The 139,963-nt window shown below is 58.2% G+C and overlaps 1 protein-coding gene and 2 long non-coding RNA genes across 6 annotated transcripts; 2 read left to right on the forward strand and 1 right to left on the reverse strand.

Annotated features, from left to right (window-relative positions):
* Positions 1-13,490: 13,490 nt before the first annotated feature.
* Positions 13,491-95,101, reverse strand: PDE9A (phosphodiesterase 9A). Of its 4 annotated transcripts, none has more exons than XM_082720735.1 (19): positions 94,863-95,101; positions 73,003-73,073; positions 71,684-71,761; positions 68,487-68,530; positions 42,423-42,477; positions 42,041-42,111; positions 35,593-35,677; positions 30,259-30,334; positions 28,405-28,479; positions 25,082-25,168; positions 24,220-24,324; positions 23,968-24,050; positions 22,779-22,935; positions 20,263-20,376; positions 18,050-18,154; positions 17,228-17,356; positions 15,892-15,987; positions 14,407-14,515; positions 13,491-13,734 (listed from the first exon to the last, which is right to left on the reverse strand). In XM_082720735.1, exons 1-18 carry the CDS (start codon positions 94,929-94,931, stop codon positions 14,423-14,425), a joined length of 1,593 nt encoding a protein of 530 aa, XP_082576861.1. In that variant the 5' UTR covers positions 94,932-95,101; the 3' UTR covers positions 13,491-13,734; positions 14,407-14,422. The 4 variants fall into 4 exon arrangements, with proteins under 4 accessions (XP_082576861.1, XP_082576862.1, XP_082576863.1 ...); XM_082720736.1 differs by having other exon boundaries at positions 13,491-13,731; positions 94,863-95,090; XM_082720737.1 differs by having other exon boundaries at positions 13,491-14,283; positions 94,863-95,090.
* On the forward strand, positions 30,341-35,117 carry LOC309860023. Its single transcript, XR_014309096.1, has 2 exons — positions 30,341-34,044; positions 34,080-35,117. It is a non-coding gene; the product is annotated as an uncharacterized lncRNA (long non-coding RNA).
* Positions 95,102-119,786: 24,685 nt separating the features above from the next.
* LOC309862501 lies at positions 119,787-124,023 on the forward strand. The gene is made up of 3 exons (XR_014310550.1): positions 119,787-120,060; positions 122,512-122,776; positions 123,654-124,023. It is a non-coding gene; the product is annotated as an uncharacterized lncRNA (long non-coding RNA).
* Positions 124,024-139,963: the final 15,940 nt, after the last annotated feature.

Below are 139,963 nucleotides of genomic sequence, written 5' to 3' on the forward strand. Positions count from 1 at the left end.
CTGAATTTTTCTTGTCCATCTGTGTGGTGGTCACATCTTTTTTCGGTGTCCCATCAAAGATGAAATGGTTCCTGCCCTTTCTCTCTCTCTCTCTCCTTGAAGGGTCTCATTCCTTTTCGGAATTCAGTTACTTTGTTCCTTTGTGACTCATCATCTGACTTTCACCGTTGCCAGCGTGGGAGGAATGTTCTGTGCAGCTTTTGGCATTCTGAGTAGAAATGTAAGTCTCTTATGTGCTTTATTGGAGCCCAAAGCTAACTATTTCACTCTCTGAGTTCATTTTTGGTGGGAATTTCCGCTGTAGGAGTCCAGGGTAATTGCAGTATCCCTCTGAGATATGGATCTTATCACGAGGCCACAGGAGGAAACAGATGGCATGGAAAACTGGGTCATGGAGGAAAGTGACAATGAGGGGGCAGGGTTAGAGAGCCCGGTATCCTAGGGCTCCCAAGAACACGTGCTGTGGCATCTGGAAGGGTAAGCTCTGCCAGGATGAGGGAGGGAACTTTCTGGGCTCCAGGGGTATAGCCACACAGAGAGGACTGGCAGCAGCTGTGGCCCTCCGTGAAAGATTTCAGCCAGTTTGAGGCAAGACATAAAACAAGGGAGGATATAGAACTCAACTCTACTACCAACCAAGAGGACCCAGTCAGCATTCACAGACCGCTTCCCCCAACCAACAGCACAGAACACATGCTTCGCAAATGTTCATGGGACATACCCCAAAGGAGATGACATCATGAGCCATTAAACACACCTCAACGAATTAGAACAAATCAGAGCTAAAATTAGGACAGAGTGTGTTCTTGTGCCACGGCACAATCAAATGCGGCATCAGTGACAGAAAGCCAATGGGAGACTCTCCAGACAATTGGTATAAACCAACACACAGCCGAAGAACACATGGGTCACAGAAGTTTCAAGGGAAATAAGAGAGACACTGGACTGAATGAAAGTGGAAATACAACACATCAAAGCAGGGTCAAGAAGGGAACTTTTCAGCACTAAATCCTTACATTAGAAGAGAGGGAAAATCTTAATAGTCTGGGCTCCACCCTCAGCAAGAAGAGCAAAATAAACCCGGAAACAAGCAGAAGGAAGGAGGCGACAAAGAGATGAAATCAGTGAAACTGAAGTCAAACAATAGAGAAGGTCAACAGAACCAAGCTGGTCCTTTAAAAAAGATCTCAAAACCTATAGCGAGACTGACAAAGACCCAAGGAGAGATGACACAGCAGAGTCCAGGACAGAAGTGGGGACATCACTACAGACCCTGTGGACATGAGGGATAATAAGGAACACTTCAAACCATTCCACGCAGTTTCACAACTCGTATGAAATGGACCACTTCTTTGAAAAATACAAACACGCAAACTACTCCATTATGAAATATATACTTTGAATAGCTCTGTAACTATTAATTTATTAATAGTTAATACTGATTTATTAATTTAATACTGATTCAATTAAATCAGTATTAAAATATCTCCCCACCCAAATTCCCAGACCCAGATGTTTACATTGAAGAATTCTTCCAGGCTTTTAAAGAAGGGTGAACACTAGTTCTATGCAGTCTCCAGGAGAAAATCACAAGAAGGAGGCTCTTCCTAATTCATTTTATGAAGTTAGTGTCACCCTGCCAACAAAAACCAGACAGACAGCACAAAACAGGAAAACGACAGACCAACATCCCTTAGAAATACAGATGCAAACGTTTCTAACAAAGTATTAGCACATACAATCCAGCAATATGTAAAAAGAATTAATCACCACGACCAAGTGGAATTTATTCCAGGGATGCAAGGCCGGTTTAATATTCCAAAACTGATCAATATAATCCACCACTTTAACAGAAGAAAAGAAATCATGCAGAAGAAAAGAATCATGATCATATCAGCTGATGTGACAGAAGTATTTGAGAGAATCTAACAGCCATTCTTGATCACAGCTCTCCAAGGAAGAGGAATAGAGAGGAACTTTCTCAAGCTAATTAAGAATGTCTACAGAAATTACCCTTAATGCTGAAAGACTGTACGCTTTTCCCTAAGATCTGAAAAAAGGCAAGGGTGTCTTTTCTCACCACTGTTATTCAATGTAGTTTTGGACACTCGTGATAGTACAATAAGGCAAGAACATGAAAGAGGGACCCTCGCTTCCAAGTGGCGTCCCGGGGACTCCAGTGGCAGCTACTGTGCCAGTGTCTCCTGGGGCACAACAAAGGAGAGACAGCAGGGTTCCTTCTGCAGAACTGGCCCGGCCTGGGAGGGACCCAAGGTGCAGCGTACCAAGTCTACACTGAGTGTTCAACTCTGACCCGATGACCATGGGCACCTACAAGAGTGCTCGAGCTTGACCCCCGTGAGCACACCGGCAGAGCCCCGCACCTGCCACCTCTCTGCCTCCACCCAAGCCCCAGCAGGCCCCGGCAGGTGGGTGTCAGCTCTGTCCCATGATCTCACCCTGAGGGGCCTCCATCCAGCACCTGACCCTGGGCCCTGCCCTGCCAGCAAGCCCTTGGGCCTCCTACACCCAGGGGCCCTACTGTCACCTCCACTGCCACCTTACCTCAGAGGGCTCTGGCCACGCCAAAGCCCCCAGTCCTTGTCCCAACCCTGATGAGTTCCGTGCCGCCCCTAGCGCTGCCTCTTCTGCCCCCAGCCCTGAGCCTCCAAAATGCACCCCCTCCCAACGTGGCTGTTTGCCTGAATTGATATAAAACAGACAAAAGCCAACTAACAAGGAAAAGAAAAGCCCTCAAATCACAAATACCTGTACATAGAACTCTTTTGTACAAATGTAGCTATTTTCTTCTCCGTGAAGCTGGGACACGAAGAACTTGACAGTACAACTTGAACCCCGCCCGCAGGGTATTTCTGGAGTGACGCGGAGAGAGGCAGGGGCACCTTGAGGAGCTGTGTCTGCACACTTGTCCCGCCTGAGACAGAAGCACAAAACTTGGCAGGCTGCCCTCCTACTCAGCCTCCCACTGAACTTGCTGGTTTTGACAAAGATCAAAATCCCAACTCGGAGGCACCGTGCGATTTTACCGATCCAAGAAAACAGGGGTTGCTTTACTTCGTAGATGCTTATGTGTATTTAATATCTTTTTCTGCAAAAAAAGACTCAGCGCCATGTTCAATAAAGGTTGTTTTTAAACACAAAAAACAGGGCGCCTGGGTGGCTCAGTCAGTGAAGCGTCTGCCTTCGGCTCAGGTCATGATCCTGGGGTCCTGGGATCAAGCTCCATATCGGCTCCCTGATCAGTGGGGAGCCTGCTGCTCCCTCTCCCCCTCCCCCTTCTCGTGTTCTCTGTCTCTGAGTCACACTCTCTCTTTTGTAAATAAATAAAAATCTTCAACCCCCCCCGCAAACAAACAAAAGGCATACAGTTCAGAAAGGAAGAAAAAATTAAACTCTGTTTGCTGATGACTTGATTGTCTATAGGGAAAATCCTAAGATATCGATAAAAATGGCTTAGAACTAGTATGGGAGTTAGTCAAGGTCATAGGGTACAAGATTAATACATAAAAAGCGACTGTATTTTTGTAGACTAACAGCAACACGTGAACGCTGGAATTAAAAATATAGTACCATTTACAATCATGCAAAACCAAAAAGAAGTACTTTGGTGCCATCTTCCCAAACAGAACTTGCGTCCTCAGAAGGACGGAGCTCCACTGGAGGATATTCGGAGACCCAAGGGAGGGATGCACCATGTTCATGGATGGGGAGACACAGCTAGTTCTTCCTAAATCGAAATACATATTTAAAAAAATTTTTAAAAATTTCTTTTCAGTTCCAGAATTCATTGTTCATGCACCACACCCAGTGCTCCATGCAGTACGTGCCCTCTGTAATACCCACCACCAGGCTCTCCCAACCCCCCACTCCCTGCCCCTCCAAAACCCTCAGATTGTTTCTCAGAATCCACAGTCTCTCATGGTTCATCTTCCCCTCCAGTTTCCCCCAACCTCCTCGAAATACACATTTAATGCTCCCCCTGTCAGAGTCCCAGCAAGATGTCCTGGGTCCCGACAAGATTACTGTCGCATTTATATGGAAATGAAAGAACCTGGAGGAGCTAAACACTTTAGAAAATACAGATAACAGGAGAAGATTCAGCCTGTCTGGTTTTAAGAGTCATTGTTACAGTGACCACAGTGAAGGCTGCGTGACATTGCCAGAGGGACAGACAGCGGTCAGTGGGGCCCCAGAAGACCCAGGCGGAGGCCCACACCAGCGTGGCCAGCTGACTGTCGGGAATGGTGCAGAACCAGTTCCCAGGAGGAGGGGACAGCCTTGTCCCCGAGGAGCGCTAGAGGCCTGGGTATCCAGAGGCAAAGACACCAACCTCAACCGCAGCCTCACACTTACACAGAAGTTGGATTGTGGTTTAAAAAGCAAAACTGTGAGACTTCTAGAAAAATCCCACAGGAGATCTGTGGGACCCAGAGTCAGGCACACAGTTTCTAGGCCTGATAACAAAGCAGGTTGGCAAGAGGGACACCAAAAAATCCAACTGAACAAAGAAGTATCTGCTCTCTGGAAAACGCTGGGAGGAGGCTAAATCGATAGGTTAGAGACCAGGGAGAACCTTTGCAGACCGCTCGGGGGGCAGAAGAGTCGTATTCGGGATACACAAAGCTCTCTGGAAAGTCGACAGTGAAAACAGTGAAAAAACCCAACAGCCCCCAGGTTTGAGAGTGGGCGAAAGAGAACAGCACGTGTTTCCCCCACGAGGATTTACTTCTCTGCAGGTTCAACATCTCAGCCGTCACGGAGACGCAGATCAGAGCTCTCCTGGGCTGGGTTTCACGCCTGTCGGAATGGCTAAAATCAAAGTGACAGCCCCAGGAACTCACGGAAACACGGAGAAACGGCCTCGCTTTGGGGACAGGAAAGTGGGCTATTCAGGAAAATGATTTGGCAGTTTCTTTTTTTAAAGATGTTATTTATTTATCAGAGAGAGGGAGGGAGCACACAAGCAGGGGGAGCAGCAGAGGCAGAGGGAGAAGCAGGCTCTCCACGGAGCCGGGAGCCCGACGAGGGGCTCGATCCCAGGACCCCAAGATCACGCCCTGAGCCGAAGGCAGACGCTCAAATGACGGAGTCCCCCGGGGCCCGCAGATCTGACAGTGTCTTGAAAGAGTAAACATGCAGTTGCCCCGTGACCTGGTGATCACCCGCCGGGCGTCCCTCCCGGAGAGGCGGGAAGTCCCGTGCGCACACAAGCTGTTGACGGGGGTGCACAGCAGCTCTGCAGAACCAAGCCAGAGGCAGCCCCCATGCCCTTCAGCCGGTGAATGGTTAAACACACCACGACCTCAGTGACGAAAGGGAACGCGTTCCTGATACGCGCAGCAGCCCGGATGGATGTCCGGACAACGGCTCCGTGGGCAGAGCCGCCCCCCAAAGGTCACACGCGCCGTCACCCCATTTATAGAACATTCAGGAAATCACGAAACTACAGAGACGAGGACGAGATAGTGGTGGCCGGCACGGGTGGAATGACAGGGGTGCGGCCTCCAGGAGGCGGGCGGCGGGAGGGACCCCGCGGGAGTGGGGTGCTCTGTACCTGCGCCGTGTCGCGGCAGCATCCCGGACTTAGAGCTCCGCCAGGTGTCGCCGCTGGGGGTCTGGGCAGAGGGCACGTGCGATCACTCCAGCTGCATGGGGACCTACGGTTATCTCAGAATGGAAAGTTGAATGTAAAAGATCATTTTCTTGGCTATAACGAGATGTGTTGAAGAGAAGTTAACGGATTAGACTTCGGCGTGTTTCCCAAGCCTCCCCGTGCCGTGCGGACGCTGTAAGCGCAGCCGAATCCCTCTCCCGTGCCAGGCACCTGCTCATCCGGTCCTGCCCTCAGCGGTTCAAGCAGGAGTCGGGCCGGACTGTGGGGACAGGAGTGAAGTGGGGACACTGCAGAGAATACAGTTCACTTCTGGACTTCCATGGTGTTTCCCAGGATTCGGGGACGGTGGGGACAGTCTGTGAGCTGCGACGGTGCCCTGGGTCTGTGGGATGCAGTCTGTGGAGGTGTTGGTCCCTGAACCCCCAGCCTTGCCAAGGAGGGTCTCTTGTGCCCAAGTCAGCATGGACTGTCCTTTGGGGAATTTACGAGAACCACAGAGGATCGCGCTGGAGGGGATGCTAGGGGCTTGGCCCGCTGCCACGGATGCTCCAAGGGGCTCCAGGCTCGTGCCCAGAGTCACAGCGAGAAACAACGCAGGGAGGACAGACCGGCGTGTCACCTGGAGTGGGGGGCTCTGGCTCCCCAGGACGCAGTGCCGGGTAGAAGTGGTGAGTGGCACCGAGGTCCTCCGTTACCCTCCTTGGGGACACAGCCGGTGGGCGTGGTGACTCACTGACTGGGCCGACACCGCTGATCTGCGACGGTGCAGAGACCTCACGGGTTGGCTCACTGCCCACCTCCCCCAAGGGGCTGTGTGACCCCACCAGCCCCCCGCGCGTCGGGCTGTGGTGGGGGGTGGCAGGAGGCCCCACATGGCGTGGGCCCAGCGGAGCCAGCTTTGTGGCTGCGAGCCTCTGTCCTGTTCCCTTGTCCCCACTGTGGCTTCTCCACTGCTGACGGTACTGCCTCCTTTTGCCCTGGAAATGACCCTTTACGACCAGGAGAAAAGCCCCCCCCCCCATTCTGCAGCAGCCCTGACATCCTCCCCTCTCGTCCGTCCTTCCGGACCAGAGCCCATGTATTTTCCCGAAGACAAGTTGAGCATCTACTTAGGGACATGGCGGACAGTGGCCCGTCACAGCGGATCAAGATAATACGGCGGGGGGGTGGGGGTGGCGGGGCACGTGGGTGGCTCAGTGGGTTAAGCGTTTGCTTTTGGCTCAGGTCATGATGTCGCAGGGCGGCGGTGGGGGGGTCCCTGCTGAGCAGGGATCCTGCTTCTCCCTCAAGCTCTGCCCCTCCCCCGCTTGTGCGTGCGCGCTCTCTCTTGAATAAATATCTTAAAAACAGTAATACGGCCCGCTTTTCCGCAGGGACCTTGCGGACTTCTCCCAGAGCCGCCGGTCTGATGTGCGGGAGCCGCAGCCTCCGCTCACGTCTGATTTGCAGGCATCTCCAGTCCCAGAGAGAAGCATCAGGATTTCAGAGGGCCCAGGGCCCAGCCGGGGCGGCGATCGGCCTCAGGGTAGGCCTGCCTTTACCTTTCTGGGGGCGGGGGTCTCTCGGACAATAAACATAAAGAAAAAATCTCGTTACCGCCCAACCGGAGACGTGAGTCTTACCGTCCTCGCTCGGTGCTGGCGCCCATCACGGGGGCTGAGCGCGGGATTTGCAGCCTCTTGTCTGGGACCTAGTCTGACCTCTGACCCCCGCGCCTTTGGCGAGGCTCCCCGGGAAAACAGAATATTGCTCTCGGTTACATCTTCTGCCTAAACAGACTCTACAAGCCGTTCTGCATCCACTTCACCCAATGTAGCATGACCTTTTTTCTCTTTGTTTTTAAGATCGGTTTATTCGAGAGAGACAGAGAGAGCCCACGTGGGAGGGACAGAGGGAGAGGGAGAAGCAGGCTCCCCGCTGAGCACAGAGCCCGACCTTGAGACCTTGACCTAAGCCGAAACCAAGGATGGACACTTAAGTGGCGGTGCCACCCAGGCGCCCCCTCCGGCGTTACGTAATGAACACTTTTCAGTGACACGAAATGCCCTTGAAACACACATCAACTGCTTTGGCCATGGTGGTCCCCACCTTCATCAGAGCTGCCCAAAAACTCCAACCTCCCCCGAACGTCTTGGAAGGCGGAGGGGCCCCGCTGTCCCACTGCTGGAAAGACCAAACATGACACTTCCCGTGAGCTCTTAGGCTCAGAATGCAGCCGTGGCCTCACGTGGAGAATCCCGTGGTGGTACACCGTCGCCGCAGGGGCAGTGGTTAAAACAGTGGTTAAAGATTGGGCCACGTTAGGTACGTCTGCGGGCTCGGTACTGTGCGTAACCACGCGTAGACGTGGCGACAGCACCGGAGATGAGGAAAGTGCCTTCTGCCTGCTCGGCGTGTCTCCGCAGGTTGCTGTCCCGACCTCCCGTGGTGGGACAGACGTTGCCCAGAGCCGGCGGGAAAGCTGGAGACAGCCCACAAGGCATGTCTGGGCAGCCCTTGAGGACCACACGGAAGCTTTCGAGAACATTGGAGCTGAGCCCCTTCCGTGGGAGTGGAGGGATCACAGCAACGGGATGTCAGAGAAACGGTTCGGCTGCTGCCCATGGGGTTGCACGTGCCTTTAGTCCTGAGGTCACGCAGGAGAGGAGGAGGGGTTAAAACAGGCAGCCAGAGGCCCCTGGGACAAGGCTGCCCGTGCTGTGTTTAGACTGTGGGCCTCCTCACCCCAACAGATGGCCATGTGCGTGTCCCTCTGTCATGAAGTGGGGTCCTTCCCTGCCCCCCTTGGGCCTGGGCTTGACCAAGTGATTCGCTGTGGCCCGTGGCACGTAGTGTGGCAGCTGCGTGGATGCCGAGGTGTGACATGTGTCTGAGCACTGGGGCTCCCACTCTCGTGCCTCTGGGACCACGTCACCACCACGCGCAGGAGCCACGTTAGCCTGCCGTGGTGCCAGACACGCACACGGCGGACATCAAGCAACTCCAGACACGTGGCCAACGCTGTGTAGACAAACCAGCTCCAGCCGAGCAGGGCCAGACCAAGAGTCCTGCCCAGTCCACCTGCAAACATGTGAGAAGTAATAGGTGACATTGCTTCAGGTCGCTAAGTTTCGGGGTGGTTTTGTTACGTGGCAGGAGCTGAGACGCTCCCCGTTCCCAGCCGGGTGCCGGAAGGCAGCCAACTGCAGGTCGGCGTTTGCCCGAGCAGATGGCCACGCTCTGTCTTCCTGCCAACCTTCCCTTTCTGCCGGCTGGCCCCGGAGTCCCTCCGGCCCTCCCAGAGAGACCCTGCCGGCCCAAGTCGGCCGCCCGCCCCCGCCTCACAGCCTCTGCCCTGTGCCTCCCTCGGATCCTGGCTTGTTTGAGGAAGACGGACGAGAGAAAACCTCCCCAGAGAGCTGAGCCGCGACCCTGCCCTGGCTGGGGGGCACGTGACAGCAGTGGCCGTGGGGGGAGGGGCAGCTCTTGGGGGCGATGGTGGGAACCGAGTGACGGGAGAGGCAGACAGAGACGGGAAGGCTGACTGGGACAGTGCGGGGCGGACTGTGTCCCCCACAGGGATCATGACCACTGCAGCTGTGAATGTGAACTTATTTGGAAATAGGGTCTTTGCAGTATAATAACACAAGGACGAGGTCGCCCGGAGGTGGGCTGGGCCAGGACCCTGGGACTGGGGTCCCCACAGGAGGAGGACATTTGGGCACAGAGACCTATGTGGGGAGACCACGTGACCACAGAGGCAGAGATGGGGCAATGCGGCCACAAGCCCAGGACGGCCAAGGGCCGCGGGTGGCCTCCGGAGTCAGGAAGGGGAGGAAAAACCCAGCGCGCAGCCCGGCCCACACCGCCGTTTGGGGCCTTCTCCCTCCTGAGCCGTGACGGACTGCCCATCGCTTGTGCGGGTGGCCGCCGTGGGACACTCATGCCGAAGGCGGGGCGTGCTCGCAGGCGGCCGCGAGAGAAGCCCAGAAGCGTCAGAGGCCAGGCTTGCCAGACTCTTCGCGGACCAGGCGGCCCTGGATGGCAGCACCGGAGGGAAGGAGCGGCCTCCCCGGGTTTCCACTCAGGGTGGATGCGCCTGTCCGAGGGGGCGGGCGGGCCAGACACAGGACAGTTCCGTGTGGTTCCTTCTGCGCCGGGCGGCCGTGATCGGCGCGCGGCACACATCCCGCCGGCGGCAAGCGGGCACACATCGGTCTTTCACCGGCGTCTCTGGGCCTCACCGAGCCCAGCACTGAGAACACGCACATCGGCCCACTGGCCCGGGTGCTTGGCGCGTCCTTCTGTGAGGTCCAGTCGGCACGTCCATGCGCTCTGAGTTTTCTACAAAATAACTTCTAAGGAGAACAGCAGCGGTCAGTCCGGAGTTCTCACCCGCGGGGCTAATCACTGGGTGCCGCAGGGTCTGTCCGAGCCCCGTCTCGCCGCTGCGTCCCTCTCCTCCACACCTGTCCCTTGTCCCGGGACGCAGCCCGAATGACCCTTGAGCATCGGGTCTGCAAACGGAGCCCAGCATGCCCCCGCCCCCCGTGAGTGCCCACGTGCACACAGAAACATGCACTTTGCAGTGTGATTTCTTAAGTGATTCTTCAGGTTAGCGACCCACACTCCGACCCACCCACTCTGGCCGCCGCCCGAGGTCCTGGAACTTACGTCACCAGCGCTGTACCTGCGGTGCGTGGAGTCCTAGAGATCACTCGCGTAGGGTGTCTGCCTTTATCAACAGCTCGAGTCACCCCGACCCAGCTTCTGGGTCTCTGGGACGTCACCAGGAGCCAGGCTCCTCCTGTGTGTCCGGGCCACGGAAGGCCAGTGCACAGCAGGGCCCGGTCACCCCTGGTCAAGCCCGCTCGGTGGTGACCGCAGGTGGGCACCCCCCTTGTTCTCGTAAGTGACCGCCTCAGTGACCCCTCGGACCCCGCCTCCCTCTTTCCCTGATGACACGGGGAGTCCCCCTCTCCGGCCTGTGGCGTCTCTGTGTAACTGTTGCGCGCAGACGCGTTCCAGAAGGCTGGCGGCCCAGGCCCCGCCCTGCCCCCCGTCTCGCCGCTCTCTCTGGCAGCCCTCCCCGCGCACCCCAGCTTCACAAGCCCGCTGCTTGTCCCGGCTGCGGGGCCCCTGTCCCAGCGAGGCCCCGGCGTGGATGCCGGCCCGTCGGATCTTCGCCTGGGGCCTGGCGTTCCTCACCCCACAGGACACAGGGCCGGCGGCAAAGCTGAGGACCCAGGGGACGCTGTGTGAGTCCCTAACATCCTCGCCCGGCTCCTCTTGGCTGCTGATTGCGAACAGCACCCCCCAAATCCAGAGCGACAGTTTTCTCTGCCCCCTAGACTACAGTACATTCTTGTGATTTTAGCTTTAAAAACTCTCCCAGGCGATCCACGCTGGAAGAGCCCGCCCCGGAGCGAAGCCTCTTGTCCAGCGCGTCTGCCGGGCGCGTTGTCCGTCGTCAGCCCTTCCCAGGCTGGGGGCCGCGGCGGCGCCTGGAGACAGGACGGAGTCGGGCCACTCCTGCGGGGGCACCGGCCGGGCTGCTCCGTGGCCCTTGGCTCGTGCAGCGGCAGCGAGTTAGCTGGAGATTAAGTGTTTTCTGTGTTTTGTGCTCATTCAGGCGTCCTGAGAATTGGTTTTCTGACGTGACCGGGTTAAAGATGCCAGAAGCCGAGACGGTCACGTTGGTTTGGGATAGTGTGAGCAGGGGAAGACGCAGAAGGTGCCAGTGGTCGGACACAGGACAGGCAGTGTGGGGTGGGCATCGTGGGGACGTCGGGCCTGGGGTCCCCATCCCAGGTGGGAATGACAGAGGTTTCTCCATCCGTCGCTCCTTACCCTTGAGGTCAGTGCTGAAGCCGTGGAGGGCGTGCCGGCCTCTGCTCGGGGGAGACACGGGGCGTGGGGCACTGGAGCTGCAGTCCCAGGGCGGCCTCTCTCCAGCGCCCAGCCGGCACGTGTGAGACGTGTGCGCTCTGTCCTGTCCCGTTCTGGACACACGCATCACTCCTTCAATTGCTAGAGATCGGTGGGGAGAGAAACAACAGAGAACAGCATGTTCTTGACTCCTTGGGTGAACACGGGGACGGAGGCGTGGCCGGTTTGCAGGAAGGTGCGGGTGTCTCCCTGAGACGTGCTCCGTAGGACTGTGGCCGTGGCCGGCTCTGTCAGGTTCTGGAAAGCGCAGGGCATTGTGTGTCTCTCTCGATGGGCAGCGCAGCTCTGGACCTTTTGTCCTTCACGCTGACTTGACGCTTGTCCGCATCTGACCCCTCAGCCTCCAGTCCCGAAGCCGTCCCTGACTTGGCCCCATGTGTAGGGTCTCCTGGGGCAGGGCTGCTCGGGCTCTGGGTGAGCAGGCTGAGCTGGGTGGCCCCGTCCATGGCCTCCAGGGCTGGCCCGTATGACAGAGGCTGACCGGCAGTGAAGGGGGGGGCGTGCCCATACGGCCGGTGACTCAGGCTGGGGCAGCGTCCCCACGGGCTCAGCTAACTGGGTGCACACGACCCGAGTACAGAGACGTTCTGGAGGCAGGAAGGTTGGAGGAAGCACTTTGCAGGGAGCAGACGTGTGGTCTCTGCGGATGGAAACCGGCCGCCAGCGGGGGTGGGGACTGTCACAGAGGTGCTGTCCTTACCTGCGCCTCCGAGATGCTGAGCTCCGCATTCCAGGACTAGTAGAACCTCAGCCCCGTCATGCAGACAAAGTGCGTTGGAGCATGTGTGTGTGTGTGATTGTGTGTGTCGTGCACGGACGTCTGCACGTGTGCACACACGCATGTGCACGTGGTTGTGTGTGTGTGCAGCAGAAGCACGGACTTCAGCCATCACTGGGTGACGTTCCACGAGGGGCGGAACGTAGCGAGGTGGGCCTGGGGCACGGCCCAGCGGGTGGGGGGCGTTGGTCGGAGAGGCTCTCGCTGGGGGAGCGAGTCACAAACCTCTCGAGGGGGCGGCGTGCGGCGGGAGTGCCTGGCCTGCTGGGGTCGTGTACGGTCACTGGAGCTTCCCCCGCACTGGCTTTAGCGGGATGGAAATGAGACACAAGACCGTGAGGGGAGAGCCCGAGGCCCCGCTCCTACTGCCCTGGATTCAAGAAGGGACGCCAAAGGTCACAAAATGTCACAGCAGAAATGAAACTCGGGGACGGGGAGCAGTGTGCGGAGTTTGCCGAGAGGGAGTGCATGTGTGGCGGACGCTAGTTACACCGGAGGTAATGCCCGCAGAGCTCAGAATATGCGGGGCCTTTCCAGACTTCTCCGAGCGGAGCCTCCTCCGTCCGGGGAGGGGGCAGAGGGCACGTGCGAGGCCCGGGACGCACCGAGGCTCTGAGCGCACGCGGGGCTCTGGGGAGGGCTCAGGGGGTGCCGCCCCTCCGAGCCTGCCGTTCTGCGGGGGTCGAGTCTCCCTCTAGGCTCACAAAGCCACCCCGGATGTCCCCGGTGCTTGTCCCCAAAACAAAGGCAGGACGAAGGGACGGCTCTCCTCCCCTGAGACCCTCGAACGGGCTGAGCACAGTCTGCGGTTTGAGGGGGTCAGTGCCCACCTCCCCGTACGCGGGCATCAGCCTGGTGGGGTGTTCACAGCCGGTCCCACAGCCGCCTCGGCCCCTCGCCTCCCCGCACACAGCCGCCGGCGCCCTCGCTGCTCACAAACAGGACACGCTCTGGGCACTGCCTGAGGTTTAATCGCGTATTTACATGGGATGGGGCAACACGTGACACGGGAGCGCGGGTCTGGGATACACGTGTGGGGGAAGCACAGTTCCTCGTCTCCGCGTGGGGCTGGGGGCTCGGGGGGCTCCGGGGACTGCCGGAAGGAGCCCCAGGATGCAGAGCACTACCAAAAAAAAAGTACAATACCCGTTTCCGTATAAGAATATATTATTTAAAAGACAGTTTAAAAATAAAAATTCTGTACAGCATCTGAATTTCCTTTTTTTTTTTTTTTTTTTTGTATCAGTGAACAAAACAGTTCTTAGAAAACACGGTCTTGTGGGGTCAGGCCCTCAGAGTCCGCTGCCCCTGCTCTGTCAGCTCCCACGAGGCTCGGCCGGCCTGCTCCGGAACCGCCACCCGTGACCGAAACGCCTTCTTCAGGCTCCGCCTGCTTGGGAAAGGAAGAGCGAAAAGCTTCTGTTGAGACTGAAAACGCCGTCGAGCACATTTAGGCCAAATAAAACAACTCTGATCCCTCTTCTGAACCCCCGGAAAATACGATGTGCCCGGGCGATGAAATGCCCGTGTTTACGAGCCTGGGAGGCGTCCCTGCGTTCTGCTCATTCAGTGGACAAAACCATAGTGATGAGATTATTCCCGCTGGAGGGGAGAGTCAGGCTCGGAGGCTCAGAGAGGTGGAGACATTTGTGCAGATCACTCTGCTTGTCCTAAGCTCAGTGGGGCCTGTCGGGGGCCCGTGCCTGTCCCTGCCCCTAGGTACAAAGTCAGACCCTGCCTCCCATGCCCTGTGCCCGGCATTCTGTGTAGCCGAGACACTCTCCAGTGACCGTCAGGCCGAAGGGGCTGGTAGCCGTGTAAGCGACACCGCGTTTCTGGGAAGCTTTCACGTGCTGTCCCTTGTAGGTGGCCTGCGTGTCCTGACCGATCCTGTGCTGAGAGCCAAAGCGTGTCCCCTTCCTTCAGAGCCGCGGTCTGTGAACTACAGGCGAGGAGTGAAAGTCTCGCTTATCTCAGTGCCGTCAGCCACTCGCGTTTTCCGCCCTCCCCTCCTGTCCTGCACGCCCCACAGACCACCGCTGCCGCCCGTGTCTGTCTGAGTTACCGGAAGCACCAAGATATCAATTCAGGATGGCCCTCTCTTTGCTCTTCCTCCCGTCTCTGCTTCCCTCCCTGGGTGCGTCGGTGTCCCCGGACGTCAGGCCCTGTGTCTTCTGTAAGCAGGACAGAGCAGGTGGCAATCAGGTTCCGGGAGCCCACGAGTGCCCCCTTATCTGCTGAAGAGCTTCCCGCTGACTGAAATGCTGACAAGTGTCACCGAGACGGATGTCGGCAGCCACCCACGCCCCCGCCGCGGGAGGCCTCGCCGACTCGGCCACGGTGCGGAGCTTGATCTGCTAGCTCGCCCGGCTGCGGAACCCCGAAGACTGGCAGGCAGGGTGATGACGGAGGCCGCAGCCCTTTCTCCTTTGTGGGCCTGTCCTTTCTGGGGATAGGAAAGCACCCTGGGGCCCGAGGGGCCTTTATAGTGAGAGCTCTGGGGCAGGGAGAGGAACGCCAAGGTGCTTTAGCAATCCTGCCGGGGGCCTTGCCAAGAACACCTGCTCCGACATCACTGTCTATACTGTTTGCTTTGGAGTCTCAGGACCTCTCCGCAACCTTCTGGTAGTGGGACCTGACGAGGGAAACCGGCTGCGGGTCTGGACTGCCCATCGGCCAGCAGGCAGTTCCTGATGACGCATTGTACACAGCAGTTTAGGGGACGAGAGCGACACAGGGTTCCTGGGAGGTTACCCGGTGCTCAGCGGGGCACAGGGGCTCCCAGCAGCAAGGCCGGGGGCACCATGACTAGGAGCTCTGATGGAAGGGAGCGGCAGAGACCGAATGTGGTGGGATGTGTGGCGCGGCCAAGGCCGGACCAGGGCAAGTGTGGGGCAGCAGGGACACTGCTCAGGTTGCATCAGGGCCCCCGGGGAGAGGGGCAGCGGTGGACCAATGCAGGCACACCGCGGGTGGCTGGACATCCGGTGGGGGGGGGTTCCGTGTGGGTCTCAGGAAGCAGGGGTCCCCGAGCCCTGGCACACTCCGAGGCCCTGGCCGTGCAGCCGCCTCTGCACCGGCTCTGAGCATGTGAGCTGACCTTCCCGGACCCAGCACCGGACCTCACAGCGCCCTGACCCTGAGCCGCGGTGTGTGAGCTCCGGGATGCATGTGGTGGCTTCTGTCCTGCAGGGAGAGACTCGCCCTGCTGTCCTGTCCCTGAGCAAGGTCAGCCTGGGGCAGGGGGAGGACAGGGGACACACAGGGGACCAGGGCACTGCTCTGAGGGGGCCCGGGACGCAGAGAGATCCTGGCCCCTCCGGTGACAGCACGATGACTGGGGTGCCGTGACCCCTCCAAGGGCCGCGGGGCGTCAGGGGAGTTTGGTCTCATGAAGGGTATAGATTTCCTGGTTTTCCAGGGTCTGGGTTTTGGGGGAATGGAGATGAGCTCCGGTCCACCGCGGCGCCCGGGCGAGGGGAGGAGCTCTTCCCCCGCCACGAGGAGCGAGGAGCGAGGAACGCCACCCTCCTCACGCGGCACGTGTTACCTCCTTGGCCGCGTCGTCCAGCTGCTTCAGCTCCTCGTAGCGATCTCTGGATTCCCACAGGGGCTGGAGCATGAGTTCCTCGGCCACAGGGAAGAGCTGGGAGAGAGACACGGGGTCACAGTCCGTCGCTCTTAGGGCAGCAGAAAGCGTCTGGGACACCGGGGGTGGGGACCACACAGCGGCTGCCACCTGCCGCGGGGTCTCCGGTGACCGTGGTTCTGAGTCTGGCTGGTCTGTGGCTCCCGGAGACCCGCAGGCCTCCCCCTCGCGCACCCACCTCCAGGTCCCGCTCTGCTTCTGTCCTCTCACTTCCACGGACCTGCCCACGGCCCGCCTGGCCCCGAACGTCCATTGTCCAGATGCCAGCCTTGCCGCGAGTCTCCCGACAGCCCGTGGCTAGAGGAGCCAGACCCTTCCCGCGGCGTGGCCTCGACCGCCCTGCCATCCCTGCCCCGCGGAACCCTGCACACGCAGCTCTCAGCCCTGGAATGGCTTCCGTGCGTCCCTGGTCACATCCCGGTCCTGCTGCGGGGGGAGGGCAGTGCCCGTGTGGGTGGCAGTCCCGCGCCCCTGCACCCGCTGGCCGGGATAAAGGCCCAGAAGTCCAGGGAAGGAACGTATGGGGAGGCAGGTCCCCAGAGAAGGTGCAGTGAATGGGGTTTACGGGAGGACGCACTGAGGTGGTTCTGGAAGGCTGGCAGAGGCCACGGGGCAGAGGCCACCGAACGGGCGCTCCCCGAGGTGGAGGCTTGAAGAAAGGGGAGGACTGTCCTGCAAGAGGCTTGCGGGGAGGGCGGGGACTGTGTGCGATGAGGGGGCGGGGACTGTGCGACGAGGGGGCGGGGACTGTGCGACGAGGGGGCGGGGACTGTGCGATGAGGGGGCGGGGACTGTGTGCGACGAGGGGGCAGGGACTGTGCGATGAGGGGGCGGGGACTGTGCGATGAGGGGGCGGGGACTGTGTGCGACGAGGGGGCGGGGACTGTGCGATGAGGGGCAGCTCTCCCTGGGTCGGGGGCATGGGGAGCCACGGAAGGTGCAGGGGAAAGGCAGAGACGGTCTCCTTGCTGAAATCCACCTGGGGACAGCCGTGTGCCAGGCAGAGTGGGGCCGGATAGGAGGGTCTTCTGAAGGCAAAGGGGCCCTGGGGGCGGAGGGCCTGGCGGTGGCTCCGGGGGGCACGAGCTGGGGAGGCCAGAGGGTGCGGGCTCTGGGGATGCTGGCGGAGGGGCCTCGGGTCCCACCTTAGATCGCACACGGGCGTGCATGGAAACGTGTGTGCACACGCGTGTGTCTCTCCATGCAGCGTCCTCAGCATGTGGGGACAGTCACTCACCTTGGTCACCATTTCGAACATTGGGATCAGGACAAACTTGATGAACCCAATTTGGGCCGTGGCTTTGGTCACTTTGTCCCGGTCCATGAAAGGGGCCACGGGAAGGCCCTCGGACTTCTCGCGGTCACTCTGTGGGGTGCAGGGAGCCGGCCACAGCGTTAGAGAGAAACACCGTGGACTCTGGGGACCCAGGGCTCGGGGCGCGTTCCCGGGCCTCACCCGACCAGACTGCTCTGCTGGGGCCAAACTAGCGACAGGGAGGGAGGCGGGATCTGCTGCGGCCACCGGACCGTTCAGAGGGCATGTGGGGCGGCCGTGGAGATGGGGACGGGGACGGGGACGTGACACAAGCTGCTGCGTGGCAGAGGCGGCCTGCAGGCCCCCCGGCCTCCTTCTGGGGTCCACCTTGCTGGCCGGCTGGCACGGCCCATGTGGGCTGGCTGGGTTCTCCGAGGGCCTCCCCAGGGCTGGCAGAGACTGCCGACCTGCTTGGTGTCCCCTGCCCCTGGGGGCCCCTCCTGCCTCTGCCGCTTCTCTTTCAGGGCCACTCGCCAGACTTGTCCGCCCCACGAGCCGCTCAGTTACTGGCAGGGGTGGCGGTTCCAGCGCTCGCCTTCCCAGGCTGCCCCCGTCTTCCCCGTGTCAGGGTGGACCCGGTCATCTCGGTGTGGCCCTGCTGTGAGGGCTTCCTGGAAGCTGGGGAAGCCGTCTGGGACCCGCTCCGCTCGTCCCCCTGGGCACCCCCCGTCGCTCTTCTAACACGGAGCCTGGAAAGGGCCAAGCTGGGCGGCCGGAGGTCCGGAGGGTGGGGGTCGCTCCTACCTGCATGAAGTACTCCTCCAACAAGCAGTCCACCCAGGGCTCCGCGACTTCCATCGGACGGACCTCGTTGGAGATGTCACAGCATTTGATCAGGATCATCTTCAGCTGGAGGAGAGATCTGGGATCAGGCGTGCGGCATGGAGCGGGTCTCGCTGCTGCTGTCTGGCTCTGGACTCGCCGCCCCCAGGAGAAGGCGGTGTGGGCTTCCGCCCTCTGCTCCCGGGCCCGTGTCTCCCCTGGGAACCCGCGCTCTCTGCCCGGCGCCCCTGCCCTTTCTGCCTGAGCCACTCTCCGGAGAAGCCTTTCCTCCCCCAGCCGCCCCTTCCATATCCTGCTCCTTCCAGCCTTCCTGGCCACCCCCCGGCGCCAGATGGTGTCCCCCAGCTCGGCCGCCTGCTGCCACTTCCTCCCGGGGGGTGACTTTCATCCCAGGAGACTGGCCCTCCGGGCCTGCTGAGGTTCGGGCCTGACGTGGGCCCTTTAGAATGACCGGTCGCGTCCACAGTGTGTTCACTAAGCCCGAAGGTGAGCGCCTTCAGGACTGGCCGGAAGGCTGGCTCGGTGCGGCCTGGCACGTGACGGTCCCCAGGCGTCACCGACATCCCAGGACAGAGCGTGGGCCCCGATCAGGGTCTGAAGGTGACCCAGCAGGAAGTCCCCTGGACACACAGCAAGGGCTTGTGGGCCCTGCGTGGGCCTGAGCTCTTTGCACCCGGTCTCTGGGAGGCCGAGGGAAGCCTGACCTGGCAGTGCACCTCTCCGCTCAGCTCAGCGTCTGGCCCCGCCCCTAGCTGAACCCCAGGGTGACCAGTGGCCCTTTTCCCTGTCCCTGATCAGCCCCCTTCCTTACCGAGCCCAGGAGTTCATCCCAGGCTCTTCGAGGTGGCTCCGGAGCTCAGGCCGTGACAGGGCCCTGCTCGGCAGGCCTCAGGGGAGCTCGCCTGGGGCCGGGGACACCGCCCAGGCACTGTGTCCTGGAGGGAGCCGTGCCGGGACCTCGGGCCCCAGCCACACGGGGCGCAGCACCCAGGCCTGCTGCCGGGGGTGTTGGCGGAGGCCCTAAATCCATTCTGACCCTTTCCACTCTGGGGCCTTCCCCTCTTCCGCTGCCAACCGCCAAGTCCACCAAGAAGTGGGTGCTTGGGGGGCTCCCTGGCCAACGCACGGGCCCCTGGTCTGCCCACAGGCCCTTGCTCTGTGAGGGGGCAGAGGGCACCCTGCTCCCCCTTACATGAACAGCCGGCGGGAGGCAGTAAAGCAGTGATGGTCGCTCCGTGAGGCTCATCGTCCTGAAGGCTCGACCTCTGGCCTCCCGCCCGCGAGGGCCTTTCCTCACGTGTCACAGGGAACACGGAGGCCCTGAAGGGGCACGGCCTACTAGCCTTTCCTCCTCGCCCTGCCGTGGGGGACAGCACCTCCCACAGGCCGCTGGCTTTTCAGGAGCCAGGCCGTCCCTCCAACATGACCACGCGTCTCCCCGTGTCCGGCCCCATGAAGGGAAGCCTGGGGAGGCCCTGGCTCGCGGGGACACTTTCTCCTGCTGTTACTTATGGAAGACGTGAGGTCCTTGCCCCACACATTCTCTGTGTTAGCTAGAATCCCGGTTTGGGACGGGGTGGTCAGGGCAGCCCGATCTCAGAGGGCTGTCCTGTTCGTCCACCTCTAGGGACGGGAGGGGACAGCCAGTGATGCGGAAAGGAGGCCTCACACCCAGACCAGGCTCAGCGCCACCCCTTCCCTGAAGGCGGGGAAGGACGTTTCCCTGTGTTTTTCTCTTGAAAGGGCAGGCGCGGCGCAGACGCGGGTGGGCTGTCCTCACCGGAGCTCCCCTTCTCAGGACACCGGGCCCCCGCCGGGGAGGGGTGAGCCGGGAAGGGGCCCTGGGATCCCTGACCCGCCCGCCCGGAAGCTGGTGTGCAGAGGGCTTTCTGGGGCTGTGCCTTCGTGGGGGGACGGGCTTTACTCTCAGCAAACCAGAACAAGAAGGGCCGCCGTCACCACTCACCGCCTCAAGTCAGAACGAGAAGCAGCATCAGACATGCCGCCTCTCACCGGGACACGGGGGGCTTTCCAGGCCAGCCTGGGGCCGGGCGCCCACGTCAGTCACGCCTCGCTCCAGGGCCAAGCGAGGGTCGGGGTTCCTCGGTTCCCAGCCTGGGCCGGAGGGCGGGACCCCCACACCAGCCCCGAATGAGCTCAGACAAGCTACTTACGAGGGTCATGTGCTCCTCGTTGCTGTAGTCAAAATTCTCCATCGTTTCTTTGAAAGAATCCATAATTTCTGCGTGTCTTGCCATGTCAGTGGCTAAAATTAACGTGATCATCCCCTGAAAAGCGAAAGCAGAACGTTAATCCCGGGGACCGGCCCAGGATCTGTCTGCGAGTGCCGACTGCGGGCTGAGCCCCTGCGCTGGGGGGTCCTGGTTGATCCCTGTGCCCACCCGACGTGTGTCTCCGAGAATCGCGTCCTCATTTTCAGGATGAGGAAGCAGAGCCCGGAGGAGGCTGGGAGCCTCCCAGGCCACGGCTGGCGAATGGAGGTGGGGCTTGAAACCCGGGCGCCGCGAGCGAGCCCCGGATGCCGGGTCCAGGAGGAGGCAGCCCGGCCGGGCCTGCTTGCTTGGAGGCGGGAGGCTCAGCGCATTGCTTCCTGTGACGGCGGCTTTCAGGCGAGGACAAAGGCTTCCCTTCAATCCAGGAATCCAGGAATCTGGCTGTTCCTTTCCCATCGCCTCGTCGAGGTCCAGAAGGATTTTCCGGGAGACTTTTCCCCGCTATCCAGTCCATGCCTTTGCTGCTTGGGAGCATCAGAGTCCGGTCACACTGGTCAGCACTGTTCCACTAGCACAGTTGTGAACGACGACGCCATGATTCCTTAATTTTTTTTTTTTTTTTCAAGTAGTCTCCAGGCTCAGTGTGGAGCCCAACGCGGGCTTGAACTCACGACCCCGAGATCAAGACCTGAGCTGAGATCAGGACTCAGACCTCAATAGACTGAGCCACTCAGACATCTCAAGGATGTGGTGGGTTTTTAGGATATAAATATTTTATTACCTTGTTAGTAGAGGTAACAGGATGTGAAGCCGTGACCTTCCGTGCATCCTGAAAATGTGTGAGGACACACCTCTGTGCTGTACGGGGGCTGTACTTTCCCCAGAAACGGCTGCAGCATCTGGTGTGGAACTGAAATCGGGTGCCTGGGGGGCTGCACCGGCGAAGTGTCTGCCTTTGGGTCAAGTCATGATCTCAGGGTCACGATATCAGGGTCCCATGCTCGGCGCGAGTTGTCAGGTCTTGCTCTGATGGTCCCCCGGGGGCGGGTCGCGCATGAGGGGGACCCGGCTGCTGGGCGTCCCTAGGCCGGTCCCTGCAGGAGCTCCTCTCTGGGCTGCCACGTTGGGGGCTCTCCGTGACCTGCCCCTTCTCGCACTTTGGAGAAGGACACACCTCGGCTCATCCGGACTCTTGTGGCACCCGGCCGGGAGGCCCCAGAGCGGGGGAGAGAGGCGGGGTAGGCCCCAGAAGAAGGGGACACCGCTGTGCTGGGAACTGGTGACTCAAAGGTGACCGACCTTCGGCACTGCCCTGCGCTCTGAGCTCCTGGAAGCAGGGCCGACGGGTGACCCGGTTTATGAGGCTGCGGTTCTCGATGGAGGGGCGTCATCAGATCTCCAGGGGGAGAGCCCGGACTCCGTCTTCATCAGGTGCACCTTGAAGCCAGGCCCTGAGGAGTCGAGCCGGGGAGGGTCTCGTCCATGGGACCGCAGAGCCTGGCTCCTCCACGGGAGGTGGCTCCCGGCATGCGTATCCTGAGGCTGCCGCACACGTGCCACTCGCAGGGTGATGGGGACCCACAGGAAGGCCCCCCTCACAGTCCGGAGGCCAGAAGTCCCAAAGCTCCGGGAAGTGTCCTTCCTGACTTCTCCTGCTCCTGGCGGCCCTAGGTGCAACCTGACTCGGGTCCACCTCTCCGCGCCGGGTTACGCGGCATTCCTCTCCACGCACGTCTGCCCTTCTGTCTCTTCTGAGGACACTTGTCATCGGGTTTAGGGACCACCTGGACAATCCAAGCTAATGCCCTCCAGAGACCTAACTCAGCTACCAGCAAGGACTCTTCCCAAGCCCAGTCACATTCACGGGGTCCGGGGCAATGTCTTTGGCAGAAGGGGGCCACGGTTCAACCCACACACTCCTCTAAGGGGTCCTTCTGGTCTCTTCCCTCCCCCGGAAACATCAGAGGCAGCAGCACCCAGAGCTGTGTTCGGTGGGGAAGGGGGCGTCACTTCCCAGGGAGTGGGACGATGCGTCAGGACCAGAGGGTGGCGTCCCCTCCCCCACATCCCTTGTCTGAACCTGCGGTGGGGCTGCCTGGGTCGAGGGGGGGGTTCGGGAAGCGGCCAGTTGCTGGTAGGTCGGGTGCAGCAGGCGGGTCTGTCCAGGGCCTGCATGAACTCAGGGCGGCCCGCCGGTGACTGACCGGCCTCTGGAGCCCTCCCTCTCCCGGGCTGCGGGCTGGAGAAAGGCCGGATCTCTCGGGATTCAGAGTCCGCAGGGTCCCGTGTATACGTGCGTGCGGAGGGCTCGCCTCTCCCGGGCGTGCCGCTGCCCTTGTTGGGGAGGGGTGGGGCCGGGAGAGCAGCCCTCTGCCTCCGGAGTGAGGGGCTGCCCTGGGGCTGTGCTCATTGTCTCCCCCACCCCGTGCCATCAGGGGGCCCTTGGCCCCGCACACCTGTCGGATCTGCTTGAACCCGTCGGGCTGCACGTTGGCAAAGATGTTGCACTCGGGCCGGGCGAGGATCTGAAAGGCCACGGCGCAGTGATGGTTCTCCAGGGGCGAGATGTCGTTGTAGCGGACGGCCAGCTCCGTGCGGGCGTTGATCTGGTACCTGCCACCGGAGGAGAGAACACACCGAGCCTTGGGCACCCGTGGGGACGCGCTCCCCCGGGCTCTCCTGACTCCTGCCGCCCCTTTCCCCAGATGCCCTCCGGGTCTAACAGCCCTGCCAGCTGGGCGGCCCGCGGCGCTCCCCTGCTCCAGGGACGGTGCCCCGAGTGCGCGGCGCTCCCTGGCTCCAGGGACGGTGCCCCGAGTGCGCGGCGCTCCCCGGCTCCAGGGACGGTGCCCCGAGTGCGCCCCGCGCTTCCTTCGGGGCTCTCGCCACATCGTCACTCTGCGCAAAGGGCAGGTGTTTGGCGGGGGGAGGGGCACCAGGGCGTCTTCCCCTTTGAGCGGTGGCGGCGACCCTGGGCTGGACTGGGCTTCGCACATGGTCTCCGGTGTGAAGGGAGGGAGTGGACGTGCACGGAGGCCCCTCGTCGGAGGGGCACGGGTGCCCGCACTGTGGGGGTCTGTGCTCAGACAGACAGTGAGCTCTCGGCCACGCAGATGCCCCTGCTCGAACAGCTGCGTCACTGGGCCACACGGCCTGGCAGTGATGCGGGGCGTCCCCCAGAAGTGGGGCCGGATGGCTGCTCTGTGGAGCCTGGCCAGTCTGCCTGGGACCCCTCCCACCCGCTCCCCTCTGCACTCCTTCTCCGCCTCGGTCCTACTGCAGACAGGCTGGGGAGGGGGATCTGGGGCAGGCATCCTGCCTGCTTCGGGTGGAGGGGAGGTCTGGCACTGCAGGGCTCTGGTCTGCCTGAGCAGATCACACGCCACTGCGGGGCCCACAGAGCAGCACGGCAGCCCCTGGGGGCTTGGGAAGCTGGAGCGCCTGTCCCAAGAGGCTGAGACCCTGGAACCAGCCAGCCCCAGAGTGTTAGCTGTGTCCTAGGAGGCGGGGGCAGGGGGAGCTGGGGGCTGCTGAGGCTTTGGCGCACAGCTCCAACCTGCCTCCGGCCTGCATGGTAAGCTGAAAAGGCCACTCTGATAACCAGAGAGCCCTTTAAAGGGGAAAAAAGAAAGATCGTGTACGTACGTGTTGTTGTACCCCGGGTGGTCCAAATCATGGCAGATGGCGGCGGTCATTAGAATCAAGATGTCCATTTGGGAAAACTTCTCCTGCAGAGAGGGTGGGCGCGGTTGAGAAGGAGGAAGACCCGGGGGCCGGGGGTTGGGGGGGGACCTGCCCCTCTCGCAGAGCAGCGGCCCCACGAGGGCGCCGACCGGGACGGGCGCAGGTGGGGGCCGCGTCCCGAGCACGGTGCCCGCCCCCCCGAAAGGGACCCACCTGGAGCCCGCAGAGCCAGACCATGCTGTACATCATCTGGGCCACGCAGAAGCAGTGCCGGAAGTTGTGGAAGGGGTTGTTCCTGTAGTTGTCCTGCACGCAGAGCTGCGGGAGACGGAGGCCCCGATGCCCATGGCCACGGCCCTCACCCCCCAGCTGCCCCGGGTGGATCCCCCCGTCCGTGGGCCGGCTGGCGGCTGGTGATTCGGGGGCGCTCTCCCAGAGCCCAGCAGCGTTCCTGGGCTTGCTGGAGGGAGGGGCGAGGAGGCCCGGGGGAGCCACCCTGCAGCCAAGGGCCGGGGCGACGGGCTTTCCCCCGGGCTCCCGGACACGAGGAGCCACGTGGGGACGGGATGCCGGGGGCTCAGCTGGGGGCTGTCGGGCGGCTCTGGGGCCCGGCCCTCCTCACACTTGTTCCCATTTTAGTGTTTAGCATCTAAGCTGTCCACGCTTGGTTCGAAGCAGCACTTGATTTAAAGTAATTTGTGGCTAAACACACACACTCCTGCACGCGCCCCACCCGCACGCACACGGTCCTGCACTCACCGCACACATGCAGTCATCCACACGCGCGCGTCCCACGACCCCTCACGCACACGCACACGCGCATCCCACGACCCCTCACGCACACGCACGCTTCGCCGGTCCCTCCCAGTTCCCCCTATTTTCTCACGCCCCAGAGCAGCAGCCGAGGGGCCCCGTGTGCTCTGGTGGGAGCCAGATGGACACAGGCTGCCCGTCCTCATGGACTGCTCGTGGGCATGTCCCTCTGCGTGCGGGAGGCCCAGCGCCACCCGGATGGCTCCGCTGCTGAGCAACCGGACGACACTGTCCTCGAGGGGCACAGGGGGCCCGCACTTACCAGCCACCTCCGGAGCGTGATGGGGTTGATGGAGAAGTCTCTGACCAGGCCCAGGTCATGGTACATGTGCTCCAAGCAGCTCAGCATCTGCGGACACAGCGGCAGAATTGGGTCAAAGGCAGGGGCGGGCCTGCATGGCCACCAACTGATGCCCGCAGCTGATGCCCGCAGGGCCCGGCGGTCCCTAGAGGGTGAGCCCCGTCTCAGCGGCCCCGAGGGCGAAGCCATGTTGACTGGGGGAGGGGGTCTCAGGACCCCCAGCAGGGACGTGGGAGCCTGAAAGAGCAGCTGGGCCGAGAAGTGAAGGGGCTGCAGGCGAGGGGGCAGCGGTTGGGGGGGACCGCGTCGGAAGTGACTCTGAACTGGGCCGCACGGGAAGCCAGGCCGAGGTGCTGGGACACGGCTCCAGGGGACGCGCGCCCGCGAGCAGGTGTCTGGACGCCCTGTGCTGGCTGAGACTCAACGGCCTCCGTCCCCAGCACGCTTCGTGCGCCCCAAGGGGCCTGTGGGGACCAGACACACGCTGGAAGGCGCCTCTCGTGCGGTCTGCGAGGTAAGCCGTGCTCCTGTCACAGAGCCGTCCTCTACAGAACTCTTACTCAGGTTAAACGGATTTGTCTTCAGTCCCAAAGAGGAGTGATCTTCGGCGCTGCCGTCTATTTAAACGCCGCTCGGGACTGCAGAGCTAATTAATCCGGGGCAGAAGGACCAAATGTGAGTGTCTGAGAGCGCGGGCTCCGCTTCCCGGGAAGCTGGTCTCGGACGCAGGCCCCGGGAGACCGGAGACCCGCGAGGCGGGGACCGCTAGACACCGCCTGGTGGCACGGGGCACGACCCCAGCCCACGCTCCCCGGCCCTGCCCCCGCCCCGTCCGCCAGCTCCCTGGGGCCAGCGTGGCCACACTCCTGGGCTGCCCCTGGTTACCGTGTGACCTTCTCTTCCCAAAAAGGTATGGTATGGACGGAACCGCGGTGCCCAAATCCGTGTGTTTAAGCTCTAAACCCCAACGTGACTGTGTGGACGGAGGGCCTTTAAACCTGGTTAAGGTTCAATGAGGTCATTGGGGTGGCCCTGGCCCATTAGGATCGGTGTCCCCATGAGGAGAGGAGACCGGGACAGACATGCACACAGGGACAACCATGTGAGGACACGGAAGGTGGCGTCTACATGCCGGGGGACAGGCCCGGGGGACGCCTGACCTCGGGCCTCCAGGAGTGCTCTTGGCCCGTTGTGCGTGTCGCAGCTGCCTGAGCTCAGGACTACAGGGCCACCAGAGACCCGTCCTCGTCACACGGCACTGGGACAGCTGGGAGCACGGAGAGCACGGGTTCTGCAGGTCCAGCCCCGTGCCTGGAGCGTCCCCGAGATGGCTGTGGAGGGAACGCCGCGGGGCAGAGACCTGTGGCATCGCCAAATTCAGTGGGGGGATGGGAAGTACCCCCACGCGGGCACATGCAGGAGCCCACGGTGTCACAGACGGGTCGTCCCTGAGGGGACAGGATGGACGCAGACTGCGTAGTGGGCAGGCCGCCAGGCTCTGCGGAGGAGTCCGCGGCCCTGGCGTGCGGTTGGAGTGCTGGTGCCCACTGTCCTGGACGCTGGCGCTCGGGCCGTGGCCCCGCAGCACCCTCTGCTCTCCACCCCGCGTGCACGCACGACTCCTGCAGGCCCCGTGAGCCATGGCGGTGGTGCCGAGGTCGGGAGTCCACAGCTGGAGGTGACCGGCAGACGGGACCATCTGGTCCCACCCTGGGACGTGCACAACAGTTCTTGGGCACCTGTTCCCGTGGACACTGGGCAGTCCCGGCCGGGTGGCCGCGTGGAGGTGGCTACGGGCACTCGTCAGAGACTGTGGCCCCGTGGCCTGCGAGCCCCATGCTCTGGGCTGGTGGCCGTGCTAAGAAGAGCTCTGGCACGTCAGCTAGTGGGGGACAAGCACACAGGAAGCCATTTCCTCTGTTTCGTGATCCCGAGGACCCTGGCCGGGGCGGGGGCTGCTGGGCACAGCGATAGGCCCCCACGAAGGAAGACACGTTTCCGGATGTGAGCTGCTTTGTGGGAGGCCAGAAGCAGCTCTGGGGGCCTTCACCGTCCACAGTCCCAAACCCCCGGCATCCCCAGATTGGCCGGAGGTCGGGGCTCCTGTCTTTGGGCACCTCTGGCTCCTGGCCGTGTGCCGGCCGCCTGCCGGCAGAACATTTCTGGAAACCCCGAGACCGCTGAGCAGCCTGCCCCGGGCACTGAGGGGCCCACCCAGAGGCCGGCCCCACCTGCGGGCTTCACCCCGGCCCTGACGCCGTGGGCAGGCGGCCTTCCCCTCGTGGCTGCGTGACTCCTTTAGCCTCTCCGGCCACGCGGGACTCCGTGGGAGACGCAGACGGAGCGGGCAGCGAGGGCCTGGTTCCAGGCAGGCTCTGCCCTTGGGGACTGGGCTCTGCCCTCACTCCCGCACGCAGAAGCCAGAGCGATTTCCAGCAGCGGTGTCTGTGCACCCGCCGGAAGCAGGAATCTGAGCGCCGAGCCTTCCTGGGTGTCCTCTCGACCACGCGAGGCCTTCCCCGCCCGGGTCCCCTGCTTGGACCTTGGTCCTCGGACTGGTCTTCAAGGATCCACCTCCCGTTTCTCCCGGTCACGCCTCCTCCCACCCTCTCCAGTCCTGCAGGCTCCCGGGTGGCTGGATGATTTGGGGCACACGGGTTTGGCCGGGCGTGTGCGGTGGGACGGTCCCTGGGCCGCGGGCCGCCCCGCAGTGGGGTGGAGGCCCCTCTCGGTGCAGGAACGAAAGCTCGAGAGCCGGGACTTCAGGGACCCCAAGTCCTGGCCGGTGAGACGTGCCCACGCAGGGCGCAGAGCCCTCTCTGCCTGTCCTCTGCAGCAAGCTGGCTGGGGGGGGGGGCTTTCTGCGTGTCTGTGTTACCAGAAAGCCGGAGGAGTCGCAGATTTGGTGGGCGTCGTGTCCTTGTGTTCTTGGGGATCAGGGATGGAGGAGTATGACTGATGTTACTACATTACACCGAACAGACAGAAATCTCCATGTTAACTGTTTTCTCAGCAAAAGGGGACACTGGGAGAACGGGCTTGCTGCGGGAGTCCCGGGTCTCCCCCTGGGGCACCCGGCAGCCCGGAGGGTGTGTGGGCTGGGGGTGCACCGGCCTGCCCGAGCCTCTACTCTGACACCCCCTGCCTGAGTCCTGCGTCGGCGCCCTCCTGAGCCCACCCAGAGTCAGACTAAGGGAGGGCCTGGGGACTTGAGGCCTTCAGCAGGCGGAGCTGCGGGGGCCCCGGCGGGTCCCCGTGACGCTGGCACTGGGGCACTCACTCACCTCGTTGGGCTCCCAAAGCCAGACGTCGAAGGTGGGTTTCCTGAGAGCTTCGATGGTCTCCGGAGAGAGCAGGTACTGGGGAGGACAGGGGCCTGGTTAGGCTCTGGGCTGGGACGAAGGCCGGTGACCTCGCGCGGGCCGTTTGCTCTGTGTCCTCCTGCCCCCGGTCACCCGCGCACGGACTCCAAGGCCACACTCTACAAGGATTCTGCGAGGGCCGGGCTCAGACCTTCTGACCGCGGCCAGGCACGGGGCCGTGGGGTGACAGATGTCCCCCACTCAACAGCTGCCTAAGTCTCTCCGAAGTCGCAGGGACAAACTCTGGGTGACTCTGGGTGAACTGCCTCTCCGTAAACCCGACGGGAAAAACACCAGAGTGAAGTCAAGGAAGAATGAACTTGGCCTAGATTCAAATACTGGCCAGGAAGCGATTCGGAGTTTCTGCCTTTGGCTGCCGGCTAACACGGCACAGCCGGCTGGGGTGAGGGGCTGCGGATCGGGGAGCGCCAGAGTTCGGGTCAAACCGTCACAGGGAACAGGCTGTGACCTTAGATGTAAGACCGTCACGGTGCTCGGGGATGAGATGGGTCTTTGGTTTGCTTGGTTATTCCTTCATTCATTATCATTATTATTACTCAGAGAGAGAGAGCAGGGGGAGGGGCAGAGGAGCGAGAATCCCAAGCAGGCTCCTTGCTGACCTCGGAGCCCGAGGCAGGGCTCGATCCCGGGACCCTGAGCTAAAGCCAAGAGCTGGCTGCCCAACTGACCGAGCCACCCGGGCGCCCGTTTGGTTTCTTGTAAGGAGCTGCTACGGAGGACAGAGGACCGACACGTTTCATTCTGGCCGTAGGCGGCCTCATGGGCCCCGGGGCAGGATCGGGAGAGGCTGGTCATGTGTTCCCGTGAGATAGAGGCCCCAGTGCCCATCTGAATTCCTCGGCACACACGTTTGGAACCGGGTTGGGGGAACCCCTCACAGGGCAGCTCTGGGAGGCTCTCTGTCCCCGCAAGGACTGTGGGCGGTGGTGGGGGGGTCTGCCCCACACCAGGCCTGGGACGCCTGTCCCCGTGCCAGCACACCAACCCTGACTCTAAGCGCAAGCCCGAGGGGACAGTCTGCCAGGCTAGGGTCTCGCGCACTCGGCTGAAGGCACGGCCGAGAGGGTCACCAACATCACAAGACCCTGCTCTGTGGTGGTTTGAAGCCCCCAGGCCCCCAACTCCCTGGTCACAGGGCCCTCCGCCAGGGCCTGGGCTCTCGCAATGGAGAAAATTTTAGAGGCAGAAAAGCGCAACTTCTCATGGTAACTACATACAGCTCAGGGCAGGAGACCCAAGGAGGCGGAGGTTAGGTGATTTTAGAAACAGAAGCTCCTGGGTGGCTCAGTGGGTTAAGCCTCTGCCTTCGGCTCAGGTCATGATCCCAGGGTCCTAGGAGTGAGTCCCGCATCGGACTCCCTGCTCAGCGGGGAGCCTGCTTCTCCCTCTGCCTACCTCTCTACCCGCTTGTGCTCTCTCTCTGTCAAATAAATAAAAACCATTAAAAAAAAGGAAGCTCCTTACAGTACAATCTGAGTGTAAACACCGTCACCCAGTGGGTGAGGGGCGGACAGCGGGGAGGGGCCGTGACCTGCTGGTCTGGGGTCCCCTGCGGCTAGCGCACGGCAGAGAGACAGCACTGGGCCTGAGAACGGCGAGGGGTGGGGGTCCCACAGCCTGGGGCCACGGCGGGAGCTGCGTTTGCAAACGTGCGGACAGACCAGACGGGGCCTGGCCAGGAAGTCGGGGTGGCCGAGGGTCGGGGGCCTGGCCGGGGGCACAGACCGCTTCTCCAGAGCCAGAACTTCCTCTCACCTTGGGGTATGTGGGGACATCACGCGGAGGGCTCAGCTTCTTGTCCACAAAACTGTACCTACAGGGACAGCTGGTCCTGCGGGAACAGTCAGAATTAGCTGCGGATGGGGTGTCCGGTGGGGGGCCCTCCGCAGAACGACACCAAAGAAGCCCCAGCCAAGCCCGGACGCCACGGCCCCGTGTCCTCGATTGTTACGGGAGCGTAAGTCGGCAAGCCCGTGATCTGTTGTGGCGAACCTGCAGGGACCCTGCCTGGACCCGGGGACACCGCTCTCTCAGAAAACACGTCAGCTCCGCCTCAGGCAAATACCTAAAAAATCTTTTAATGAGGGAAGTAAAACACTTTTATTCTAAAAAACTCAAACAAGAGGGAAGTCAGCAAATTAAAAAAAAAAATTACCTACTTCTTTCCTCTCAATCTCACACCCTGGAGATACCTTCTGTTAAGTTCGGGGTATCCTTCCAGAATTTTCCTTGGGCACAGACACACAGGTTCAATGCCTTGGATTTTTAACAAAAATGGAAGTGTCCCAAACTCACTCGTTTGCTACTTGTTTCTTTCACCTCGCTCGCGGCAAACTCTCTGCTTTTGCCCCCAGAGCTCAGCTGCACACGAAGGCAGGTCCTTCTGGGGTGCTTCCCCGGGTGGGGGGGTGCCGTGCTGCCGTTCCGGTCCCCACCACGGACTTTTAGGATGTTTCGAGTTTCCCCTGGAAACTACCGTTGAGAGATGAATTTGCTTTCGGACTCCTGACTGTTTTCCTTCACTTCTTAGTATCAAGGCACCTGCCCCCCAATAAGGTCAGACCACATCGAGCCAGGCATGCTGCGGAGGGAAGCCACCGTCCGGCGTCAGGGGGAGAGTGTGCTGACCTTGGTGGTACCCGGGGGCTGGATGCGGCCCCCTCCCTACCCGGGGACCCTACTTTCCTGGAAGGGAACGTACTCCCCATCCTTGGACGTTACGCACTTTGTAGATCACGTCCTATCCCCTGCGAGACTGTAAGACCTCAGAGTCAGAGCCACGACCCATCCCTGTCCTGTAAGCCTGTGCGTCTGCGTCTACACCGGGAATGCATTTTAAGAAAAGAACCAGATGCAAGCAAACCCTTCCGTGCACGAAGGCATCCCCGGCAACGTCCCCTGTTGTTGTCAAAACGCAACAACAAACCGGAAACCACCTCGCTGTTGCCGAGCGAGAAGGTATTTACACCCTTAGGGCCCATCCAACAAGGACGGTTGTGTGTTAAGATAATGATGAGAATTATGTGACGTACGAAGGATTTGGGGGAACGGGGAAGAAGAAATGTTGCACCCAGGATAGACTGAACGGTGATGCAAAAAAAAAAAAAAAAAAATCTAGCAAGGTTCGAGGAGGAAAGGGCAGGTTTGCTGGGTGGAGATGCACACGCTTGTGCCCCCCGGGAAGACGTTGGGGCCGGATGTTGGTTCCACGTCGATCCGTGTATAGCTCACAGTATCGTACGTGAAAAGAAGATCACGAAGCGGTTTTTCTTTTCAAAGTCTCCCTACATGAAGCACGTTTGTTTCAGCTCGGCAGCCGGTCTCTGTGGGGCTCACCCCCCCACCCCCCAGCTGTATCGTCTGGAGGTTTAACTCCGGGGGCCACACTGCCTGCAAACTCAGAATAATAGCTCTGTTTCCCTTCTGACAGAGGGGTCTCCAGTCCAGTTTTCTGGGGCTCCCACTGTTCTTCCCCTCAGTGCGATGCTTGCAAAACATCACGCTTCGTGCGTGGAGGGGGTTTCAGCACAGCTTCAGCAAAAGAGGAATCAAGGAACCGCTCAAGGGCACGAACCCGGTGCCTTCCATCGCGGCCCTATGAACGAGAAGTCACAGCCCGCAGCTTCCTGAGCAGTGACGAGCCTGGTCCGTGCGCACCATCGCCCGGTCCTCCCCACGCTTAGCCTCCTCCGTGCACGTGTGACATTCCCGGCAGGGTGGGAAGCTTGCACAAAGCAAGATGGTTTGCCTGCTGGAAGCCAGCTGCTTCCTTGAAAATCCTGGTGTCGGCAGCGTCTGCTGGGTGCCCGGGGACTCCCACCAGGCCCCCCTGCCCCCGCTCGGCCAGCCCCCCCACCCCCGCCTGCTCCCTCTGTGCCCCGTTGCCACGGGAACCGGCATCCTCCAGCGAGGGAGCAGCTGGCACGGTGCCTTTTCTTTTCATTCTATTTGGGGCTGATTCTGACTTTCATTTCCTGGGCTCCCAGCCCCCCCACCCCCGTGGCACGTCCAGTGGACAAGGCCACTTGTTTGGGATGAAAGCGGAGCCCTCGGGAACCCTCCCCGCCCAGGTCAAGCGGCCAGCTCTGCCCCGTGCGCAGCGAGGCCTGGCCCTGCCCTGGATGTGAGCTGGACACCGGACCAGGAGGAACGGCGCGACCCCCCATCCGCCGCTGTCCCCAGAGCGGGAAGGCGCCTGGTGCGGAGACCCCGCTGGCTGGGGCTCCTGTGCGGGTGAATGTGGGGCTGCCCTTAGGCCCGTCGCCCTCTGTGTGGACACAGGCCTCCATCTGTCCTTCCAGACAGGCCGACGGCCGCCCAGCCGGGTTGCTCCCACCAGGAAGGGCTGTGCGGGGCGGTCATTTCTCCCGCCATGTCCGGGCATAGCCCTGCATGGAGGGGCCTGGTCCCAGGGGCGCGAGCATGTTACACGGCGTCCCTGCGTGACGGAAACGGAACCTGACAGTCAACACACAGAAGGGGGCACCGGCAGCCCCATTTGCCATCGGGGTTCACTTCTTCTTTGTGGGGGGCCCAGAAGGGGCTGCCGGGCTCCGGGAGCACGGCCTGGGGTGGGGGGCTGGGCTGTGGGTTAGACCCGGGCCCAGGCCCCCGGGATTCTTTTTCCCAAACGTGTCAGCCACGTGGGAGAGTTTTACCCCGTTCTGCGTGTGCCTGAAGAGTCCCATCTACCCGTCTCTCACCTCCGTGGGAGGCTGTGAAAACCGTCTGCCAAGAATATCGCCTCGAGAAGCAGTCAGGGCCCAGGGAAGGCTTCTCTTTGGATCACGGCACCGAGAGCTCTAAAAATGGACTTTCTGGGTGGTGAGGAGCAGCGCTTTAGCCCGTGGCTGGGCCCAGCACCCGCCACGCCTCGGCTCTGCCCACTGGGCCAGACGGGCGCCCGCGGGTCACGGTTTGGCTCCCGCGGGGCTGCTCTCCTGCGCTCTAAAATGGGGGGTTATCCTTCCCCTGTGCTGTGCTGTGGGGTGAATTGTGTCCCCGAAAGTGAGAAAACCCCCAGGACCCGGCACGTGACGTCCTTTGGAAGGAATGTCATCGCAGGTGTGATGACGTCACGTGTGGCCACAGTGGGGCACTGAGGGGACTGGTGTCCTTGCAGAAAGGGACGTCTGGACACAGAGGCGCAGGGGGAAAGGCCACGTGAAGACGGAGATGGAGGAAGCACGGACCCGCCAGGAGCCCCCGGGGCGGCTGACAACCATCGAAGCCTGTGGGGGGGCTGGGGGGGGCTGGGGTAGATCCTCCCTGGAGGACGGGGCGTGGCCGTACGGACACCCGGCTTCCGGCCCCGGGCCTTGGTGCCACTTTGGCTGCCTTGGGCCACTGGGACTACCCAGGCCGGGGGTGCTCTCCCTCTGCAGCCCCAGCGGCCGGAGCAGGGCCAGCAGCCACCCCGGGACGGCACACGCCCCCTTTCCCGGAATGGAGAGGGTGCCCGGCCCGGGACGCAGCAGGGGACAAGGCCAGTGAGGGCGCGGGGCTCGTGACTCAGGCCCGGTGGCTTTGGGCAGGTGGCAGGCCTTAGGCCTTAGTCATTAGTGGCAGGCTCGAAGGCCTTAGTCATTCGAGAAGGGACGTGAGGCTGCCTTCTAAAGACTCTCCCACGGGCCTCTGTGGGCTCCGCGGGTCGGCACGTCTGTGAGTGAGGAGATGCCCACAAAGGCAGGGAGGGACCTCGGGGACCCCACCCCCGCCTGGGAGACCCCCTTTTGGGTGGCATACGTGTCAGCCAGAGGGCGATCCCATGACCACCGCCGCAGAGGGCCTGAGCTGGGCCCAGCCGCCCGCCCCGGCCGACTCCAGCACCTGTATCCTGTCCCACAGGGGGCTCCGTCTCCGGCCCCCAAAGAGCCTCGTACTAGGGGGACGTCCGGGACGAGTCACTCACTTGCAGTTTTCTGCGAATTTTCACAAACGCTTTTGTCCGCCGTCCCCAAGTCCCAGGGGAGGAGACCTCCCCAAACCCGCATCAGGAGCCGTGAGGGCGTGACGTGAACGTGCGTGGTGCCCGTGAAACCACACTCCTGTGGCTTCGAGCCCACCGGAGGCCAGCCAGGCCCTCGGCGCCCACAGGGGCCGTCAGCTTCCCCTACACCTCCCGCCTCCCAAGAGCCTTTCCTGCGGCCTCCCTCCCTAAGCTGGTCACCCTCAGACCTTTAAGATCCGGGAATGATCTTCAAACCAGCAGCTGAGCTTGCGAAGGTGGCCTGGGTGGGCGAGCGCAGGGCTGTTCTTGGGTTCCTCGTCCCCACTAAAACCACCCGCCCCCGGCCCCGAGCCCGTGCTCTGCCCTCAGCGCTGCCTGGTGGGGCCCCATTGGACCCACGTGTCCTCCTGGGTGCACAGCCGTGGGCGGGGGTTGGGGGATCCCGCCGAGCAGCAGGTGCGCGCTCCCCACGGTGCTGGTGCCGAGCAGCAGGTGCGCGCTCCCCACGGTGCACAGGCTCCGAGCGCGCCCCTCCCTCGTCATCTCCACGGTCACCCCGAGTGCTTGCTGGGACCCCAGTTTCAGCAGAGGTTCCTGCTGTGCCAACACCCACTTTCAAGCGGGGAATCGGGAAGCCTGGGGTGTTTTTCCCATGAATTTTGGGTCCCCAGGGGAGAGCCCCAGGTTCTGCCCGACACCTGACCTGTGCGGACAGCGGTCGGAGGCCCCGTGGGATCTCTCCTGGGACCGGCTGCTCTGAGCTCTGGGCACGTCCACACAGGAGCCTCCGGGCACCGGGACACCCTCCCTCATACGCCAAACGCCTTTTCCTCTTATTGGGCCCCTTTTTTAGAAATCGATGCCAACGTCTCTCGAGCTGGATAAGTGAGTCCTAACGCTTTGATCCGTGGGACGGTCACTCCCCCTTCATGTGAAGCCCGGCTCCTTGCCTCCGCAGGCCCTCGACTCTCTTTAGCCGTAAGAAGGCTGCGTGGCTGACAAGCAGATCCCAGCCAGAGCCCGGCCGCCTGTGCCCTGCGCTCCCCCGGGCTGGCTCTGGCTGTGCCTCTGGCTGGGAAGAACAGCTCAGAGCCTCCTCCGGGCGCACGCACGGGCCGTTCCTCCCAGGCCTGACTTACCTGCTGCTTCTGGCCGCCAGCTCGTCCCGCATCTTTTTGATGTCACTCTTGCATTTCTCGACCTCCAGCACTTTCAGGCCTTCCACTGGGACAAAGAAGCAAGGAGGTACCATGGAGACACGTGGAGGCCCTTGCGAGGCTGCTGACTGGGTCCGGCCCCGGGAGGAAAGCTGGAGCTGGGCTCCCTCCCGGGTCCCGCTGCGGAGGGCGCCGGCAGCCCAGGGACAGGGACTCTGGCCTGGCCTGTCCTGGCCCCAGGACAGGACAAACGCCGTACCCCTCCCGGAGGTTTCTGCAGGGCAGAGCCCCTGCTCCTCTCTCCCGCATCCAGAGTCGGGCACCCACACCCCACTTTCTCTCTCCAGGCCTCTAAGCAGCAGCTGAAGACACGGGACAAAGAAATCTCTCCTCCCAGGAAGAAAAGGTGGGAACAAGGCCACCTCGCAGGAAAACAAGCCGAGAAGCCCAGCGGGGGAGAAGCCCGGGTCGGGGGCGGGGAGGGGGGAGCCCCAGCCTTCCCGGAAAGGATGAGCTCATATTGTGATAAAACCTTCGCATGTTAAGAGCCCGCTGGAGCAGTTAAGAGGGAGAAGGTGTGGGGGGACCTCCTGTGGGGGGCTCTGAACAGGCTGGGTCAAGGGGAGCCCAGCTCACTCGCATTCTTGAAGCCCCACTCCAGAGGAGGGCCGCGGAGTCCGGACACATTGTTCCCCCAGGAAGGCAGGGAGCCCATGCCTCCCAGCCAGCACTCCGCTTCCAGACCCTCCCTCTGGGGGTGCACTCACCACCCCAAAATACTGCTACTGAGCAAAACACCGGTTTCTGAGAGGCCTTCAGGTTCAAGTCAGTTTTTAGGAAACAGGAGAGGTTTGCTGTGCTACTCTGCAATCACACCTCAATTTTGAGGCAAAAAGAGACTTTCCCACGATACATCTCTAGCCCCTTTCCCTCAAGCGTGTTCTGATCCCTAACAATACGATGTGAATGATTTCTCCCGGAAAAATGCCCCCGGCAGCCTGCCTGAACCCCAAGCCCCCCAGGGCAGCTTTCTAAGGCTTTCCAGGGTCAGGGCCCGAGGGGGCGGGCAGGGCTACTGAAAATATTGCTTCTTTCTGCCCAGAGTTGTGGGAATCTAGAGGATTTGATAGTGGGACATGGTCCTGGTGACTTGCTTCCGTGCCACGCGGGGATGTTGTGCTGAAGGTCCCCCACCAGGACACGGGACCAAAGCCCGGGGCCGTCAGTGCAAGGGGTTGGAACCAGCAGGTGGTGCTTCTGGAACAGGGTGTTCTTAGCCCTTCCTTGCATCATGGACCCATGACAAGGTGCTGGAGACCACGGGTCCTCCTTGGAGGAAAGCCCACCAGCTCGCCCTCCTGCTGCTTCGGCCCCCCCAGAGGGCCGTGTCCAGACCCCGGGCCACACTGCGGGAGGCTGGGCCAGCTCCAGCTGCGTCTCCCACTCGGACGCTGACCTCAGCACAGGGCGGAAGCGACGTCCACGGGAAGGAGCTCGGTCTTGCTGACGATGAAGGGCGGATGTTTCCAGAAGCAAGCCGGTCGGGAGAAGAGTTGTGGTCTGTGGTATAGACTTTGATCCTCAGAGCAAATAGACATGTGTGTAGAGTCCACACCGGGTGGCTGTGCCCTGCTGAAGTCCACGGTTGCAATCACTATGTTTTAAACATACGCAGGAAATTCAGAGCATCTCCAAGAAGAATGCTCTATGGTTTATCTACGGTCCTATTAGCCCAGAGAACAACGCGTTTATTATGGGGAGTGGTGTGGATCTTTCCAGGCGTTTCTCTCCCGCCCCCGTGAGCTCGAAATAACTCTCTGTCCAGCCGGAGTTTTGAAAAGACAAAATTGGGATCGTGCCGCGTGTTTTCTCGCTGCTTCTTACCATCATCAGTAAATGAAGGACCCGCCCGTGTTCGCAGCCGCCTCCCATGGCCTTGGGTGGGCGTGTCATGTTTGATTATTTGGTATCGGTTCCCGTAGATCAGATTTCTGGGCCATCTACTGGGGCTGATGCTCAAATTAAGCCTTTTGGGCAGCACGGCACAGTGTCACTAATCCGAATTCCAGAGATTCAGAATTTATGGCGATTATGAAGGGCCTGGTTGCCAAGGAAATGGATCGTGAGTAACAAGACGGCAAAGCGGGGCATTAATCAATGGAGAGAAAAAACATGTCGCAGGATTAAAGGCGGAACACGGCAGGGAGGGGCTGGGGAGCCTGGTGGGGGGCAGCTGGAGCACCCCTCGCCCGCCACTGTGGCTCCTGTCCCTTCCAGGCCGCCTCTGGAAGATTCCACATTCGGCCGGTCCCAGCCCCCGTCCCCCAGCGGGGAGAGGGCCCAGCCTAGGAGGGGAGCCCACCCCTGAGAAGTCCTGCACAGACCCTGGCGACAGCTCTCGAGTGAGGCTGGGTGTCAGGTCCCTACAGGGCAGGCCCACCCATCTCCCTGCGAAACGGGGGCCAGAGCAGAACCGGGAACCAGAGCCCCGGGGGCTGCGGGAGCCCCCGCGAGCCGGCGGTCCCCTCTAGGGGGTGTTCTGAAAGTCCCAGGTCGCCCTGAAGGAGAACCTCTGGAAATGATTCTGGAAGACGGGTGCGGCTTTGGGGAAGGGGCTCAGGGGGCAGAGGGAATAGCATCCGCCCCAGAGGGGCTCTGCGCCCTCCTCTTATCCACCGCCTCGCTGGGCTGCCCCGGGAGGCCACCGCAGCCGCAACGCCTCCTGCAGCCGCAGAGCCACGGAAGCTGGTTAAAGACACGGACGGCCACGGCAGTGTTTGCAACACCTCCTCCAGAGGCTCCGGCAGAGAATGTGCCCAAGCCTCCCGTCCCGAGGGGCTCAGAGCGGAGCGTGGGTTTGTGTGTCCTGGCGTTCCCCGCTGCCCCGTGGGCCAGCTCTGCCGGAGTTTGGGGTCTGGTCCAGGCCTGGGTCCAGGGCCACGGCCACATCCGCAAACCAGGAAGGAAGAGGAGCCCCCGTGGGGTTTCTGAGGACCCGGGTGTCCCGTGTCCGGGACTCGAAGAAGGAAAACGACTTACATGAAAAGGAAGAGAAGCTTCTAAAGTGAACTAAGAGAAATTCAGATATTCGTATTTGATTCGGAGGAATTCTGTTCGAGAAGGTAAGAAAAGGGGGCAGGGGATTCCACTTAAGCAAGTCAAACCGGCGTCATACGGCGACACAGGACGGGCCCTGCCGCAGGGGCGGGAGCACGTGCGCGTGTGTCTCTGCACGTCCGTGCGTGTGTTCGCACAGCGTAAGCCCGCGTGCATGCGTGTAAGCAGCCGTGCCTGTCTCTGCATGTTCATGCACTGCTGTGTTCGGTGGCTTTTTGGAGCTCACGGCCCCTGGGACTCAGCCCAGGTGAGGCACCCCGCTCCTCTGTGCTAGGGGACGGGGGGTTGGGGGGGCGCTTGGAGGCTGGGAAGGGGCCAGCCAGAAGGGCCGGGACGGAACACGCCTGAAGCCTGACAGAGTTCAAGGAGGACGAGAGCTTGTCGGGAGCCAAGGGCGTGTCCGGGGGGGTGTTCCTGCTGGGAGGGGGAGCCGGGAGGTGAGGATGCTGGGGCTGTGGGAGGACCCCCCGCTCCCGCCTGCGCCCGACCACTGCCAAGTCGCTAGCTCGGCCCACCGCCCTTGGACGTCTCTCTCCTGGCTCCCTGCGCCCGCTGCTGCTGGGCCGGGTCTCTGGCGCTGGGAATCAGAGGGCTAGTGACAGCACGCGACGGCCACGCAGGCTGCCTGCCTGAGCCGAGCCTGGGCAGGGGTATCGCACCCTCCAGGCAACTTGTGTGCATTTGCACGATTTACACGAGGGCCTCCAGGGAGAGCGAATCCTGGGGGATTTGGGGCCAGGCCAGGCAGGGCAGAAGGTCAGAGGTGCCACGGCCTGTTGTCCTCGGTTCACACACCGCTTAGAGGCAAAATCAAAACACCTCTCGGCCCAATCACAGTCTCCACGGCCAGAGACCGGAAGCCTCACCAGCTGAAGTCAACACAATGTTCTGTAGGAGTTTTGAAAATTCATTAATGGCCTCCTCGGCTTTCCTGTTTGCAAGTACTGGCGGGAGCTAGGGCCGGCTTCAGGGAGAGGAGCGGGGGCGGGGAGAAGCCGGCGCGGGACCAGGGGAGGCCAAGAGGGAGGCACCTGCCCCCCGCCCCCCGGCCCCCCGGGTGCATCTGGGCGACTCTGCGCTTCTGTAAACATCGAATCAGCAGCAAATGCTTCTGTGTCCCTTGGCTGAACCCCTTCCCGCAGCATCTGGAGAATTCCCTACCTTACGGGGCTCAGTGGGAAGCGGAGCTTGCCTCCCGCTGCAAACGCTCCCTCTAGCGGGTTGAACTGTGTCCCCCGAAAGGGGATGTGCTCAGATCCCGACCCCAGACCTCACGAGTAAGACCTTAGAGAAAGGTTCCTGCAGATATGATCGAGGAAGGCTATCCAGACGGGATCGTCCTGGCTGAGGTGGGCCCTACATTCCAAGACGGGTGTCCTTCTGGGGCCCGAGACGCAGACACGGCGGGAGGGGCTGCGTGAAGACGGGGGGCGGGGGGTGGTGTCTGGGTGGTGGGACCACAAGCCAAGGCTTGCCGGAGCCGCCTGCAGCTGGAAGGGGCCGGAGTGGACACTCCCTCAGAGCCTCCAGAAGGACCTGGCCCCTCTGCTCGCCCTGGACCTCATGGTCTGGGGCTTCTGCCTCCACAGCTGTGAGACGACCTGTTTCTGTTGCTTGAAGCCTCCCCGCTGGTGGTACTCCACAGAGAGAGCTGTGGAAGCCACTGTGCTCCACCGCAGACACAGCGTGGGCACCTGGTCCAGCTCCGTCCAGACGTCAGATCTGCGGCCAGGGTTAGGGCGAGCAGCCTGAATCTATAGCAGGGCCCGCAGGGCCGCGGGGCGCCCGGGCCTGGAGCTCTGGGTGCCGGGGAGACAGACAGTGTGCGTCTGGGGCTCAGACGCCGAATCTTCACGGCGTCAGCTCTGCGTGGGTATTTGGGACCTGCAGAACCACCAAGCGGACCCGCTGCCGAGACCTCCCAGCCACCTGGGAGCTCCCCAGCATCTTTGAGGATGAAGCCCCTTTTCCGCTGAAGGAGCCCCAACTGGCCTGCACGGCGGCTTCCCGACCTGCCCGCCCAGGTGCCCCGGGGTCTTGCGCGGCAGGAGCCGTCCCGGGCTTATTTACTTGTCCAATCTGCTGGCCGAGCTTCAGCGGGTCACTTAATCTCTCTGTGGCTTCTCCATCGTCCACGGGGAACATAAATCGGTTCTGAAGACAGAACACCAAACGGATTTCCTAAATGTCGACATACTCTGGGAAGCAGGACCAGGTACGTCATGCTTCGAGTTATTACGGGGAATAGGTTTTTGCATGATCCTGAATATTCTTCTCGAAAAAAGTCCAAGCAATTCATACGAAATATGAAAAGTGACCTTCACAGAGTCCTGCGAATGCGAATCAGCCAGACACCATCTGGGGAAGCCACAGATGCCGGCCTCGGGCTGGGATTTCTCCTTGTCATCCCTGAGCTTAATAAATGGGCTGTCCTTTGCCTTGACATAGATGAAGACGCGGGACTTCGATGGGGAATCGTGAAGCCTGAGAATTCAAGCAGGGCTCCTTACTTTATGGCCGGGGACACCGGGGGAGAGACGCGGAAGCTGTCCCCTCCCGGGTTCAGCTGTTCGGTCCCCGAGTCTGACCGCACCGACTCCCCTGTGCGGGCTGGAAGTTCCTCTGCGGGCCTCGGTGCTGACGGGGAGCCAAGAGCTAGAGATTTGGCAGGTGCACCCCAGAAACAGTCGTGCGGGCGAGGAGCGTATCGGCTTGCCTCCGTGTGAAAAGAGACGCGAAGATGCTCAGCAGAAGGTCCTCGCCCAAGGGGAGCTGCTCCGGGGGTCTTCATTCCATCGTCTTCTGCACCGAAGGAGCTGACCTCCTCCACTTGCCACCAAGGGTACCCCCCGCCCCCTTCACCCCCAACTCCCTCCACTGCCCTGTGCGGTGACGTCATGGGTCACCAAGCGACTTTCACTTATGAACAGACCCTCACAGTTCTTGCTTCCGTTAGCCTCAAAGGTAATTTTGGGGGGGGGGGCACCTGGGTGGCTCAGTGGGTTGAGCCTCTGCCTTTGGCTCGGGTCATGATCCCGGGGTTCTGGGATCGAGCCCCGCATCGGGCTCTCTGCTCAGCGGGGAGCCTGCTTCCCCCTCTCTCTCTGCCTACTTATGATCTCTGTCAAATAAATAAATACATCTTTAAAAAAAAAAAAGTAATTTTTGAACATTTCACAAAGAGAAGACATTCCGCTTACCTCCAGGCTTCACTCAGCACCAGGGGTTGGGGGGAGGTGGGAGGGCGACGCAGCTGATGTAAACAGAGGTTAAAAGACAGAGAGAAAGGAAAGGAGGCAGAAGCGTCACTCACAGTCCACTCGCTTCTCTAGCTCGGCCAAGTGATTCGCGACTTCAGCTTTCAGTTCGTTGATTTTAAATGCTCTGGGAATGGGAAAAAAAAAAAAAAATCCCTCTTAAAATCATCAAAGTGGAAAGGGGCGTGGCAAACCTCTGCTGCCCCCTGCCCTGGGCGAGGCCTCTGGTGGGCGCCACCCCTGTAGGGGGCACAGGACGCCGGGGATTGCTTTTAAGGTGCTCCGGGCCTCCGAGGGGCGGGGAGGAAAGAGACACACCCTCAAACCATCTCCAGCGCCTGCGTTCCATGACGGAAGGCTGGCGGGTGTGCTTCCCTCCCCACGTCGGGGTGCTGAGCACCTGCCGTCCAGGGACTATGCATCTAGAAGGTTCCTTACCTGGAGAACTGCTCTGCCACCTGCGTCAGCACGCTCTGGATTAATTCTTCTTTCTCTACGGACCAAAAAAGAAAGACAGATGGAGAAGGGGAAAAGTCTGCGGATCACCATGGCCCAAAGTGGAATGTCGTAGGCAGGCGACGCCGACGCCATGGCGGGGAGACCTCGGGGAGACCCACCGCCAGCAGCCAGAGCCGCTCCGGGGCATGGAGTTTCCCCGCCCACCTTCAGAGGCTCTTTCCCACCTGGCCTGCCCCCACCAGCCCTTCTCGGTGGTCTCTCGGCAGAGTGGCCGGACTCTGGTCCTTCCCTAGTCTGCACCAGCCATAAAATGCAGGCAGGACTGGGTCTCTAAATAGGGAAGTTTTCACTTAGTGCCCTGCTCCACTTTATGGCGGGCAATTACCAGGACAAGGTGAGTTCAAGGCATATTTCAAACGTAAAACACAGTGTTCTCATGGTAGGTCCTGGAGAGAGGAAGCAGGCCGGGCTGAGCGAGTTTGTCCCTTTGTTGCCTGGCACGTAACCCTGGGCTGGGTGGTGGCTTTACAAGGTTCAGGTCCCAGGCTGAATATAACCTGCCAGTTTTCCTGTTTCCTGACTGGGCCCCTTGCCAGAGGCTTCATAGGAAGGCACAGACGCTCACAGCGCTGTTCTTTCCAGCACTCCCTGCTCCTGGGAAGGGACAGAGCAAGCCCTGGCTCCAGGTGGCCATTTGTTCACGCCCTAAAACACTGAGAACCTGCACGAGACCTGCTCCTGAGTCATGTAGTCTCTGCTGGCTCTATGCCTAGCCCTCTGCTAAAACCAAAACAAATGAAAACCAAATGAAATCTGCCCGAACAAACAAAAAATCTCAATTTTCCAGTATGGTGATGGGGCTTAAGAGCAAAAAATACCTTCCTGCGTTCTGCTCTAATGCCTCCATTCCTAGGAAGGAACCCAGGTATGCACATAGAAGATGTTCATCTTGGGGTATTTTAACCCAGTGAAAGCCATAACAGCCCCAGTGTCTATGAGATGGACATTGAATAAATGAGGGTGCATCTGGCCTGTAGAGATATATTCTGCTATCAGAAATAATATTTTGGAAAATGTTCATGTCTATTGTTAGAGTTAAAGGAAAAAAGAGATCGTAAGACAGTAATCCAGTGTGATCTCATTTTTTAAGATATTGGGAAGATACACTCTGAAATCATGATAGTAGTTATTTTTTGGTTGTAAGATTGTATATACACTTCTCCCTTATTTTTGTTTTTTATATCTAATATACTTCTATAATGAATATATGTTAATTTCATGAGAAGTGTTTAAAAAATGATCATCCCTTGGAACCTCTCATCCCTTCACTTGCCACATGAATGGGTGATGACCCAAGGTTCCGACTAGCTTTAGAATTCTAAGACTGGAAGAGAAGAAGAAAAACGATGTCTTGTTGTAGGTCCCGAAACCATAAGAGTAAAATTTTCATAGAGCCCTGTGTGGAGCTGCTGGCTGACCCAAAGCCCTATCCGTCAGCAGGGATAGGGCCTCCACCAGGAGAGAGAAATGGTGACTCTAATAAGAGCCAACAGTGAGAAAGTTTCACAGGCTTCCTTGGGGGAACTCAGTCGGATTTTTAGATCACTTATTCTGAAACTCTTGGGGGGGAGTAATGTATCACATGACCTTTGAGAGTTAATGAACTTGAAGCCTTGACATAAGTTGAGAAGCCCATCAAACCAGCAAGAGACCACTCCACTTAGGAACAGCAGAACACATATTCCTTTCAGATGCGTAGGAAGCACAGACCGAGACACCATATTCTGGACCACAAAGAAGACCTCAACAAATTTAAAAGAAATGAAACCATGTAGAGTATGGTCTCTGACCATAATAGGATCCAACAGGAAATCAGTAACAGAAAGATCATAGAAGAATCTTGGAAGTTAAATAATACCCCCTTAAGTAATTCATGGGTGAAAGTGGAAATTTCAAAAGAAGTAAAAATGGACCCTGAACTGAGTGAAAATGAAAACAGAATACACCCAAACTTAGCCGTAGACATGGCTAATGCAGTACTGAGAGGAAGAGTTATAGCACTAAAGGCTTACAGTAGAAGAGGGGAGAAACATCTCCATAATCCAAGAGCCTAGAAAATGAAGAGCAAAATCAACCCAAAGGAGCAGAAGCAAGGAAGTAATAACAGAAATCAAGGGAAAAGAAAATAGTAAAATAACGCAGCAAATCAATGAAGCCAAGAGCTAGTTATTTAAAATTATTAGTAAATTGACAAATCTCTAGAAAGACTGGCAAAAATGCCATAGAGAGAAGACACAAAGTTGCAGTATGAGGCATGAAGGGGGGATATGACTGCAAACCCTGGAAGATAAGAAAGGAACACGACACAGAACTCCACACGCAGAAATCTGAAACCCTAGAGGAAAAAAAGCAAGTCCTAGAAAAGCGTGAACTCAACCAAGACAAAATAGGTAATTTGAACAGCCTTAAACTATTAGGAAAATTGAATTTCTTTTTTTTTTTTTTAAAGATTTTATTTATTTATTTGACAGACAGAGATCACAAGTAAGCAGAGAGGCAGGCAGAGGGAGAGGAGGAAGCAGGCTCCCTGCTGAGCAGAGAGCCTGATGTGGGGCTCGAACCCAGGACCCTGGGATCATGACCTGAGCCAAAGGCAGAGGCTTTAACCCACTGAGCCACCCAAGCGCCCCAGGAAAATTGAATTTCTGATTTTAAATCTCCCCCAGAAGAAATTTCCAGGTGCAAATGCTTTCACTGGAGAATTCTACTAAACATTTAAAGAAGAATTAACACATTTCTAATCAATTTCTTCCAGAAAACAGAAGAGGAGGAACACTTTCCAATTCATTTTATGAAGCCAGTATTAACTTGATACCAAATCCAGACAAATACAACAAAGGGAAAAAGACAGACCATTATTCCTCTTGAATACAAATGCAAAAATCCTTAACACAATATTAGTGCTTCGAATTCAACAAAATATGAAAATGATTATACGTCAAGGTCAAGTGGGGTTAATTCCAGGGATGCAAGGCTGGTTCAATCTTTGAAAATCAATGAGTGTGATCTACTATATTAACAGCTAAAGAAAAAAACAGATGAGCGTATCAATTCAAAAACATTTGAAAGAACTTGACACCTGTTCATTTCATAAGCTCTCAGGAAAGCAGGACTAGAGAAGAACTTCTTCAAGTGGACAAGGAACATCTACCAAAAACCTACAGCTTGGTGAAAGACGGAATCTTTCTTGCTTCACCAGTGACAAGGCAGAGATGTCTGCTCTCACTGTCCTCACTAAACATTGTGCTAGAAGTCCTAGCCAGTGCAACAAGGCAAGAAAAGGAAAGCAGATGAGAAAGGAAGAAACAAAACTCAGTTAGCTGATGCCATGACTATCTACACAAAAAATTCCAAGGCATTTACAAAAACTTTCCTAGAACTAAAAAATGAGTTCAGCAAGGTCACAGGATACAACATAAATATATAAAATAATTGTATTTGCAAATATTAGCAAAGTGGCCATGTGGACACTGAAATGGAAATCACAATACCACCCTACAAACACTAAAAACAAACAAACCAACCCAAAACTTGGGTGTAAATATAACAGGACAGACACGTAAGTTGTAAGCTGAAAACTACAAAACCCTGATGAAGGAGATAAAAAGAAATCTGAATACATGAAGAGACATACCATGTTCATGGTTTGGAAGACTTTACATAGTAAAGTAAATTGACATACGAAGATGACATATAAAGATGTCTGTTCTCCCCAAAGTGATCTGTGGGTTTAACATAGTTCCTATCAAAATTCCAGCAAGACTTTTGTAGAAATGGATGCAATTATTCTAACTTTTATATGGAAATGCGGAGGAACTAGAATAGCTAAAACAACTTGAAAAAGGAAGATAAATGTGGGTTGAATCAGTCTATCTGGTTTTAAGATCTATTTACAGGCACACATGGGTGATATCTTGGGTTTGGGTTCAGACCACCTCAATGAATTCAAATATCACAAAAAACCGAGTCAAAACGAATTGTTTGGCTTCCCAGTGTGTATGAAGTTTCTATTCACACTACACGGCGGTGTATGAAGTGTGTAATTTAATACTCCAATTAAAAAATATTTTGTTGCTAAAAAATGTTATCATCTGAGCTTTCAGTGACTCCCAATCCTTTTGCTGGTGGAGGGTCCTGCCTCCGTAGGGAGGGCTGCTGACTGATGAGGCTGTGGTTGCTGAAGGCTGGGGTGGTTGTGGCAATTTCTCAAAATAAGACCACAGTGGGGGCGCCTGGGGGGCTCCATCGTGAAGCATCTGCCTTCGGCTCCGGTCGTGATCCTAGGGTCCTGGGATCAAGCCCCACGTCAGCCTCCCTGCTCAGCGGGGAGCCTGCTTCTCCCTTCCCCACTTCCCCTGCTTGTGTTCGCTCTCTCTCTCTGTGTGTGTCAAATAAATAAATAAATAATCTTAAAAAAAGAAAGACCGCAGTGAAGGTCATCGCACCCAGACTCGTCCTTTCAGGAAAGATTTCTCTGCAGCATACAAAGCAGTTTGGCACCACCGTGCCCACAGCAGAACTCCTTTCAAAACTGGAGTCCGTAATCCTCTGAAACCCTGCCCCTGCTTTATTAACTAAGTTTATGTGTATTCTAAATCCTTTGTTATCATTGCAACAATCTGCACAGCATCTTTTTTTTTTTTAAAGGTTTTATTTATTTGACAGACAGAGATCACAAGTAGGCAGAGAGGCAGGTAGAGAGAGAAGGAAGCAGGTTCCCTGCTGAGCAGAGAGCCCGATGTGGGGCTCGATCCCAGGACCCTGAGATCATGTGACCTGAGCTGAAGGCAGAGGCTTTAACCCACTGAGCCACCCAAATGCCCCTCTGCACAGCACCTTAATCAAGAACAGATATCATCTCAAGAAACCACTTTCTTGGGGCGCCTGGGTGGCTCAGTCTGTTAAGTGTCTGCCTTCGGCTCAGGTCAGGATCTCAGGGTCCTGGGATCGAGCCCCGCGTCGTTGGGCTCCCTGCTCCGTGGGGCACCAGCTTCTCCTTCAGTCTCTGCCCCTCCCCTGGCTTATGCTTGCTCACTCTCTCAAATAAATAAATAAATAAAATCTTAAAAAAAAAGAAAAAAAGGAACCACTGTCTTTGCTCATCCACGAAAAGCAACTGCTCATCTGTTAAAATTTTATCATGAAATTGTAGCAATTCAAATATAATAATAATGAAAAAGTTTGAGCTAGTCCAAGAAGAACTGAAATGTGACACAGAGACAGCTAGGCAAGGCTTCTGGAAGCACCTTGCCGACAGACCTGCTTGGTGCAGGTTTATCAGAAACCTTCAATTTGTAAAAAATGCAATTATCGTCAAAGCACCATAAAACAAGGTGAACCCGTACACAGCTGTAATAATCAGGACTGTGGGATGTTAGTGGAGGGGTAGACACAGATGTCAACAGAACAGAGAACCACAATCACACCCATACAGATATGCCCAGCTGATCTTCGACCAGTGTCTGAAGGTGATTCAGCGCAGGAAAGGCCGTCTTTTCAGTAAATGGAGCTGAGCAAGTGAACGGTCACAGGCAGAAAAATAAAACTTGACCTAGACCTCACGGTTGATATGAAAATTAACCCAAAATGGACCACGGATATAAAATCCAAAGACAGAAGGCTTTTAGGGGGGGAAAAAAAAGGAGAAAATCTCCAGGTTTGGGGCTAGGCAGGGCTCTTAGACTTGACATCACAAATACAACTCGTGACAGGAAAAACAATGGACTGAATTTCCTCAGAAGTAAAGCTGTCGCTCTGCAGAGGACGGGCCAGAGGAAGAAAGGTCAAGCCACAGTCTGGGAGGAGATGCTTGCAAACCGCATCCGACGGAGGCTCGAATACAGAGCACGGAAAGAGCCATCCACACTCAGCAGTAAAGCTCTGTGAAAGAAGCTTCTCCAGAACCTCTCAGCGGTAAAAAACAAAACAGCCCATTTGAAAAGGGGCAAGGGACACTAGCAGACAAGCGCATGAAAAGACGCTGTGCATCGCGGGCCATTAGGAAACGCCAGCTAAAACCACACCGAACTATCAGGGCACACTTCTCAGAAAGGCTAAAACAGAAAAAACCAAAAACGATGACAACCCCCAAAGCTGGCAACCATGTGGAGAAACTGGACGACCTACCCCGCGCTGGTGGGAACGCCGGCTTAGCAACTGCATCCCAGGGCAGGGAGAGGAAAACCAGCCCAGGATGCTCAGGGCCACTTTCTGGGTGACCGCCTCGAACTGGAAACAACTCGGGAGCTCTTGGATGGGTGACAAACAGTGGTCTGTCCACAGCGGGAAACACTACTGAGTTGCAGAAAGAGCCGAGCTAGTGCGGGAGCAACACGACACCGTGGAGGGATTTCCAGGGACTCACGCAGAGTAAAAGAAGCCTGTCCCCAAAGGTGCCCACTGTCCGGCCACATTTGTAGAATGCTTCTGGAATGGCACAATGACAGACGTGGAGGACGCAGCGATCGCCAGGGGTTCTGGCGGGAAGAACGTCGTGGGGACAGAATGCTGTGACTGCGTCCGGACCGCATCGGTGTGTGCGCGGCCCGGCATGGCTTCTTACCACCTCCGGAAAGATGTCACCACGGGGGGAGGGGGCAAAGGGGCCGTGGGCTCTCACTATGTTTCCTCACAACTGTGTATTATTCTATAATTATTTTAAAATAAAAAGCTTAATAAAAATTGTATAGATAGGATGGATTCTCCTTTTTCCTTTGGACTCTAGAGGTGAGATCCTTTGCGCATTGCAGGATTTTCACACCAACGTTTTATTTCCAGCCCACGTAGTAGTAATGCTTTCCAACCCTTCCTCCTGTGCCTTCTCTGCCTCTGGCTCAGTCCAAGGGGTGGACATTCGTGCTCTGGTCCATGTGACAGCTACGCCGCAGCCTGACTCCGGCGACATTCTGCGGTTCCCAGAAGGGGCTCAGCAGGAGGCTGAACTCCCCGTGAGAGCAGCCGCTGGGCGCTGTCACCAGGGTTGCAGTGCACACACTGGACTCCCTGCCCGGAATAGCACCTAGGACAGCACCTGGGGCTCCGGAGTGCTTTAGGAATGGCACAATCTGCATTTTTTCGCCAGGAGACGGGGCAAAAATGCCTGTGTGCACAAAGGTCGACCACACCCGCACATCCATAAACAGAGCCCTGATCAGGAAACGGGGGCCTCCCCCTCCCCAGCCCGGCTCTCTGGAATTCCTGCCGCGGGTACTGTTTCCTCCCAGCGGATTTCAGAACTGAAAATGAACTGCGATTTCATGCGTGTGGACGCGGCCTGTGTTCGCCATTGCTGCTGCCGGCCTGGATGGCCACAGGTCCTCTGGGACACCCTATCCTCCTTCCGTGCCTGTCCCGGGGAGTCCCAACCCCCGGGGAACAGGCCAGGCTCCGGGGTCCACGTCCTGCCCGCACCGAGCTGAAATCTGGGACCCTCGGACAGCCCTAAAGCCCTGGCTATGGGGGCAGCAAGCAGTTTCCCATCACAAATGTTAGTCTTTCCGGCATACCTTACCAGAAAAATCTGACATAATGCAGGAAACCCGTGCCTTTCCCCTAAATGCTGGATGGCATGTACCACGTTTCATAAAAACTAGTGCATATTCAGGCATCTTGCTTTGAGAATTTCTTCATTGCTTTAAGAACAACCCACTGGGCCGAGGGAGGCTCTCCGGGCTGGGAAACGGGGAGGGTGAGATGCAGGGTCCAAGGGCACAGGAAGTCAGGATGACGCGCCGATGGGGGTGGGGAGAGCCAGCTGATGGCCAAGGGCAACCTGCACGCTCTCCGGAGAAACCGGTGCCAGCCGAGCGGCCGCCAGACTGTCTGGAAGGGTCCCCGCCGCTCCGAGGGAGCACGCCGCTCCGAGCTCACTGGGACTCAGTCCTCCGCTCCCAGGGCTCCAAGACGGGCAGCGGGTCGGCCGCCCAAGCGACCAGTCCTAAGGACGGAGGCTGCGGCAGGCTCGCCATCTGCGTCTTACCCCCGGACTGGCCGCCGTCAGGGCGTTGGGGGCGCTTGTCCCTGGCTGCTCAGGCAGCGGGCTCCGGAGGGTACATGCTCCCGCCAGCGGAGTCGCTCTCACAGCAGAGGTTCCTGTAGCTCAGGTCATCTCCGCGTCTGGCGGGAGGTGGGTCCGGCTGCTGGGACACCACCACATCAGTCCAGATTCGGGCCATGGATGCACCCTCAGGGGCCCCAGGACCCGGCCCGGGGGCCAGAGCCAAGGGGACTCCTGGGGCGCAGGGGCAGGACGGGAACCTTCCCCAGAGCGTTCACCCAGCTGCTGTCAAAAGGGACCCGGGAGTCCCGCACGTGCCGCTGCTCCGAGGCCCGGACGGTTCAAGGAACCCGCCTCCGCCTCTCCCAGCGCTTCTAGGAGTTGTTCACTTGTTCCAGACAGATCCCCAGTCCCCCCCACAGCCAGGGCACAGAAATCTGGTTCACCCGATCAATAAGACAGCCTAATCTATAAATTCTGCCCTGAAGAGTAGTCTACACGAGGCACTAACTCGATTGGCCAGCCTGCTGCCGGGCACTTCTCTTTACCCAGTGCTGAGCGGAGTGACAGTGGTGACGGCCGCACTCTTGTCCCCTGCACACCTGCGCTGGCCGGGGCGTGGGCCTTTCCTTCTCTCCGTAAACAAATGCAAACAGGCCCTAGTCATATGGGGGCCCCAAACCTGCACGGGGAGGGCAGGTGGCAGGGGGACCTTAGCCCAGACACCTGATCCCCTGGGACACACTTGCCTGGGAGCTCCCTGCGGGTCTGCCTTTCTGACGCGTGGGCACATGTTGTGCAACATCACGGCTGAGCCCTGGCTTGGACGTGACCCTGGGCGAGTGGGACTTCCCCTGACTCACCGGGAAGCAATGTGGTGAGATACTGAGCGTCCTTCCAGAAACATTTACCGAAGAGTCCGCTATGGCTTCAGAGAGGGGCGTCTTACTTCGCAGTGGGGAGACTAGTCCCCACTACCGGCTGCCCGATGGGTACCCTGAGGCCCCAAAGGTTCATTTATGGCCACTCTTGTCTGGGGCTCTGCCGAGGGGGATGTGGAGGGGGACCCCTGTCTGCCCCCCGCCCCCTCCCTCCTTCTTGGAGGAGGGGTGAACTCACCTCTGCCCCACTTTTGCTCTCCTGGCCCCTCTAGCTGGGAGAGGACATTCTGGCCCAGGGCACAGTCACGGGCAATTCGGTGTTTATGGACGTCATAAACATAAAATGGATGAGCAGAGCGAGGATGTTTCTCTTACAACCCAGGAGCACAGTAAAGTTACATGGTTACCCGTGACCTCACTTTGCTTCTTAAAGGCACAGGTGCCCTTTCCAGGACGCGTCTTACCGAGAAATCACTCACGTTTATCAGCAGCCGACAGGATGCTTCCCTGTGGCTGGTGGTGACCTTGACTCATGCTTTCGCCTCCTGTTAGCCTTCAGAGGTAGCAGAGAAAGCAAGGTGGACTGAAGCGCCCTGATGACCACACCTGAAATTCTGAAGCGGGTCTTGTAGCCGCCTCGCTGGGGGATGGGCCGGGTCATCACAGACTCAGGGCACCTCGGAGGCAGGAGTAGGGCGCAGCTTTTCCCCTTTTGGATTTGGAGAGGGGGATTTCCTATTCTGCGTAGTTTGATTTGATCCCAGATGTCTGCATACAATTTCTCCCTCTGCCCTTCTCCCGAGGCTTGTTTTTCAAGTTTTTCAAGATAAATGCCGGGAAGGGGAGTTGCCTCGGGGATAGCTCGGAGAGCAATTTTCCTTTATTGTTTTATAGATTACAACAACCGTAACAAACAACCATAACAATCTTTATTGAGCTCTTAACTACAGTCCAGGCACCACTTTAAGCGGCTTGTACTGATGGGTCATTGAGCTCTCCTAGTGACTTGACGTGGCTATGTGATGTAGACAGAAAGTTGAGTCACGACACGGCCAGAGTCTTCTGCCCTCTCCCCCAGTCATATTCCCACTCAGGGCTGCAAAGGCCAGAGAGTGTGGCACTTTCCCATGGGGCAAGGACACTCCGCACACACTCCTCATCCCTCAGAAACACCCTCCCCCACGGCTGATGAGGTGTGGTGTACTTTGGAGGGAGAAGGATGTGGGTACGATATTCTGGCAAGGATGCCCCGGGCGTAGTTGTATCTGGCAACCAGCAGTGGGTCATACGTGTTGGGGGGGGACTCTGTCCGCCATATGCGTATGTCAAGATGACGCCATGAGAGCAGTTTCTGGAAGAATTCTGTCAGGACAAAGTCTCATCCAATACACTCATCAATTATGGTGCCAAGGACAGGACTTTTGCAAAAATCTATTGAAGACAGAGGCTTTTTTGCAAACTAAAGGCTTCTCTCCATCTGTGGAATTTTGCAAGTAGCAAGAGGAATAACACAATGGCTGACTGTAACGACCAAAGATGGGCAACAGCGTAAAGATACCCCCCTGGGGCACTAGTTGGATAAACGGTGCTTCATCCATGAAGCTGTGCTGCTGGAGAAGGCAGGAAGGAGATTTCCATGCTCTGTTGTGGAGCGGCTTACAGTGCGTGAGGTGGCTGGAACTGGAGCAGACCGCTGCAGGCTCACTGGGTTGCAGGTTCAGAGGGCAGGGTCTGGGGTTGTCGGGGAGGATAGAAATGATAAGCAGAATGCCCAAAGGAAGAAGTTCTAGGAAAACTCTCCTATCCCTCCCCTCATCCGTCTCTGAACTGCACCTGCATGTGGGCCTATGAAGATGATGGAGCTTAGCAGAGATTTCAGTGCCTCCCACCACTGGGGACAAAGTCCGAGTCAGGCAACAACGAGGGCCTTGACAAACCCTCAGGCTTCCTGTTGAAGCCCCGGAAGGGCCACACTTAGAGATGTATCCTAACAAAGCATAAAACCAGGCCTCCACAAGTTCAAAGCGATCACTCAATAATTTAACGACCAGGTAGAACAAAAAAGATCAACACTCTTCAGAGGATGGTAACAAAATCCAGAATCTCTGCAATGTAATATTCATAACGTCAGTCTACACCAAGAAAGAGACAAGTGAAGTAACAGGAATGTGACATGCAGTCAAGAACAAAAAATCACCCAACAGAAACCCTAGATGACTCAGATGCTGAAATTAGCAGACCACACCTTTCATGAAACAATCACAGTTGTGTTCAAAGACCTAAGGAAAAGGATGTTAGTAAGTAATAAACAGATCGAAGGTTATGAGGCAGAAATCTATGAATAAGAATCAAAATTGCAGAATTTAAAAGCGTATCTCAAAACATTCACAGACAGCTAATAGCAGTTTTGAATAAGCAGAAGAGTCAGGAAAATCAAGGACAGATGGACAGAAATGATGCAATCTGTAGAACAAAAAGAAAAGAGACTAAAAAATAACAGAGCAACCCCTTGAAGGACAGTGACAACCTTCTAACAGAGACATTAGAATTTCAGAAGGAAGGTGGGGGCTGGGGCAACTGGGAAGTGGATATAAGGAGGGCATGTCGCGTAACGAGCACTGGGTGTTCTGTAAGACTGAGGAGGGACACCTGGGTGGTCTAACAGGCATCTCCCTTCCACTCAGGTCATAAGCCCAGGGTCCTGGGATCGAGTCCTGCATAGGGCTCCTTGCTCAGTGGGGAGCCTGCTTCTCCCTCCCTCCCTCTGCCTGCTGCTCCCCCTGCTTCTGTGCACGCTCTCTGGCAAATAAATAAAATAAAAAAACCCCGATGAATCACTGAACTCTACCTCTGAAACTAATAAAACACTTTCTGTTAATTAACCGAATTTAAATGAAAAAAATAAAAGCTTCGACTAAGATTGAAAAAGAAAAGAATTTCAGAAAGGAAGGTGAGATAGAATGTTGCATAAAATACATTTAAGGAAATAAAGCTGAAAGTTTCACAAACTTGGCGAAAACAGGAGTTTATAGCCCACGGAAACTCCATAAATACCAAGTAGGACAAACAAAAGAATACCAGAGCCAGGTACAGCACAAGCACATTGCTGCAACCCACAGACAAAGGAAAAAGACCTTGAAAGCGGCCAGAAGGGGGAAAAAAGGCAGAAATCTCTGCAGGGGAATAAGGATCAAGTAAAAGCTGATTTCTCATCAGAAATGATGAGGGCAGGAAAAAACATGATTCAACATCTTTAAATGTCTTTCAAAGTACAAAAACAAAACCAAACCACAAGTGCAGAATTCTATACCCTGAGAAACCATCTTTCAACATGAAGGCAAAATAAAAACATGTTTGGATAAGCAAACGCTGAGAGAATCCCTCACAAGCAGTCTGGCCCTGTAAGACATGTTAAAAAGGAAAAAGAAATTCTTCAGGCTGAAGGGACGTAGCAGCAGTGAGAAGTGGGAATCCACAGGAGGACATAAAAGCACCAGAAATGACATACAGGTCGGGAACTATAAACATTTCTACTTAGGGGCGACTGGTTGGCTCAGTTAGAGGAACATATGACTCTTGATCTCAGGGTCGTGAGTGTGAGCCCTCCTTGAGTGTAGGGATCGCTTAAATAAAGAAAAACTTTAAAAAATCATCTTTAAAATTTTAATTTCTTGAAAAGACAGCTGGCTGTTTAAAGCAAACATGACAATATTGTACCATGGGGTTTATCATGTATGTAGATGGGCTTGGTCTGTGCGGTCGGCTGTAACAGGACTCCACAAACTGGTGTGGATTTATCTCTCATAGCTGTGGCAGCTGCAAGTCCAAGACCAGGACGCTCACAGACGTGGTGTTTGGGGGGGCGGCTTTCCGGTTTATGGGACAGTGGTTTCCTCGCTGTGTCCTCAGATGGTAGAGGGGAAAGGTGCTGTTTGGGGTCCCTTTGGTAAGGAAACAAATTCCATAACCTCAGCATACAAGCCTAACAAAGACATTACAAGAAAAAGGTTACAAACTAGTATCCCACTTGAACACTGACACAAAGATTCTTAAAAATTCCTAGTAATTATTAGGAGACCAAACTGAGCAATATATAAAAGAGAATACATCTTACATCAGGGTAGAGGTCCGGTGTACCCTTTAAAAAACTCGTTCCTAAGTATTTTTCTAGGAATCCAAGTGGGGTTATCCCAGAAAAGCAAAGCTGTTTTAACATTTGAAAACCAGTCATTGCAACTCCCCATCTGAACAGAATAAAGGAGAAAAATCATCTGATCATCCCTGTAGATGCCGGAACAGCATGTGACCAAACCCAACAGCTGTTTGTGATAAAAACCACTAGAAACCCAGGAATAAAAGCAGATCACCTCAACCCATCTCAACAGATATGAAAAACACCTGACGCAATTCAACAAAGAATTTTGTCAAAAAACAATTGACAAAAAAGAGCACTGGGCAAGCTAGGGGAAGAAGATGCCCTCAGCCCGAGAAGGGGCACGTATAACACAGCTGTGGCTCACGTCATACTCGGCATGAGAGAGAACGCGTCTCCTGGGGTAAGGTCGGGTGCCTGCTCTCACTTTTACTTAGCAGCACTGGGGTTTCAACTAGGACCACACAAGAAGGGAAAGACATAAAAACCAAACAGACTGGAATGCTAGAAGTAGAAGCGTCTTTATGATCAGAAGACAATGATTGTCCCAATGGGAAATTGCAGGAATCCAGAAAATACCCAAACTAACCAATGAATTGAGCAATGTCAGAAGAGACTATGTCAATAAGCACAAATCTGCTGTATTTTTACAAACTAGCAGCAGACAATTGGGCAATTCAGACCCTCTTGACAATAACACCAGAAGACAGAAGATGCCGAGGAACAAATATAACAAGAAACGCAGGGCCTTCATCTTGGATGCTATGAGACTTTACTGAGGGACTCTGAGGAAGACCAAGTACGGGAAGGGCTGTATCACGTTCGTGGGCTGGGAAACTCCATGGAGGTAAGATGTTCGTGTTCCCGAATTAATCTCTTAACTGGATGCAATCAATCGAAGTCGCAGAAGGCTTTTTAAAGAGAAACGGATGGGTCGACTCTTAATTCTGAAATCCACAGGGAAAAGAAAAAGAAACACCAAAATAACGGCAAAAGAAGCACAAATATGGAAAACTTCCTGATTTTAAGCCCTAGCGACTGAGCCAGCGTGTGACAGGCGTCCCGAAGGGCGCACAGATCAATGAGACAGAACAGAAGCCTACAAGGAGGCCCACACATAGACAAATAATTCTCCAGAAAGGGGTCTACATGATTCGGGGGGACAAGGCAAGGGAAATCTTTTAAACAAATGGGGTTATAACAATCAAATGCTTGTGTAGAAGAAACGCTGGTCCATCCCTACCTCACACCACAAACAAAGTTAATTTAAATTGGATTGTGGGCAAGAATAGAACAGCTGTGAGTCCTGGTCTTCTAAAAATGTATCTTATCTTTCCACCTGGGGGCAGACACATGGTTCTTGGAGAAGACACAGAAAATACAATACGTAAAAGAATAAACTTGTTAATTTAGACTCGATCACCCGAAAAACTTCATCAAATGCCCTCATTAAGGAAATGAAAAAGGTGGGCCACAAAACGGGGGAAGATGTTTGCCATACATATATCTAGCAGGCGAATTATACCCAGAGTATATGGAATTTCCTACAAACCAGTGACTAAAAACAAAAACAAAAACAGAACAACAAGCCCATTTACAAAATGAGCAAAACACAGAGAACAGACACTTCACAAAATGAGATACTCAGAGAGCCAGTAAGCGTCTAAAAACATGCTCAACCATCATTACGTCATCTGAGAAATATAAATTAAGACCATAAGGAAAGACCTACGTACTTGGTGTCTAAAATTGGAAAGCCTGCGACAGTCAGCTTGGGCTGCGTGTTGAGCCCCAGGTCACCCCTGCACGGCCGGGTAGAGGGTAAACCGCACAGCGGGCGACCTCTTATAGAGGGAAGCATCCATCTACCCTATGAAGCAGCGACATCACTCCTGGGTTATGACCCGAGATAACCACAGGTATGGCCACGGGAAGATCCGTATGACGTTTACCCGGGCTGGCACAGGAGACTCCCCAAGGTCGCCCCCGCAGGATGCGCGGTGAGCCGGCACTGCCTGCCCGTGCGCTGGAATTCTGCTCAGCAGCACGGACGTGAGTAAGCGACGGGCACGCGTCCTGAAGACACGCTGCTCAAGGGATCCAGACTGAGACCGTCCCTACGGGAGGCCTGCTCGGGCGGGGATCCAGGACAGGACAAGCGGGCCCGCTCACGCAAGCAGAGCTGTGGCTTCTTGGGGCGTGTGGGGACAGGCTTGGAAGGAGGGCCGGGGGACTCTTCCCGGTGACAAAGCTGCTCTTCATCGTGATGGGAAGGTGGGGACATGCGTGTGAGCGTTCAAACCGGGGGCTTCGGGTCTGTGTGGGCCCCACAGCTGCATGGGTCGTGGGTCGTGGGCGCGTGTGGCTCTGCAGGGCCCTCCTGGGGGCCCAGAGGCAGACAGCGGCTTGAGCGGCTGCCCTCCGCTGACATCCTAGAAGAAATGTTCCAGCGCCACCATTCCCGTGTCACCAAATTCTGTGGTCAGGACACAGACTCCCCAGGCCTCAGAAGACCGTGTGCCACCCACGCGTCTGCCGGCGGCAGCTCAGCAGCTATGGCCTTTGCTGGAGGGACCAGCCCAAACGGGGCAGCACGCGCCATCCCATAGAGACAAGATGGCAGGAAAGCGCTGAGCCCCTCGGAGGCAACCCAGGAGAAGAGCTCATTTTCACGGCCCACTGCGTCCCTGTTTCAAAAATCGTGCAAGTCAGGATGATGGAGGCTGATTATACCATTCCTGGCAATGAGGCAGCACTAAGAATAGAAAACATTATTAAGGAGCTTTATTATCCCGCGTGAGCAAACGCACTGGTGCTCACATTCCAAGCACGCACTGGGCTGGCGAGGGACGAGAGCCAGCACCCCGTGTGGCCGTCGGCCTTTGGGGCGTTCCTGTCCTGCTGGCGGTCGGCAGGGCCGGGGCGGCGAGACCTCAGCTGCTCAAAGCCGCGCTCTGGGTCATTCCCAGCGACAGCTACAGTTTACTGAGCACGTACCAAGGGGCAGGCGCCGGGCCAAGCATTTGGCACCAACGGCCTCATTTGTCTTTGCAAGAACCCCGTGGGGTGTGCTTTCCACTTCCGGCTCTGCAGGGAATGGACGGGCGGTGTGGCGAGAAGGTGTCCCGAGGCCGTGTCATCTAACTGACAAGTGACTGGGGGCAGCTCTCCCGAAGACGGGGAGCTGCGTGCAGCACGGACCCCGGGGAACCCCGGAGTGTGCAGGACAGAGGCGAGCAAGGGAAGAGAGCCGGCCGAGGGTGGGTCAGTGTGGGGCTATCGTGCGGGGCAGAGGCCATCTGTAGCTCGTTGGGTTGGGGGGGCCCAGAGCAACGATGTGTCGGTGACCTCAGAGACCTGTCTGACACCTGCAAGGACACGGTGCGTTTGTCCCTGGGTTCTCTCTCTCCCTCTCTCTCGGAGGGACTGTCCCAGGCGGTGAGCCCTCAACACGTCCCACAGCCTTGCGCCTGGGCGGGGAGGTCTGCAGGCAGTGCGGGGAGGGGGGTCTCAGGTTGGAGGAGGCCGGCCCGCCGGTGGCACCCGCAGTCTCTGATCTGTGCCACTGAGCACACGCCGGACTCTGAAAATGTTTTAATGTTTTATGTGACCCAGTAGATCTCAAAATATACTTCAATACGCATCACACGAAACTGTGCACACCCACGTCCCTGCGGCGTCACTCCCGGCAGCCCAGAGGGGAAGCCACCCGACAGCCGTCAGCGGGTGTGTGCTCATGCAGAAGGTGGCTCGTCTCTGTGCCGGGACGCGTTCGCCCATGAGCAGGAATGACTGCTGACACAGGCCACAATACCGAGCAGCCCCGTACACGCTGTGCTCCCGAGGCAGGAGGCCAGACGCACAAGAGGACCTCCAGACGGGCATCTCCATGGCGACAGTGGTTGCCAGGGACCAGGGCGTGCAGGCAAGAGGACTGAATGCCGATAGGTGCGGGCGGCAGAATGCTCTGGAGTTAGACGGTGGTGGCGGTTGGACAAGGAAGTGACTGTTACTAAAAACCTGGAACCGTCCCCTTAAAACAGAGCATTTTGTGTTTGTGAACCGTAGCTCGCTGGGAAGACACGAAACCAACCCGAAACTGATCAGCGGGTGTTTTACATCCTTTCCCAGGGGCAGGGTCTTCACTGTCCCGTGTGCGTTTTACGGTTAGAGCACCAGGGTTTGGATGGTGGGGGCCTTCTCCAGTGCGGTCCCCTCCTGCCGGAACAGCTCACTGCCCGGAAGCCCCTTCGCCTTCGGTGTCCCATGGTGTTGGCATTGTACTGAGCCGCTGGTCAGCCAGGGCGGGTCCCGGGCACTCACCGTGACTCCTGTTCCGTAAGCGGTGGGGAGCTGGTCTGGGGGCTCGCTTTCTCCGAGACCTGAGCAGACAGGCACCCGTGGCCGGATCCAGACAGGCCCTTCTGGCCTGGCCTCCCTGAGCCTCAAGATGGGGGGCCCAGCCCTGGAGCTCTGAGCCTTCCTGTGGGAACAGGGCAGGCAGTGCCCAACGGATGGGGGTGTCTGTGGCCTGCTGGAATTCTGGGCAATGTCCAAGGTACAGCCAGGCACCCTGTCACTCCCGATCAGCCACCTGTCATCTCTCTCCATGATGGCTTTTCTGCTCTGTGCTTCTGGCGCGCTTTCCTTTTCTGTTCTTGGGAACAAGGATGAAGAAGTTGTGAAGCAGGAAAAGGCCTTGAGCCACCCATGACCTCTGCCCAGGGTGACAGAAACAAGAGTCAGGCTCAGGCGCAGCCTCCACAGGGCCTCCCTGTGAAAGCACCAAGTGAGGCGGCCTTGGGTCACTTGTGTCAATAGAGAAATGATCCCTGACGAAACTGTGCACCACCCACCCCCTGCCTCCCGCACGGGAGGCTCAGCCCAGGTGAGGCCCAGCCTGGGCTCCAAGGCCTCTGCTTCCCTTCCCGCTCTGATCACGGTGCTGGATCGGGGGGGACGCTGTTCCTCCCATGATCCCTCCATCGGCTCCTGCAGGCAGAGGACGCCCCGCAGGCACACGCACGGGAACTGGCTGGACACTGAAATAACGCATCTGATCATCCGGAAAACGCCCTGTTTGGGCTTGAGTCGCTCAGATCCAGCAAAAGCGACGGGCAGCTCAAGGCTGTTCAAAAGACTCCGCTCCCTTCTGGCGAGAAGATGCGTTAAGTTCCCTCCCGCGGTCTTAGCGGTTCCTATTTATTTTACCCGTAAAAGAGGGAAAAACAGTCTGTCCCGTGGTTGTCTCCCATACCAGGGCGAAGAGCGTGTCTTTCTGACAAGGTGTTTGGTCGACACAGAAGCTCCTCGTGTACGGGGGACGTCACGCTTCCTGTTCCGCGACGCGACGCCGCGGGCGTCCTCCATCTGCTGCACATCCCTGCACTTGCCACGGGGGTGGGGCCCGACCCTTCTTTTCTACGGAAAGTCGTGTTTTCCCCAATACTCCTCGCTTCCCTGTTTCCAAACACCGAAGTCACAGACCTGCAAGACTGGGCATTGCCACACTGAATGTCTCTGTGAGGACGAGTTCGGGGCATTGATTGAAACGTGGGGTCAGCAGGAAGGACTGGGACCCCAGGGCTGAAGGCCTCAGCAGCTGCCTGGAAGTCTGGACCCCAGGCTCCCACCTCCTCTCCCGAGCTGCTTTTTCTTGCCATTGTGAGTGTGGCCTGTGGAATCACAGACACGGCGGCTACTTTGCGCCACACTCAGGGCTCTGGAAGCAGCTGGGCTGGGCGCTGATGCACGGGCGATGAGGGGTGTTTCCCTGCAGAGAGCGGGAGTTCACATTCGTAGAAAAAGTTCCAGAAGGAAAGACAGAGCTCCGTGTCCTTTTGCTTGTCTCAGGAAGACTCAGGCCGGGGCGGGGGGGGGGGGGTCTGTCCCCAAAGGGAAAACCTAGAATTCCAGTGCCTTGGAAGAGAAGGGGTCCTCATGCACCAGAGCCGGGGCAAGGGGGGGTTAGCCTGACTGTCAGTGCGCCCAGAGTGGGGGTGGACCTGCCCCAGGCGGCGGTGTTCGCGGTGCTGGCGAAGGCACACCTTTCGAGGAAATCCACTTCTTACAGCTGCAGAGAACCTGGCTCCCAGGTTCCCCAGACAGCCAGGGGCACTCACACCGGCTCCAGCTTTTGCTCAGTTCTTTCCCTTAAGGGGCACAAACCCACCTCCGCTGGTCCACGTTGGACCCCAAAGTTACGCAGAAATCCCTCTTTATTCTTCCTCCAGTGACCGTCATGTAAATATCCGTGCACGGCTGCCCCGCCCCCCAGTCGTCCTCCCCGAAGCTCATTCCCGTCTGGTCGGCCCCACGCTCAGCTTCGGCTTCTTTGTTCCTCAAAGGCTTCATTCTTCTGGCCCCTCTGTTCTGGATGGTGACAAGAAGCCAGTGTCCGGCTTCCCACGGAGTGCTGCACCCGAGTGCTGGGTCTCAGGGCTCCGTCCTGGGTCCCTCCCGCCAGCTCCCCTCCTCTCGGGGGGCAGGGAGGGGCTTACCAAGCCCTGGCAGCAAACACTGCCATCATCATCACCGTCACCAGTCCCACGACACACCCTCGTGGAGAGGGAGATTAGCCTCCTCCAGACACATCAGCTCGACGCTGGTCCCACGGCACGCTGCTCCAGTATGTTCCAAAGTGGGCTCCCTTCTCCGGCAGCATGACACCCTCAGCTGGTTCCCTGTGGGAGGTGCTGTTCCTTTTTGGTGACCCTGGAGGCTTCTCTGATGGCTCTTTCTTTCACATCCCATGTCAGCTCGGTCAGGAAAAAAGCTGGGGTCTTCCCAGCTGGGAAAAAAGCTGGGGTCTTCCCCAGAACACGCCCAAATCTGAGCAGTCCTTACCACCCCTGCGGCCCCCTCACTCCCCTCTGCCTATAGAATTAGAGCAGTAGCCTCTCGATGGGCCTTCCAGGTCTCACATGATGGGCTCCCAATGTCCCCCAAAGTCATCTCCAGGAATTCAAGGGAGCTCCCAGAGGCATTGCATGTTAGCAATAGGACTGAACCATCCCTGGAGTAAGGGTCCTCTACAATTGTCCTAGCAAAGCCTAAAAACGGGTCTCAAAGCCATCACATGGATTTGTAAATAACTCAACTGCCTGCCAGGACAGAACTACATTCTTTAATGGGAGAAAACGAAACCCAGATGATCAACAACATGCAAAAAATGCACATATGGGTCTGTACAAAGAAATGCAGAAGAAATATAATTCACTGTGGAAAGCAAAAAATGATTAACAGCGGGTTATGGGGCTTAAAACATAGGCCGCATAGAAGTAAAATGTATGACATGGAGCACTGGTGGGGAGAAATGCCAGGACTCTGGTCCAGGACCCCGTGTCATCAAGGCAGCATAGTAGAATTTGTGATATGTTATTGCTACAGTCTGTGAAACCCAGAGCAGCCAAGGAGAAATAGAGGAAGGACAGCTCAGAGACAGAGTGGAGAAAAAAATGCTCGGGATCTAAAAGATATGGGAAAAGAGAGAAAAAAGTGAAAAAAAAAATGAGATGAACAAAATGAGTAGTAGATTTAACCCAACCGTATCTATGGTTATGATGATTATAAATGACTTAACAATTCCATCCGAAAGGCTGAAATTGCCAAAATTGGTACGTGGTGTCAATCAGAAACAGCTTCAAGGACGGAGACACAGATAGTCCAAGTAAAAGGACGGAAAGAGGGCACCGTGGGGACGAAGCCTATGGGAGCTCCGTAGCTGTATTCGCAGGAGATGAGGAAGATGCTCAAACCAAGAATAGAACCAAGGATAAAGGTCCCATTTTCCTAAGGATAAAGGGATTGGCCCATCTGGACGACACAACAGTTTTAAATAAGTACGCGCCCCATAACAGGCATTGGAAATGCATAAAGCACAGCCTGACAGACTGAGAAAAGCAACGAGCACATTGCAAGGGCTTGGATGTTTCGGTGCCCGTCTTTTAGTAATCGACAGAATGAGTAGACAGAAAAACAGAGATATGGGAAACTTGTGCTACTTATCAGCCACCTTGACCTGAGGGATCCTGATGGAATAGTCCACCTAATAACAGCAGGATACGCACCCTTTCCAGGTGTCTCTGGAGCCGTCACCAGGATACCTCATGCCTCTCAATAAATTCGGAAAGATCAGAGTCATACAGGCTCCACTTTTGACACAATGGAGTTAACTTAGAAATCAGTAACAGAAAAAAAAAAAAAAGAAATCAGTAACAGAAAGGTAACTGGAAAATGCACAACCATTTGAAAACTACACGACACTCTTCTAAATGACAAGGGGGTCCGAGCCGGGAGCACAAGGTGAATCAGAAAACACTATGAGCTGCGTAAGTATGAAAACACAGCACATCAAAGCCCACGAAATGCAGCTAAGTTGTACTGAGAGGTGACTTTCGCTTCAAATTACTATGCAAAAAAGAGAAAGATCTAAAATTAATGACTGAAGCTTCCACCTCTGGAAGCCACAAAAAGAGGAGCAAACTAGGGTGGGGTGGGTAGAAGGAAGGAGGTAAAAGGGTCGGAGGAGAAATCACTGAAACAGGAATCAGACCCACAATAGAGAAAACCAATGAAGCTCGGAGAGGACTCGTAGAAAAAGAAGTCAATAAATGTATACGTCAGACCGATTCACTGGATGAGAAGAGAGAAGATATAAATGTTCAGGATCCCAAAAGAAAGAGCGGGTCGCACTCCAATCCCACAGACACAGACGGGATGGCAAGGACTTCCCGAGCTCCAGCAGAAGGGACACCGCTTCCCAAAGTCAGTCCCACGTACGCAGAAAACCCGGGCGTACTTCCCTCTTAAGGACACTGAGCTCATAGTTTAAAACCTTCCCACAAAGGAAGTCCAAGCATGGCGGACTCACTAGTGAATTCTGTGAAACACGTTCCACCACTACATGAAGTCTTCCGGAAGGCAGGAGGGCAGAGCACGTCCCCACTCACCCCCTGAGGCCGACATCACCGTAAAGCCCAAACCAGAAAAACATACTGTGAGAATATAAGACTGGATCTCTTGTGGATACAGATACAAAAATCTTCCGCAAAACATTTGCGAACTGAATTCAAAACAAAAAAGATACTATGCCATGGCCAGATGGAGTTTATACTAGGAATTCAGGGTTAATGTTTTAAAATCAATCAACAGACCCACCACTAACAGAGGAGTAAAAAGCATGATCATCTCCAGAGAGGCAGAAAAAGTATCTGACAAAATCCAACACGAATTTATGATCAGAACTCTTAACCAATGAGGAATTAAGAAAAACAAAGCCCTCAACCTGGTAAAGGGAATCTATAAAAAACCCGACAGCCAACATTGTAACTGATATTGAAAAAACTCACATTCTCTCTAAGATGAGGACGGAGTTAAGAACCTGCATTCTCACACCTTACACTGCTCTTGTAGCTAGACACCCTAGCCAGGGCAACACGTCAAGAAAAAGAAAAGAACCAAACGACACCCAGATTTAAAAGGAAGAAGCAATTCTCTGTTTGCAGACGTAGAAAGTCACAGGAAATCTGCAAAAAGGCACTTGATCTGCTAAGCGAAGTTAGCGAAGTCAATACACAAAGCCTGTTATATATATGTTTTTGATTTTTTAAAATTATTATTATTAACACATCATGTATTACTTGCCCCAGGGGTACAGGTCTGTGAATCACCAGGCTTACGCACTCCACAGCACTCACCATAGCACATTATATTTTTAGAAGCTAAAAGCTGCTGGGACTTGACCTAAAAATCCATTGATAACAGCATTACAAAGATTAAATCCTTAGTGATAAATTTATCAACATCTCTTCAAGAACTTTGCCCTGACGACTATGATATATTGCAAGATATTAAGAGAAACCTAGATAAATCGAGAGAAGCCACATTCTGAAGACTCAACATTATAGATCATCACTGTAATTCTTTTCTTTTCTTTTTAAGATTTTATTTATTTATTTGACAGAGAGAAATCACAAGCAGGCAGAGAGGCAGGCAGGGGGGCGGGGGGAAGCAGGCTCCCTGCCGAACAGAGAGCCCGATGTGGGGCTCGATCCCAAGACCCTGAGATCATGACCTGAGCCGAAGGCAGAGGCTTTAACCCACTGAGCCACCTAGACGCCCCTTTCATAATTCTTTCCGAAGCGTTCTATGTATTCAGTACAACTTCAAAGTCCCAGCAGACTTTTTTTTTGGTGGTAACTGACAGACGGAGTCTAAAATTTATTTGAAAATAAAAGGAACTTGAAAAAGAAATAACAGAAACTTGGAATAAGTAAAACATTTTCGACAAAGAAGAAAGCAAGTGGCCGACTTGCGTTTGCTGGTTTCAGCACTTCCTGTGAATGCACAGTGGTAAGACGGCGTCGGGGGCCGAAGCCCAGACATGAACTCGGCGGACGGGACAGGACGGCAAGTCCGGAGAAGACTCACCCGTACGGGGACAACTGAGCTTGGACGAGGATGTCACGACAATTCGCGGGGGGAAAGGACTGTCTTTCTGACAAACGTCCTGGAGCAAGTGGCTGTCCTCACAGAGAGAAGGACCGTCCGTCCTTTTCTCCCCCGCCGGACGGTGGGCTAGACAGAGCACTGCCCTCCGAAGAGAAGACGGAGGGAGGGAAAAGCAGTCACCTCCCCGTGGAGAGGCCAGGGAGTCAAGGGGATGTCCTGGACCCCTTAGTTCTTTCCCCAAATCCACACCCCCGGGCCAAGCCCGAGGAACACATCTAACAAACCTGGCCTGGGGGACATTCTACAGACGCTCTGGGACCAAACAAGGGGAGTGGGAGCCCCTGCGAGACCAGGGCCGACCCGGAAGACCCAGCGATGAGCGCGCGGTGGGCTGCGCCGCCGCTGGGATGCCGGAGCGGGAAAGGGACCTCAGGAGAGAAGCTGGGGAGACCCGGATAAAGAATGGGGCCTACTTCATAACGACGTAAAAATAAAAATCATGTTTTTTTTTTAACCACATCAAGGGCTCGAGTGCCTTTTATGTTAAAGAGGAATTTTCATCCTAGAAAAAGTGAGAACTCCTACTTTATTCTAACACCTGCTATCGAAACAGCTGCTCGGGCATTGAAGAACATTCAAAGGGACCAGGGCCCCTGTGTCAACACTGTCACTTTCAAGACGCGAAAAGGCCCAGACGACTCAGTGTCTCGTCACCCCGCCCAGCACCCGACCGGTGGCTTCAGAATTCTGTTCTCCAGAATCTTCTGAAAAATCTGGGGTGCTTGGGTGGCTCAGTCGGTTAAGCATTTGCCTTCGGCTCAGGTCATGTGATCGAGCCCCGCATTAGGCTCCCTGCTCAGCGGGGAACCCACGCCCCTCTCCCTCGGCTGCTCCCCCTGCTTGTGCTCCCTTGCTCTCTCCGTCAAATAAATAAATAACATCTTCAAAAAAAGAATCTTACAAAAACTCAATCTTATAAAAATCAAAATTAAATTAACCTCACAGTTTAGAAAGAAAAGCCTCAGCGTTTGGCTTAGGCCATACAGCAAGGTCAACTTGAAACGGATCACAGACCGAAATGTAAAAGCTAAAAAAATAAGATAAAATAAAACCTTTAGGAGCATGGAGCACGCATGGCCAACGACCCCCCGGGCAGGGGATGAACTGCGATTTCGGAGATCCGGCACCCAAAGCAAAACCATCAAAGAGCAAAACGGATCAACCAGGCCTGAGCAGAATCTGGTATTTCTCCTCCCTGAAAGGCTCTACCAGGAAAATGCAAGTGAGTCAGGCGGGAGAAACCATTCCCAGGACGTCTGAGTAACGGGGTGTGTCAGAACGACCGGGAGCGCTCACGGGTCGACCTACGGGAACTCCGTCTGGACGACTGTGACGGATCACGTAGGAAGATTCATGACCGGTTAGTAAATGCTTTCTCCTGGTGAGTCACCCGGGAAACACAGATGCAAACCCAGTGCAGGGCCACCACCCACCCGTCGGAAGGGGTCACATAAAAGGGCAGACAGTTCCAAGTGCAGGCGAGGAGGGCGCACACGCCGTGAGTGGGAAGGCAAAATGTTGCCGCCACTTTGGAAAAAATGGACTGGATTTTATTTTTAAGTGAAACAAGCACAGTCCCGTTCGTTCCGAGAGACATCGGAGTACATGTCCCCAGAGAGGCACGCCCTTGAGTGCTTATAGCTGCCTTGCTCATAAAGTCCCCAGTCTGGAGGGGACCCGGGTGTCCTCTACCAGGAGGCCGGGTCATCACGCTGGGTCCGGCCACACCACGAAGCCTTCCCAGCAATAAGAAGGAATGAGCCGCTCAGACGCCCCACACCGTCCGGCGTCAAAGACGACAGGCTGAGTCAGAAAGGAGTGCGCGCTCTGCATGACGTGCTTTACACAACGCTCTGGGAGAGACGGCTCTACGGGGTCAGAGAGCGGCTCAGCTGACAGGGAGCGGGGTGGGGGTTCTGTGGGAAGGGGCACAGGAGAGCCCTGTCAGGTAACGGAAATGCTCTGTGTCTTGATTCTGGTTCACGGCGACGAGCGGGATGCATTTTTCAAAGCTCATCAGAGCCTACACGTAAGTGGGAACAGTTCATGGCGCATGAATCATCCATAAATAAGGGACATAAAAGATCCGAAAGGAATTGGGTTTTGGCAAAACAGCACCGCTGGCTACACGAAGCATCCCGGGGGCTGGGGGGCTGCAAAGGGCCCACCTTTGCAGGTCACAGTCTGAGTGAGCGGGACAGGCCCTGCGTCCAGGAGGACGCGGGAGGGCGCGTCACCGAGCGTCTGCCGAGTCTGTAGGGACAGCAGGGGAGGGAGGCTCCTGCGGGACTTCCGGGGCGGGGCGTCTAAGATAGGGATTTGGGTTCTGCAGTCGCACGGGGTTTTGGATTCAGATGCTTACCTAATACACATTCAAGCACAGGGGCAGTCTGGAGCCTTCTTTTTTTCTTTTAATTTTAAAAATGATAGCAGGGCCTTACCAGACAGCTGCTTGACGGCCACGGGTCTCACTTTGTAGGGGGTGCTGCAAGAGAGGGGACAGTTCGGACGTGAGATGCCGTTCAAGGTGCTCTCGGCGCGCCTGCCGTGGGAGATAAGCTGCTCGGGATAAATTAGAATTCAGCGGATTAGGGTTTTTTTTTTTTCTTTTTTTCTGAAATTAGTTTCTTTGGCTGTTCTGAGCTTCCTCGTTCGGAAGAATTCCAAATACTCTAAGTACAGCATTTAAATGATGAACTCCCTCTGTGATGTTCGTGTTTGGTGAGCTGAACGCAGTCGGTGATCGGTCCCGTTGCTACTCGGGTGCAGAAGGCCCCTGCGACTGGCAGAGACCCCAGGGCTGCCCGAGTGCCCCCGACGCCCGACGGACGCGGGGAGGCTCTCCGTCCTCGCCCAGCTCGAGCCCGTGGCAACCCCATCTCTCAGCTGCATGAGGGAAGATGGTTCTGTCCCATCGGATGCCACCCTGGTCGTCCCGAGGCCAGAAGGGATGGGAGAGTGTTTGCCCTTGACACACAAGGACCTGTGGCCGAGGGGGCGGGAAACCACAGGAAAGAGGCTCAGGGAAACGCAGTCGCTGAAAACAGTTTTTAAGAAAGCGTCCTCAAGAGAGATGCTGTTTTTGACCCAGTGGTTAGGCGAAATTTCAAGCCTGCGAACAGGCAGGCCAGAGGGGACCAAGGAGACAGGTGCCCTGGCGTCGCCGGCGGGAGCACGCACGGCCATGGTCCTGGGGTAGGTGTCCCGGCGGGACTGTTACCAGGAGGATACGCAGTCCTCTGACTCAGCCCACGGATGTAGGAACAGGGGTATCGGATGAAACGGGCCTGTGGGACACCGTCACAGGTCACTTGTCTGTGTCAGCTGTTTGCCTGGTTGGTCATTCAGTTTGTCACAAGTGGTGACATCTGGGTCAGGGACGGGTGACAGAACAATGGACGGATGAAACGCGCCTGTCCTCGGGCACCTGACCGTCCACGTGCAAGTTCACACTGAGGGGATGGGGGTCACTGCCCTGTCCGAACGGCCAAGCTCTCGAAATCCTCGGGCCCGGTCAGCAGGGCACGGAGGATCTGTTCGCTGTGCCACGGAGTGTCCGTCTGTCGTTGAAGAGGGAGACGCATGACCCGAGGGTCTGGGAGGGTCTGGGAAGGGGCTGGGCTTGCTGTGGACCCGCAGAGAACATGCACGGGAAACCCAGTTTCCCGTGGGGACTCTGGTGTACCCAACGGCACAGCATGACGGACGGGGCCTCCTGTGGCTCAGCAGTCCCAGGCCACATGGAAAACTCTGACAGCTGAAAACATGAATATGAAAGCTGGAGGGCCCAGCTACCCTGGGGAAAGGGCGGACAGCGCCGTGGGGGGTCCTCCCGCTGCAGTGTCGAGCAGCGAGTTCATGCCCGCCCTGGGCCTGCCCCACTCTCGCTCAGGACAGGGCCTGCTTCAGGAGGTCTTCGGGAAGTTGCTTACATGGAACTAGGGATTCATCACCCTAGGCACGGTGTCCTAATGTGTCTGGGTTCTGGCAGCTCAGGTCACGCCTTGTTTCCAGTGCGTGTGGGTTCGAGCACTTCTCATGCTTTCCACACTCTCCACCAGCGGCGCTCGCCAGGGGCTGCACCTGGAGTCGCCCGGTGAGCTCTAAGCCGTCCCTCAAAACTCCGCATCGGACGGGTCCTAGCAGGGGCCTGGGCACTGGGGCTTTGTGGAGGGCTCTGGTGTTTCAGTCCTCCGCAGGGCTGAAAGTCACTGGGTTGGTGGGACTGGTCACACTAGGATGGTGGGACCCCCAGGCAGAGCGACCAGAGAGAACCAGAGCAGACGGGGCCTTGCGGGGGGCCGAGCAGGAGGCCCCGGAGTGCACCTGCCTCCCCGGGGCGGAGGGTCGGAAGCAGACAGAGGTGGCGGGGAAGCCAGCGGAGGGAGAGGAGGTCCCATCAGCCGAGGGGCAGAGGGGTCCCGCCCAGCGTCACCACGACCACCTCGGCGCCCAGAGAAAAGCCAGTCCTGGGGCCCAGGCCCAGGGAGAACCTGGGGGCACAGAGAGGGAGGGAGGAGGGCGGCCTCCCGCAGAGCTGGGCGGGGCTGGTGACCTCTGAGCGCATAACCAGTAACTCTGTGAAGAGAAAACGCCAGAGCGCACCTCGACCTCGGCCCCCCTGGCGCTTCAGGCAGTGAGTGTCTGCACTGGGGCTGTCCTGAGTCCCTGTCAGGGTCTGGGAGGCTCCTGCACCCAGCCCGGCTGGGGGGAGCAGGTGCACAGACCTTGGGTGGGGGGGACCTTCGGGGACCTACAGTGAGGGTCTCGGACCACCCCGTCGCAGGGATGCCACATCCTACACGGGCCCTCCAGCCGCTGGGGCACGAGAGGGGTCTGCCCGGGACCCGCTTTCTCCTTCCAGCTCTGAATGGCCCAAAGGGCTGGGCCCCTGGGACGTCCCGACGGCCGGATTAACAAACGGCCCTCAGAGCAGATACTGAGCCACCGACAGGGGAACTTGAAGGGGGTGCCCCCCCATGGGCCCTGCTGCATGGCCTTGCGCGGCTGCAGACAAGAAGTGGGGGCCCCTGGGACTCGGCAGGCCGCGGTCCAAGGGGCCGCGCAGCGAGGGGAGGGGCTCTGCTCGGACGCCTTGTCCTTCCTCCGGCCCCACGATGGGCGCTGCTGACTCCTCGAACCTTCACTAACCCCTTTCCCCTGCCAGGCCTTTCCGGGTTTAGCTCCTCGGGCCCCTGGGGTCCCCACTGTCCCGGGCGGAGGCGTCTAGCGGGCAGCCCCAGGTCCGCACCAGGACCCGGCCCAGTGGCAAACACAACACCCCCAGGGCCACGGTCCAGGAACCTTCCAGAGCAGGACGGGGCCGTCGGCATTCAGCCCGGGGCCTGGCTCCTCTGCTCCTCACCAGACTTCGGGGTCTCAGTTTCCTGTCCGTGCCTCCTCTGAGGACCCTTGCTGAGGGCAAGCCGTCCCAAGGGCCCTGAGCCCACCCGCGCCTGTGATTATCTTGGAAAGGGACCGGTCTGCAAAGGACCCTCCCATCCCTGCCCCGTCTTTGGTTTCAGTTTGGCTTTTCCTACAGCCGTGAATTAAGAGGACACCGTGGGGCCAGCCCCCCGTGTGCAGGGACGTCTCGGAGGGGCCACGAGGGTGCTGAGCGGCGGAGGCCACTGCTTACCGTTCAGAATTGGCCGGCATGGTGGGGTCGATGGACACCATGGCGTCGTCCGCAGTCAGCAGAGAGATGGTCGTGTTCCTAGAAGACACACCGCGTCAGTGTCTCTGAGTCCTAAGGGACAAGTGGCCCGGCCCCAGGGCAGGGCAGAGCCTGTGTGTAATTCCAAGGGCTCCGTCCGTTTTTGAGGGCTTTAAAGTGGGAAGGGGAGGCAGTCTAAGTTACGGAGCAGGGATGAGACCCGAGCGTGGCTGCGGGTCAGCAGGGAGACCTCTGCCCTCAGCTTCACTGCCCCTGGGAGCCACGGGGGCGGGGACCTCTCCTAGGAAGCAGTTTCTAGTGGGGAAACTGAGTCTCCACACCACCCCCCCCCAACCCCTCGTCCCCGGGCCTCTGCTGAGCTGGTGTGTGTGTGTGTGTGTGTGTGTGTGTGTGTGGCCTTGGACACGTGATTTAACCCTCTCTGGTCTCCGGTGGCCTGCAAGGGTGTCGGGGGGGGCACTCGAATCTCCGGTCATTTGCGAGAACCGAACGAGTCTGTTTCCCAGCGCAATGCTCCAAGACGCCCAGGCCGCGGCCTGTTTCTGCCGCTGTAATCTGCAGTTTGCGGTAAGGTCCGGGCGACGCCTCGGCCTGTCCTCCCCTGCCTGTGACCCCTTCCTCGACCCAGGTTGCCGCGCCGGGCTCAGGGGCCACACAGAAGGTGACCCCGACCACCCTTTCATAGTCAGAACGTCACAGAAACTGCACTCGGACAGACCGTTCGCCGCGGGAATAACCTGCGAATTCTGACGATTCTACGGGGATTTCCGCCTTTTCAACTGCTTTCTGAAAATCTGTCTTTCCCAAACAGGGCTCTGCGGCACCCGGCCCAGCCGCCACCCCCAGATAGAAAATCGCGCCCACGGGATCGTTTGGGGCTGGGGGACCCAAGCCAAGACACAACCCCCTCCTGGGTCCTTCTTCAAATAAATAAAAAGGGGAAATGACCCTCTTAAGACGGTGATTTCTGTCTAGTTCCGCCCAGCGGTTTCCTGCAGGCATCGCCGGGGACGGGTGGGGGGGTGGGGGGGTGGAGGCCGCTGCGCCCTCCTGCAGGTCTCACTCACTGACTGGGAAGGGCCCCCAAGTGCGAGGTGAGCCACGGGGCCCTGGCCCACCCGTCACCTCTCGGACCTGGCGGCTGGCCCTCCCTCCCAGACAGGGTCCTCTCTGGAAGCCAGTGCCCTGCTGGTGGGGGCGGGGCGTTCTGGGGGTGGGCCAGGGGAGGGGTGGCCTGGGGGGCGGGACGTTCTGGGGGCGGGGCGAGCTGGGCCACTCACCGGGGTAGGCCGGTGGCGATGCAGAACAGGTCCATGATGTCACTGGAGTTACAGTACTTGCTGAAGACCACCTGCAAGACACAGCCGCAGGGCATGAGGGGCGGGAGGTGGGGAACCGGTTTCCATGGCGACGTCACCACACGGTCTCTCCGGCCCCTCCCGCAGGTCCGCAGCCGCGGCCTGGAATGCCACCCGAGGTCTCCTCACCCAGTCCATCCATACAGACCGTGACACCGGCCGTCCGTTGTGCCCGAAACGGTCGTGAAGGCAGAGCTCCCGCCCACGAGACAGCCGCCCGGGTCGGGGCCGACCACGGCCACCACCGCCTGACGCACAGACTGACTCCCTCGCCTCCCGACAGCCCACCGCCAGGAGTCCCCGGGAGTCCTGGGGGCTCATCGGCCGGACCCGTGCTCGACCAGAGCTCCCTGCTAAGCCAGGCCCAGGGCAGAGGCCTTCTGAGTTCCGTGGAAGAGCTTTCCAGCGGGACTTTCCGCGGAGAAACGGAGCTGCGTGGCCAGCTGGCCGCGCTCAGGGAGGGTGTGGAAGGGCGTCGTCGCCAGCGGAGTGGGGACCCGAGTGAGGGCCAAGGCGCGGGCATGATCTGGAGCAGAGACAGGGCCCCGGTGTGTGCCGAGGCCGGCAGGAACGTGGGGGTGCGGTGGGGGCCGCAGGCCGGCAGCAGGACGGCGTTCACCCGCAGACTGGGGCACACCCCTCCCTGAGCTCCACCTCTTCTAGAAGGTTCTTCCACCCACGGAGATGGCCTTGGCATCCCAGCTTCCTCACGCTCGGCCGGGGGCAAGCGGCCAGGGCTCCCTGGTGTCCCCTGCCAGCTTCAGGCTGTGACCTCCTACCCGGGACCACTCCTGGCTCACCACACCCCACCTCTGCGAATCTGAAAGGTGTGGTATTAAGCCGGACAGTAAGGAGGGACTGGCCCGGCCACATACCTCCGGTGACCAAGCCTGGGCTGCGACGCACACAGGCTTCATGCAGCTCCCGCTCCAGCCGGGGGAGAGAGGAGCTGGTGTGCGCCGCCCGCCCCCGCACTCCTGTCCCTGCTCGGCACCAGACGGGGTCAGGGCAGGGCCAGCCACGGCTTCCACGTCCACTCCGGCTCTGACCATGCGTGGCCATGGCTGCCAGAGCGTGTTTCCCACGTGGAGGTTGCGTCTTGCTCCATGGAGCCTGGAGCCCGGGTGGGCCCTGCCAGTGGCGGCTGCTCAGGGGACCCTGGCTGCCCTGGGTGGTGGCGGGGGTTGGGGGGGGGTTGCCGTACTCCGTGTCTGCCCGACACTAGCCCCGATTTCTGGAGCGCGCATTTACCGATGTGCATTTCTGGCCTGGAGTCCATGTGCGAATTCTCAGACAAAGCAACATTTAAGGAAAGCCGGTCTTAACACGCACTCTCTGTCCTCCTGTGGTTTCTCCCCTTCCCCTCCTTAAGGGAGGACAACGGGCAGCGGCGGGGCTGATCGGTTGACAGTCGGGCAGGACGCATAGAAGGGTGGTGACAGCCGTCTGTCATCTGGGTGTCGCAAACACAGATGACTCGTGGCTCCCTCCCCGCTAACAACCCAGCTGTGGCAGGACCCGTCTGCCGAGAAAGTGACTCCGTCTTCGGGGCCTCGGGCTCCGGCAGGAGTAGGAGAGCCTCACAGAGCAGAGTGGGCCGAGTGGGCCAGGCCTTCGAGTGCCTGCCGGGCCCTTGCTCTGCGCACCTACATGGGAGAGCAGAGCCGGCCCAGGCGGTGGGTGGGAGGGGCCTCCTGGCTGCTGCCTGAACGGCACTGATGGGTTTATCACATTCTCGTGGGCGTGGGCACGAAGTCAACCGCCGCTAGCCACTGGGCTTCCTGCTCAGATGCTGGGTGCTGCGTCACCAGCCGGTCCCCATCCTGACCAAGGAGAGAACCACCTGGCAGTGAGGTTTGGGCTGGGTTTTACAAGCTGGGAACGACAAAAGCCAGCACTATAGCAGAAGAAGACATCAGTATGTGGATATGCCCAGGAGGGGACTAGGGACTGGGCAGAGTGGGGGTCAGGGCAGGTGCCCCCTCGAGGGGGCAGAGCATCCCTGGGGAGCTCCTCTGCGAGGCTGGCTGCCATCTTTATCACCAGGGGGACAATCTCAGATGCTGGCAAGCCATGAGGGCCCTCGGCAGCTGTCGAAATCACAGAAAATGTCTGTGGGACCTCTCCAAATCATTAAAAAAATGATCTGCATCGGACATGTCGTGCTTTGGGGGCTGGCTGTTTGAAAACAGGCGCTTACGTTCATTGTTGCTGTTACTGTGTACGCTGCCTGTGAATTTTTTACTCAATTGCCTTAGCAACAATTTTCACAGAGCTGTTTGGAACCGGCAGTAACAGATCTCCAGCAACATGTCCCTCACTACGATTCCTCTCCAGTGCTGCTCCCCGAGTGATTTTACGGGGCTCCGGCTGAAGATGGAGAGCCAGACATGTAGACAACACACGGCTGTGGACCGCGGGGAGGGGGCGGAAGGGGCGACGGTGCTGTCTTCTGTTGAGTCGCCTTCCGGGGGAGCAACAAGTGAGCTCAGGTCCTCGGTGCGGGGACCCCGCTCCGTGTCCTTCCTCTGCTTGATCGGAGCTGATGCTTCTGGGACGTTCCCTGCCCCTTGCACCAGAGACTCGTCTCAGCCCCCTGGACGTTCTTAAACTTGGCGGGAACGTGTCGTCCTCCGTGTATATGCTCTTGTCCTTCCTGACGACGCCTCTTACTTATAAACGTCGCAGGGACTTCAGAAATCTCTACCCAACCCAAACAAGGGTGCTGACTTCTGAAAAAGGTCATCCTGGCCTCTCAGGAAACGGCGGGAAATAAGCAAAGTGACGAATCATGGAAAAGGGGTAGACAGCCCAAGTCTGGCGTCCCCGGTTGCCCTTCTGCGGGGGAGGACATCGCACCGCGGGTGCGTCTGCGACGCAGAACACGGCTCGGCCACAACAAGGAGTAAATCACCGATCCACACAACTGGATGGGTCTCCAGGGGTTTGTGCCGAGTGAATAAAAGCCCATCCCCAAAGTTCCCACACCGTAGGGTTCCATTTAGGTGACGCTCCGGAAATGACATAATTGTAGAGATGGAGAGATTAGCGTGAGCCAGGAGTTAGGGACGAGGTGGGTGGAGGAAGCAGGTGGGCGGGTCTGAATGCGGAGCTGTCCATCCTGTCCCCGCGGTTGTGGCTGCAGGAACCTGCCCGTGGCATGGTTCCATGGTAGAGACTTGGTACCCACAGTCAGACACCACAGTAAAATAGGGGAAATCCGTGCATGGTGGTGGCTTGTCTCGCAGTCAGCAGCCCAGTTGTGATACCGAACCGTAACATCACAAGAAGCTACCGCGGGGGCCACGGAGTAAAGGGTACCTGGATGTCTCTGCGTTATTTCTTAGAACGGCACGTGACTCTACAATGATCCCCCAGCGTCTATGTGGAACAGCTCCGGCTGGGGGTGGCGAGGGGGTGGCCTGCCCGGACTGTGTGTCCACACGGCCCCGGGGAAGGCAGTTGGGCAAGGTGAGGAAATAATAATGCCGAACACGAGAATAAGAGCATTTACGATGTCGCAGGCTCCACTCGGGCACCTTCCTGACCCGGGCCGCCGCCCCGTAAGCAAAGACACGTGGCCCGGAGGGTCCTCTCATAGGACGGATCGCGCAGAAATGGAATTAGGCTAAACATCCTACCAATGACGGAATGATTCCATTTAAGGACGTCTCCATGACGGAACATTACTTTGCATGAAAATCGTGTTTTCTGGAGACTCCCGAATGCTATGTTGGAAAGTACTTGCCGACGCGACACTGAGTGAAATGATCGGGATAAAACATCACGTAGAAGAGAGCCGCTTGCACGCGCGTGTGCACACACACACCAGAACGCAGGAGAGGTCCCGAGATGCCTGGATTCTTTTTTTTTTTTTTTCTTTTTATGTGCTCTGCGTTTTTCAAAATATTCAACCATGAATATGCAGGACCTTCATAAGCACGAGAAAAGTGATCTGGATCTGGAGGCGAGGCTGGTCACTGATAACAGAACTAGCTGATGAACGTTCGTTCCCTCCTGATAGCACGGGAGGCATTTACATAAAATTCTTAGGAGAGAGAAAACATTTACCATTTTTTATTTGGAAAGAATATTCTTTGGCGTTAAGCCAAGCAGATGAGGAAATTAATCAGAGGACAAAACCCAGAATTTAAATAGCACTCAGCAAGGGGCGGGGGGGAGGGCTGGGGAGGAAGGGGAGGCACCAGGAGAGCATCAGGGAAGTGGGGGGTCGCAGAGACAGTGTGGGGGTGGCGGAGGAGGAATCCAGAGCAGAGGCGAGGCCCGGTGCCTCCTGGGATGGAGCGGGGCGGGGAGGGGGTCCAGGCCTCTGGGCTGGCCACGGGTGCACCAGTCCTAACCTGGGGGACTGAGGGGGCCCTATGTGGCCCCGTGACCCTGGGGGGGAACGGGTGGTGGCAAACAGCAGGGAGAGGGTGGGAAGGGGGGGGTCCCTCCCCAACAGGTGCTCTGAGGGCCTGACGCATGCCGCCAGGCCTCACTCCCCATGGGCCCAGGATTTCCAGGCAAAGAATTTCTGAGCTCCAGACCTGATGAGAACGTCCCTCAGGTCCACCCATCTTCAAGACCCTGCTGAACTGAGGGTTCTGATGACCAGGCCGGGAGTGGGGGCCTGGGCCCCTCTCTCAGGAGGCTGCAATGAGCCTGGGCAGGGGCCTCAAGGGCTCCGGACCAGCAGGTGGGCTGAGAGCGGCTCAGGTGGGGAAGCCAGGACGGACTTGTGAAGGGGCCTGTGCTGGGGCGCGGGGCGTCGGGACAGGATCCTGGTCCCCTGGGACTCGGACCTCCTTTAAGTAGCCTGTCTGAAATGCCTTTGGACATCATTACAAAGCAAACCCTTAGGTCTAATGACCTGAATATCAGTGATTGGAGACGGGGGACACATTATCTTCGGGGTCAGGCCTGCTTGGCTGTTACCTGCGAGGTTGCCCATGACGGCCATCCTAAGTCCTGGTGGCCCCCAGGCAACGTTCTGGGGGCCAAAACCCGAAGTGAAGGCAGCTGTGGCTGAGCTCATGAGCCGGCAGCCGCCACTCTGAGCCCCCGCCTCCAGCTGCGGTGCCCGCCTCCAGCTGCGGTGCCCGCCTCCAGCTGCGGTGCCCGCCTCCAGCTGCGGTGCCCACACAAGGACCCTCCCCGTTTCCGTCAGTTCTTCGGTGGGCGCTATCGATCTGAACTTCCAGAACAAACACGTCACTAACTCCTTATATAACCTTCTCATATTAGGATTGCTCGTGAGATTTTGTGGGGGGAATGAGTTCAGCTGCCCACGTGGTGCAAATCAGAGCACCAATTCTTCAGGCCATCAGGGCAGACAGCGGGTTAGTGGCTGCTCTCCGCGGGCTCCTTCTGAATCGGCAGGTCCTGCTTCGTCTGGAGGCTGTGCCATTCCAGCTGTCTCACAACCCCTGGGTCACCCCTGGCTGGTCTCTGGTGTCGTGCACTGCTCCAGGCACGGGCAGGGCAGAGGGGTGCGCAGGGAAGAGTCAGAGATGTGAGTTTTCTGAACCGCTCCAAGGCTCTGATTCTCCTACAAAAGGAGGAATGGTCCCCTTGCCGTGGAACGTTCAGAGGGTTCGTTATGACACAGAGGGCCTGGTACACACTAAGTGCGAAGTTGTGCGGCCCCTGTGATTACTGGACGCGTCCCTGGAAACCCTTCCCTGGGAAAGGGGATGGGGAGGCTCCTCCTTGACCCTTTAAGACCGTTTACCCCAGCAAGAGGCACCAAGGGCACCCGGCCCTGACTCCAACACGGCGGCATTCCTCTTTCAGTAGAGGACGGCCGAAGGGTGTGCCATCTTGGGAATGCTGCCACAACGCAGGCGCCATTGCTCTAACCGATACCCCCGTGCTGATTATCAACCACATTCAACTCTATCCAAACTGCAACAAAAGTGGGGTCAGAGCAATTCAAATACGTATTAATCAGTTACCAGAATCAGCAGGTAGGAGTTAAAAAAAATACTCTGATAGACTCCGTGATCCCTGGGATTTCCCTGCGTCAGTTTTCTCTTCTGTTAAAGGTGGAAGGAAGTCTTTGGAGGATGAGGCCCCGTGGGCAGAACTGTGGGCAGTTCCTTTGCATCCCTTGGAGCCCGGGATCTGTCCATTGGGGGAGCAATGGTGCCCAAACATCCTCCCGCGCCAATGAGCTGAGGCTGAAGTCTGCATCTGCTGGTTTAGGTCAGGCTAATGATGCCAGCGCCGCCATCACCACGTCCACCTGGACCTCCTCCGACACCAGCACCATCCCTGCCATGACCTCCACCAGGACTTTCACCACGGCCTCCACCAGGACCTGCTCCACCACCAGCACCATCTCCGCCATCACCAGCATCACCACACCACCACTACGTTCCCCCATCACTGCTGCCTAACAGGACCGAGCCTATGCTTGGGCCAGAGCCTGAGCCAAATGCCCTACGAGCCCCGTGACCCTGGGTCCTCATAAGAACCTCATAAGCTTGGTGTCACCATCACCCCTGTCGCTGAGAGTGAAGAAGCTGGCCTGGCCTGGCCGGTGTGGACCCACATGCAAACTCAGACCTCCCACCCCCCCATGGGCTCTAAGCCCAGAGGCAGAGGCTGTGCCGCCAGGAGAGCTGTAGGAGGTCTGCGTGGGAGGTAGGTCCCTTGCCCATAATGACGTATGCATTCTCTGTTTGCCTTGTTTCCGATTGGCGATATTTCTGATGGCGTACGTACTTGGAGCGGATATTGACTTGGGCTCCTCTCCCAGAGGAAAAATAAACCAGTTCAAATTCCTTATCTTTTGTTGACCAAGCCGTGATTGTCTTCTGTAGCTTCTGTAATCTACTAAGGTCTTACCTACACTTCTATAAGCTCGCGTAAGACTTTGCCCTGGAAGCAAACTAGAGAATTTTCACTCTGGCTCCTGGATCCCACGTTCCAGCTCCAGGAGTTAGAACTCAACCCGGCCCAGAGAACAGCCAACGTAAAATCATCTGCAGATTCGCCACTTTTCTGTCTTTGGGGGAGTTAAAGGCTTATCAGTGCCCAAGAATCACAAGTTTAATACAGAAGACAGGCTAAGCAGAGACCAAGACCAAAATCCCAACTTTTATGTTTTTAAACACTCTGGAAATAAACGCGTGACTTAACTAAGGCCAAGACCGGAGGCTGGCCACGTCCCTCTCCTCCTGTGCGCGTCGGCAGCGTGTCCACAGTGCTCCGCTAATTCTGCATTGCACAGACCCGTACGCCTGAGCGTATCCTTCATGCTGTGCTCCTCCTTGTCTAGAGCAGGTAAGGATAACCCCACAGCCAGAACGACTACAGTTAACCGCCAGGCAGGCGATGCCTCAAATGAACTGCAGTAGGCATCACTTCCCTTTCCAAGTCAGGAGGGATCTTTCTGGCCAGTGTGTTTGAAAAGAACATGAAATAAGAGCAGAAGCCGCCATTTCTTACTACAGGCAGACTCACTGCACACATTCTTCTAAAGAGAAGCCCCGGGGGCGCCCGGCGGGCTCCATTGGTGAAGCCCCAGACTCACGATTCCGGTTCAGGTCACAATCTCAAGGTCATGAGATCGAGTCCCACGTCGGGATCCGTGCTGGGCATGGACGCTGCTTGAGGATTCTTTCTCTCCCTCTGCCCCTCCCCCCGCATGCCTGCGCGCACGCTCTCTCTCTGTGTCAAACCAATACATAAAATCTTGAAGAAGAGAAGTCCTGTTGTGCGCTGGAGACGCTCCAGTGCCCGCAGCAGCCCTGCCCCCACCTGCCAGCCCGGCCGTCCGCACCGCCCCAGCCGGCGGGTCCGCACCCCGGCTTCCCTCCCTGCTGGGACGGCCGTGAGCTCCGTGGAGACGACATTCTGCGTCATCTGTGCACGTCTCCGAGGGGATCCCTGACATCCCAACATCTCGTGGCTGAGAATCACACGGGGAGGGCGTCAACAACCATCTCCCTTACCCCTCCTCGGGGGTTCCACCTCCATGTCCTCCCACAGCTCTGCGTCTGTCCGGTACACGTCTGTATCTGCGTCTCAGGGCGCGCCGGAAGGATGGATTCTTCACCAGATCAAGGGCAGGGATGGACCCAACACGTGGATGGAACGAGACTTACAGAGACAGTGGACAGGGGCAGCGCCCGGCCCGGCGTGGATCCTGACTTGAAGACAAGTGTGTGTGTGTGTGAGTGTGTGTGTGAGAGAGAGAGAGAGAGATTGAGTGTCGGGGGGGACCGTCCCCTTTCCTTTCTTTGCTATTATTGGGCATAAAACCTTCGATCCTTAAAGCCTGCCTCGGACGAGGGTGTCATTCTTCCCATTCAGAGATACTAAGGCTCAGAGAGTTTCAGGAACGTTTCCGGCCATGCAGCGAGTGAGCGGCGGTGACGGTGACGGAGCGGAAGGGCTTGTGTGAGTGTCTGCCATCGGGGGACAGTCGGCAAGGGAGCACAGAGGAACTGACGGCTCGGGGTGACCACCGCGTGGGATGGTGGAGACCACTGGGCGGGACGATACCAGCACCCCGAAGGGGCGTACAAAGCCTCCGGGAACTGTGGGAGACTCAGTTTGGGGCAAACACAAGGAGGGGGCAAACATCGTTCTCTCCACCCTGGCAGAGCCCTTCCCTCCTCAGAGTGGGGGTAATGCCAGCCCCACCTGCGTCGAGGCGCCGTGAGCCCCCGTGGGGCCGTCTGTGCACCGAGCCCGGGAGGCGGCAGAGACCATCCGTCACGTGGGTACACCTTTCCCTGAAGTCTGCCCCGTGGGGACGGAGCCCGAAGCCGGCTTCCTGGGTCCACCGGCAGCTCAGCCTCGCACGCACCCTGGGGCTTCGGGCAAAATCTTTACTGCACACTCTCCGCGCCTGCAACATGCGGCAGGCACTGGGCGCCCCCGTAAAATCTTCAGAACGGCATCTGGGGCGTCGTGGGCACCGTCCAGAGGTCTGCTGGGCTGGCGCTAACCCCGTGTCACAGATCTGGAGTCTGAGCGTCGGGTCCCACGACTGGCATAGAGCGGGGCCGGACGCTAACCCAGCTGCCCATCCCAGGCCAATGAGGTGATGGCAGGGCAGGGTGTGGGGGGCGAGCGAGCTACGGCTTCATCCCTCCGCTCCGGCACACGGGAGGGCCTCGGCAAACGTCTACGAGGCCAAAGCGTCTGGGAGGCATAGCCGCTCAGCACGGCGGGAGCTCACTTAACCCGGACGGACAGCGAGGTCTGGCGTGGGAGTAGAGGGACGGGGGAGACCCTGCTAGTGGTGAGTGGCCAGCCGGCGGGCAGGGGACGCGGTGGCAGCAGCGTGCACATGAACGAAGGCGGAAGTGACCCGTCCTGCAGAGACGGAAGGCCGCAGAGCAAGGTGCACTGGGCTGCCAGTGAAGGGAAGCAGCCGCCCCCTCACTGTGCCTCGCCCCCGCTCCAGACCCACGATCCTGCGGGCCAGTACGGGAGGAGGCTTGGGGACAGGACGTGCGGCGCGGTCTGAGGCCAGAAGCCCGCAGGATGACGCCGTTCTCCGCTGTACGGGGCCAGGTCTCCGCAGACATGATGAGATGACGGATCCTGGGGTGAGATGAGCTCCGGCCACGGCGGGACGCGCCTTAGTGAAGTCACAGAATTGTATGGCAGCAGAGAGAGACGTGACGACGGAAGAGAACGTTCCGAAGGCACCTGAGCGGTGTGGCCACGAGCCAATGTGCGCAGACGGGCCCCAGGAGCAGGAGAGCGAGGAGCGGATCCCCCCAGGAGCCCCCAGGGCAGCGAGGCTCTGCCCATCACTTGATTTCAGTGCAGCCAAGTGGATCCTGGACTCCGGCCTCCAGAGCTTCAACAGCGTAAGTCGGTGCTGTTTGCTGTCGTGCGGAGAGCGGGAAGGCACCGCGGCAGCCCCGGGACCCGACGCCGCCCTGGCCTCCGCGCTCAGGCTGGGCTCTTCGCTCAGGCTGGGCTCTTCGCTCAGGCTGGGCTCTGCGCTCAGGCTGGGCTCTTCGCTCAGGCTGGGCTCTTCGCAGGCCCCGTGAGAGCGGATGTGGCCTTGGGCGGGAGCGGGGGGCGGGGAGGCTGGGGAAGACCAGTGTGGCCTCGCAGGGGAGTTCCCGTCCGGCCGGCCACGCTCATTAGCACGGCACGGGACGCAGCTACGCAGACTGTGCAAACCGCCCTCCAGCTCAGGCCCCAGGCTGCCCCCGCTCAGCGGCGTCTTGGGGCCCGTGAGCCCGCGCCTGCGTCTGTCTGCGAGGGTCGGAGGCCTCCCCCGCACGGAACCCGCTTGTCATGGCCAGTCCTGTCGCTCCTCTGGATCGCTCTGTTGTTTTTCTGCTTCTGCCGTCTGAGGTCACTCTCCCTGGTCACAGAGGACGGATCGCAGGGGACTGAAAATGCAAGGAAGGGTAAGACGTGTGCGGACGCGGCGCTCCCTTCTGAGGACTGCTTCCAGCAAGGACATTTCCGGAGAGGTCTCTCTGGTTTCGGCTGGGTCTAGCTTGAGTTCCCGCTCAAATCGGAGGCGGCTCTCCATGTACGACCCTTGCATTTCCCCCTGCGCTGGGCCCCCTCGAGCCTGCTCCCCGCCCCTCAAGGTCTCTCCTTTATCAGGGGCTGAGTGTGAGCCAGTGAGGTCCGTCCCGGGTCCAGACTTCTTCATGCCCGGGGGGAGGGCGGTGGAGAGGAGGGGAGCTGGGGAGGACCGCCCACAGGAGACCCCAGCATGCAACCCTCAGCGGTGATGGGCAAGGCCGAGAGGGTGACAGCGGGTGACGAGACCTGGGGGAGACCTAGCCTGGGAGGCAGGAAAGCCCTCCCCAGCGGAGACCCCGAGCTCCGGCACCTTGGAAACTGAGCACCACGGCTCCCATCCTCATTCCCGGCAGGAAGGACACGGGAGCCTCGGGGTGCAGCCGAGGCGGGGCTGGGTGGGAGCTGGTCCTTCCCGGGGGTCCTTGGAGCAGGCCAATGCGTGGCCGCAGAGGCCTTGGCTGAAGGGCCGGTGCTGGGTTGAGGCTGGGTTGAGGGCCGGACTCCGAGGATTCCAGGCACCTGAGGCCTTGGGGCCTGTCCAGGAGAAGCCGTCCAGGCTTTGGGGGGAGGCTGGAGCATCAGCTCGAGCCTCCTTTCCAGGGATTACACGGGGGACTGCGACTTCTCTCCCGAGGCAACCACGCGTCGGCACTATCCCCTCATGCGAGCATCGAGCATCTTCAAGTAATCTTGGAAACCGTTCACCACCCAACCGTCTCGAGGCCCGCGCTGGGTCTGCACGTGCACGAAACCCGGACCCACGCCGCGAGCCGAGCGCGCCCGGGACGAGCTGAGCGGCTCCCACGGCCTTCCGCCCGCCTCCCCGCGGCAGGCCTGGGAAGCGAACCCCACTCCCTCCTGTTAACCGCGGCCATTCACACTCCCCCCGCACTGCTCACTTTCCACGGCCACTTTGTGCCAAGTGCGTGAGCAAGGCAAGCGGAGGGAGGGGCGGGGTTTTACCCAAAGTTCTCTCTCCTGACACATCCCAGTACGGTAACCTGAGATGCCCTTTGAAAGGACTGCGACAGCCCCAGAAGTTTTGGGGTTGGGACGGACGGGGACACCTCATCCTGCAGCAGTCACGGGCCGGGGCCGGACATGGCGGTGGCAGGGCGTGGGGCAGCGTGGGCAGCGGGCTGCGGTCCCCACAGAGCCACCTGGCGAGCCGCGGCCGAGGACACGGGAATCCGAGAGACGTGGGAGGAAGTGGGCGGGGCAGGGCCGCGGGGAGCGGAGAAGTTCGTCCTTCCTGCCTCCCGGGCCTCCTCTTATTCCTTTCCTTTCTACCGACCTGAAGTTTCGTTAGAAAAACGGAACAGAGTTTCCTGCCAGAAAAGAAGTGTCTGAGTGTGGGCGAGGGAGCCTGGAGTCCAAGCCGGCGGCTGCTGTGGCCTCCCTGTGGCCTCTCCACGCTGCACCGTGTCCCTCAGGGGCTGGCCTCACCAGGCTGCAGCCTTGCGGGCCTCCTGCGGGGCTGCTGCAGTCTCTCCAAAGGTCAGGGCTCTGCTCGAGGCCGCTGGACTTCAGGGGTGGCATGTCACCGGGATGTAACCTCAGCTTGGGGCCATGTCTCCCCAGCCATGCCGAGCCCAGACCTGCGTGCGGGCTCGCTCTTTAGTTCGATGCCTGGGGCTCACAGCGGTGGGTGGAAAGCCGCCAGGCCCTGGCTCTTTCCTCCAGAAGCCGAGCCTGGACCCCTTAGGAGGGGCAGGTGGAGGCAGGAGGCGCCTTGAGGGGCCCCTCTGGGGCCTGGACCCTCCTCCGCTGTAGAGTGGCCTCTCTGGCCGCCTGCTCTGTCCCTAGGGAGGACGAGTCGAGGGCTCACGGCAGGGGCTGAGGCCAAATCAGAGATCCAGCCCGGGCGGGTGGGGGCAGGGAAGTGGAGTGCTCTGGGAGGCGTGTAGCCTGCAACCTGGGCGGCTTCTGCACAGCACCCAGGAGGTCCAGGGTGCCCCACCCCTGGAGGGAACTGTCATTCTCAGCGCCTCCTCCGGCAAGGGTGTGCACCCCGCCGACGTCCAGACGCCACCCGCCCGTTTCTACACGGCTCCCCGAGGCTGGCACCCATTTCCTCACCTGTTCTGCCCAGCGCCACCCAGCCCGGCTTCCAGAAATACCTGTGGGGGAAATTCGCGGCTCCTACGCTTCCCCACGCACTGCTGTGCTCTGGGAGCCCCTTGGACCCTGGCTCCTTGGGCCCCTGCAGGCCGGCTTTGCCGCTGGGGCACCGATGCCGTCCCCCACCTCTGCTATCTGGGACACAGCCTTCCAAACGACACCCACAAAATGGGATCGGATACACAGCCGTGCATCTGGGCGGCCCCAAGGGAGTCTGGAGTCTTAGGGGGTCCCAACAGGCCAGGCCTCATTGGCCAGGGCTGGGGTCGAGCTTCCCAGCCCCTCTAGTGTCTGCCCTGAGCTCCAGATGCTCTGTGATCGTGCTGGCCAGACGGAGGCCCCAGTGAGCGGTCTCAGAGGATGTGCGCCCCTTCCACCACGGCTCACGTCTCCACTTTTCCACGCATGATGTTTATAGAGCACAGGTCTGAGCGAAATCAGTCTGCTGGCTGCTCCCCATTCGCCCCGGAAATGGCTGCTCCAGCCCGGCGGTGGCCACGCCCCGCGGCGGGTCCACGGTCAGCCCCGGTCCGCGGTCAGCCCTTCCCCACGCAAGCCCCCGGCTCCTGCTCTTGCAAGTGCAAATCCAGCATCACTGAAGATCTCTGGATGATAACGTCAGCCGTGGGGCCTCTTTCTCAGTTATTTGCAAGGCTATACAAGTTTTTAAAAGCGTTCCCTAAGGCAGAAGCTATAAGGATAGAGAGGCTGGATCACTGGGCTCCAGGAACCGCTTGCAAAACACATCAGCCCGTGCGCGACCAGCCCTCAGGACGCTGTCGCGGCCGCCCGGCCCCTCCCTTGCTGGTGCAGGGCGGCCGTGATCGGGCTCCACGGAGAGTCTGTGCCAACCCCCGCCTCCTCCCGCCATTCCACGGGAGGCCTCTGACTTTGTTTCCCAAAGCACCCAGCCCTCCGTCTCCCCCAAGGCTGAGCAGCTCCCCCAGGCTGCACCCCGGGGGCCCAAGGGCCTTGGCGGGGGGTGCGGTCAGAAGTCCAGTGGCAAGTGAAGCAACGAGCCCCCCAGGGCCACCACAGACCACGGCTCTCCACACACTCCACAGTACACGTCCCTCCCACAGCAAAGTCACGGCTTGGAGCTAGGGGCATCGCGACCGCCCTCTCTAGCAAAACAAATGAGCCTGCAGCCGGGCCCTCGTGCACCGAGCGCGGGCGCACAGGCGGGGCTGGCGGTCCCGGTCCACCCACGCCCCACCGCCCTGCGGTCCCCCGGGCTCCAGCTCTGGCGCGGAGGAGAAACGAAAGGCATCGTGGGAAGGAGGGTGGACCTGGGGCTACCCCGGGGGGGGGGTGTGTGTGGTATCACAGAGCGGGGAGCACCGGGGGCAGGGCCGGCCCTGGTGTCACAGAGCCGGTGCCTCCACACGGGGCCGGTGCCGGACCGACGGCCGGCTGCCCCGGGGCCACTTGCCCACCCGGAGCGCCAAGCCGGGGGTCTCCGTCAGGCTCTCCCAACAAGACACGGAGCTCTGACTGCCTCGTAGCCACGACGCGAATAAATAATTATGAACAAAAAGATAGAAATACCAAGGCCTTGATGCAGCTCTCGCCACGTCCCGGCCCTGTTTCCGCACTGGAGGCGCATTTACGCGTCGTGAGAACAACCGCATCGGGGAGGCGCTCCCGTCACCGCACGTCCCAGACGAAGTCACTGAGGCGCGTAAGGAACTTGCCTGCACGAGACCAGCTTCAAAACCGGACGCGCTTGCCCCCGAATCTGCGCTCTTGACCTTGACGTCCGCTGCCAGGGCCACACCCGCGAGGTCCCTGCAGCCCGGGGGGGTCCCCTGCCTGGGGGGGGGCAGCCGCCTTCCCTGAGCAGTTCACTGTCCCGCCCGGACATGTCCCACTTCCCAGGCCACACCACACCCGAGTCCGCGGATTCACGCAGCCGCGACCAGGACACCGCGGAGGGCTTGAGGGAGAGGGCGGTTCAGAACACACAGGAGCGGACCCGACGCCTAGACCCGGCTCTGCCGGTGAGGACACGAGACCGGGGGAGACTGAGATTCCCGGATGAGGCGGGGTTCACGGAGGGTGGACGGATAAACAGGCCGTGGAGAAGACACACAACGGAGCAGGGTCCAGGCTCAAAAAAGAGGCCACCCCATGCCACGCCGTGGACGAAGCTTGAAGACGCCCCGCCCAGTGAAACTAGCCAGTCACAGGACAGATGCCGTGGGACCCGCTCACGGGACGGACCCACAGGGACAGAGAGGAGCTGGCGGGCGCCCGCTGCTGGGGAGGGGCCGGGGAGGTCGCGGTGACTGGGGACAGAGGTTCAGTCTGAGAAGATGGACAGCACGCACGGTGGGGGCTGCACCAGGAGGGCGCTCAGGGCCACAGAACCCGGAAACGGTTAAGGCGACAACGTTTATGTGTATTTTGTTATGATTAAAAAAACCAGTCACACGGGCCTCGTCTAAATCCAACGGGCACAGACGTTCGGGCTCTATCGTAATCTCGGGCCGCTCTTCAGCAGGGCTGCGAGTGCCTGTCGGGCCGGGGATCCCAGCGGGGTCCGGCTCAGGGGTCCGGGGAGCAGACGCAAGCCGTGGCGGAGGTGGGGGCGCGTGGACTGGGCTGGAGGCGGTGGAGGCGACGGTGGAGACTGTTGTAGTGAACGAGCCGAGAGCTGAGTGCGGATCATACCCGGCCCACGACCGGCCTGTGCACCACACGCCAGGGAGACACGCGTGTGCTCTGCACGCTCCTGCGGCTGGGGCTCTGTGCACCGTGTCCTGGGGATGTCTTCCTGAGTCGGAACCTGGAAATGCAGACACTCAGCATCCAAACAGGGAGGAGACAGCCCAGCGCGCTGAGCGAGGGCCAGCAGATCCATGTCACCCGTCCGAAGCCGGGCGGCGCGTGCCGGGCCGTCTCCAGGGCTGGGGCACGTGCTGCCAGGGACGGGGGCAACGCTGGGCCGGGTCGCGACAGCTCGGTGGCCAGCTCCTATCTTGTCACCCACGCGGCTGAGCAGGAAGCCAAGATGCAGGGGGGCGTCCTTCCCTGGGGCGGGACCCGCTGGTGAGCTACTGCTGTCTTGCCCAGGTGCCTGCCTGGGGGTGCCTTTGTGTCCTCCGGGTACCCTCTTATCCCTTCGGTGCAAGACCCCGTCCAGTTCCCAGGAGCACCGCCTGCTGGGCCATCGGGGACCTGGAAGCAGGGACTGGGTGTGGAGGGCTCATCCTTGTGCCTTCTGCAGTGGGAGGGGCCTCGGGGGCAGCAGAGCTGGGGCAGGGGTAGGGGGCCAGCCTCCGGGGCCAAGGCACCCCCCGCGCCCAGTCCTGCTGTCTGACCACGGGGCCGTGTCCTGGGCTCCCCGGGGCTGGCTCTGCTGTCACGCTCTGCCGAGGGCGTTTCCTCTTCCATCTGCTGTCGGCTCCCGTCAGCGGTGTGACAGGGACACTGCGCCGGTCACCTTCTCTTGCTTCTCTTCTCAGACGACCAGAGCTGCACTCCGCCCGTGTCTGAGGCCGGCAGCCCATACCCCCCAGCAGCCCTGGAGGACAGCTGGCCCTCCCACTCAGGACTCCCGGGGTTCTGTTTCTAGCAGCGTCTGCCAAGTTGGAGACGAAGGGTCCCGGACCGTGGGACCTGGGGGCCTGGGGCCTCAGTTCCGGCTGGCAGTGGAACGGAGGATGGAACCAGGATGGGAACCAGGAACAGGACGGGCTGCCTCAGCTCCCTCCACAGGGTCCCAGGGGAGGCAGGGAGCAAGGCCTACATGCACGACGTGCTGACCCAGCCCCCCACATGGCCGGCTCGCCCCGGGCACTTTGCACATTACTCAGCGCCATCTGTGGTCATCCGATGGGAGCATCACTGTCGTCCCCACTTTACCAAGGACAAGGTGACTTCCCTTGGGCCTCCGAGCTGTCAAGGGATAGAGCTGGACCTGTGGGGCTGTCTGTTCCTCCCCACTCCGGGTAGCCACTCCTGCAAGACAGAGGAGCTGCAAGCAGTCTGCGAGACCTCCGCGTCATCTGTCAATCCTGATGACATCAGTGGGGTTCAGCCACACCCCTGCTGGGGCCTCCAGATGTTGGGGACGAGCTTCCGGGCCACGGCACATGGGAAGGCGGAGGGAGGCCAGCACGCCCTGACTTCTCAGTGCCCGGGGCTGGGTAGAGTTCGGAGAGGCTGTGTTTCCAAGGGTTTCTGTTTGTACAGCACCTGTGGGCACCGCAGGCCGTGGGGGTGATCTGCTTGTTGAGTAATTGGCTGAGCACACGGAGATCCTGTTGAGCCTCGCCTCCCAGCTCTGACCCAGCAGGAGACAGACGGATGGGTCATCGTGAGCCATCGTGAGCTGTCGTGAGCTCGGGGGCAGGGGGGCAGGCCTGGAGGCAGAATGCCTTCCCCATCTCTGACAGTCCACCTCTGGTTTTACACTGGAAACCAAGACGGTGTCGGATGACCCCCCCTCCAAACTTCCCTGCCTTGCCATTGGCCTCTGTCACCATTTCAGTCCCCGTGTGAATATCTCAGGCTATCAGCATTTAAAGGAAGATACACAGAAGGTGCTGGAACAGCTGGGGACGGCCGAGGGGAGTCCCCGTTACCCGGCAGGGGCTTGGGGTTAACAGAGGCGCCCGAGCCCAGGGCACTCGCCCTGAGTCTGCCTGGCCAGCGGATCAGCCCTGTGCCAGCCCAGGGAGACCGGCCCCCCGCCCCCGGCTGGCGGCTCTGCTGGCCCAGAGCGTGGATGGAGCAGGTGCACACATCTGAAAGTGAAAGGAAATTGTCACTGGGCTTGGCCAGGTGGCAGGACAGACGTATTTTCCAGGAAGGGGAAAGGTGCCCATGGTTCGGGGGGGACTCAAGGACCTGCCGTGCCGACCACCAGGGAACAAGACAGGGGCAGCTGCACCCCTTCTTTCAAAAACAGGAAACAGGACTGACCCGAAGAAGAGTGGGCAGCTCGTGTCTGCGCCAAGGCAAGCAGCAGAGGCAGAGGAGCCTGAAGTCCCTGGGAGGGCTCAGGGCTGCAGCCAGCGGGGACAGGGAGGCAGTGAGAGGGAGGGAGGCGGCTGGCTGGGCTGCAGAGGCCTGGACTCCAAGCGCGGGGGGAGGGGAGGGCCTGGCCACAGAGGAAAGCTGTGGTCTGAGCCCTGTAGGAGCCTGGGGAGCAACCGGGGCCCCGAATCCCGGCCCAGCGTGCCCAGGCGGCATGGACGCCGGCTCCCTGGGAGACTGTCCTCACCCAGATGTGGCTTCTCCGCGGCCCCAGCCCAAAAGCGGGGCCCGAGGTCACATGAAACCCTCCTTCTTCTTCACTGGTAAGGCATCAGACCCACAGCTGGACGTGCTAGCGGGCAGGGCCCCTCCACCTCTCCCAGGCCGAGGGCATCGCCGGGACAACCCAGCTGAGGGCATCCTCTTTCCGGAGGTACCACGGGCGAGCAGGAGAAAGGACGTGTACTGAGGCCAGGGCCAGCGGAGGACAGAAAAAAGCAAACCTTCTGGGCAAAGAGGAGAAGCAGCAGCTTCTAGAGCAGAGCCTTCTGGAGCGGGGTCCCCAGCTATCTAGCTGTGGGGCCCCCGGCTCCCCTTCCCTCCTCCTCCAACAGGAGCGGGGGACGAGGCATGAAGGGGACAGGTGTGTGGGCGTGAGTGAGGCTGTCCCCTTGGCCACGCAGCCGTTCCCCACTCGGGTCACCCCGAGGCCACCCTCCCTCCACCCCAGGTGTCCCCCAAAGCCAGCCTTCACCAAGGAAGGGAGCCTATTCCTCACGCCCCCCACTTCTGGCATCACAGCCCTGCCCCACCAGCGGGGCTTGCCGTGTCCTTCTGTCCGTCACTGGATGCCCTGCCACAGCTGTGGTTTACTCTCTGTGAGCCCGTCGCTCTGTGGAACAGAGTCGTGGGTGTCGCGTTCACACGGGTCCCAGCCCCCCCGCACACGGTGGCTGTTCGACAGCTCGTCTGGAGAGCGGGCTCAGTGACGGTCTCGTCCAGCCGATCCTATGACAGGAAGCACTGCGGGCATCCCCACCTTACACGGAGACCGGGGACCTCGCCCAGGCCACGGGGGCAGCCGCACAGCTCTCTGCTGCTTTGTGGGGACCCCGGGGGCGCAGACTCGGACGGTAAGCCTCCTCTGCCCTCCAGCCCCTCTGCAAGCCGCTGCCGGGAAGCCCGCAGGCGGGAGGTCGATCCCCAAACCCCACTGCCGGTCCTGCACTGTCTCGAGTCTTCTTCTCGTCCGAAAGCACTGAACTCCCTATCCGGCGGCGGCAGTGGCTTCTCCAAGGCCCCGGACGCCTCCCGTGTCATCACCCCAAGCACGTCCTCAGACCGGGCTGGCGGCCTCCCTTCAGACGATGCGGGACCGTTCCCCCAAGCTTGGCTAGAGCATGTGACACCCACAGCCATCACTGTCCCCCACACCTGTGCCCTCGTGGGGGGAGCGTGGGGTGCCCGAGAGCAGGGTCACTGGAGGGGCAGAGCACAGGGGAGACAAAGCAGGGGCTCAGCCCCTCCCCCGCCCCCAGCGCGCCTGCCTGCCCCTCGGAAGCCCCAGGGGTCGGTGTCTGTGACCTTCCTGGGAGAAGCACTCGGAAGGATAAAAAGGTGACAGAGCAGGACCGAATCCAGTGCCCAGGACCTGAAGGAAAAAAAGCGCGGCGACAGGCGACGAATGTTCTCAACAGAGACATCTGTGGTCCCCACCATGCTGCTGGGTATGAGGTCCACGTACCGTGGTCCTTTCCCAGCCCGTACCTGGAAACCCCAGATGCCTGCACTCCCAGCCAGGGCGAAAAGTCCAGCTCTGAGGCTCCACCAGTGTCAGCAGCAACGAAGGAGGGCCCAGAGCAAGGTCAAGAACCACCACCAGGTGTTGTGGCAGAGGGCGAGGCTTCAGGACCACGGCCTGCCTGCACCCCACGCTGCCGTCTCTATCAGCAAAAGGCCACTCGCAGACAGAGAGAGGGACTCGTGCACGATGCCCACCCTGTCCCCGCAGTGCCCCCCACACTCTGGTCATACAGTCTCGTGTTCTTCTCAGGACAGCCTATAAAGCAGCGACCACTGTCCCCCTTTACAGATGACGGGGCCAGCCCAGAGCCGTCGGGGGACTTGCTCGAGACCACAGAGAGTGGGGACGCCAGCACTCGGCAGCAGATGTGGCCCCTCCCAAGGCCGCCCCCCCCCAAATGCAGCCTCTGGGGCTGTTCTTCCGGAGGTCACCCCTACCTCAGGGGTGTCGCCTTCTACAAGCCAGCCTGCCTGTCACGGCAGCACTCGCCAGCCTCGGCGCGCTCCTCCCGTACCCGTGGTGCCTCTCTGCCGCTCCTTACCCACTTCCAATCCAGCTTCGGGGGGTCGGGGGGACCTGGGGGAGTCCCCGGGAAGCAGCTGTCACTTCTGACCCGGTGGTGGCATCTCATCCCACCTCTTCCAGAAGGTGGACAAAGGCCAGTCTTGGAGATTCTCTTCTGGTGTGGTAGGAGGGTGTGTGCGCATTTGCACGCGTGTGTGTACTGGCACAGGGCGGGTCTGTGCCTGTGTGTGTGGCTCGTGCACGTGTGTGTATCTGTGCGTGTACGTGTGCACACACGATTTCAGGCACGCGTTGTGTGTGGACACGCATGTGCACACGTGTGGGCACATTTGTACGCGCGTGTGTACACTGCGCGGGATGGATGGCACCGAGGATCATTCCTGCCTTTGAGGGGATGTTAAATTCCGGTTCGGTCACAGAAGTCTGGGGACCGGGGTCCAGTCCTCCATCTGCCGCTGACCAAGTGCCTAGCCCTGATGGAGGGAGAGGTTTGACAGCCTGGCTCCCAGAGGTTTCCAGCTCCCCACTCTCGGATTCTATTAACCCGGGTGATGGTGGGGGAAGGGGCTTCTCACTTCCTGGGATGCAGCCGGGGATGGGGAGAGTGAGGCTGGCTTCTGGCAAGGCTCTCAGCTGGCAGAGGCACCCCAGAGATCTCTGGAGCCGTCCCCCACCCCGACCCCAAGCCTCCTCCGTGACCAGCTGGGGGGTCCCTCCCTGGCATCCTGGCAAGGGGTGCGGGGTCCTTGAGAAGAGCAAGGGGCGAGGTGGGAGCTTCCCTGAAATGTCCAGCTGAAGTTTGGGAGCCGGGAGAGATGCCTCACTATGGCTTTTCTCCTGGGGGGGGGGTAAGAAGGAGCTAAATGCCCCCTCCAAGCGCTCTCTTATTGTTCCTCTCTGCCAATCAGAAGCCTGGGTCCAGGAGGCTCTGGACTCAGGCCAGGGGCTCAGAAAGGGAGGGGCCGGGGACAAAGGGGGTCTGCGAGGGACGCCCCTGCTATGAGAGTCAAGTTGGTGAGGGGCAGTGGACATCTGGAGGGCTTCATGCTTCCAGAGGGGGCAGAGGGGCCCGGGGTTGGGCCAGCCTGTCCCTCAGTCTGTTTGTGGGCCCAGGAGGCAGAGCAGCCTTGAGGGCCCCCCTCCGCCGTCAGAGCTGACCATCTGCCCAGGAGGGTACACGGGCGGTGGGGGTGGGGGTGGGGGTGCGGGGCACAGCCCCTGCTCCCCAAGCCCCGCCCCCCGCACCTGCTCCCCGCTGGCCAGGAAGTACTGTCACTGCCTAGGGGTGGGGGCGGCACCGCCGACTCGGGCCCCCTCCGTGCCTCGGTCACCGTGACCGCGGGGGGACCCGACCCGCAGGGCAGCCCGGGGCCCCGCTGTGGGGTCGGTCAGAGGGAAATGAAAGGCTTCCTGCACCAGCCTCTGAACACATAAACTCGGCCTGATGAGATTTGTTGCAGAGCTCTGCCCCTGAGCTCTACCCCCTTGTGGGTCGCCCCTTTCCACGAGGGGGAGGGGCGCGTGGGGACCGCAGCGCCGCGGAGCCCCCCGCCCCCAGCCGAACTTGTCAGAGGCTGCAGCCCCGACCCAGGACGCGGACGCGGAGACGACGGCCCCCACCCCGGCCGCCCGCCGCCGCCAGGTTCCCGCCCCCCCACCGCTGCCCCGGCGACCACCTCCCCAACGGCGCCGTCACCGGGAGGGGCCGCCCAGCGGGATCGCACGGCGGGGGTCCAGCGCCGCGCGGCGGGGGGCCCGGGGGGAGGGCGTGGGCGCCGGGGGGGGGCCGCGGGCGCCGGCGGCCGCGGTGCGGAGGCTGGGGAGGAGCTACCTTCTGGATGCGCCCATCGATGTCCAAGTAGATGGCCTTGGGCCGGTAGCTGGAGGAGCCGGACCCCATCTCCCCGGCGGCGCGCTCGGACTTTCGCTGTACTTTCCCGACGCCAGCCGCCGCGGGGAGGGCGGGCCGTGGGAGGCGGGAGGGGGCGGCGGCGCGGGGACGGCGCGGACCAGCCAACCAGCGCCCCGCAGCCGCCCCGGTGCGCCCGGCCGCCGCCTCGGCGCGCGCGGCCGCCGGCTCCGCCCCCGGCGCGGCCCCCGCCCGCCTCCGTCCGCCTCCGCCTCCTCCCCGGTTTCCCCCCGCCCCTCCTCCCTCCCCCGCCTCGCTCTTCCTCCCGGTCCCTCCTCTTTCCTCCCTTCTCCTTTCCGCCCCTCTGCCCCTTCCTCCCTCCCCACACTAGGGCACACCCCCTCTTCTTCCGTCGGGCTCCGGCGCTGGGGGACGGGGCCAAGCGTCCAGCCCATCCGCAAGTGACCTCCGGGCAGGTGCCCGCAGCCACGGACCCCTCCGGCTACCGAGTCGGTCAGCGCCCCTCCCCACCAACTCTCCAGAAAATCCCCAGAGCGACCCCGTCTGGCTGCAGGGCTGGTCACCTTCCCACAAGGACAGTTGCTCAGCGTGACTCCTTTGCCCCAGGGGGCTAATCAAGCATGGGGGCGGGGCGCTTGGGGCCCCTGAGCTACGGGGGGTCATTAACCGAACGCAGGACCGCTGCGCATGAGGCAGCTCCCCAGGCTCAGCCTCTCCGGCCGGCCGTGACTGCCATCCTTTAATCTGACCAGGAAATGGGAAAAGTTGCTTCTCATTCATGTGCATCCTTCCCTTAAGTTTTCTGTACATTCTGGGAATGACAGCCTCTTTCCAGCTGCACCCAGAGCTGAAATGGCAATTTTATTTCTGTCCTTAATGGAGCGGGAGAGAGGATTACCCAGCCATCAGCTCTCGCTGGGTTCAGCCGGCTCTGCCCACCCTCCCCCAACCTCCTTAATTGCTGCAGGGAGTATGGTTTAAGCAGGAGGGAAAGAAGGGATTTCAGGCCGGCGGTGACCTGTAGATCACTGTGCAGGCTGCTCCCGATTCTGGGATCTCCCAGGGGGACCCAGATGGGGGGAGGGCTGGTGAGTGCTGAGTGGCTCCAAGTGCCTGTTGCTTTTGGAAGCGAGTGTCCACGCAGCCAGAGAATGCGCTGATTGTTCCATTCTCTGCGAATTCCAAGCCACTGCCTGCCATCTGTTGAATGTCTGGGTTTTGCCTATTGAGAGAGTGCCTGGTGTGCACAGGCTCCTCCCTCCCTCCGGGCTCTCCCGGGCCAGGCTGACCACCGCCAACCATCACTGCTGTTCCGTCCCTGGCCGTCCGGCCTCGCCCCGGCGCGCAGGCTCTCCAGATGTCCTCCAGGCCACCCGGAGCACGGGCCAGCCTGGAGCCCTGGGGAAGACGGGCCTCCTCATCTTTACGGGGCGAGTTCTTCCCCGGCCTCTGGACAGTCCCGTGCGTGTCATCTCGCGTCCACGGCCTGCTCTGGGAGCGGGAGTCAGCTCTCAAAGAATGACGATGGCTTTGCCCTCCCCTCCAGCCCAGGAAGGGACCATGTCAGAGCCTGGCACCAAGAGACTTGCTTTAGAGGTGACATGGGGACCTTTGAGATGGGGGTAGCCTCCTTTGGGGTGGTTATAGCCGGCCACCTGGCTCACAGCTGTGATAACGTGTCCCCAGAAAACTGGAGCAAGCGCAGTGATTAGGGTTTAATGTCGAATGCTCTGACATTTGGGCCTAAGCCAGTGACAATCGGTAAGGCTGCTGTGGAAGTCTCACCACCCAGCAGACGGCTCGTTAGCCCGGGACTTACTCACCCCCCGTGTCTCATGGGCATCTGACCGGGCCCGCTCCGGTGGTCTCCTTCGGGCGTCCGCAGGCCGGGTGCTGCTCTGCAGAGCGGCGCACCCCCGTCGGGAGCTCGTGGGGCTGGGATCCCCGGGGTCGGCCTCCTTACTCGGAAGAGTCATCACTCTGTGAGTGCGTGATGGCCGGGGGCAGCTGCAGATCCGCTGGCGAGACTTCCGTGGCCGCCCCAGAGCCGGGCACCCGCCTTTGCCTCATTCCCGCGCGGGCTGGGGGTTCTGGCCCCCAGCAGCACGGTCCTTGCTGTGTGTCCGGGCCTCAGGAGAGAACACACCCAAGTCTGTGGCTGGGGGAGCTGGCGTTTCACGGGGAGACCGACAAGACGGGACACGTGAATGTAGCGTGTGTAGCGTGTAGGGTGTTGGCTCCTAACGGGTGCCAAGGAGAAAAGTCACGGGGAAGGAGATCCCAAATGTGGCGTGCGGGGAGCTGACGTATGAAAGAGCCCACCAGGCAGAGCACACAGGAGCCCAGAAGGAAAGAACCTTCTAGCAAACAGTGAAGCACCTGCAGGCCAAGGCCCCTCCGCAGGGGGCTGGTGCCCCTGGAGGGAGGAGGGGGAGGAGAGGGCGGGGCCTGCCATGGGAGTGAGGTGGGGGGTAGGGCCCCGCGTGGACCCGGTGTCACTGTCCTGCATGCGAGCCCCACCGGCGGCGGCGCGGAGGAGGGACGTGGCCTCCTCCCGTGCGGGTGTTTTGGCAGCATCGTCATCGTCCGGCTGCTGGTGGCAGGGCTGTAGGAGGGAGAGCCACGAGGACACTGCCGCAGGAGCGTTTGCCAAGAGAGCCGGGGGCTGGACCACAGCAGCGTGAAGGGGCTGGATTCTGCGCTCAGCGGGGCCGATTCTCAGATTTTTCCTCTGCCGAGGCTTAGGCTCACGATGTTTCCGCCGTTCCGCTCTTCTTCCCGCCTAGGTCAAGTGGTCCGTTCTGAACTCGGGCTCCTTCATCCTGCACAGCCCCCGGGCTGCCGTCTGAGGGGCCAGGCCTCCCCCTCTCTGCACCACATCAGCCCAGGCGCCCCGTGGTGTCCTTGACCCGTGCTCCTGCCGCCGGCGTGGCCCCCGGGAATGCGGCCCACGTACGTTCCCAGACTCGGGACGAAAACGAAAGACACGCCTGCCTCTGCCTCTGGGCTGGGGGCAGGATGAGGGGCCTGGGCAGAGCAGGAGGCCTCAGAGGGTTGTGGGAATTCGGAGCTCACGCAGCCCCCAGGGAGGTCACGGGGAGCCTGGGACCCCCGCGCGTGTGAGATCCCGTCTGAACCTCACCGGGAAGGGGGAAGAGGGGAAGGAGCAAAGCCACTGGAGGAGGAGGACAGGGCCCTCAGGGCTCTGCGGGGTGGGCGGCCTCCAGCCAGAGGCGGGCTTCGGAAGGAAGAAAGGCCAGGGCACTGCGGAGAAGCCCAGGACGTACCCAGCGGCAGAAGCAGATGCATGTCCGGAGTGGCTGGGCCGGGCCCTCGGCGCGGGCTCCCTGCACCTGCCGCCGACCCGTCCCGTCCCCAGAGCATCCTTCCTCCTGCTCACTCCTCCGTCTACCCGGTGCTCAGTGACAGCTCTGAGAAGGACCCAGTTGCTTCCTATGACAATTCTTCTTCCCAACCAGGGGTGGGGCGGAGGGCACAGCATGAACGTGTGCAAAAGGGACAGGGTGTTAGAGCCAACTGTATACACGGCCCCGAGTGGGTCTTCTGAAGGGAGGTTGGAGCCCCAAGGGCGGGAGTAAAACTAGGGCTGCAGGCACGACGCCCCACACTGCCGGCTCGGCTGCCGCCTCTCGCAGGGGTCAGCCCGTTTCATACCTGCATAATGAAGGGACACCCCACAAGGTGCTCTGACCCCCTGGAAAGCTGTTTGCCACGGGCACCAAGAGTTCGAGGAAAGGTCTGCCCCCAGCTGGGGCACAGAGGGAGAAGGGCCGTGCGTGGCCAGCGCCATCGCGATCTGCTTTACACCCACGCGGACTTGTTTCTTTTTACGGCTTTGGTAACTACGAGATTAAGACCAGTTGCAAATATTTCCAGCGCTGCGGTGGGAAAGGCAGAGTCCCACCCAGATCGGAACACGGCGATGCACCCCGTTCTGAATCCTCGCCCTGTGGCCCCCGGTGCGCCCACGGTCTTCCCTGTTACCGGCTCCCTGCGCGGGGTGGGGAGCGCGTCGCGGTCTCCCAGCATCGTGCGGGTGTGAGCCGTGTGCCGGCGGCCCTCGTGGGTACTCGTGCTGTTATCCTGTAGCCCTGGTTCTCGGAAGTACGATTTCTGGGCGGGAGCCACGCACACTCACATTTCTTAGTTTGCTGAGCTGCCCTCTGGAGGGTTATACCAAGGTTTGTCCCCCCACCGCCAGCGAGCAAACAAAACCAGATAGCCCTAACTCTGTTTATATTTTCCAACCGAAAAAGAGAAGCAGCATCTTGTGGTTTTTTTTAAAGGTTATTTATTTATTTGAGAGAGAGAGAGGGAGGGAAGGCTCAAGCGAGAAGGGCAGAGGCAGGAGAGAGCATCTCCAGCCCACGCCCCACTGAGCGGGGCGCCCGGCGCGGGGCTCCATCCCAACTTGACCCGAAGGCGGACGCTTCACTGACCGAGCCACCCAGGCGTCCGCAAATGTTTTTTATTGCTGACGTTTTCCAGCTGCTTCCGTGGAAAGGAGGGCGGCTCACGGTCCCCTACGTACCTTACAAGCATTTCCGCCAGGTCCGTGGTTCATCTTTCAACTTGACTCGCCGTGTCTTTATAACGTGGCTTCCGTGGACGCGTTGATGCAGTCGGGCCTCTCCCAGTCTTCCCGTGGGCACTCTGGGTCGCCTCTCAGCTTAGAGAAGTATCGTTTATAGTAAAGCAATTTTTTTTAAATAAGGAAAGAAACGACCTACATTTGCAAGGATCAGTGCGGCTGATTAATGCGGCGCCTTCGTGGTGGGGAGATTCTAACACGGCAGTGATGATCACGACGGAGTACACGGCCACATCCACACGCGGAGCTCTCGTGCCTGCCCGTGGCCCGTCTGCGTGGCCGGAGCTGGACGCCAGCGTGGTCGGAACCAGCCTCTCCCACTCAGAGCCGGCCCACCAGGCTTGCGCTGTGAAAACCGCCACAGGGCTGTGCCGGTTTGGAGAAGGGATTCAAAACAGGGGTGGGGGGGGGGAGAATTCTAGGCATTTTCTTTCTCAGAACAGTATTTTTTTTTTTTTTTGATTCTACGCTATTACTTTTGCCATGAAATTGGGAAACGAGAAGCCAGCGTGCAGGCGACGCACGCAGAGCGCGGGCAATCAGTGCTCTACAAACACGGTGCTGGGAGCGTGGAGTGGAGTTGTGCTGCTTCCCCGGGCCGTCAGCGGGCCTCACTCTTCCCCGCCTCCTGTGGCGACGGCCTGCAGGGGAAGCTGGCTGGAGCCTGGCCCTCGGGCTTCCTCTCTCTCGGCCCATGTAGCAGCCTTGTACCCGGGGGCCTGGTTCCTTCTCGTCTTTCCCCCGCTCATGTCCCCTGCAGCTTCCCTGCGGGCCACTCCGCTGCTGTCACTTCCCCTGCTGGCCTCCGTGGGGACCTTTCCTCACCTCCCAGATGCCACACCCGGCATCTTCCATCGCCCTGCCCTCCCCATTCACACCCCAAGGAGACACCAGATCTCACTGTCACGTCTGTGACTTTGCACCTCCTTTCAATGAGAAGGGTGTCCCTTCCTCTCTCCTCCCCGGATCACCTCTTTTTTAAGATTCATTAAGATCACCTACACAGGGCCGGCTTCCCTGAACCCCCTGACCTCTGTAGCAGGGTGGGGAGCGCCTCCCTGGGGGCCCTAGGTCCCAGCACACGTCTGCGATCCCCTGTGGGGCCCTGAACAATTGTGTGCTGCCCTGAGCCTCCGCGTCCTCCCTGACCGAATGGGGGTGACAACACCGGCTCAGCGCGGCCTGGAGATGCCCTGGGAGCACAGGCTGAGCTGAGAGAATCCGTCGGCCCGGGGCCTGGCGCGCAGTAGGGGCGCGGGCCACACTGCTGTCCTGTTAGGGAGAGCCGTGTTGCTGCTGCTCATGTTGTGCCCGGAGCTACCACTGTCTTCTCCGCTGATTCATGACCCTGGGAAGGAAAGACCGAGTCTCGGGGGTCTTTCCGACAGGGGCCAGCCCTCCCCCTGAAGCCAGGGGGACTGTCAAACACTGTTCCATGAAGGAAAGCCTCCGGACGTAGCAGCCAACCTTCCTGCTGCGTGTGGCCTGTGCTGAATTTTGAACACACCTTAGTTGGCATTAAAACAGTAGTGAGAGCCAGCAGTGCCCTCCTCGCCGCCTTGGGCGACAGCGGCATTTCTTGGGAGCAAAGGGCTGCCTCGTGCTGACCCCGGAAGGCCTTCCACCTCCAGTCACGGGGTGAACTGGGTTCCCATCCGTCCAGCCGGGCCGGAGCCCGGGATACACCACGGTCAAGAGGTGCACAGCCCGGCGGCATGGGGGCCAGCTCAGCTGGAGGGCGAACACAGGGGCTCTCCGGGGCGCCCTCACCTGTCCCCGCGCAGGGTTGCTGGGCAGACTTTCCAGCTGTCTGTGGCGGCTTGATTCGTCCCCTCACCTTCCTGGTCTGCCGTGTGGGCCAGTGCTGACCGTGGCCGCCGCGTGGGCCAGTGCTGACCGTGGCCGCCGCGTGGGCCAGTGCTGACGGTGGCCGCCGCGTGGGCCAGTGCTGACCGTGGCCGCCGCGTGGGCCAGTGCTGACGGTGGCCGCTGCGTGGGCCAGTGCTGACCGTGGCCGCTCTCCACCCTTCGAACCCCTGTTGGCCTTCACCTGGTGATGCTTTTGAGTGATCTCAGCCGGTCCCTCGGGCGGGTCCACCGCAAGGGGCTCCGAGCTCCGGCATGAGCGTGACTGCCCTGCGCCCATGGTTGGGGCCTCCAGCCCCATGAGGAGGGGAATGACCCCGACCCTCTCGGGACTGTGTTTCCATGATTGGGTCTCCGGCAGAGTGGTGAGCTCATTCCGGTTCACAGACGGACGTTAACTGCGTGAGAACGGCAGAGACCAGCATCGTCAAAAAAGTTGAGAACAGGAGGAGGCTCTTGGTGGGTGGACGTGGGGTGCGTGAGGGCTTGGTGTTTGGGGCGCAGTCCCCGCCGAGGTCTCCGCCGAGCAGCCAGCCCTCCTGCTGTCAACATCTCGTTCCCCCAGCCCCTGAGGTCCTTGGGCAGGGCGGGGCGGTGGTCGCCCACGGACGCCAACCCAGCAGGCGGGCCTCTGGGTCTGGGCCCCGGACGGGTTCTGGGAGAGTGTGGGGGACATCTGAGTCTGTCCTCAGCAGCCCCTGCCTCCAGCAGCTCCCACGGGGACCGTGCGGGGTGGCTGCGGGATTTGACATCAGGGTCGAGGCTGATCGAGTAGCCAAGTGACGTCCGGGCCCACGCCGGCTCAGCATTGAGTGTGTCGTGGTAAGTGGAGCCCGCGGCAGACTGACGATGTCATTTCCAGAAACAGGACACGAAGGCCTCATTGTGATGCAAACCTGTCCTTGCTTGTTCGCGCTGGCCTGGATCTGCCATCCTGGCAGTCCCGCGGAACAGCACTCCTCCTAATGGTTCTTAGGGAGGACAGTCGTGTCCTCTTCATTTTGGGTGGCTTCCACGACACCTTGGAATATGTTAAAAATATACCCAGTGCTAGTAGTTTGAGGGGTCGGGGCTGGTACGTATTTTGGTGGAGGAAAGCCTTCCGTGAACTCCGAGTTCGACCATGACCGTGCCTCCTGCACGTCTGCAATTAGTCTCCTAACTAAGCGCCCGCCGGCTCCGAGCGGGAGGTTCCCCTGAGAGCCGCCCTCTCCCTCCCATGCGGCCCAAAGCAGGGGTTTACAAGGCTTAAAGGGAGGGGCCTCTGGACCCTCCAGCAGGGAGAGGACGGGGTTCCTTCCGGCCCAGTTCTGCTACACCTTCCCCAGAAGGCAAGCGGGTCAACTCCAGGAGCCCGCCTTCCAACCAAGGCTCACGGAGAGTCTCGGGAAAATTCTGCCCCTTTCTTCTTCCTTAGCAGCGGCCTTTGCTGGTATTTGCTTATTTAAATGATTTGGGCGAAGCTCTAGGGCCTCTGCTTGGAGACCCCAAGGACAACTATGGACCCCGGCGCCATCGGCCGCTTCCCTCAGGAAGGTCCTCTGGTCTGTGACTCCCCAAACTGCGACTGGGCTGGCGTCACCCCTGCAGAGGACAGCACCCCAGAACTCCACCTCCCTCTGTGGTCTCCCACTTCCTTTCAATTGGCTCCCCCAAACTCCGTCGGACACGGGGAGTTCCCCGTTAGACGGCTGCTTTCCTTTCGCTGGCCACTGGGGAGAGGCTTTGACATTCTCTCCAGGAGCCCAAGGTCACTGCCTGCTGGGGAGAGGCTCTGGCATTCGGTCTAGGACCTTGAGTCTATTGCTGGGTCTGGCCCATTCTCACCTCCGCCGTCACACTCGTAAACGAAGGAGAGCACTTTTCTTGGTCAGTGTCGTCCAGAAGAGCCTGGAGATTTTCAAAGATGCTTCTTCTAAGAAATTAGGTGAGGTGGGAGACAGAGGGAATTAGAAGGGTTTACCAAGTGTTTGGAAAAATGAGCTTTAGATGGCCTGTCTCTGACCAGAGCTTCATGAAGGCCAACCATGAAGCAGGTGGACAGGCAGGACCTACTAGGCCTTCCAGCCTCTGGGTCTGATATCAAACGAAGGTCACTGAGCATGCGTCAGGGTGATGCTGGGGGGCAGGAGCCGGGAGCTGGGGTTCTGGAGCGGGGTTGGGGCAGAGATCTGTGGGGCCAGCCCTGTGCTCTGGTGAGCTCATGGGAAGACAGAAGAGGCAGGTATGTGAGCCAGAGCAGATACTCCTTCTCCCTGGCCCTCATCCTGCACATATGCACGCTATAAACTCTCTCCAGGGAGGTTTGCAAAGAGGCTTGCAAAAAGCTCTGAGACTTGCAGATTTCTACCAGCCTGAGACTTCTATTCTGGTGGGGAGACATACCCCAAACACCCAAGTGGGACTTATATTCTGGTGGGGAGATAGACAAGAGAAAAAAGTACCATTATACCTGCTGTATAAATCAACGTACAATGCCAGGGCAGAGATAAGACCTGTAAAGTCAGGAGAAAGAAGGTAGAGAATTCTTGGCTGCTATTGAAGATGCTGTGGTTGGGAAGTCATCACGGAGGAGGTGACATTTGAGCAGAGACATGAATCAAGTGAAGGAGGAGACTTGTCAGAACGGAGGGGAGCCGCGGCTGGGAAAGGCAGAGGCAGCCCGTGCTGGGGGCGGGGAGGTGGTGGGGGGCAGAGGCACAGGCAGGGAGGGATCAGAGCAGGCTGAGGGTGCGGAACTGGGGATTTTATTCTTGGTGCGAGGAAAGCCTCCAAAGGAGCAAAGGCTGAGGAGTGCTCAGAGTGACGGGGACGCAAGCTGACCTGTGTGCACAGGGGCCGGGCTGACCGGTGTAGCGGCCGGGCCAGTGGGTCCCGGGGACGGGCCAGCTGGGGCCAGAACCCAGCTCTTCCTCACCGGGGAACACTGGACAAGTTGCTTATGCTTCCTAAGCCTCAGTTTACTGGTCTATAAAATGGGCTCCCAGGGCCTTTGCCAGGATCCGAGGGCACAGGTGTAGAAAGCGCTCCGTCACACGCAGCACGACCCCGTCCGCGCCTTTCTCCTCCCTTGTCCTGCAGCCTCATGCTTTCTAAGGCACGAGGAGGATCGAGGCTGCGGGCCACAAGCTCGGGGAGGCTCGCCTTCTGTCTGACAAGCACAGGTCGCTATTGTCACGGCAGCTGTGGTTTCCCCCCACCCTCCCCAGAGCTAAGGTCCAAGAACAGCTCAAGACGCCTCCTTACAGCACGTTGAACACGACGGAACATTTCTGCTCCCCCTTTAGGGCAGTCGGTGTTGTCCCGGAGATGACCCGGCTCCGGGTCGTGCCCGGCTGCTGGGAGGGGAGGGGGCGCCCCCTGGCCAGTGGGAACCCCCCGGGGCCTGGCGTGGGCTTCCCATCTCCACCATGCCTTCTGCCTTTCGGGACAGAAGCCGGTCCTCTGTCGCAGGGACACAGCCCCGCAGGGACGCCTGGGTGCGTGCAAGGCCGCCCTTTCCAGAGGCTGTCTCCCTAGCGACCAGGACATTCGTGTGGGAGTAGTTCTGTCGCTGGGGGGCTAGAGCACACCTAGGGTGTCGCTGGCGTTCACGCAGAAACTCACCGCCCCCTCCCTCGTTTGAATAGATCCCGCAGCCCACAGAACCTCACACTGTCTCCCGGGGGCCCCCCGCTGCGCGACAAGCGGGGTGTGAGCAAGGGTGTTCCGCCGCTGGGTGCAGGGAAGCTTGGTACTTCGGAAGAAAATATGTTTGAGCTTCTTGTCTAGGAGGGGCTCCACCAAAATTTCAATTGTCTGGGGCCCGGGGTGCCTCCATAGGTAAAGCATCTGCCTTCAACTCAGGTCAAGATCCTGGGGTCCTGGGATCGACCCCTCGTCGGGCTCCCTGCTCCGTGGGGAGCCTGCTTCTCCCTCTCCCTCTGCTGCTCCCCCTGCTTGTGTGCCCTCTCTCTGTGTCACATAAATAAATAAAATCTTTAGGAATAAAAATTCAATTGTTTGATGATGCAAGACGTGGCTCCCTGAATTTCTTCCCGTTCTGAAGCTCAGGACTTCGCAGAGGCTGAGACGTCGCGTCGGGGGCCCAGCGCCGGGTTTACGTCCGTGGCAGACCGGGACCCTGGCATTTTCGAGGGACAGGATCTCAGTCAGAGGAACGTGTGCCAGACAAGGACTGCGCTGACTCATAACTAAGCATCCGGGTTGGGGGGGGGATGCAGATAGATCCAGGGTCGCAGTCTGTGTGCGTCTGTCTGTCTGTGGTCCCTGTTCCGCTCTCCCCACGCCCCCACCCGCCCCGCGGCCAGAGCCACGGCTGGCTGGTGGCCCACCGCTCACGTTCTGCCGGCCCTGTGACCCGCGTGGAGGGTAGCCCCCAGAACTGGGCGAGACACGGGCTCTAGGGGCCACTTGCGACCCAGCATGAGTCACCGCAGCAGGACCTGGGTGCCCGACTGAGGGATCTGGGTCATGGGCCGCGGCCGCGTAGGACAGTCCATGACTCACAAGCTCAATATGTTCCTTACAGTTTAGAAATTAGTCTTTCCGGCAGAACTCTTTGAGGCTTCCAGAGAATCGGCAAAGGCCGTCCGCAGAGTTCTCGCACAGCCCGCGCCAGCCTCCCCGTGACCTGTGTCCCCCCCGCAGCGCGATGCCCCGGCCACGGTCAGAGAACCAGTATCGGTCCGCGTTCTTGACGCAGCTCCGAGCCTGGCTGGACGGCCTTGTTTGGGTTTCACTTTGTTTTATTGTGTTTTCCTGACATCCTTGATCTGCTCCAGGATCCGCGGAAAGCGCCAGAGAGCCCGTCCCCTTTCTACGGAGGCACCTCTGGGCCAGGACGGTGTCTCAGATTTTCCTGGATTCCAGTGACCTTGACCGGTCAGAGGAGGGCTGGCCAGCTGTTTTGCCCCATAACTGAGATCTGTCTGATGTTTTCCTCGTGGGTGGACTGGGTGGGGGTTGGGGAAGGGCAGCCGGAGGCGACCGGCGATTTGGATCGCGTGAGGTCCGCACGCCTTGTCACCGTCGGCGGGGTCGGTCCCCTGGCTGCGGTGTGTCTGTCAGACACCCCACTTTCCCTCCCTCAGCATCTTCCTTGGGAGGAGGTCCCGTGCCCCGTCCCCAAGGAAGGAGAGGGGGCCGCGCTCCCCGTGCATCGACACAAGTCACTCTGAATCCTCCATGGGAAGGTTGTCTCTTCTCCGCGACGTGGAATGGTTGTTACTCAACCGCTTATGCTCATCTGTCTGGACTCATGGATAATTGACTGTGTTTTTGGGTTACAATCCAACGCTGCTTTATTTTCTTGCTCAAATTGTTCCAGTTTTGGTCGCTGAGAGCTCTTTCAATAGGCTCCCGGGCCCCTGCACATTCTCTACGTGAGCTTTTCCCTCTCCCTCCGTCCCTCGCTCTTCGTTGTTCTCACTTTCGGCACCACAAGAGGCTCCGCTCACCTGGCATAATTCTTGCCCAATTTGTGCATCAGCCTTTTCCCCAGGAGCCCTGGTTTCTTGGCCTGCGGGATGGTGTCTGAGACCCACGTCCCGGGCTGGCTGTGCTCATTGCTTCTGGGCTGTCTTCGCTGACAGAACAAGAAAATACGTGTGTATATCCTGACCCGGGAGCAGACATAGACCCACAGCCTCTGTACCTGCAGCGCGCCAGATGTGATCACACCGGCATCTTCAACTCTAACCCGCTAGTTCCCGCACAAAATAACCTTTCCGGCCCCTCCTCTTGCCTACGCACCTGCTCCAGCTCCCACAGCAGGAAGCTGGCTCCCGTCACCCACTATCCAATGCTTAATTGTGGAAGCCCCGTATCCACGTGTCCTGACGTTTGGTGAGCTTGCCAGGGGTGCTGGGATCTCAGGGCCCAGCCACCCGGATGCAGAGGTGAGGAGGAGGAGTACCCAGCAGCAGCAACTGCTCTGCTCCCGGCTCTAGGACCGTGGCTGTGGAACATTCCAGGCTCCCTGCCCCGCAGTGTCAGGAGTTAGCATTCTGCTGTGGCGTTCACGGGCCGTGGAGATGCCGCTCTGTGCAGCGTTTGGTGAAGGGTCTGGACAGACCAGACGCCCTTCTCCCCCGCCAGCTGTGGCAGAAAGCAGAGCCTGCAGAAAGCCGGAGACAGTAGGAAGGATGTTCCCGTGAGAACTTGTGTGGGCGGCAAGGGGCTGCCTCGGCTCCAGAAACCGGGACGGGGCTTGCGAGAGAGAATGAATGAAGGCGCTGGGAGGGATGTGTCAGACCAGCCGGGGAAGGTCCTAGACCCAGGCGGGGCCCCCACGTATGCAAGGAACGAAGACTCTGCACGTGCTGATTTTCACTGCAGCCCCGACCCTCTTGACGGGAGGCCCCAGGTGGAAACAGCAACTTTGAAATAAGCTGTTGAGGGATGCCTGGGTGGCTCAGTTGGTTAAGCAGCTGCCTTCGGCTCAGGTCATGATCCCAGCATCCTGGGATCGAGTCCCACATCGGGCTCCTTGCTCGGCAGGGAGCCTGCTTCTCCCTCTGCCTCTGCCTGCCTCTCTGTCTGCCTGTGCTCGCTCGCGCTCTCTCCCTCTGTCTCTGAAAAATAAATAAAATCTTTAAAAAAAAAAAAAAAAGAAATAAGCTGTTGAAAGCTGGCCCTCGTCTTGATCTTCATCCAAAGGCACCTCTTCAAAGTCTCCAGACCCAGGTGGCTTAGGCAGGGCCCCTGGGAGCCCACCTGGTGAAACCGATGGTTTTATAACAGTTTGGGGGGTGGGGTCTGTTCCTGGATCTGCAAACATCTTTAGGGACTTCTGCAAGGCTTCTTTAGAAATGCTCCTTAACTGAATTTCGGTGTTTGCAGAATGTTATTAAAATGTTAGCCAATAGGGCATTGTTACGGTATGAGTGTTACAGAGCCAGAAATCCATTTGCTTCCATGGAAAGTTAGTCACTCTGGAATAAATATCTAGTAATTTGACAATGTAAACCTCTCCACTCACTGACTTGATGTTCTGTAGACAGAACTTTAATAAATCATTGTTAAATCTATTTAGCTGCCTCATGGAGGAAGGAGAAAATGATCTTTAACTGAACAAATGAAAAACAGAGACTCTCTCAAGCTCTCTGCCTTCTGTTCTTTGCTTTGACAGGGGATGGGAGGTCAGAAAAACTGCCACACCCATTAGGGCTCCCCTGCCTGCCCACCCTGGGGCGGGCATGAAAAATGGTCATCTTGGGTCCTTGGTCAGTGAGAAAGCCACCTTGCCTCTATGTGGAGATGGGCTATGATGATCTAAGATACAAAGCTTTCTTGGTCCAGGGTGCCTGCATCCCAGGGTCCCAGCAACCTCTAAGAAAATAAGTCAGAGGATGAGTCAAAGACAAAGTTAAGGTCATAAGCCACAAGAAGTGAGGCTGGTGATGAAAGGGATGAGAATATATCTTAAATGGGTGGATGGGTAGATGGATGGATGGGTGGGTGGGTAGATGCTCGGGTAGATGAATCATGGATCACAGATCCTTGGATGGATGGATAGATCCTGGACGCTTGGAGAGGTGGAGGGATGAATGCTTGGATAGATGGTTGGGTGGGCGGGTGTTTGCATGGATGCTTGGATGGATGGATGGACAGATGGTTGGGTGGGTGGGTGGATGGATGGATGGATGGACAGATGCTTGGGTGGATGGATAGGTAAATGCTCTGGTAGATGAATCATGGATCTCAGATACTTGGGTGGATGGATAGATCATGGACACTGGCATAGGTAGGTGGATGAATATTTAGATGGACGGATGGGTGGGTGGATGATGGGTGGATCATGGACACTTCATAGGTGGGTGGGTGCTTGCGTGAGTGCACGGGTGGATGAGTGGATTCTTGGTTATATCTATGGGTGGATGCATGGATGCTAAATCATGGATCACAGATCCTTGGATGGATGGACGGATGACCGATGCTTGGATAGATGGGTGTGCGGGTGCCCAGATGTCTGGATGGATGAATTGACAAATAAAGACGTTTGGTTTGGGCAATGTCAGCACCTGCGATCGCAGAAGTCCAGGAGGTGGGTGGACACACATTCACGCGGTACTCACTTTCTGACAGGCACAGTGCCGGCATAAGGCTTAGCTCTTAGAGCGTGAGGACCCTGGTGGTTGGAAGAAGGTCAGAAAACATCTGAGGAAATGACAGCTGGCTGAGCCTGAGTGAAGATGGAGCTGGCCTTCGGCAGGGAGAGGTCAGAGCTTTCCAGCAGAGAGAACTTCGGTGGGAACAGCCTGGAGATGACGTTGGGCTTCGCAGAGGCCTGCAAGTCTGTAGCATGGTGCCATGGGGCTACGCCCTCTGGGTCCGCCCTCTGTCCCTTTTCTTCACCTGTCCTGGGGCTGGCGCATATGGACACACCAACAGGCCCCCTTCTCTTCGGGCTTCTGGTTGGGTTCAGCCAACATGGAGTCCTTGCGGGAGCTCAGAGCTGGGGGAGGAGGTCAGGGCCTCAGTCTCTGAGACGTTACCCTCTTCAGGCTTTGTCTCCCGTGACTGACAGTCACTGCTCTGCTCAAGGTGTCCTCCTATACATGGCTGTCTTCTCGCAGGCTTCTGGTAAGCGCTTTCCCCCTCCCTATAACCCCTCTGGTGGTAACAGCTCCAGGTTACCACATCATCTCTCACGTCCCCAATGCCCTGCCCACACCTTTATAACTAGTTCTTTGCCAAATAAGCCCAAATTATCCCGATTCTGGAGTTGTTTCCTGTTGAGACTCTGACTGATAAGGTAGTTAGTACAGGGAGGGGCACAGAAAACAGATCCTCAAACAGGTTCTCAGAATGGGTGGGTCACATATTCCAGGAGCTCAGGAGCCATCTCCTTGACGACACAGGTACGCACAGGTGCAGCGACATCTTGGTGATTCCGACAATCACTGGGGTCAACGTGGACTGAAGTGCAGTGGGGAGGGCAAAGGGCGAGGGCGGAAGCCCTGCTGCGGCCACAGGGATGAGTCCGGAGAGTTTTAGTCTCTCGGCTTCATCCTATTTCCCCAGGGAGAGGAAAGACTTAGATTATGGGACAGGCATGAGGTAAGGGTCCTGGCAGGCAAAGAGAGGGACACAAGACATGGGTTGAAGACACGTCTAGAGCCAAGAATTTTGAACTTCCAAGTTCCCTGAGCCTCCTTTCCCTCTAGAAGCAGTGCTCCCCTTTGTCTAAGGACACCAGCCCTGCTTTTCCCAAAAGCCTTTCAGGGACTAGACTTGGCAGGTGCCCCCTGAGCAGATGCTAAGTCACCTTGTTCCTCCCCTCAACCTCTCCCAACCCGAACCACCTCCGTTCCCATGAGGTGCAAATCAGAGTGGGGTCCGCTCTCCCTTCTCATGCTTCCGTGTGTCTGGGAATCTTCAGGGGGTTCTGTTAAAAGGCAGATTCAACTCATTGACGCCCAACAAGCTCCTGGCATTGCCACTGGGCTGTGGATCATGGGTTGAGCCACAGAGAGGCAGGCTCAACATAGTCCTGCTGGGGAGGGAGGAGGCACGTTACCCACCAAGAGGTTTCAGGACCTTGGCCAGTTATCAGCCGGAAATAGGGGAGCCCATGTGAGGGACTCTGATGGTATAAGCCCAAGTAGGGATATGAAGCGTTGTGAGGCCCGACCAACCCACTGGCCCACATGGGACGGGTGTCATCTGCCCTCTCCAGAGATTCTGATGTAATTATCTGGGATAGAGTTTGGCATTCAGAGTTTTAAACATTCCTCAGGAGAATCTGATGGGCAGCCAGGGCTGGGAACCATCGGTCAGGTGTGGCTAAAGGTATTGTCTTCATCAGCAGACGGCTGGGTTGCTCATCGGAGCCTAGACTCAGTGATGGTCTATAGAAGGGCTCTATGAGCCTGTGACTCTGCATTTCTAAGAAAAGTCCTAGAGTGGCAGAGGCCCAGGGCTTACCTGTCCGAGATAAGTGGGCTCCACTTCCATATCCAAATGGGAAGCGTGGTCTTCGGAGTGTTTGGACAAGCAGGATGTGCAGCAATGGCTAACTGATCATGGAAACTAGAAATGAAACAGGTGAACAGCCTCTCAAGATGTATGTATGTAAGGAGGAATATTCCATCTATCTATCTATCTATCCATCCATCCGTCTCTCATCCACATCATTATCTATGATCTATCTATATTGATCGATCTGTGGAAAATTCAAATTCTAAATTGATAGGCAGAAATCCAACTTAAATCACCCTAGTAGGGATTCATGACCCAGATCCGGACCTAAAGGCAATTCAGAGATCTGCATCTCTCCATTGATGGGGAGGCTGCCTTCTGTGAAGAGGATATTGCCATGAGGCGCAGGTGTATAATGTAGAACTTTCCTCAAACCTTCTCTAGAGATGTCCATGTCCTGGGACCAATGCAAGGACCATCCTTTGGGCAATATTAGATATTGATTTAGAACATACACTGATCCCCAAGAGATACAGTGAGCCACTAAAAAAAGGTAGAAGCAGCTTCTGGGGGCTCCTGGGGGCTTGTTTGGTTAACCATCTCCACTCTGGCTTTCAGCTCAGATTCCTGATCTCACGGCTTGTGAGACTGGGTCTGAACTCAGCAGGCGTCTTCTCTTTCTCTCTCTCAAATAAATAAATAAATAAATAAATCTTAAAAACAAGTGGCAGCTTTTGGTAAGGTGATGATGGCGTCTTGGCCCAAATTCATCTCCCGTGGAACCCAGTGGACCTACAGATTCATTCCAGATTACTTCCCTAGACTCGGAGTATACAGTGGGGATAAATAAATGTGCTTAATGTCTCAGCTCAGCGTGCCGTAATCAATACTATAGACCAGGTGGCTGAAACAGGAGACATCTATTTCTCACAGCTCTGGAAGCTGGAAGTCCGAGATCTGGATGCCGACAGATTCCGCGTCTCGTGAGGTCTCTCTCTCTGGCTTGTAGAGACCGCCGCCTTCTCGCTGTGTCTGCACACGGCAGAGAGAACCAGCGCTGGGGTGTCTTCCTCTTCTTATAGACACAAGTCCCCCACGATGGGGTTCCACCTTCATGTCCTCATCCAAACCTAATTATTTCTTTTCTTTTTTTTAAACAAGATTATTTATTTATTTGAAAGAGAGAGAATGAGAGAGAGGAAGAGAGAGTATGAGAAGGGGAGGGTTGGAAGGAGACGCAGACCCCCTGCCGAGCAGGGAGCCCGGTGCGGGACTCGATCCCAGAACTCCAGGATCATGACCTGAGCTGAAGGCAGTCACTTAACCAATTGAGCCGCCCAGGTGCCCCCAAACCTAATTATTTCTTAAAGGCCCTACCTTCAGATACCATGGCACTGGGGGTTAGGATTTCCATATACGAATTGGGCGGGGAGGGAAATGCAGACATTTAGTCCATGATATTCAGCAACTGGCCCAAATGCCCGCACCGGTAGAGGGGGCCCAGGAAACTCCGTCCTCTACACCATACCCCTGAGAAATAATGAATCATACCCACAACTACATCGCAGGGAAACTGAAAATCTGGGGCACCAGCCCCCTTGGGAGAGGCCGTGGTAGAGATGCGCGCGGCCAGCCCGTGCAATACACCCACTTACCTGGAACAAAAGTCAGATGGATCCTAGAGCACAGTAGCGGACTTTTCACAGACTCGGAGGTGATGGGGACCGGGGCTCAGCTATGTCTTTACTGGGGAAAGTCAGCGCAGCCCCCGGCACCTACAGATTTGTAGGTGTTGCCTGGAACACGCCTTGTTCTTGGTTCCGCTCACTAAGCAGAATCACACGCCGTCTGCACTTACGGTGTGCACTAGGTCCAGCCACAGGGTCCTCCTTTCCCCAAAGCTGACCTGGTTACCACCACGGCTGAGCGCTGACCCCAGACCAGTGCCTGGTCACCGTGATCTCCACGGGGACGAGCTGATGACCCGCTGGCTGGCCGGCTGCATACACCAAGCCCCGCCCATCGCAGAGGAGCAGCTTCTGCTTCCGCAGGAATAAAAGCTTCGTCTGCCTCGCTCGCCCCCGTGCTCCCCAGCACCACCCCCCACTCCGCAATCGTCTGCGATCGTCCCAGACTTGACTGTGCCGTTTGCACCCCATCACCTGCAACAGCAACACATTTCATGGCGAGCGGCTGCTGCCGTCCCTGAAAGAGGTCACCGGCGGATCGTGTGCCCCAACCGTGAAATTGGATACACAAACAGAATTCCATCCTGGACTGCACGTTCTCGTGGGGACGCCGGGCAGGGGAAGACCCTGAGGCACACGTAAACTGCATGAGGGGTGAGCTCAGGCTTGAGGGACCCCTGTGCGGCTTCGTCACCTCTCCCTCAGCCTGCACTGGGGGCCACCAGGGGCATCTCCCGTGGCTCATGGAGAAGGAGCAGCCTGAGCCTGGTCAGGGGAGAGTCTGCACGTGGTGGAAGTAGTGGCAATTCTGCGCAATCAAGACGTTGCCCCAAAGGACGATGATGAAGGGAAATCTTCCTGGTGGGCAGGACTCCACGGAACACATCTAGGTGTCCACCTCGTGGAGGTGCGGAGTTTGCCGAAGGCTCAGAGCTCTGTTGCGTGATGGCAGTGGGGGCGGGGGGTGGGCAAAAGGATGGGCCAGTCCTCCAGAGCTGTGGAAAGAGCACAGATAAAAACCCGGGGACAAGGCGGGTCCTGGGGAGACGTCTGTGGATCTCGTGGAAGGGGCCGAGTGTGAATTATTTGTACCTGACGTCAGTATCCACTGGGGGATGTGGGGCGGCCCAGGATCCAGGGTCATGGGTGACGCATCTCATGGAATCAGCGAATCTCTGTCTTCAACCAGCCTCGTTGTCGATCGGATCCATGCCAGAGAGGCAGGGCATTTTTAAAAGGATTAAAATTAATGCAAACAATCCACAATAAACAAAATATCAAAGTTTAAAATACAACCCGGTGGGACTCATGTACATTCTCCCGGCTCTGGAGGGAGAGCCTGCTCGGGTCTCTGTCCCACCGCTGGAAGGCGGCTGCAGGTTCTAAGGGTCCCGGCGGGAGGCGTCAGCAATGCTACCTGCGCCTCCTTCCTCACGTCTTTGTCCCCTCGGTGCGTCTCGCCCCTTCTCTTCTCTCGTAAGGACGATCATGTTGGATTAGGGCCCCTCCCAGTCCAGGACGGTCTCATTCCCAGACCCTGGATTTAATTACATCCACCAAGACCCTTTTTCCAAATAGAGTCATAGTCATGGGCTCTGGGTAGCTCCATCCGGACGCGTGTACCCCTGGGGCTCATGAAGCGAAACATCGATCACGTACCCCAGACTGACTCGTTGGCTGATCTGATTTTTAACGGAGAGAATTTCCCTGTTTGACGATTTCTCTTAACTGAGGGGTCATCTTAAATAATTTTTAATCAACTTAAGTCAAAGTAAAATTATAATACATTTTGTTTCGATATAAACAAACCAGTGGCATTCTGGCTTTCAGTACGCCTACTTCTTAGCTTTTTGTTATTTTCCTGCTGCTTTAACGCTCGGGAGAAACCACCAGGTATACCTATGGCAAGCTTGTCTATGGGGCGCACGTGCTTCCCTGTGTCACGGGCCCCCTGGGCTGGCGCAGAACTTCTCAGGAGAGAAGGGGCAGGTGTCGGCAGCCAGAAGCCAGGCTGGGGAGCGCATGGGGGTCCGCTCCGTCCCCATTCTCTCCAAATCTAGTCTGGGCCCCCTTCTCGGTGGGTGGCGGCGTGATTTCAGGGGCAGGGGCGGGGGCTGCGGGGCCGAGGGCATACGGGTGTGCCTACAGCACCTGGAGAGCGGGGCAGGCTCTGGGGGCCGGGGTGGGGGCTGCTGGCTCCTGGACATGGGGGCCGTGGGAGCCTGGCGGGGGTCCACTTCGCCCCCTGCAAGGGATGAGGCGAAGGGGGCTGGGCCGGCACCGAGGTGTCGTTCGGATCAGACTTCGGGCCGGCGCTGTCCCCACTCCAGGGTCTCCTCCCGTTTGGGGAGGACACACGCCCTGAGGACGTCCCGCTCAGCAGCTGACAGAGGAATCCGGGTGTGATCAAGGGCCTCGGGGGCCATGGGAACAGGCACAGCTGCCCGTCTGACCCCGCGTGGGGCTTGCTGGGTCCCCTATCAAACTGCCACAGCTGAGGCCCTGATGGTGCCCCCCGACAGGCGAGAGCCAGGCCCCAGGGTGCAGACGCTCCCCCCAGAAGCTCTGTTTGGCCTGCTGTCTGGGCACGGCTTCCTGGAGCCCCAGGGACATCTCACCCTCGGAGGATCACGTAGATGAGGGACCCTGGGACAGATGGCGTGTCTCTTCCTGGTCCTCGGGGGTGGAGGGAAGGAACACAGGTGATTTTGCAGCAACACGCACTGAGAACATAGAATTGAACAGCTTTCAACTTCGAGCTGCCTTTCTGCGGGGTTTGTAGAGGCTGAGCAAATGCCTCCTTTCTGTTTTTTAAACTGGGCCCCAGGAGTCGGCTGAAAAGATCCTGGAAGGAAAAGCCTGCAGTGGACAGTGGCCGGTCGGCAGCCTCCTGCAGTGGACAGTGGCCGGTCGGCAGCCTCCTGCAGTGGACAGTGGCCGGTCGGCAGCCTCCTTCCACGGGCCCACAGCCCCTGTGTGCTCTCCTGTAGCGCCACTGAGCTGGGAGCTGGGACTCCCTTTGGCCGCCAAGACCACAGCTGGAAGTCCTGTGACGGGGCCTCCACCACTCCACCGAGCGCCACGGCGTCCCGCGGGCTGGGAGCTGGGGTCCCCGTTACAGGAGATCACACTGGACCCTGTAGACGCTCCAGTGTGTTAGTCACCAGAGGGGCCCAGCTCAGGTCCGGAATGCACCCTCGGGAGGACCATGAGGAGGGAGACAGAGAGCGAGTCCTCCCCACGGCCGGAGGGCTCGTACGCCGCCGTGTGACTCGGGAACGCGGTTGGACGGTGTGCGCTGAGCCCGTGAGCATCCCAGCACCCAGCAGTCCGCTCCTGTTACACGCCCCGAGAAAATGCCCGCCAGTGGCAACCAAGGACATGGACGCTGTGCACCAGGCCACGGTTCGTCTCAGCCACGAGCCAGGAACTGCCACGGAGCCTGTGACCAGCAGGATTAAGGTCCCAAGCCCTGTGTACCCCTGCGCAGTGGTGAGAGTGGACGGTCCCGGGGCGCAGGTGACATCCTAGCGGAACAGCACAGACGTGACGTGGGGGCGGCAGACACAGGGGACCCTCCTGCGGTTCACCTGCTCAAGGGGACGTCGGACAGTCCGTGGTGCCGGCTGTCGGGACGTGGCTCTCCAGGGAGGGCGCGTGGTGGCTGGAGGGTCAGGTGGGATCGTGGGGGGTGAGGCTCTCCCGCTTGATCTGGTGCTGGTGCAACAGGTACATTCTCGGTGTCAAAATCCACCACACGAAATACGTAGGATTCGTACATTTCGCTTCATGCAGGTCGTCCCTCAATAAAGAGCTGAGATAAAATGAAAGAGGAGATGACCGTGGGGGTCGGTGCGGGGCGCGGGGAGCGGGCGGGGCTACAGCCTGAAGACCTGTCTCCATCAGGTCCCTAACGCTGTCACGGGGCGGCATGGACGGAGGAGGAGGGCGAGGAAGAGCAGGGCCAGGCTCTGGGGGCACGGGGGGCTGCTGGCTCCTGGACAGGGGGCAGTGGGAGGCTGGTGGGAGCCCCCTCGCCCACCGAGGCTGGCGGTGCTGTGGGAGGGAACGAGCACCCCCAACTCTGGGACCAGGGGAGGCTGCAGGGAGGAGTCGGGCCGCCCAGGGGGCCGCCATGGGACCGTTGGGAGGGCGAGAACAGGACAGTCAGGGACGGGACGGAGCGAAGGCCCAGGACACGGGGGGAAGAGCCGGCAGGCAGCTTCCTGGTGGCAGAGGGGCACGTGGAGGCGGGGGGTGGAGGGGTCTGCTGGGGACCGTTCATGGCCCAGGGACGGTGCCGCTCTCACGGCCCTCAGCTGCCCCTTTCATCCCTTGCTTGGAAAAGCGCCCATCCTAGGTGCCTGCTGCCACAGCCCCCTGGAGGACGTAGCCCCCCACCCCAGCAGGCGCTTCCCAGCCCTGTGACTGGCAGCTCCAAGTCCCACACTGTCCCCTTCTGGATCCTCGCCCTGGCTCACCCTGGCCTCCCTCTCTCGGGTCTCAACGTGGACAGCGCGCGGTCCCCTGCTGTCGGGGGGGCCTTCGGGTGCTCCCCCAGCTGCTGCAGCAGACCCCGAGGGGCAGAGACTCCGTGGCTGGGCGAGACCCCAGCTCAGCCCCCGCCTCGGCTCGGCCACCGCGGGCTGCACGGGGAGGGTGGCTTCATTCTGCTCAGCCTCTTAGTCTGCGCTTGGCCATTGTGGGGACTGGAGAAAAGGGTGTGATTCTCTCATGCAAGGGGTGTGAGGGTCTTAAGTTCCTCTGATCGCAGCCTGGAGTTCCGTGGGGAGCTTCGGTTACTTGATCAACAAAGCAAACGTGCCTGTTGGATCCAACCGTCTAGGAAATCAACCTTTTAAACACAGAAATTCTCGAGCTCTTTCGAACGTTCCCACGCTGGAAATAAATTTGGTACAATTTCCACTTAACGTCCCCGTCTGGAGCAGTTCCTGCTGTCTTAACTTAAAGAAGGAACCGGGGAGCCCTTCGACGGTGATGACAAGCTCGGCAAAGTCTGGAGATCCGTGGGTTCTCTGACGTCAAGAGCAGGACGAGGAGTTTGATTTCCTTAAAATTTCTGTACGGGATTCCAAACATTTCAGCTGCTGAAAGGTCCTGAGATGGGGTCCCTAGAAGGCCTCCGAGGAAGCAGGGACATATTCCCAGGCCACTGTGGGGACAGCAGCGTCTTGTTTCCATGACGACGTTATTGCCCAGGCTGACCTCGGCTCGTAGCCTGTGAAAGCGGAGGTCTCATTTTCAAACATGACTTATTGTAAGAGTTCGATGTGGTTTCGCATCGCAGAGGTTCACATCCGCCTGGCTAGGTTTTCCTGTTCGCCCCCGGAGGGCTCCCATTCCACGGAGGCCGCCGCGTGCTCCCTGCCAGGGGGCGGGACCTCCCTTTCTTTGGTGCTCCCGAGACTACAAAAAGACACGTTTCCAAATGGGTACACAGTTAGGGAGAACAGGGAGCCCTCTGTCCCCGCGGTTAGTTTCCGAGCACATATCTGATGCGTTCTCTCCCACTTCCTTCCCCTTGAACTTGACCGAGCCCTGCGCTTTCTGTCCCCACCCTTCTTTCTTAGGGATGCTGAAGCCACGTGTCGTAGGCAGCCCCTCGGCCTGTCCCCCCTGGCCTGTTTCTTCTTTTCCCCCATTGGGCTGCCACTTCTAGAGGAGAGACAACGATCATGGAAAATACCGTAGACGTCCTGAGGAGGAGGAGCAAGGAGAGGGATGGCAGACAAGGGGAACCCGCTGGGTCACAGTCCCAACACCTCAGCCGCCATTCAGGTGGAGGGCCGAGCGCCAACGACCTCCGAAGACCTCCGACGGCCTCACCGGGAAGTGCCCAGCGGGCGCGGGGAGGGTCTAGACCCGCTTCTGTTTCCTCCGTCACCGCACTCTGCCCTGCGGCTTCGGGCAGGTCCCTCCTCTGCAGGAAGAGGGCAAGGGGGCGCGTGTCCTGGGACCTCAGCCTGGTCTGACGCCCCCAAAGCACACAGACGGCTCATCGGCCTGGGGGCAGGTGCGCTGCCCGCTGCCTGGGGCCCATGGGACACTTGGACTTGGGTGTCTGCTGGAGACCAAGCCCCCAGCAGGGCGGGATGGGGTCTGCCTGTCTGCTGTTCCGCGGCCGACACCCGCTGTGGGATGCCAGCCACAGACGGAAGGATCAGCAGGGGAGGCAGGGAGGGTGAATTTTGAGGCAGGAAGAATCCCGGGTCACGTCAGCCATCAGTTCCAGAACACCGAGGCCCGGAGGCTGCTGGCTAATCAGCTGACCCGGGGCCACCTGACGTCCTGCTCGAACCCGCCCACATTCATGGAGGTCACCTTGCGACACATTTCCCTGCGGTGCCTTTTCTGAATAATGCTGGGGTCTCGTGGATTCCCAGGGGCGGCTGCCTCTATACCGTGACTTTAAAGCTCACATGTCACTGCAGGGACCTTTTAAATGTGGAGGAAAGTTGATGGTCAGCCTTTCAGAAACCTCCCTGTCCTTAAGATGACAGGCGTGCAAGATCACACAGGACCGCTGCCGGTATGAAGATAAGATCATTGCTCCAGGCTTGCGTTTGATAAACCGTCTGCGGTCTGAAAGCCCTGTCTCTGAAGACTCTTCTCCATGGCTTGTCCTGCCTTTCTCCCATCACGTCAGTGACCATCCGGTTCTCGGTTCTGGAAGGACGGCAGCTTGGCCCAGCCTGGATGGCTGCAGGAGCCCAGCCTCCTAAACAGTGGCCTCTCGATTAGCCTAGGTTGAAAACTGAATACGTTTACAAAAAAAAAAAAAGGGGAGGGAAAGGCTAGTGCCTGATTTGGGGACCCTAGAAGTGAGGTAGAGAAGTCTAGTGCAGACCTTGACTCTGAGAGCCGAGAGGGACCGCCAGCGCCCTCGCACTGGGACTGTGGTGTGTGCGACCGCCAGCATCGCTCATCTACAGAGGGAAGCAGTGTGGCTCCGAGGACGGAGAAGCCCGTGGGCTGAGCCTCAGCACCTCCAAGACCTGAGAGTGACCGGCTGTTATTCCGTCCCGCTGGCCATCTCTGTGGCGATAAGGTACTGAGTTTGCTCCCTCTGGGGAACCCCTCAGACTTCACGTCTGTCTGTCCACCTATGATCGGCCATCAGCTTGGCCCGGTGTGGCCGGACCCTTGGGTGCTGGTTGCGGGGGGTGATCATGGTACTGGAGGGACAGTTGGAGCCACACCTGGAGAAGACTTCGTTGCTGGCCTCCTGGCTGACTGCACTTTGCAGTGGAAACCCTGGGCAGGACGAGAGTGATGCTGTCAGGGTGTCTCAGTCTGCTTGGGTGCTTGTAGCGAAATCCCGGAGACGGGGTGCCCAAGCAGTACAAGTGCATTTCCTCACGGTGCCAGAGGCCGGATGTCCAACGTTACTGTGCTGGCAAATTGGTTCGTGTGAGACCTCACCTCCGGCCCTGCAGACGGCCACCTGCTTGCTTCTTCCCATTGTGTGCGCTTCCGCAGGGCTGGGGAGGGACAGAGCTGTATTCTCACAAGGGCTCTGGTCCTACAGGGTCAGGGTCCCACCACGAGGACCCCACTGAACCTCGTTACTTCCTTACTCCAAAGACACCCACAGTGGGGTTAACTTCAGCCTATAAGTTTGGGGGTGACACAAGTCAGTCCACAGCTGATGGTAGTTTAGGAGGTTTTATGGGGGCAGCAGAGAAGGGAGTTGGTGGAGAAGAAAAATATTTGAGTAGCTATTGTATACCTGGCAGTGTGAGGGCTATCGTATGCCTTTTAGAACATCATCCTCCCTTCCTAGTCTTCTTTTACAATAAGGGAAACTGAGGCCAAGGAAGTGGAGGAACTGCTTGAAGGCATAGAGCTCCAGAGTGGGGAATGAGCCTTCAACCCTGTGTCATCCTACCAGAGCCTGGTGCTGTCACGCAGTTGAGGAACAGGGACTGGAAGGGGAAGTGGCGGGTGACAGTCATATGTTTGGGGACGGGGCACAAGGGACAGACACTTTTTGGATGTCTCAGGTTGGGAGTGGGCCATTTTAAGGGTACAGCGCAGGATCTGCGAGAGGGCCAGGTGTCGCCCAGGGAGAACCGGAGAGAAGCCTGGGGCTGAATCATTCAGCACTTGTTGTGTAACAGACATCGGGCTGCTGGAGCGATCTTACCGTCTCAATGTGGCTCCCAGAGGAGTCTCCTTGACCAGGTGCAAAGATCTTTGTAAGGGGTTAGGAGGGTGACAAGTGCTGTTGTCCACACTTCTTTAATAATGGGGATGTGTTGGGGGTGTTGTCAGAGTGCCGGAGAAGAGGCATGGTTCGTGGGGGGCGGGGCTTGACAGAGGCAACTGCATGTTCCCTGTCTCCGAGAAAGGAGAGTGCACATGCCTGGAGTCCACAGAAATAGGGGCCACAGCACGGCGTCTCGGCCTGTACCCTGCATTTGATTAAGGGAGAATGCCACATCCTTTCAAGCTGTTGTCAATCAATGTGCTCTGAGTACACACGTGAGCTTCCTTGGGAGAGCAAGGGTGGGTTTAAGACAGAGTGTTCCCCAAGGAGGTGGAGGCACTTGGCAGAGAACCCTCTCTGAGCTGGGAGGAATTTCCTATCCTCCTCAACACAAAGGCATATTTTCAAACCAACCAACCACAATGAACCAACCACAACCAACCAACCAGTCAGCCACAACCAACCAACCAACCATGACCAACCACAACCAACCAACCACAACCAACCACAACCAACAAACCAGCCAACCACAACCAACCAACCAACCATGACCAACCAGCCAGTGAACCACCACAAACCAGTCACAACCAACCAACCAACCGACTACATCCAACCACAACTAACTGTAACCCACCCACCAACCAACCACATCCAACCAACCAACCACAACCAGTTCAGCATTTAAACAGTGTATTGCATAGTCTTTCACCCAGAAGTCACAGTCACAACATAAAATAACTCATTGTCTAAAGACCCACATAACAAAAGGGCACCTGTTCCTCCTGGACAGGATGGTGAGGGCCTCATTGCCCAGAGACGTTTCTTGCCCAACACTACTTCAGCTGCCGTGACCTCCCTCAGCCTTGGTCCCCCACACCCAGTTAGGAGGGGTTAAGGGCCTCATCCATGATAGAGATGTAAATTCTGGAATCAAAGGAGAGTGTAGACAGCCCTTGCAGCTCTGCAAGGCCCCGGATACTCTTCCTACAAGCCCACACACCCTTGCCTCAGCCTAGGGATGACTGTTCTGGCCATGCCGGTCACACACAGCCCTCTCCAACCTGCCTGTCCGGGCTGGATTTCCCATCTTGTGAGTCGACACCGTCTTACCCTGTTTCATTTGTCTGGACTCTTCCCTTGTTTCTCTGCTGCAGACAGGGTGCTAGAACCTTACCCTCTACTCTTGAAGGCAGCAGAACACCTGGGGTAGTGGTTCCACAGTGGGGGGTGGGGGGGCTCTTCATGTTAGGAAAGGCCATGTTTTACCTTCAGGCTCTTTTTGCCTTTTAGGACTGGGTTGTTTTGGGATTCCTCGCCTTGGATTGAGTCCTGCGTACCATCCCATGCTGGTGGAGCACTCAGTTGCCCTGGAGTTTCTGTCCTGGTGGTCCGAGAGATGGGAAGTTCTCCTGCCGGTCATTTCCATCTGTGGTTGGCTTGTTTTGTGAAAGTTGCACACTTGCTGGATAGGAGAAGGGAGCTGCTCCCGCAGATCCTCAGGCCTGGCAATCCTCTTACATTCACGAGTGGAAGTGGGTTTGACAACTGCTTCTAGGTGAGCTCTCTTCTGCTATTTCTCGGGGAGCAAGAAAGCACACGGGCTTCTCCAGCACCACCCTGTGTGGGGCCCACCTCTGGGGGTGCAGGGAAGCCTTGGGATCAAAAGCAGATTGAGCAGAATCTAGGCGGGGTGGCCACATTGGTCAGGGTTCTCCAGGGGAACAGATAAGTATGTGTTTAAGATAAGGAATCAGCTCACGTGATCACGAGGCTGAGAAGTCCCTAGACTTGTGTCTGTGGCTGGAGACCCAGGAGTCACCAGTCTGAGTCCAAAGGCCTGAAGCTTAGAGCTCAGGAGGTGTGAGTCCCAGTCTGAGGGCAGGAGTCCAATGTCCCTGCTTAACAGCCAAGCAGAGGGCAAGTCTTCCCTCCCTGCCCTTTGCTCTGTGCTAACAGACTGGACGGGACCCCCACCACACCCTGAGGAGGGGACACTCTGCTCTACCCAGTTGAATGTTCACCTTACCCAGAAACATGCTCACAGACACACTAAGAATAATGCTTAGCCTAATAACCCCAAACACCCCTGGCCTGGTGCAGTTGCACACATTACCTCGACAGTGGCCTTGAAGCCACCAAAGAGAGGCGCTTCTTGCTCACTGGGTCTGAGTCCAGGATCCATCCACTCCGACCTGCTTGGAATTAGGCACTGGTGTCCTGCACTCAGGCAGTGGGGCTGTTAGGGAAGGAGCAGCCGGCCTCTCGGCTGACCGCTGGGGTTGGGTGAAGATGGTGTAGTAGGTCCCCTGTTTCTTGAAACAAGTGCATGTCAGTTTACAAGTGTGTTCACTTACTCGCATGGCCATTGCCGTGACATAGCCCTGTACGCAGCTATGCACACTGCCGCCAGGGAGTCACTTAACATCACGCAGGCTCAGGTTCCCAGTGTCGGCCATGGAGACCAACGGGTGGCCCTTCCTGATGGAGACCAGCGGGTTCCCCTTCCTGATGGAGACCGACAGATGCCCCTTCCTGATGGAGACCAGCAGGTGCCCCTTCATGCTGGAGACCAGCAGGTGGCCCTTCCTGATGGAGACCAGCAGGTACCTCTTCACGCAGGAGACCAACGGGTGCCTCTTCTCCATGGAGATCAGTGTGTGCCCATTTGAAGATCTGGTGACGATGCTATGAGATGAACTGGATGTCAGCCCCATTCACCTGTGTGGCTGGCGCCTTTGAGGCACAGCCTAGCTGGGTCTACACAGCAGGTTTGGTTGTATTGCCGTGGAAGAGTAGGGGCATGGGAGGAGGGTGACATCTAGCATTAAAGAGAAGTTGGCGTACTTAGTTAAGTGTCTGAGTCTTGATTTTGGTTCGGGTCATGATAGAGGTGGTGAGATCTGACCCAGCTTCGGGCTCCAAGCTCAGTGTGGAGTCTGCTTGGGACTCCCGCTGCCTCTGCCTCCGCCTCCTGCTCTCTCTCTTAAATCCATAGATAAAATCTTATAAAAAATAAACAGACGTTTAATAGGTGCTTCTTGAAGAAGGAGAGCATAGGGGATACACCCCCCCCACGCACACACCACGTGGTGGCTAGGTGTTGACAAAGCACCAATGGCAAAGAAAGAAGGCCAGGACGTCAGTGCTCTTAGGGCGTGTGTCAGGGGCTCGGCGTCCAGACCTTGGATCTGGGAGCACGCGGGGCTGGGAGCCTGCAACCGCTCTCGGAGCCCAAAGGGGACAGGAGTGATTGGGAGCTCGTGCCCGATGTCAGGATGCCAGCCAGTCTGGGGAGAAACACTTGGTTCAGGATCAAAAGTCCCCATCAGTTCTCTTCCTTTGAGGTCGAGTATTGTATGCGGAGGGCTCAGGGCAAGGGAGGTATGGGTGACCTTGAGAAATGGGGTCTGTGGGGCCCTCAAGGTGTCTGTGCTGGGGACTCTGCCAAGAGACCGCATGGTTCAGTTACTCTCTCTCTCTGGGTCAGCCTGTGACCAGGGCCATGATTGCCCCAAAGGATGGTCAGTTTTTCGTGAATATCATCTACTGAAATAAGAAAAATAGAGAAACGATTGATTAGGGCATAGCGAAGCTGTCGTCTGGAAAAGAAAGGTGCACTGAAGTTTTCGCACCAAAAACGGTCAAGCTGGGAACATCAGCGACATTCCAAATGGAATCCACAGTCCGACTCCACACCTGGAGGTTCCGACTGCATTTTCCACTTCGAGATTCCCCATCATGTGTGCTCAGAAGGCTTTGGCCATCAAAGGCATAGTGGGTTTTTTGTTCTGTGGCCGAGGCTGTGCTGGTCTGAGTCTCACCCATGTAAACTGGGGGAACCAGTCTTGGGACCAGGTTTACATAGGGTCTGAGGAGCGTAGACTACAGTGGGCATGAAGCAAGCTCCCTGACCTGGGTGCTGGGGGGCCGAACTCCTGCATCACTGTGTTGGGGGTCCCAGCTCTGCGAGAGAGAGCAGGAGAGAGGTTTCCGTTTCCTTCCTCTGCAGGGCTCAAAAATACCACTGGGCACCAAATGACTTGGTTAATCTTACGACTGGTACGGCTGTCTGCGGTACACAAAATTTCACCTTACGTGTTCGTAGATGTGAAAAACAGCCATTTTCCCATGTTGTTTTAGAAAAGTAGTAGCTTGGCATGGGCAATAAGGTAAAGTAGTTTGAGAATTTCAGAAGAGGCCAATATTCTAACTTGAGCAAAGAGGTTCTGAGGCCTGGGCTCCAGACCTGGGGACACCGAGTCCAGGAGGAGATTTGTTCCCGCTCGGGGTCCCCAGTGCAGGAAATTGCTCTCAGCACAGTGGGGCTTCTCAACTCTGGTCGCCTCTGGGTGTCTCCTGGGGAGGATTTTGAAATGCTGATGCCTAGGTCCTGCTCTGGACCAAAAGGAACCAGAATCTCGGAGGAGGGTAGGGCTGGACATCTGAGTTTTACCAAGAGCACCCCGGGTGGGTGCTGAGAGCCACCGCATAGAGCTTTCTGTCTGCTGCAAAACCAGAGTCAGCCGGGTGCGGGGGTTGGGGCTGAGATGGTGCAGGGGACAGTGTGGTGTGGCTGGTGAGAAGTGGGGTCCCCTCTGCGGCCGAGCTTAGGGGGGAGCCCCGTTCCCCTTGCCCCTTGATCAGCATTATCGAGGCGGCCAACGGCCCCATGGAAGGTTGGACGGCGGCCCTGCGGGGAGCGTAGAAAGTTGGCAAACACTGAGTGGGCCAGTCCCTTCCCCGCAGCATCTCCGCAGCAGACGAGCTCTCATTAGCGCCTCTCACGGTGAGTCATCGCCCAGCGGCCCCTCCGTCAGCCTGCGCCGACCCACGTGCACTTCAGGGAAGTGGTGACTGACGGCTTGTCCCAAAATGGAAATGCAGATGCCAGAAGCGTAATTAAAATAGAACAATCAGGATTTTTAAGCCCGCACACTTGCAGGCACAGCTTGCGCTGGAAACGAAGCCGACGTGGTGGCCTTGAATGGGGACGCGCTGGGGTGTAGATTTGTGACGCAGCAGCGCGGAAGGAGGGGGGTTGAGGCCTCTGGACTTTTCTCTGCCGGGGTCCCCGACTCCAACCACGTTCTACCCCCTTGGTACACGCCTGCAGGCTGGGCTGCGTCTTCCCCGGCTCAGTCCTCACGGCCTCCAGCACATAGAGAGGAATTCGGTCAGTGACGTCTGGGATGAAGAAGACGGACCCGGCCTCTGGGGGCCCGCGGGGGGCACATCTCACCGGCTGGGGAACGTCTCCTGCCGCCGCAGGGTGAGCAGGGAGAGGGCAAACGCTGCTTGGTGTTTTCAACGCGGCGGCGACCGTCCGGCAGCTAGATGGGCCTCTGGGAAGTGGGGACAAGGGAGTGGGGGGAAGCCACGTCTTCGGGCCTGGCAGGAGGGAGCGCTCCAGAGGCTGAGCCCGGCGTCAAGAGTTCTGCGCCCTTGCGAAGGACGAGAGGAGCAGGTGGCGGCCCCGTGTGCTCCCGCACTCGTCCCCCCGGCAGGGCTGTCGGGATCGGCAGGGTGACCCGGGCACCGAGCCGCGGCCACGGCCCGCCCTCCTCAAGGTCCCTGTGGAACGTGGACACACGCTCTGACGCGGACATTTCCAACCGCATCTGAGCGATAGAGGCGGTGCGTGAGGGGCAGGGGGACTCTGAGGAGAAGCCCAGCCCGTGCCCGCGGAGGGGAGGCCCACCGAGGGTGGACGTGACCCATCGGAAGCATGAGGGCAAGGATGGGAGAGAACTTTCTTCTCTCCGGCATTGTGGCCACGTAACATTGTGACTGAATTTTAGAACACCAGTGGGAGGAAGGCCCGGGAGGGGGGGTGAGGTGTACGTCTTCAGAGTGTCTGAGTAGAGCTGACACCATGCAACAGCCCAACGAGAGTATTGGGCTCCTGGTTTACGACGAAGGAGAATAAAATGTCTACTTTCCACTAAACAACTTGCAAATGCAGCTGAATCTCTAGTCCTGGGCTAGTCTTGGTTCCCGGCAGTCAAGGAGAGTGGAAGCTGGTTGAGGACGACGAGTGGGTCGCTTGGGACCAATTTAGTCACGTTTACTACCGACCCATGCCTTGTGCACCGCGAGTCCCCGACACATTGCTGGAGAGCAAAGGCTACTTGTCCAAGCCCGCGTGGGCCCTGCCCTGAGACAGTTGCTGTCGCCTTATTAAATGTCTTTGTGTTTTCAAGGTCAGCATTTCTTGATTTGTAGCTTTTAATGGCATTTTGCCGGGATACTAATACAAAGGAAGATAGTTTAAATTTTTGGACGTGCTCTAACGTGTCCATATGGGAGATGGCGTGCCTAGGAACAGATGCTTACATTACTCCTGGGATCTGTTATTTCTACAGATTGCTGCTGCCAGACCAGCATCTCATAATCTTCTGGAAGTAAGGATGCGGATCAGATTTTCTACTGGCATTATACACGCCACGAAAATACTAGAAAGAAGACGCGCTCTGATTCAAGGGCACATTACGTTCTCTGGCCTTGTTTTCAGGGAGGCTTTGGGTTAATTCCTGTCAGCTCAAGTGGGTAATTACTCCAAAGAGCAATGGCCTCTCCGTCTTCGCCTTTACACTTCTTTGGACAAAGATGGGGCTTTCTAGAATATCTGCTTTGAATGAATCACATTCCCGTGGGCCATCTTGTGGCCTTAGCCATCTACTATGACAACAGGTCAAATCTGAAGACTGTCCCCGAGAGAATGACGTTGTCGTCTGCTGGCTACAGGGCCATGCACACATTTCTCCCATTTTAGCAGCGTGAGTCAGCAAATGAGTCCATCTGAGATTTTTGCTCGTGTGCACTCCTAGCTCTCCGTGGGGTCCTGTCTACCGAGGAGACCCTGCCGTTGTGAAGATACCCACATGAGGTAACTCAGAATGTGTGTTTCACCTCGATCCCCTGCGACATGACGTGGTCAAGGCAAAGAGAGGGCTGCTGTCTGTGAATTCCGAGGACACCATGCCCCCAAGGGAGGTATTCTGCATTCCCTAGAGCCCTTGACAAAGGGTCTCGTGGTGGTGGAACCCGGTAATTGGTGTGTCCTTCAGAAACACTTTCCAAGAGGTAATGTCTGGGGCAAAGATGTGAGCCTCCGTACCAAGACACACTCTGAAGGTAGTGACCAGCAGGGGCACCATGACGCAGGCGACGGCCCATGTTGGGGGGCAGCTGGGGACACGTCTTCCTCCTTGACAATGGCAGTGCCCTCCTTCTGATGAAAAAAGTAACTGTAAGAAAGCTCCTTTGTGACAAAACTCTCTTTGATAAGTGCCCTAAAGAATAGAAGACACGGACCATCGTCTTCCGGCTGGTCTGCAACCCGGAGATTAAGTTAATCCCTCCCTCAGGTCGGCTGGACCCTTCGTGGCTGTGAAGGATGGGGCAACCCGGACGCCGGGGCAGGGAGGCAGGGAGGTGACAAACACAGCTCTTGTTACACTATTATTTAAAAGTCCCACGGCAGGTACTCAGTAGATGTGCACTGAGAGATAAATTTTAATTCTGGGCAGTGAACAATTAGTTTAGATTCGCAAACATCACCATGAGACCAGCGCTGTCCAAGGCTCTCCACCACCCGCTGATGCTCTACTCCAGGATACTTTAATTCTTCACCGTGGGCGGGCGCTGTAGGCTTCCATCTCCTTTTCCCCTGGCTAACAAACCTCAGTTGTTTTTTAAAGATTTTATGTATTTATTTATTTGAGAGAGAGCACACGTGCAGGGACATTCCCGCTGAACAGAGAGCCCGATGCGGGGCTCCGTCGCAGGACCTTGGGATCGTGACCCGAGCCGAAGTCAGGCACTTACCTGACCGAGCCCCCCAGGAGTCCCCAACAAACCTCAATCTTATTTGAGTGCAGTTTTCCCTGGTCCTGGGATTAAGTATTTTCCGGTCCAAGCCGACCGCAGCTGTCCTGTCCATGTGTCCCAGTGACTATCTCTCTACAAGTTCGGATGTGACCGACTTCCGGCCAGTGAAATGTACAGGGATCTGGCTGGAGCGTTCCTGGGAAATTGTTCTCTCCCTGATTTAAAAAAAAAGAGAGAGAGAGCGAGAGCTTTGTGAAGATGCCTTTGCTTCCTCGCCCTTCGTGCCGTGGATGCTGTGTGTGAGAATGTGAGGTTGGCGTGGTGGAAGCCACTTGCAGCTGCGGGCAGGGTGCACGCTGGCCTCTGGGCGTAGTGGGCTAGACGGCAGGGGATCCCGAGCTCCGTGATTCTGAGGGTCCTCACAGCTCGTGTGTGTGTGTGTGTGTGTGTGTCACAGGTCTGCAAGACCTCCCTGTGTTGGGCTCACCATCTAGATGGAAACCGGGACATGGAGATCCCATTAACCACATTTTGTAAATCTCTGCACATCAGAGGAACGTCTTCGTCCCGGCTTTGGAAACAAAATCCCACCAGGCGGGCGTGTAAACAAGCATGTGCATTTCTCAGAGCTCCGCAGGCAGGACGTCTCTGATGGAGGTACAGGGGGTTTTGGCTCTCGGCGAGGTCCTGTCCCTGCCTGCCGGTGGCCCCCTCTCGCTGTGCACACGTGAGCTCTTTGCGGGGAGCTGAGAGCTCTGGTGCCTCCTCCTCTTCTTATAAAAACACGGATCTCATTGTGTGGCTCTGCTGCAAACATCACCCACATTGGAGGTTAGAGCTTCGCTGATGGATTTCGGGGGCGCACAAATGTTCAGCCCATAATGGGGAGGTGGCAGGGAACTGTGGCAAGATCCATAGACGTCCACCCCAGTTTCTGGAAAAAAAAAGCTCTGTGAGCCCTCCGAGCGGCGTCTCAGGCTGCATTCTCAGGAAGAAGCGGGGCCCGAGGTGGGGATCGTGTGCAGGTGACCCGCGGAAGGCACGTGCTCCGAAGCGGAGAGAGGGAAGCAGGACGGGCCGGGGGAGCCGGGGTCTCGGCTGAGGACCGGTGCCAGCCCGACACCACGGAGGAGCCCTGCACAGCCCCCATCCCTCCTTGAGGTGGGCCGGCTTTGGAACTCTCCGGCAGCCGTGGACCGTGGCTGCAGGGGCTGGGGAGGGTCTGACACAGGAGGGAGCTGGCCCCCTTTCGACTGACGGTGGTTCTTTGGAGAAGGTGGCCCCTCGCCCGGGCCAGCAGCCCTCGCGCAGCTGTGGGACGCGCCCCTTGTCACCTCCTTTCCTGTCGTTGCTCGGGAGCCACGGACCGAAGCAGCACTGACTAACCGTCAGCCCCATCCTACGGAGGGCGTCACCACCGCCGTGGGGGGCTTATGGGTGCATTTCTGGGACACCTAGAAATGATGCCACCAACAGCTCCAACCAAACCATGTCAGTATTTGCCATGCGTGCGATGTAGCGGGCTTTCTCGAGTCAGTGGACAAAGTGCAGAGATGGGTCCGTGCCGAGCACAAGGAACCTGCCACCGAGCGAGTTCATCAGAGAACCTGCGCAAACACTTTCCACCGCACCACGGATCCCGTGCACGCAAATTAAGGGAACAATTTGACACCAGCGTTTATGTCTCAAATTGGCAAAGATTAGAGACACGTTCAAACACACTAAATTTGCGGGTGGCTTCAAAGGCTTCAAGGTTTCCCGACGTGGCCCTTCCGTGCTGGGGGTCTGCTTCACGCAGGGCTGCTTTTTGCTTCATCTCCAACATTCTGTTCCTTTCACGGCTGCCCTTCCCTGAGCTTGGCCAAGTTGTGTTCAGAAATCGAATGGTCCAGGAGTGAACTCTGGCCAGACCCATAGCAGATTATACATGCCAGATATCCCCGCGTCCCTGCAAAGCCCAGAGATGTCCCTTTTGGGGAAAATATGGCAAAGTTTGTTGGCCCCCAAATAGCTCCTTGGTGGATGCGGTTTCCTACTACAGACACTGTGATAAGACAAACCCCGTAAAACGCGAGAGCCGAGTTTGAGAGGGAGATGCAGACTGTGCCGCGGAGCCCACGGGAAGGGCTGAACTTGGATCAGTCACCCCGGGCTGACCCGGAGGGCCTGTGGCTTCTGCGAGCCTCATTTTCTTTGTGAGGTGGGACAAGCCACACCAGTGGTTCTGGGCGTGGGGAGGGTCACGCTGTAGAAGTAAGGAATGAAGAGCTGTGAGGTGCCGCCGGCGCCCTCCACCTTCTTGTAACAGGCACTCCCGCTGGGGCCACAGGCAAACGCGGCAAGTGTTCTGTTTTATGGATGAATTGAGTGCAAGGGAATTGTCCATGCGGGTAAAGCATAGGCGAGCCAATCCTGCTAGGAATGAAAACTTGACTTTGCTTTGTTTTTAAACTGATAACAAAGAGGCACCTGCGTGACTCAGTGGGTTAAGCCTCTGCCTTTGGCTCAGGCCATGGTCTCGGGGTCCTGGGATCGAGTCCTGCATCAGGCTCTCTGCTCAGCGGGGACCCTGCTTCCCCCTCTCTCTGCCTGCCTCTCTGCCTACTTGTGATCTCTCTCTATGTGTCAAATAAATACATAAATAAAATCTTTAATCTGATAGCAAAGAAGGAAAAAGGAAAACAAGGCACCACACAGACACGTTGGATCCATCGGAAGCAAGAGACTGAAAAGCGTGAATCCAGAGAATCCCAGCCTACAGATGCGTGAGGGGAGCCCTGCCCTCTGCCCTCCCCCGTCTCCTGTCCCGGGTCCCCTTTGACACAACGCCAACAGCACTCCGCCCTGGCCAGACCTGGACCATGGAGAGGCTCCCACGAATCAGCATCGGACGGAGGAAGGAACTGGAAAAGCTGCCCTGAAGGAGGGAACCGAGTAGTCACTGTGACTCCGGGGCCGTCTCCCGTTTTCTCTCTCCCCCAAGTAACTCCACCAAGTCTCCTGCACGTTTCCTCGCTGGACCCGGCCTGAGACGTCTGGGGCGCTTGTTACAACAGGAGCGTCTTTGAAAACTTCAGATACAACGGGCAGGGGTTAGTGTGTACCGGCCTTGAGGCTTTGTCCTGCTCTCATCTCGGAACTGACAAGGCCCGCAAAGGACTTTGTAAGTTTTGCTACCAGGGAGGGCGATGAGATTAATTGGGAGCTTGGAGCACTTAGTGGGGGATGGGCAGGATGAGGCTCTCCAGTGAGTCCTGGGGATCCCGGGAAGGCACCCGGTGCTCGAGAGCTTAGGACACAAGTGATGAATGCCTATGGCAGACCCTATTTAAGAGTTTCTCCTAGTGCCTTCCTCCTGCTGGATAAAGAGGGGACGCAACACGTCTCTTCCCCTGGTGCTTCTCCTGTCTGCACCGACATAGAATTCAGGTCACGGCTGGGGGCTCATGGTTCAGCCCTGCGGCGGGGGGCTCGCCTGTCCTATATGGGAACATACATCCTGAACTCTAGATAACCTGTTTCCAAAACAAACTTCAGAACGCAACCTGTTCAGAGTGTTAGGTCAGCCTGTACTCAAGCATCTCTACTTTTTAGAGTCTGAAAGAGTTTTCCCCCATTTGTATTCAGAGCATAGAACAACAGTCAGGCTGCCAAAGTGAGCACACTTGAAGCTCTGATCTCTTGGTGTCAGAAGAATGAGTTATTATTGAATTTATGCTGAGAATAACACACACAGGCTTCTGCTTCCAGTAATGGTGAACGAAGCAATTTGCAGTAACCCTCCCTCTGAGGACAGCCAGACGTATTTGAACAAAATATCCGAAACAGTGAGCAAGTCAGGCAGTGAAAACCATGGCAGCAGCATCGGGGAGAAGGCAGAAATTGGAAAAGGTGAGCCCAGCGTCTGGGGCATTTGCTCTATTGGGAGCATTTTGCCAATTATGGAAGAAGAGGCAGCTGAGAGGTGCAGCAACACCTTGAACCTTCCACGGGGATAGAAGACAAAATTTGGGGTTCAAGTTCCCCCAAGGCTGGGGGTCTTAGCAGCCCTTCTTCTTTGGTGGGGACCCTGAAGTGTCGCACTTAAAGAAAAAGGTGAACTGGAAATAAACAAGCCCTCACAAAAACTTCAACCCAGTTTTAAAACATCTGGATGTCCCAGGAAAATATCAGCCCATAAAATTAGATTAAGAGGATTCCAGATTGCTAACACAGCCAGATGTCTGGCAGCCACAGAAGTCCCCAGTGCAGATGTTATCAGTAAATTATTTCTACAATTTTCCCCAAATGCAATGTCTAGCACACAACCTAGAATAAATAAACACATAAGAGAAGAGAGTGCTGACAAGAACCAGCAGAAACAAAGCACAACAAAATTAAGCCCTCAGGGGCTCTCTGTAGACGTTGTAATCAACCCAGCAAACTTTTCAAATAGGTGAGAATTGAAAGCTATTAGAAAACGACAGGGCGCCTCGGTGGCTCAGTGGGTTGGGCCACTGCCTTCAGCTCAGGTCATGATCTCAGGGTCCTGGGATCGAGTCCCGCATCGGGCTCTCTGCTCATCAGGGAGCCTGCTTCCCCCTCTCTCTCTGTCTGCCTCTCTGACTGCTTGTGATCTCTGTCTGTCAGATAAATAAATAAAATCTTTAAAAAAAATGACATAATATATATTAAATATCTGAGTACAGATTTGAGAACTGCAATATATAATCATTGAAATTAAAAACTCAATGGATGGGATGAAATGGTATCAGCTAGCAGGAAAATTAATGACTCTGAAAGTGGGCTAAAAGAAAATATCCAGAACAAAGTATGGAAAGAGATATCAGGACCCCATACAAAATAGGGGTGGAAGACATAGAGGTTTCCTAGGTATTTACTGAGTCTGAGAAGGAGAGAAAAAAAAAAAAGAATTGGGAGAAGCATTACAAAGGATGTTGGCTAAGAGGTTTTTTTTTTCTTTTTTAAGATTTTGTTTATTTATTTGACAGACAGAGATCACAAGCAGGCAGAGAGGCAGACAGAGAGAGAGGGGGAAGCAGGCTCCCTGCTGAGCAGAGAGCCCGATGTGGGGCTCGATCCCAGGACCCTGAGATCATGACCTGAGCCAAAGGCAGAGGCTTAACCCACTGAGCCATCCAGGCGCCCCTAAGAGTTTTTTTAATTGAAGGAAAACACTTAAGACTCACTTAAGACTCAACATTTTCCTCTAAACATTATTTTCCTGCATCCTACAACATTTGAAATGTAAGACTAAAAACTGCTTAAAACAAAATATTGGGGGAACATCCCCCAATAATAAGGAAAATTCCATGTAAACACTCAGAAAAGGAAAACTAGCGTATATGGTCTCGTATCAGACAAAACTGACTGCAGGCATAACATCATTAGAGACACAAACTGACTAGAGACAAAGATGGACACTTTGCTTCATCAGGAAGATACGGCAATTCTAAACGGGTATGCCCTAATGACGCGATGCCGAAATATACTTAAAAACATTTGATAGAATGAAAATAAGTAGGAAAATTCACAGTTGCACCGATGGCAGAGGATGCTGCCACTCCTCCTCCGTGGCTTGTCGATAACAGGCCCCCAAACCAGTAATGAGACTGAATATCTTCATAAAATCCAGACATGACGCGACAGATGCATATGTGGACCTCTGCCCCCCAAATCGGCCCCATACCCATTCTTTTCAAGCGCACGTGAAATATTTACCAAAATAGACCGTCAAGTCCATCTCAACGAGTCTCCCAAGCTAAATCGTGCAGAGCATGTGCTTCGGCCGGAATGCAACCGAGCCAGAAAGGAACAGGAAAAGAAAAATAGAAAACTGCCCCCCACCCATGCTTGGCATTTAATTCTTTTAAAAGGCTCAAGTTCGGAGGAGAAATATCTACGAAAACTTTTTAAATATTTTGAATCAAAAGATAACCTTTGGGAAACAGTTCAATAGTTCTTTTTTTTTTTTTTTTCATCTATTTATCTGAGACACGGCGAGAGAGAGCACCAGCAGGGGGAGGAGGGGAGAAAGGGCAGAGGGAGAAGGAGCAGGCGCCCGCGCGGGGCTCGATCCCAGGACCTCCGGAGCCCGACCCGAGCCGAAGGCAGACTTAACTGAGAGCCCACGGCGCGCCCGTTCAATAGTTCCTAACAACAGATTCAGAGCTTGAGGAGCTCCATTAGGAAGGAAGGAAGATGGGAACTTAACGGCTCAGAATTTTCTCAAGACGTTAGAACGGAAAGGAACACAAAGTAGAAGAAAACCAAGAAGGGAAGAACAAAAGTAGCCGAACAGACAGAAAATGTAAAACAGAAAAGACCAACAAAGACAGAAAACGCTGCGGGAAGATTAGTAACATTAACAAAGTCTGAGACTGATGAAAAGGAAAAGCCTCCGCCTTCTGCTCAGGTCACGGTCTCGGGGTCGTTGGATGGAGCCCCTGGTCCGGGTCCCTGCTCCACGGGGAGCCTGCTTCCTCCTCGCTCTCTGTGCACGTGCTTTCTCTCTCTCAAATAAATAATTTAAAAAAACATTTTATTTATTTATTTGAGAGAATGAGAGAGAGAGCACGGAGGGGAGAGCCTCAGAGGGCGAAGCAGGCTCCCCGCGGAGCTGGGAGCTGGGAGCCGGATGTGGGACTCGATCCTGGGACTCCGGGCTCATGACCTGAGCCGAAGGCAGATGCTGAACCAACGGAGCCTCCCAGGTGCCCTCAAGTAAATGATACTTTTTTTTAAAGAGAAGAGACATAATAAGAGGACTTTATGAATACTTCGTGCCCATAAATTTGAAAATGTAGGTGAAATAGAAACATTTCCAGGAAAATAACTTACCAAAACCAGCACAATAAGAAACACGAAATGTGACTAGTCCACAACCATTAAAGAAATGGTTGAATCATCTCAAGAGATGGGGGGGAAGCATGACAATATGTCAACATTCATTTGTGCAAACTAGGCTCTGAGGGAACTTCCTAAATCTGATAAAATGTCTGCCAGAAAACCTCGAGCAAGCGTCATAACCCCACGCGGCACGTTAAAAGGTGTCCCTTGGAGACTGGGAACAAGACAGTGACGGTGGCGCTCGTCACTTCTGCGTGGTGCCCTGTGTCCTGCCCTATGCTGGCTCCATCTGAGAAGCTGGGCTCCCTGGACACTTCCACGTAACCCCGGGGAATGCCGACCTGTGGAAGCCGGCCTTGACCCTCAGACCGGTGCGGGTTCCAGGCCTCCTCATGGTTGGTGGGGTCACGTGACCGGCCGTGGCCCACCAGCTGTGAACCCCGGTGTATCAGAGCTCTTGCCCCCTGGGCTGTGTTTCAAGCTTCCAAGGGCTGGCTCGTCCATGAGCTTGGCCCCCCCATTTGGGAGTTTGGAGAGGAGCCCCCATACTCCCGCGAAGGGCATGTCGTGTGAATGAGACACAGATCTGCTGCGGTAAGTCGGAGGGCACGGCCCTGGGACAGAGGCTCGGGAGCTTCATGCCCTCGCAACTAAATGCTCCAGCACGATCCGATGTCTCACGCCCGCTCGTGACTGGTCCCTAACTGGTCACAGGGTCCCACTCAAATGGGAGTTCTGGAATGTTCTCTACAGAAACAGACGCAGAGATGCACCCCGCGTCCCCTTCAACCATGTGCGGGCTCAGATGTGGGAAGGCTGGCACCTCAGGGACTGTCTCAGACCCAAGGGCACACCTCCCAGGCAGCCCGCATTCTGTGGCCGACCATGGCCGGGGCAGAAGGACAGAGAAAGCTGGCCACACCCAGGACTCAGTCATCACAAGAACCAGGTTCCAAAGGTTAGATCCCTGACCCAAGCTAGGTGGGTCTGCTATGCCAAGGCCCTGGTCGGAAAGAAGGGATCACGGCCCCCTGAGCAGGGACTTCCAGGTTGACTCACCTGAAAATACTAAACTCCCAACTTCCCCGGAACCCCAGGTCTGCAGAAGTGGACCATCCCTCCTGGTATAGACGCTCACAGCCCTGCTTGCTCGAAGACGATGTACGCCGTCTCCCTTGCCTTCTCTAAAGTGTCCGAATTTCATTCCCTGGCAAGGACCTAGGAGGAGATGTCCCCGACTTTCTACTAGGAGGGTCCCTAGAAGCCTGGAAAAGCACGGGCCCCTGCTGAGCACGATGGGAACCCACAGTTGCCGCGGCAGGTGGTGGACAGAGTCACCCCTTCTCCAGAGCTCTGGACGATGAGTGTACAATGGAAAGCCTGAGGTCTACCAGATGGTTGGATTCCACGGGAGGCCCTGGAGGTGAACCCACTGAGCACGGGCGCGTGCACGTGAAGTGCATGGCTGGGGACAGCACCAGCCTCGCTCAGGGGTCAGCGACGGCCCCCTCCGTAGACCAGGCTCACTGCAGACGAGGCCACTGAAACCGGCTCACCGCGGGAGGGGCCGCAGACCCAGGCTCACTGAGAGCGATGGGAACAGGAGATGGAAACCACAGGGCGGGCGTCAGGGCCAGCGGTCCGGAGGCAGCGGGTGTGACTACTGCGTGAGCGGGGAGCTTGGGGGGGCAGCTCCATCCTTAGAGGCAGAACATGCGCAGCCAGCAAGCAAGGGAAGCCTCCGCTCAGACCCGAGAAGAAAGCAGAATGGATGACGTGGGGGGGGGGTGACAGGTGCCCCGCGGAGGTCACGATCCTCCGTCCTATTCCCAGACCTGAGCCGTGGTGAGACCTGGGAGCTCTTGGCTGAAGAGCAGGTTGGATCCCCAGGGAAAGGATGACAAAACAGCAGAGCGGAAGCGCTTGGTGACAACTGTCCTGTTCCTTCCGCAAAGTGAGACGTGTGGTCATGTCCTCGGGTAACTGCACATGGGGCGGGGGCCGGGGGAGGAACAGCCAAACACCCTGAGGCCTGCTGGGTAGAGCTGGAGTTTGCCCTGGTGCCGAAAGACCCAGCGCCTCATCACGGCCCCCACGGGAGTGGGGTGTGGGGGGCCGGGCAATAATGAGGTCTTGCCCAAGCACTGTCGTTCAATGGGTCCACTCGGTCTGTGCCCCTGCCCGAGCGGCCATGTCCCCCATCCCCAAACTACAGTTAAGACGGATAAACGGGGCAGTGGGTGAAACTCTCCTTAGGTCCTTGGTGGTGAAATCAACTGTCCTGGGGGGATAACAAATGGAAGCCTCTGGAAAGGCCCCTGCCCCCGGTCAAGATGGGAAACACGAGACAACACTGCGTGTGCCCTGGTGAAAAGTGGTGGTGGGAATTAGCTCTACGCTGAAGGATCTGAAGGGGGCAGGGCGGTGGCCTCTGTCACATCCCTGTGTGACGAGGCCACCACTGAGCTCTCTTCCGTCCCCACGAAGAAACGGTCCACATTCATGCGGACTGCGTGAGTGTCTGTTTTCGCTTTGCTCTGGGGATGTGTTCACTCACACCCTCTCCACCCTCGTGGGGCCCGTAGAGAGACGGGCGACCTGGGCATTTCAGAGAACATCACATCGGTCTACGACACCGATGCCATCTCGCTGGTAGGGCGACAAGCAAGGAGTGGCAAACACATCAGAAGTCTTGAGAAGCCTGAGCTCCTGCCGGTGGAAGATAGGCCCTAAGAAAATTGAGAGGAACACCCCACTAATAATATTCCTGGGGAGCCCAGCCAGGAGAATGTGGGGACCACCAGATGCAAGGGCTGATCTCCGCATTTTGTGTCTCCCCAAACCAGAGGCAGACGGTGCCTGGGATTGGCCGCGGCTCTAGACACGGCCCCAGCCCATCTGCTGTTGGCGGGAAGAGCTACCGGCTCTGGGGGAGCCCGGAGCAGGGAGGGCTCCGCAGTAGAGCCCCGGCGTGTGCACACAGCCCCAGGCGGACCCTGCCTTATCACGGGCGTCGGAGGTGCGGAAAGCGCCGCGCGGCGTTCACGGCAAGCCTGTGTCGGAGTCACGGTGCAGGCCCCCGGGGTTTGGGAACAAAGCCATGCCATCTGCGGGAGAGAATTCTGTGCCTTTCGAGAAGCAGCTGCGGATGAGCTGCTGGGCCCGAGACACGGGCGCGTGGCCATGCCTCGGGGCCCACTCAGGGTGAGCCAGATCCCGTCACCCCCCACGCCGGAAGGCGGGGGGACGCAGAAATAACCCGTCATGGGCGGCAGTGGACACCCGAGCGGGGGCGGAGGACGGGGAGGGCCGGGAGGAGCAGGGACAGGCGCGGGAGGACGGCTGCGGAGCAGGTCACGCCCGGCGAGCGGCCGCCACGGAGAGGCACCCAGCCACCCAGGAGGGAGGGCAGGCTCGGCCGCCCCCACCGGCGTCCGCCAGCCCACGGGAGGTCTAGCGCCAGCTCCCCGCGGGGGGTCCTGAGGCCGCCATCGGTCTGTACTGCGGCTCCCCGTCTCCCTTTGTCCCCCTTTCCCTCAGCCGTGGACCCCAAGGGAACCTCCCGATAAGCTCCGACTCGGAGCCTGCCTGCAGGGAACCGGGCTGTGTTCCCGGAGCGAGAGGACCTGGGTCCCTGAGGGCTGCCCTGAGGCCCGGGCATCTGTCCCTCTGGTCGGGGGTCACGGTCGTCACCCAGGAAATACAGTCCCTATGTTGGCGCCCGGCGTTCCCGTGCAGCCCTCCCCACGCACCCCCAGTGGCCCCACCAGGTCCAGACGTGCCCCTTCTTGATTGGTGGGTGGATGAGACGAAGTCCGGTTACTCCCGCCGGCACGTGCTGGAAAATGGTGGAACGGTGGGGGGTGGGGTGGGGGTGGCACACTCGGGGCAGGGCAGGATGACAAGAGGAGGAGCCAGGGTTCTGAGGCCCGTCCTGGAATCCCAGCTCCTGGGTTCGGCCCTGATTCTCCCCCCCGGGAAGTGCCCCAGCCCGTGCCTCTGGCCCGCAGCCCTGTGCTCTGGGGTCCCTCTCGTCTGATCTGGGCTGAGCACTGGGGGCTGC

Source organism: Mustela nivalis (genome assembly GCF_964662115.1).
Source record: "Mustela nivalis genome assembly, chromosome: 1".
Taxonomy (NCBI): Eukaryota; Metazoa; Chordata; class Mammalia; order Carnivora; family Mustelidae; genus Mustela; species Mustela nivalis.

Bases quoted from the DNA above. Each gene is read 5' to 3' on its own strand.
- PDE9A (XM_082720735.1), bottom strand. From the start codon at position 94,931: ATGGGGTCCGGCTCCTCCAGCTACCGGCCCAAGGCCATCTACTTGGAC. The intron at 73,074-94,862 runs GTAGCTCCTCCC...TGTGTCTTGCAG, and splicing joins TCGATGGGCGCATCCAGAAG to GTGGTCTTCAGCAAGTACTG. The intron at 28,480-30,258 runs GTGAGAGGAAGT...TGTCCTCCCCAG, and splicing joins ATGTCCCCACATACCCCAAG to TACCTGCTCTCTCCGGAGAC.